This window comes from Oncorhynchus kisutch, linkage group LG8 (assembly GCF_002021735.2).
Source record: "Oncorhynchus kisutch isolate 150728-3 linkage group LG8, Okis_V2, whole genome shotgun sequence".
NCBI lineage: Eukaryota > Metazoa > Chordata > Actinopteri > Salmoniformes > Salmonidae > Oncorhynchus > Oncorhynchus kisutch.
The window spans coordinates 35,610,143-35,733,231 of NC_034181.2; the positions used below are offsets into that span (position 1 = coordinate 35,610,143).

Sequence of the window (123,089 nt, forward strand, 5' to 3'; positions counted from 1 at the left end):
GCGTTGGGCCAGTAACCGAAAGGTTGCTAGATTGAATCCCAGGGCTGACAAGGTAAAAATCTGTCGTTCTGCACCTGAACAAGGCAAGTCAACCCACTGTTCATAGGCCCTCTTTGTAAAAAATAATTTGTTATTAACTGACTTGCCTAGTTACATTTAAAAATCTCGCTTCGCCTCTTTCTCTCTGAAGAGAGAGTGGGACAAGCTGCGCAGACTCTGCCACCAGCGCACACGCAGAGTTGTACACAGGTTCTTGTCTGCCTGGATTTCTCTTTTGTACCATTAGATGGAGACAAATATCGATATTTCAGACGGTATATATACCGTAATAAAACATGTCTGTTTTTAATCTTACAAAATGGCAATAGATTAGTCCACATTATTACTTACATAATATAGACCATATCATTATCAGGTTTTCTTCAGCTTGGATTTCTTGTTTTGTCGACGTGCCTGTGTCTTTAAAACTGGACAGACCCTCAATCACATCAAAGTCCCTCCCTCTCTTTTCAGCACTAACTCAACCTAAATAAAATGAGCAAAACACAGTAACTGTAGCGTGCGATCCAACGAAGTGTATATCATGTGTGGTGGATCTAAGGTTAACGAGAGAACATTCGAACTAACTTTCAATTAGATGCGGAGTAACGAATTAACACGAAAAACAGGAATTACAGTGGAAATGTAAAAGTGTTATTGGGCTTTCACTAAATCATTGGATGGAACGTCTGGATATAGCACAGTGGTGCTGCTTTTACGATGAATGAAGGATCATTGTCTACTGACATTACTTACAGAAGATAAGGACACTTTCTTTATGTTTTTGTTGTTGCAGGTATCTGAACTGGGTCGTCATTCTCAGTCCTCATGGCATTCTCTACTATGCGAGCTGATATCATGTTGATAACTAACGTTAGAACCATAAGAAAAAATGTGCACGAGTCTTCTGAAAACTGTATTCAGTCAGTGAAGTGTGGAAATAGCTTCTAATGGCCATTATAAGTCATACTTTAGAAATTATTTTGATTGGAAACTAATCATATCGTTGAGTAGAAATTTTAGTAGAAGTTTCTACTCTATTCTCAGTGAACTAAGTTATATAAAAAAAAATGGTTGAACCAGTGGGTTTTGTGGAGGCTTGGAAAGCCCAGTTCCCAGAGTCAAATCCCCCAAACATGGAGCTGAAATCATTGGGGGATGTTGAGCAGGAGCTGGAGAAATGCAAGGCATCTATCAGGCAGCTGGAGTTGGAGGTGAACAAGGAGCGCTTTCGGATGATCTACCTGCAGACGTTACTGGCCAAGGAGAGGAAAGCTTATGATGGACAGAGATGGGGCATCAAGAGGATGTCCCTAATGACTATTGGAGACCAATCCAGTGTTTCAGACACCCAGAGATCCCACTTAGATGAGCCTTCATTGGAGGAGCAGCCAGGAGAGGCAGTTGACACAGGGTGTAAACAGTATCCAGAGGGAGAGGTGGATGGGGTGTCTCCCTCCAAACAGAGGTCGACAGCGGGTCCTCCAGACACACATCTGGACAGGGTAGGCATGGGCTCAGTAGCAGCACTGAGATCCAACTTTGAGCACATCAAGAGAGCCAACTCTCACACGGCAGGAGATGGGAAAGGGGTTGGTGGGACAGAGAGACCCTTCTACGTGAACATGGAGTACCACCATGAGAGAGGCCTCGTGAAGGTCAATGACAGGGAGGTCTCAGACAAGATCAGCAGCCTGGGCTGCCAGGCCATGCAAATGGAGCGGAAGAGGTCCCTGCACTCCCTGCCCGGGAACCTATCCACTGTGACAGGGGAGATCCGCAAATCTGTCCTCCGAGGCAGATCCACAGAGGGCGGCTGTGGCTACAATGGGCTGTATGATGATGCAGCAGAGGTGAACCCACATTTCTTCAAGGACAGTGTGAGCCGTTCCAATGGGGGGAGACAACCGGCAGACTGTCAGCCCTACACCAGTGTGTATGTTGGGGGGATGATGGGGGAGGGGAGGATCATCCACATCAGGGACCACAGTGTGGAGGAGGACTCCCACCTCACCTGGCCAAGGCGCTCCTACTCACCGGGGAGTTTTGACGATGTTGGGGGCGGCTACACCCCAGACTGCAGCTCCAATGAGAACCTGACGTCCAGCGAGGAGGACTTCTCCTCTGGCCAGTCAAGTCACGTGTCCCCAAGTCCCACAACCTATCATATGTACAGACCGAAGAGCCGCTCTCCGTCCCAGATTTCCCAGCAGTCCTTTGACAGCAGCAGCCCACCCACCCCTTTGTCTCAGAAACGTCTGAAGCAGCAGGTGTTGGTGTCCGAGGCCTCCATCGTGGGTGTCCGTAAAACAGGTCAGATCTGGCCCGACGATGGGACCTCCACTACGTCTAGTAGGACCTCGCATGACAACAGTCTCCATGGAGATCTGGGTAGGTCTGCAAGGACATAGTCTCTGTCCTTTTGTAATCAAGATATTTTCTATCCTCTGTTTTAATTTCCATTTGATGAGACACTGTATAAAAGCACAAGAATTGTTAATGCACCCTAGGGCTCAATAACCACTGTCGTTTCATGTTTATTAGAGGTGCCTGTACTTGCCCTAACCTAGACCCCTCCTCATGCGTGGATGTGCTTACAGTGTATGTGCACCTGCAACATGTCGAAGGAAAGGAAGGAATTATTTAGATCTAGTGTACCCTGCATCTGCCAAGAAGTTTTCCATATGAATACATTAAACCATTAGCACAGCCCAACCATTGCAAAGCACCCTAGTGCTTGTGTGGTTCTTTGTAGATTGTACGACTGTTTTCTTTTCACTTTGTAAACATCCCCCCCCCCCCTTCTGCTCTCCTATTGAGTGGCCTAGTGCTCTTGTGGACATGCCCTGATTGAGACAGTGCGTGCCCTCAGGCTGCCCAGTCACTCGGCCCTGTCCACCCAGAGTGTTTTTGTGTCAGCACACATCAGCCTTGTTGTCCTTGGCTAGAAGTAATTAACTTAAAGGGGCTTGTGTAGCGTGATGAATTTAGGGAGGCTCTTTGTTGGGGGTGGGGAGGAAAAGGGCTGATAACTCTCACTAAAAAGAGGACGAAGGGCTCAAAGTGTGTCACATGGCTTCCCATCAAAATCTCAGGCCTCAGTGTTTCCTGTTGTGATGTGTGAACACAATAGGAGAATCACTCATGCAGAGTATGTATTGACACTGCAACAATGTAGCAATGTTAAGTGGGATGGGGTGGTCTTACTAGGTGCTGCCAAGGACAGAGAAGAGAGTGAGTTCACATGCAAAATATTTCTGAAAGCTTTAATACATGAGAGGCTGTATGATTTGTCTATGATGGTGATTAAATTAAAGAAATACATGTCTAAGTGAAAAGGGGCGACTCAATGCCACATATTACATGATTTCACTGAAGTCTTAACAGACGGTCGGTCTGTTGTAGTGAATCAGACAGGGTCATTCGTTGCTAGGCTCAACAACTAAAAGCTATGCTAATTCATATGAGAAGAGCCAGAACGCATTGTTTGACGTTATTACAAAAAAATACATGCTGTTTGGAGCAGATTTTCAGTAGCAATTGTTGAGAGCAGGCTGTTATGTAAGGTGTTAGGCTGGAAAGCATTTTAAACCAAACATGCAATGAACAAGCAAATTGTCTGAGAACAGTAAGCCAGTGTTTGGCTCTTCTGACAGAAATACAGATTCCTTTTGACTTGTGGTCAAATATTGAGCTTTTTGATATTACAATAACACTATCATGGGTTGTTTTCTACATTGTCTCACCACATTATTGTTTCTTCACAATATCACCCATTTACCAATGCTGCTTGACCTGTAGGAAATGGGGAAACGGGCTATCCGATACAAAGACACATGTTTAGACTGAAGCCTTAGTAAACTGGACAGTTAGCTTACTGTGATTGCTGCAGCTTGCTGGTTAAATGTTCAGCAGAAACAATGCTGCTGAGCCTGGCCCTGGAGTGGTGGTCTAAATGGCCGTGTTGCTGAGGTAACGGTCCTGCTGCAGGATCACTTCATGTAAACCGGGCTTCGTGGATTAATGGAAATCTGGATTTATTTTCTGATGTCGTAAGAACATTAGGGCTATTGCGCACATTGCTGGATCAGTGCTGTGGTAAGCAGTGGTTTTGAGGCGAGCATGACAATCCACTATTCTCTATTTTGGTCAGTGATTTTGAGCGAATATGGGAAAATCTGTTTTTCTTTTTGTTTTAAAACTCATTGCAACATTCAGTAAAATCCATTTAATCTGCTGAGTAAAACTAGCTTATAATGTCAATGTTATAAAGGGCCACTGTGCTCCAGTTACATAAGTGTTCTGGTGACTATTTAGCTTTACAAGAATCAGATTGACTTTATTTGCCAAGTACATTTGCACATACCTGGAATTTGACTTGGTGAATAGGTGATGCCAGCCATAGACAATATGCAGACACAAAGCCAGCATAAATAATATAAATACAGTAAACGTAAAGCTGATATACAATTTACAGACATACACTGACTATACCAAACATTCGGAACACCATCCTAATATTGAGTTGCACCCCCCCCCCCCTTTTTGCCTTCAGAACAGCCCCAGTTCGTTGGGGCATGGACTCTACAAGGTATGCTGGCCAGTGGCGGGCGGTGCTTTTAAAAATGAATGAATGAGCATTGCCTTATTACTATTAGAGCATATTGGATGACTGTCATTCATATTCCATTCACCCAGCTCAATGTAACCTTGATCGGTTTAGGCTACTACATGATACTCACGTTTTCCTGTGCCCATCACGAGGTTACTATAACCCTATAAAAAAAAAAAAAATCTACAGAATGGGTGGAATGAACACATCCCTGATAACACAGTTCACTTTCATAGCAGCAATATAAAAACAGCATGATCACTTTGCTTCTTGCATATATAATTCCTTCTTGCGACTATCTACACGCTAGTGGTCGACCGATTAATCGGAATGGCCGATTTAATTAGGGGCCATTTCAAGTTGTCATAACAATCGGAAATTGGTATTTTTGGGCGCCGATTATTTTTTAAATTTATTTAAATTTTATTTTATTTATGTATTTATTTTTTACACCTTTTATTTAATCTTTATTTAACTAGGCAAGTCAGTTAAGAACATATTCTTATTTTCAATGACGGCCTAGGAACGGTGGGTTAACTGCCTCGTTCAGGGGCAGAAAGACAGATTTTCACCTTGTCGGCTCGGGGGATCCAAATTTGCAACCTTACAGTTAACGAGTCCAACGCAATAACGACCTGCCTCTCTCTCGTTGCACCCCACAAGGAGACTGCCTGTTACGCAAATGCAGTAAGCCAAGGTAAGTTGCTAGCTAGCATTAAACTTATCTTATAAAAAACAATCAATCATAATCACTAGTTAACTACACATGGTTGATGATATTACTAGATATTATCTAGCGTGTCCTGTGTTGAATATAATCTGACTGAGCATACAAGTATCTTAAGTATCTGACTGAGCAGTGGTAGGCAGAAGCAGGCGCGTAAACATTCATTCAAACAGCACTTTGGTGCGTTTTGCCAGTAGCTCGTCTTTGTGCTTCAAGCATTGCGCTGTTAATGACTTCAAACCTATCAACTCCCGAGATGAGGCTGGTGTGACGGAAGTGAAATGGCTGGCTAGTTAGCGCGCGCTAATAGCGTTTCAAACTTCACTCGCTCTGAGCCTTGAGGTGGTTGTTTCCCTTGCTCTGCATGGGTAACGCTGCTTCGATGTGGTGGCTGTTGTCTTGTGTTGCTGGTTCGAGCCCAGGGAGGAGCGAGGAGAGGGACTGAAGCTATACTGTTACACTGGCAATGCTAAAGTGCCTATAAGAACATCCAATAGTCAAAGGTTAATGAAATACAAATTGTATAGAGGGAAATAGTCCTATAATAACTACAACCTAAACTTCTTACCTGGGAATATTGAAGACTCCTGTTAAAAGGAACCACCAGCTTTCATATGTTCTCATGTTCTGAGCAAGGAACTGAAATGTTAGCTTTCTTACATAGCACATATGGCACTTTTACGTTCTTCTCCAACACTTTGTTTTTGCATTATTTAAACCAAATTGAACATGTTTCATTATCTACTTGCGGCTAAATTTATTTTATTGATGTATTATATTAATTTAAAATAAGTGTTCATTCAGTATTGTTGTAATTGTCATTATTACAAATACATGTTTTAATTGTTTTTTAAATCGGCCGATTAATCAGTATCGGCTTTTTTGGTACTCCAATAATCGGTATCGGCATTGAAAAATCATAATCGGTCGACCTCTACTACACCTTCTCTTCCTCTCACTTTTTCTCTTCATTTGTAGACTTCAGTGTATAACACATCCGCTGTCTGTGACCAGGTGAAAAAACCTTTCAAAGACAAACCTTCATATCATGACTGCTAACCGCTGCGCACAGCTTGTTGTCACCTCATAGTCAACATAGCTACTAGAACTAACACGTTAGTAAACCCACTACAATCATGCAATACAGTCAGCAAGCAGTTTAGCAGTTACAGCAGCGGGCCCCGATGGTAATAAATTATTAAAACCAAAAGCTTACCATGACTTGGAAGAGATTCAGTGTTGGATAGCTATAGTCAGTTAGCTAACATAACATCCCTCTCTGTCTTGAGCCAGGTGTTTGAGTAGGCTAAACTAGCTAGCTGCGTTCAGTTGGCTAAGTGAAAGTTACAAAAATAAAATACAACCAAATATAGCTAGCTCACTCTCTCTCCCTCTGTCTCGCTTGTCCTTAATTTTGGAAGAAATTCATTTGTTCAAAACTGTTACGCTTTCAGCACTAGATTAATTCTCAGAACCTTTGATTGGGTGGACAACATGTCAGTTCATGTTGCAAGAGCTCTGATAGGTTGGAGGACATCCTCCGGAAGTTATAATAATTACTTTGTAAGTCAATGGAAGGGGGTGAGAACCAAGAGCCTTCTAGGTTTTATATTGAAGTCAATGTACCCGGAGGAGGACGAAAGCTAGCTGTCCTCCGGCTACACCATGGTGCTACCCTACAGAGTGCTGTTGAGGCTACTGCAGACATTGCAAAATAGTGTATGGTGAAATATATATATACACACACATACACATACAGTGGGGCAAAAAAGTATTTAGTCAGCCACCAATTGTGCAAGTTCTCCCACTTGAAAAGATGAGAGGCCTGTAATTTTCATCATAGGTACACTTCAACTATGACAGACAAAATGAGATAAAAAAAATCCAGAAAATCACATTGTAGTATTTTTAATGAATTTATTTTCAAATTATGGTGGAAAATAAGTATTTGGTCACCTACAAACAAGCAAGATTTCTGGCTCTCACAGACCTGTAACTTCTTCTTTAAGAGGCTCCTCTGTCCTCCACTCGTTACCTGTATTAATGGCACCTGTTTGAACTTGTTACCAGTATAAAAGACACCTGTCCACAACCTCAAACAGTCACACTCCAAACTCCACTATGGCCAAGACTGTCAAAGGACACCAGAAACAAAATTGTAGACCCGCACCAGGCTGGGAAGACTGAATCTGCAATAGGTAAGCAGCTTGGTTTGAAGAAATCAACTGTTGGAGCAATTATTAGGAAATGGAAGACATACAAGACCACTGATAATCTCCCTCGATCTGGGGCTCCATGCAAGATCTCACCCCGTGGGGTCAAAATGATCACAAGAACGGTGAGCAAGAATCCCAGAACCACACGAGGGGACCTAGTGAATGACCTGCAGAGAGCTGGGACCAAAGTAACAAAGCCTACCATCAGTAACACACTACTTAGCCAGGGACTCAAATCCTGCAGTGCCAGACGTGTCCCCCTGCTTAAGCCAGTACATGTCCAGGCCCGTCTGAAGTTTGCTAGAGAGCATTTGGATGATCCAGAAGAAGATTGGGAGAATGTCATATGGTCAGATGAAACCAAAATATAACTTTTTGGTAAAAACTCAACTCGTTGTGTTTGGAGGACAAAGAATGCTGAGTTGCATCCAAAGAACACCATACCTACTGTGAAGCATGGGGATGGAAACATCATGCTTTGGGGCTGTTTTTCTGCAAAGGGACCAGGACGACTGATCCGTGTAAAGGAAAGAATGAATGGGGCCATGTATCGTGAGATTTTGAGTGAAAACCTCCTTCCAGCAAGGGCATTGAAGATGAAACATGGCTGGGTCTTTCAGCATGACAATGATCCCAAACACACCGCCCGGGCAACGAAGGAGTGGCTTCGTAAGAAGCATTTCAAGGTCCTGGAGTGGCCTAGCCAGATCTCAACCCCATAGAAAATCTTTGGAGGGAGTTGAAAGTCCGTGTTGCCCAGCATCAGCCCCAAAAAATCACTGCTCTAGTGGAGATCTGCATGGAGGAATGGGCCAAAATACCAGCAACAGTGTGTGAAAACCTTGTGAAGACTTACAGAAAACGTTTGACCTCTGTCATTGCCAACAAAGGTTATATAACAAAGTATTGAGATAAACTTTTGTTATTGGCCAAATACTTATTTTCCACCATAATTTGCAAATAAATTCATAAAAAATCCTTCAATGTGATTTTCTGGATTTTTTTCCCTCATTTTGTCTTTCATAGTTGAAGTGTATCTATGATGAAAATTACAGGCCTCATCTTTTTAAGTGGGAGAACTTGCACAATTGGTGGCTGACTAAATACTTTTTTGCCCCACTGTATATATAAGGATAACATTTTTAATGTTTCACTATTTTTATGAAATTCACTGAGGAGGATGGTCCTCTCCTTCCTCCTCTGAGGAGCCTCCACTGATGCTGGCCCATGTTGACTCCAATACTTCCCAAATTTGTGTCGTGTTGGCTGGATGTCCTTTAGGTGGTGGACCGTTCTTGATACACACAGGAAGCTGTTGAGCGTGAAAAACCCAGCAGCGTTGCAGTTCTTGTCACACACCGGTGAGCCTGGTACCTACGACCATACCCCATTAAAAGGCACTTCAATATTTTGTTTTGCCCATTCACCATGTGAATGGTACACATACCCAATCCATGTCTGTCTCGAGGCTTAAAAATCCTTCTTTAACCTGTCTCTTTCCCTTCAGCTACACTGATTTGAAATGGATTTAACAAGTGACATCAATAAGGGATCATAGCTTTCACCTGGATTCACCTGGTCAGTCTGTGGAAAGAGCAGGTGTTCTTAATGTTTTGTATACACTTACTGGGCCAGTTTATTAGGTACACCCATCTAGTACTGGGAGATACTCTATTGTGTTGAGGTCTGGGGACTGCACAGAAGTTAAAGTTAACTGAACTCGCTGTCATGTTCCAGCCAATGTTTTTCCACTCCATTGTCCAGTGTCGCTGACCGTGTGCCCACTGGAGCTGCTTCTTCTTGTTTTTAGCTGATAGGAGTGGAACCCGATGTGGTTGTCTGCTGCGATAGCACATCCGTGACAAGGATGTCGTTCTGCACACCACTGTTGTACTGCGCTGTTATTTGTCTGTTTTTAGCCCACTTGTTAACTTGCACGATTCTTGCCATTCTCCTTCGACCTTTTTGCCCACAGGGCTGCCGCTGATTGGATGTTCTTTGCTTGTCGCACCATTCTCTGTAAACCCTAGACACTGTTGTGCGTGAAAAGCCCAGGTGGCTGATTATGAGATAATGGATCCGGCGCGCCTGGCACCAACGACTATAGCACACTCAAAGTCGCTTAGATCACTTATTTTGCCCATTATAAAGTTCAATCGAACATGCCTGTCTGACTGCTTTATATAGCAAGATACGGCCACGTAACTCACGGCCTGTAGGAGCGATCCATTTTCGCTAATGGGGTGTACCTAATAAACTGTCCAGTGATTGGATACCTACAATATAAATGCAAGGAAGGGATGCTGCTGTTACAAATGTATACAGTGTTGTGCAGAGGTTTTACATGTCCCTTTCAAATGGCAGTGGCTTCATTTGAATTCATTTAAGTTGCACTAAGCCATTGCTATATTTTAAGAAGAAAATACAACTCCAATGTTGTTTCTTTGGGGAGTGGGGGGGGCGTTTCTCTGTGACTGCATGAGCGGCGAACCTGTCAAACACATGGTGGCATTGACAGGCACCCTGCAGCCCTCCTAGTGTTTTACTACCTGGCATGGTGGCTGGCTCTGCCTGAAAAAGGTCAGCCCTGCCATTGGGTACAGTACTGACGAGCATAAATGGGCCTCAGTCCTTGCCACACTGACTCCACCAACCCTGGTTTACCTCTTGCTTGTAATCATGGGAAAACAGCCCGTCTAAAATGGTCACATCTCTAAGGTCTCTTATTCCTAGAATAGCACAGGAATAAGAGAATGAGCACATTCTCCTCGTTTGTGGATATCTAGGCCAATTGTCAGTCCTGGCTGTGAATAGAGCTTCTGATTAGCTGTGTGGCTTAAATGAGGCCACTTCTATGATGTGTCTGCTTTGCCATAGTTAATTATCACTATGACATTGACAGACATGCCAGTGGCCAGAGCTTTTTCCTACTGTATGGCTCACAGAAATGTCTTACGGCTAATGATGAGTACATTATAAGATGGGCTACTGGGGCTTGTGTTGTTAGAATGTCTTCAGTTTGAGTGAACCTCTGCCAGGCCAAGAGTAGCCTCTGCTTAGTATCAATTAGACAGGTCTGTATGTCTCCTTTGACACAAATGTGAAGCTTTCACTCAGTCTGTCTTGTAGTGATCCTATCTTTCTGGGTGTCTGGCGTCAGTCCAGGGCTGTATTTGTAATCACAGCAGGAGGTAGAGAGATGGTGGTGGCCCACCCTCCAGGTTAACGGTCCAATCATTAATCTTTCAGAGCTCCTGATGAAGTTCACACAGGCTGGTTTTTCTACCTGAACGTCAACATTCTCAGCTTTATATGGTTAAGGAAGCAAAAAAATGGGCCACTCCCTCCCCTTTTGAGTTTACATTTAAGACTTGTGTCTGTGGGGCCAGCACAGAAAAGGGACAGCGCTCTTGTGCACCGTGAGTGAGCTCTGTGTTTTCTGTCACCTGTCCTCCCAGGTGGTTAACTTGGGTAAATGGTGCAGTGGGAGTGTTCCTGGAGAGCTGGCAGGGGATCAGAGCAGCAGGGCCCTGCCAGCTGCAGTCAGAGGGAGCACAGGGACAAACACATCATTAATCTCTCAAATGAGCAGACCCGGTTCAAGTTACACCAGCATAGGGGTAAATGGTTGGGCAGTAGCCTACTTGGCACGATTTCAACTCTCAACCTTGAAATACTTTCAGATCTAACAGAACATGGGCAGTCCTTTACATTATTTTAAGTGCAGTCGGCCTACTACATCCAGGTTTGAAAGTACTGGTGTCACCCCAGGCTGTTTTCCATATCCAGGTATTTTCTTAAAGATAATGGTAGAAAGACATGAGAAATGTTTGAGCTTTTGTCCCTCACTCCAGGCTTCCCTCTTCGCTCTAATCCTCTCTTGTGCTCTGTTTCGCCCCTCTGGTCCCCTTGGTCTTAGCTCCACTCCCAGGTCCTACTCAAAGGGCCCTCTGTGCTGCTGGCTGGCAAGCCAAGTGTTTATGGAATGTCTCAGCTGCTTGTGGGGTGTAGGGGGAACACCGCTAATGAAATGTAAAGTGCTGGATGAGCTTACCTCTCCACAAACAGCCTGACCCCTGGGGCTTGTTAGACAATAATTAGTTTGTAGCTATTGCTTCTGGCAGACCATACCCGGCTCCACGAGGGGGCAAAAGGGGGCCTAACCCCCTCAATTGAAACTTGTGCTCCCTCAGTTTTACAACGAGCTCGTTGATTTTGTCCATCCACACCAGACGCGATCAGGACATGCAGGTTGAAATATCAAAACTAACTCTGAACCTCTAATGTTTTCTGTAGTTGCAGATCAGACCTGCACAATGATCAGGAGGAAAACGGTTTCAGTTCAGCAATATTCTTGGGATGTCTGGTGTGGACTGGTCACTTGAGGTCATGCCACAGCTTCTCAAATTGGGTTGAGGTCAGCACTGACTGGGACACTCCAGAAGGATAATTTTTCTTCTGTTCAAGCCATTCTGTTGTTGATTTACTTCTACCTTTTGGGTTGTTGCCGTGTTGCATCACCTAACTTCTGTTGCGCTTCAATTGGTAGACAGCCTTACATTCTCCTGCAAAATGTCTTGATAAACTTGGGAATTCATTTTTACGTCGATGATGGCAAGCTGTCCAGGCCCTGAGGCAGCAAAGCAGCCACAAATCATGAGACTCCCTCCACCATAGTTTACAGTTGGGATGAGGTTTTGATGTTGGTGTGCTGTACCTTTTTTTTCTCCATACTTAGTGTTGTGTGTTCCTTCCAAACAACACAACTTTAGTTTAATCGGTCTACATAATATTTTGCTAGTAGCGCTGTGGAACATCCAGGTGCTCTTTTGTGAACTTCAGACATGCAGCAATGTTTTTTTTGGATAGCAGGGGCTTCTTCCATTGTGTCCTCCCATGAACACCCTTCTTGTTTGGTGTTTTACATATTGTGGACATATTGTGGTCAACAGAGATGTTAGCATCTTCCAGAGATTTCTGTAAGTATTTAGCTGACACTAGGATCCTTCTTCACCTCATTGAGCATTCTGCGCTGTGCTCTTGCAGTCATCTTTGCAGGACGGCCAGTCCTAGAGAGAGTAGCAACAGTGCTGAAATTTCTCCATTAATAGACCATTTGTATTACCGTGGACTGACTAGAGATACAGTTGAAGTCGGAAGTTTATATAAACTTTGGAGTCAAGTAAATTGTTTTTAAACCACTCCACAAATTTCTTGTTAACAAACTATAGTTCTGGCAAGTCGGTTAGGATATCTACTTTGTGCATGACACAACACATTTTTCCAACAATTGTTTACAGATTCACTGTATCACAATTCCAGTGGGTCAGAAGTTTACATACACTAAGTTGACTGTGCCTTCAAACAGCTTGGAAAATTCCAGAAAATTATGTCATGGCTTTAGAAGCTTCTCACAGGCTAATTGACATAATTTGAGTCGATTGGAGGTGTACCTGTGGATGTAGTTCAAGGCCTGCCTTCAAATTCAGTGCCTCTTTGCTTGACATCATGGGAAAATAAAAAGAAATCAGCCAAGAACACAGAAAAACAAATTGTAGATGTACACAATGGTTCATCCTTGGGAGAAATTTCCAAATGCCTGAAGGTACCACGTTCATCTGTACAAACAATAGTACGCAAGTATAAACACCACGGGACCACGCAGCCGTCATAGCGCTCAGGAAGGAGACGCGTTCTGTCTCCTAGAGATGAACGTACTTTGGTGTGAAAAGTGCAACTCAATCCCAGAACAACAGCAAAGGACCTTGTGAAAATGCTGGAGGAAACCGGTACAAAAGTATCTATATCCACAGTAAAACAAGTCCTATATCGACATAACCTGAAAGGCCGCTCAGCAAGGAAGAGGCCGCTGCTCCAAAACCACCATAAAAAAGCCAGACTACGGTTTGCAACTGCACATGGGGACAAAGATCGTACTTTTTGGAGAAATGTCCTCTGGTATGATGAAACAAGAATATAACTGTTTGGCCATAATGACCATTTATGTTTGGAGGAAAAAGGGGGAGGCTTGCAAACCGAAGAACACCATCCCAACCGTGAAGCACAGGGGTGGTAGTATCATGTTGTGGGGGTGCTTTTCTGCAGGAGGATATGTTGCACTTCACAAAATAGATGGCATCATGAGGCAGGACAATTATTATGGATATATTGAAGCGACATCTCAAGACATCAGTCAGGAAGTTAAAGCTTGGTTGCAAATGGGTCTTCCAAATGGACAATGACCCCAAACATGCTTCCAAAGTTGTGGCAAAATGTCTTAAGGACAACAAAGTCAAGGTATTGGAGTGGCCATCACAAAGCCCTGACCTCAATCCCATAGAAAATGTGTGGGCAGAACTGAAAAAGTCTGTGCGAGCAAGGAGGCCTACAAACCTGACTCCGTTACACCAGCTCTGTCAAGAGGAATGGGCCAAAATTCACCCAACTTATTGTGGGATGCTTGTGGAAGCTACCTGAAACGTTTGACCCAAGTTAAACAATTTCAAGGCAATGTTACCAAATACTAATTGAGTGTATGTACATTTCTGACCCACTGAGAATGTGATGAAAGAAATAAAAGCTGAAATTAATCATTCTCTCTACTATTATTCTGACATTTCACATTCTTAAAATAAAGTGGTGATCCTAAGACGGGGAATTTTTTACTATGAATCAATGTCAGGAATTGTGAAACTGAGTTAATGTATTTGGCTAAGGTGTATGTAAACTTCCCACTTCAACTGTACTTTTGTAACCCTTTCCAGCTTTATGCAAAGCAACTATTCTTCATCTTAGGTCTTCTGAGATCTCTTTTGTTCAAAGCATGGTTCATGTCAGGAAATGCTTCTTGTGAATAGCAAACTCAAATTTTGTGTGTGTTTTTTTTTATGGGGCCAGGGCAGCTGTAACCAAAATCTCCAATCTCGTCTCATTGATTCGACTCCAGGTTAGTTGACTCCAGACTCTAATTAGCTCTTGAAGAAGTCATTAGCCTGGGGGTTCACATACTTTTTACAACCTACACTGTGAATGTCTTAAATGATGTACAGTGCCTTGCGAATGTATTCGGCCCCCTTGAACTTTGCGACCTTTTGCCACATTTCAGGCTTCAAACATATCAAACATGTGAAGAATCAACAACAAGTGGGACACAATCATGAAGTGGAACGACATTTATTGGATATTTCAAACTTTTTTAACAAAATCAAAAACTGAAAAATTGGGCGTGCAAAATTATTCAGCCCCCTTAAGTTAATACTTTGTAGCGCCACCTTTTGCTGCGATTACAGCTGTAAGTCGCTTGGGGTATGTCACTATCAGTTTTGCACATCGAGAGACTGAATTTTTTTCCCATTCCTCCTTGCAAAACAGCTCGAGCTCAGTGAGGTTGGATGGAGAGCATTTGTGAACAGCAGTTTTCAGTTCTTTCCACAGATTCTCGATTGGATTCAGGTCTGGACTTTGACTTGGCCATTGTAACACCTGGATATATTTATTTTTGAACCATTCCATTGTAGATTTTGCTTTATGTTTTGGATCATTGTCTTGTTGGAAGACAAATCTCCGTCCCAGTCTCAGGTCTTTTGCAGACTCCATCAGGTTTTCTTCCAGAATGGTCCTGTATTTGGCTCCATCCATCTTCCCATCAATTTTAACCATCTTCCCTGTCCCTGCTGAAGAAAAGCAGGCCCAAACCATGATGCTGCCACCACCATGTTTGACAGTGGGGATGGTGTGTTCAGGGTGATGAGCTGTGTTGCTTTTACGCCAAACATAACGTTTTGCATTTTTTCCAAAAAGTTAAATTTTGGTTTCATCTGACCAGAGCACCTTCTTCCACATGTTTGGTGTGTCTCCCAGGTGGCTTGTGGCAAACTTTAAACGACACTTTTTATGGATATCTTTAAGAAATGGCTTTCTTCTTGCCACTCTTCCATAAAGGCCAGATTTGTGCAATATTCATGATGCTCTCTGCGCTTTTAACGGACCTCTGAGACTATCACAGTGCAGGTGCATTTATACGGAGACTTGATTACACACAGGTGGATTGTATTTATCATCATTAGTCATTTAGGTCAACATTGGATCATTCAGAGATCCTCACTGAACTTCTGGAGAGAGTTTGCTGCACTGAAAGTAAAGGGGCTGAATCATTTTGCACGCCCAATTTTTCAGTTGTTGATTTGTTAAAAAAGTTTGAAATATCCAATAAATGTCGTTCCACTTCATGATTGTGTCCCACTTGTTGTTGATTCTTCACAAAAAAATACAGTTTTATATCTTTATGTTTGAAGCCTGAAATGTGGCAAAAGGTCGCAAAGTTCAAGGGGGCCGAATACTTTCGCAAGGCACTGTATTCAATATAGACAAGAAAAATACAATTATTTATGTTATTAGTTTAAGCATACTGTGTTTGTCTAGTCTTGTGATTTAGATAAAATGTATGCAGAAATCCAGGAAATCCCAAGGGTTCACATACTTTTTCATGCCACCATTAAATGTACTTCAATGTGTCTGTCGTATTTCAAGACATGGCATATGAGGGTCCGGTGAGATACTTAATGGGTTGGGCGATACTTTTATCATCCATCTTGAAAAAAAAGTATACTTAACTGGAAATCATCCATCGTCAACACAATGGAAAGGTCAAATGCTTTATTATCTAATGTTGAACGTGCGTGGGTGACTTGTGGCGGAGAGTGATGCGGGCGCTGGAGATGGGGGTGTGAGTAGGTGGGTAAGGGCAAGGGGTGACTTGTGGCGGAGAGTGATGCGGGCGCTGGAGATGGGGGGGGGGGGTGTGAATAGGTGGGTAAGGGCAAGGGGTGACTTGTGGCGGAGAGTGATGCGGGCGCTGGAGATGGGGGGGGGGGGGGGGGGTGAGTAGGTGGGTAAGGGCAAGGGGTGACTTGTGGCGGAGAGAGATGCGGGCAATGGAGATGGGGGGGGGGGGTGTGAGTAGGTGGGCAAGGGGTGACTTGTGGCGGAGAGTGATGGGGGGGGGGTAAGGGCAAGGGGTGACTTGTGGCGGAGAGTGATGCGGGTGCTGGAGATGGGGGGGGGGGGGTGTAGGTGGGTCGGCGCAAGGGGTGACTTGTGATGGGGGGGGGGAGTAGGTGGGTAAGGGGTGACTTGTGGCGGAGAGTGATGCGGGCGCTGGAGATGGGGGGGGGGGGGGGGGTGTGAGTAGGTGGGTCGGGACAAGGGGTGATATTGTGGATTTTTGTGTGCATCTGTATGTTGTCGTTTGTATGTGTATGTGTATGTTTTGTATTGAAACTAAATCTAAATGATTGAGTGACAGGTTGGTGCAAAATCTGTATCTGCGCTGTGTCGGCACAATGGACAGAGCCTGCTGCGGTGTTGGGTTTCCTTCTGTGGTAGGCTAATTGAATAATAACGTGATACGCCTCCGCCTGTAATATTTTGATTTTATAAGGGCTTGATCAAGTTTACCATTGAAGCTGCTTCACTCAACTCTTTCACACCCCACACCACTACAGAGTTTAGTTATCTTCTTAGCTAGCTGTAAAAGCGTTAGTGTTATTAGTCTGAGCCTATTTAGCTAGCTCGAACCAGCTAATCTGCAACTGCCACAATGGATATCAGAAACAAAGTCGGAGAGCGTGGAGCAGCAGCACCATCAAATTACTGAGGCCACGCGCCAAGCCGAGCAGCGACGATGCCGCCAAGCTCCAGCAGAGATTTGTATATAATGACAAGATACCTATGTCGATGAGGGGTGTTGACGTCAACCACCTGTTTTCAATGGAGAGATGCTATGCTACTAGCCACGTCATCAATATGCATAGCCATCTCGAGACAACTCCAATATAAAGTGTTTTTTCTCAAAGTTGTTGGGATGTCACGTGTCCTTATATCAGTACATTCGTAACAACCTAAGCATTATGAAACTTGTATTCGATCAAATACACCTCACGTAGCAAATAAACCATTTACATTTTTTGTTGACCAAATTCGACACTCATACAAAAACTCCCCCGTTTGGTAAGTGAAAGAAACAACTCCACCTGCTGGAGAAGACAGATTTTTGTCCCAGTTGTCCATCTCGCTTCGCCCCTTACTCTCTGGCTCAAGCTAGCGCCATATGCAGAGCCTTCCTCCTCTTCCACAAGCACCGCCAGGATAATGGCCCCACAACCCCCTCCACCTCCACTGTTCCTGACAATCTTGGAAAAGAGGAGCCAGCCCAGGTTAGCCTAGAATCCTACCCTAGCTGCACGTTTTATGCCCAAAAACGTTCATTTAATGGCAACTGGTTCATCAGAAGAGTGTCTGGAATACCCAGTTACTGCAGATGCAGCATTTTGTTAACCATGTCGAAAGTTCTGTGTTGGGGACAATGTTAACACAGACGAGGCTTTTAACCAAGCTGGGTGTTCTAACTTGAAGCATGCTATTGATAGTTCTAAGGGATTCGCTAGGCAGGCATCAAGTAAAAAGCATTTGATATGCAGTGTGGAAAGAAAAACAAGTTAGGGTATGGGTACTGAGGTGTCAACTTGTTAATGATGGGCAGCTGGCAAGAAATCGTGTCAGCGGTTGTGGACATTTGAGTTCCTTGTTTCAAACCAGCAACCACTGATGGGAACATTGCACGTGATAGAGGGGAGGGGGCAGTGGACTTTTTTTTTTTCTCCGAGAAGACAAGGAACTTGCCAAGGTGTTGAGCAGCATACCCCGCAATGCCACATAGACATCATACGATATTCCAAATGAAATCATAGGGCTCGAGTGAAATAGTCACTGAGGAAGCTACATCCGAGAACAAACTTTTCCACTTTGACAAACGTGTTCAGTCAGCACAGAAGAAGCATGCTACACCTGAGGAAAGCTCAACTAATCCAACTGGCATTTGAGGGAGATCTTTCAAGAAGATTTCTGAAACGGTAAAAAAAAAACAATGAGGTGTTTGTTTTTTTTCGATTAAAATCTTGCTTTAGTTTTTAGGGCCCTGTCCATGGTGCTGATCAAGCGCAGAGGAGATTTCGCGCCAACCTGTTACTTCTTGATCAAAAGAATGAGATATTTTATGTTCATTGTGGTATTGCGTGATATATAAACAGAATTCAATATAATTCCAATGCAAGAACCCAAATGATGCCCCCGGATATAGCTATAAATCAGTATGTTATATCATAGAAATAGATACATTCAATTATGGTTTTCTTGGTTGTTAATGGAACTGTACGTATTGGAAAACCTGTTGATGGTAGGCCAGCATTGATTATCTGGGTGAATTGATTAGCACCGAGTGGCATGATTTTCCATGTTTGACCTATTTATATGGCAAGACCGCTAGCTGTACATGACTGCGTCTCATTTGTCTATGCTTGGATCTCCATTCACCTTTTGTGTAGTGTTTGTTTACTGTTAATGTTACTGGCCTACATAGATTGTGTCACGCCTTTATCGATCTGATATTTACTAGTCCTGCTACTTGGCAACGCTGTTTTTGTTCTGTTCGCATTCACAGTTGTCAGTATTCTAAGTCAAGCTGCTGTTCAGTATATTTGTTTGCATACATGAATAACTAAGCGACTACTTTCAGCATTTAGTTTGCATTATTTTGGTAAGTCAGCTGTGTGTACAAATGCATTCACATAGGGTAATTCACCTATTACAAAAAGCCTATCTAATCTTGTAGCCTATATTCATTACCAAAACGGACTTGCTTTAGTGTGTAGGGCGCTGTCCCTTGTGCTGATACAGATTTCGCGCCAACCTGACTGTCACTTCAAAAGCACTCATTGATCTCCGAGTCTCATCATTTGAACTTTGTTTATTGTGGTATAACGTGATCTAAGCAAAAATCTATATAATTCCAATGCAAGAACCGCCATTTTCAACTGCCCCATTAGTCACTTTATCCCGGTGCCAGGTCTGTGGCAGACAACACTATTTCATGGATTTACTTTAACAAGATGTACTGTAGAGCAAAGACTTATCCACAAGCATGAGTCCTTAAGATTCCTCCTTGAAGCTTAACTGTTTTCTAGACATTGCTCTGAAAGCACAATGATAATCCAGATTGTATAATGCATGACCTTTGCCCCCATTTCCTGGTTGTCCACAGTGCTCAGAGGATAATTCTCTAAACCTGGCCAGGCCTTCAGTGTGTTTCACCTGACTGACCAACTCTTATTAAGAGGTTGCCGAGGGTGGAAGGTAGCCTAGCGGTTAAGAGTGTTGGGCCTGTAACCGAAAGGTCGCTGGTTCAAATCCCCCCCCCCAAAATGTTGATGTCCCCTTGAGCAAGGCACTTAACCCTAATTGCTCCTGTAAGTTGCTATGGGTAACTACTAAAATGACAAAAATGTCTCATGTGTGCATCATCTGTATAGGTTGACCCCTCATTGTCAAGCATATAATAGAGAAAATAACTAGGTGTGTGTGTATCCACAGTGTTTTTGTTGTGGTCCATTTTGAAAAGAGAAATTGGGATACAGGTGTTGATGTCTGAATAATTTATCCCTAATGAACTCAGCAAAAAAAGAAACGTCCCTTTTTCAGGACCCTGTATTTCAAAGATAATTAATAAAAATCCAAATAACTTCACAGATCTTCATTGTAATGGGTTTAAACACTGCTTCCCATGCTTGTTCAATGAACCATAAACAATTAATGAACATGCACCTGTGGAACGGTCGTTAAGACACTAACAGCTTACAGACGGTAGGCAATTAAGGTTACAGTTATGAGAACTTAGGACACTAAAGAGGCCTTTCTACTGACTCTGAAAAACACCAAAAGAAAGATGCCCAGGGTCCCTGCTCATCTGTGTGAATGTGCCTTAGGCATGCTGCAAGGAGGCATGAGGACTGCAGATGTGGCCAGGGCAATAAATTGCAATGTCCGTACTGTGAGATGCATAAGACCGCTCTACAGAATGGACAGCTGATCATCCGCGCAGTGGCAGACCACGTGTAACATCTGCACAGGATCGGTACATCTGAACATCACACCTGCGGGACAGGTACAGGATGGCAACAACAACTGCCCGAGTTACACCAGGAATGCACAATCCCTCCATCAGTGCTCAGACTGACCGCAATAGGCTGAGAGGCTGGACTGAGGGCTTGTAGGCCAGTTGTAAGGTAGGTCCTCACCAGACATCACCGGCAACAACGTCCCCTATGGGCACAAACCCACCCTCGCTGGACCAGACAGGCCTGGCAAAAGGTGCTCTTCACTGACGAGTCACGGTTTTGTCTCACCCGGGGTGATGGTCGGATTCGTGTTTATCATCGAAAGGAATGAGCGTTACACTGAGGCCTGTACTCTGGAGCAGGATCGATTTGGAGGTGGAGGGTCCATCATGGTCTGGGGCGGTGTGTCACAGCATCATCAGACTGAGCTTGTTGTCATTGCACGCAATCTCAACGCTGTGCGTTACAGGGAAGACATCCTCCTCCCTCATGTGGTACCCTTCCTGCAGGCTCATCCTGACATGATCCTCCAGCATGATACTGCCACGAGCCATACTGCTCATTCTTTGCGTGATTTCCTGCAATACAGGAATGTCAGTGTTCTGCCAGGGCCAGCGACGAGCCCGAATCTCAATCCCATTGAGCACGTCTGGGACCTGTTGGATCAGAGGGTGAGGGCTAGGTCCATTCCCCCCAGAAATGTCTGGGAACTTGCAAATGCCTTGGTGGAAAAGTGGGTTTAACATCTCACAGCAAGAACTGGCAAATCTGGTGCAGTCCATGAGGAGGAGATTCACTGCAGTACTTAATGCAGCTGGTGGCCACACCAGATCCTGACTGTTACTTTTGATTTTGAACCCCCCCCTTTGTTCAGGGATTCATTATTCTATTTCTGTTAGTCACATGTCTGTGGAACTTGTTCAGTTTAGGTCTCTGTTGTTGAATCTTGTTTTGTTCGTACAAATATTTACACATGTTAAGTTTGCTGAAAATAAACGCAGTTGACAGTGAGAGGACGTTTCTTTTTTTGCAGAGTTTATTAGAGGAAATGCATTTGTGCCTTATTATTTAGCTAGTATCACACCTTCAGTGTGTGTGTGTGCGTGCATCCTGTAGGTCACAGATTGGAACAATTATTGCGCCTTGATATTCTGTTACACAGAGCATTACTGTGACCATCCTGAGCTATTTCAACACACTGATTAGTAGGTGTGCTGGGCTGGGCTGCTGAGTTCTGACCTACACTGTTCAATGGCTGGCGCTAATTTTAGGCTGTCCCATAACAGATCTGAGCAGAGCGCAGGTGGGCCTCACTACTCCTACTGGGCCTGTGGTCGACCTCCCTCCCATTTCAACAAAGTACTTCAGATGTGCCAGAATGTGCTGGTATTTGGTTGGCTCACGCTCTGCTGATCGCCAAAACACCCAGTCAGCTTCTTCCAGGGCCGGTGTGCCCCCGCTCCTTCGCAAATGCCACATTTTCAGGCCTGGTTCTTTTCAACCTGATGGGTAACGCTCAATCAGAGAGAAACCAGATGTGTTGATGTGACGTGATTGCAGTACTGAAAGGTCTACCCAGCCCAGTCCTTCCTGGGTTAGCTGTGAGGGACGTAAATATTCCTTTGCAGTAGTGTGTTTGAAGTGCAACTGTTTGTAGGCTGAGGATTAGTCAATTGGATTGTTATTGATAAACAAGTACACCATTATAGTTTTCTATGTCTTTTTATATTTAGTGAGTAGAGCTCCAGTAGTCATACCCGTTTTGATGGTAAAAGGCATTATCACACCCGTATCCTCCCTGTTAGCTGACAGCTGTCTCCCCAGTGACCACACAATCAGGATGAAAATCCATTAGTGGAGGCAGAAAGTGGCCAAACCTCTTAACAACATCACACATTGGCATCTTCACTGTTTTTATATATATATATATATATATATATATATATATATATATATATAATCTATATATATATATAAGTGCCATATCTCCTCTAATCTATAAACGTGCAGTCTGAGGCGACAGAGAGACTCATTGTGATACCTGCAATACTGAAGTTATAATTCCTGGACCATAATGTCTCAAATAATCAGTCTTAAAGGGAATACTGTATTAGCCCTGTCTGTGGAGAATTGATGAACATTTGTGGCTCATTTTTCAATTGGTGGACCTGTTTTGTTCATTGCGTCCCATCACGGTTAGTGTGAGATGGGTCAAGCAGGGTTTCTACAGGCTGTCACTCTGGTCACTCTCTGGACCATTTCCCACCTTAAGTTATTTTGAGAACTGCCGACCAGTTCATCTTTCTTTCCATAGAAATATTTAGTGTCCTCTAGCCAATGCAGTGAAGTGTGACAGTGCTTTGATGCATGCATCACACGGAGACTCTAAAAGCAACACCATTCAGCATCAACACAATCAAGTTCTCCGTCTTAATCCAAAGGAGAAAGACAATGGCCTGGAAACTATCCTTCAAGACAAGTTTTTTTTTTATGTTTAGGAGTGCATTCATATGTAAAGGATATCCTGTATTCCACTGAAACGGACTGTGTGAACCCTGCCCTGTAAGCAAGGTCACATCTGTTGTGATCAGATTGTAATTGTCACATGCACCGAATACACAGGTGTAGACCTTACAGTGTAATGCTTCCTTACAAACCCTTAACCAACAATGCCGTTTTAAGAAAAATAGGTGTTAAGTAAAAAAATAACAAATATTTAAAGAGCAGTAGTAAAATAACAGTAGTGGGGCTATATACAGGCTGTACCGGTACAGAGTCAATGAGTGGGGAGCACAGGTTAGTTGAGGTAATATGTACATGTAGGTAGAGTTGTGATGTTGAATTGCTGTGTTTACAATTCTGTGGATGTATCTTGGTAACACGTCATTCCACCTCTGGATCATAGTCCGTTCATCTAAACTCAGCAACAACAAAAAACGTACCTTTTTCAGGACCCTGTCTTTCAAAGATAATTCCTAAAAATCCAAATAACTTCACAGACCTTAATTTGTAAAGGGTTTAAACACTTTTTCCCATGCTTGTTCAATGAACCATAAACAATTAATGAACATGCACCCGTAGAACGGTCGTTAAGACACTAACAGCTTACAGACGGTAGGCAATTAAGGTCACAGCAATGAGAACTTAGGACACTAAAGAGGCCTTTCTACTGACTCTGAAAAACACAAATTGAAATGTGCCCAGGGTCCCGGGTCATCTGTGTGAACGTGCCTTAGGCATGCTGCAATGAGGCATGAGGACTGCAGATGTGGCCAGGGCAATAAATTGCAATATCCGTACTGTGAGATGCCTAAGACCGCGCTACAGGGAGAAAGGACGGACAGCTGATCGTCCGTACAGTGGCAGACCACGTGTAACAACACCTGCACATAATCGGTACATCTGAACATCACACCTGCGGGACACATACAGGATGGCAACAACAACTGCCTGAGTTATACCAGGAATGCACAATCCCTCCATCAGTGCTCAGACTCGCTGAGGGAGGCTGGACTGAGGGCTTGAAGACCTGTTGTAAGGCAGGTCCTCACCACACATCACTGGCAACAACATTGCCTATGGGCACAAACCCACCGTTCCTGGCCCAGACAGGACTGGCAAAAAGTGCTCTTCACTGATGAGTCACGGTTTTGTCTCACCAGGGGTTTATCGACGAAGGAATGAGCGTTACAACGAGGACTGTACTCTGGAGCGGGATTGAGGTGGAGGGTCCGTCATGGTCTGGGGCGGTGTGTCACAGCATCATCGGAGTGAGCTTGTTGTCATTGCAGGCAATCTCAACGCTGTGCGTTACAGGGAAGACATTCTCCTCCCTCATGTTTTACCCTTCTTGCAGGCTCATCCTGACATGACCCTCCAGCATGACAATGCCACCACACACAGAACGAGCAGTATGGCTGATTTCCTGCAAGACAGGAATGTTCTGCCATGGCCAGCGAAGAGCCCGGATCTCAATCCAATTGAGCACGTCTGGGACCTGTTGGATCGGAGGGTGAGGGCTAGGGCCATTCCCCCCCACCGAAATGTCTGGGAACTTGTAGGCGCCTTGGTGGAAGAGTGGGGTAACATCTCACAGCAAGAACTGGCAAATCTGGTGCAGTCCATGAGGAAGAGATGCACTGCAGTTCTTAATGCAGCTGGTGGCCACACCAGATCCTGACTGTTACTTTTGATTTTGACCCTCCACTTGTTCAGGGACACATTATTCAATTTCTGTGGAACTTGTTCAGTTGTCTCAGTTGTTGAATCTTGTTATGTTCATTCAAATATTTACACATGTTAAGACATTTACACATTTACACCTAAACGCAGTTGACAGTGAGAGTTTGCCGAGTTTATTTAGACTAAGTGTACAAAACATTAGGTCCACCTTCCTAATATTGAATTGCACCCCTGTTTGCCCACAGAACAGCCTCAATTCATTGGGGCATGGACTCTACAAGGTGTCAAGCATTCCACAGGGATGCTGGCCCATGTTGACTCCAATGCTTCCCACAGTTTTGTCAAGTTGGCTGGATGTCCTTTGGATGGTGAACCATTCTTGATACACGCGGGAAACTGTTGAGTGTGAAAAACCCAGCAGCGCTGCAGTTCTTGACACACTCAAACCGATGCACCTGGCACCTACTACCATACCCCGTTAAAAGGCACTTAAAAATGTTGTCTTGCCCATTCACCCTCTGAATGGCACACATAAACAATCCATGTTTCAATTGTCTCAAGGCTTAAAAATCCTTCTTTAGTGGATTTAACAAGTGACATCAATAAGGGATCAAAGCTTTCATCTGGATTCACATGGTCAGTCTACAGTGTCTTCACAAAGTATTCATACCCTTTGCCTTATTCCACATTTGGTTGTGTTAGAGCCTGAATTCAAAATGAATTAAATACATTTTTTCTCACCAATCTACACACAATACCCCATAATGACAAAGTGAAGACATGTTTTAAACATTTTATTATTTGATTGAAAATGTAAATCTCATTTACATACCTATTCACACCCCTGAGTCAATACATGTTAGAATCACCTTTGGCAGAGATTACAGCTGTGAGTCTTTCTGGGTATGTCTCAAAGAGCTTTCCACACTTGGATTGTACAATATTTGCTCATTTTATCATTTAAAAAATTCTTCAAGCTCTGTCATTGGATTTAAGTCAACTTCAACTCGGCCACTTGATAAGCAACTCCAGTGTATATTTGGCCGTGTTTTAGGCTATTGTCCTGCTGAAAGGTGAATTAGTCTCCCACTGTCTGGTGGAAAGTGTACTGAACCATGTTTTCCTCTAGGATTTTTCCCATGCTAAGCTCAATTCTATTTATTTCTATCCTGAAAAACTCCCCAGTCCTTATCGATTACAAGCATACCCAAAACATGATGCAGCCACCAGTATGTTTGACAATATGGAGAGTGGTACTCAGTAATATGTTGTATTGGATTTGCCCCAAACATAACACTTTGTATTCAGGACAAAAAGTTAATTGCTTTCCCACATTTTCTGCAGTATTACTTTAGTGCCTTGTTACAAACAGGATGCATGTTTTGGAATATTTTTTTAGACTGTACAGGCTACATTCTTTTCACTCTGTCAATTAGGCTAGTATTGTGGAGTAATTACAATGTTGATCCATCCTCAGTTTTCTCCAATCACAGCCATTAAACTCTGTAACTGTTTTAAAGTCCCCATTGGCCTCATGGTGAAATACCTCAGCGGGTTCCTTCCTCTCCGGCAACTGAGTTAGGAAGGACACCTGTATCTTTGTAGTGACTGGGTGTATTGATACACCATCCAAAGTGTTGCTTCATCATGCTCAAAGGGATATTCAATGCCTGCTTATTTGTTTTCATGTATTTTTTTACCCATCTACCAATAGGTGCCCTTCTTTGAGAGGAATTGGAAAACCTCCCTGGTCTTTGTGGTTGAATCTGTGTTTGAAGTTGATTGCTTGGCTGAGGGACCTTACAATTATCTGTATGTGTGGGTTACAGAGATGAGGTAGTCATTCAAAAATCATGTTAAACACTATTATTGCAAACAGAGTGAGTCCATGCAGCATTTTATGTGACATGTGAAATTTGTTAAGCAAATTTTTACACCTGAACATATGTAGGCTAACCATAACCAAGGGGTTGCATTTTTATTGAATACTTGTTGACTCAAGACATTTCAGCATTTTTTTAATGTATTTATAAACATTTCTAAAAACATAATTCCACTTTGACATTATGGGGTACTGTGTGTAGGCCAGTGACAAAACAATCTCAATTTAATAGATTTCAAATTCAGGCTGTAACACAACAAAATGTAGATAAAGTCCATACTTTCTGAAGGCATTGTATGTCATGGAAAGAGTAGGTATTCCTAATGTTTTGTACATTCAGTGTACATATGGAGTAGGTACAGTGCCTTGCGAAAGTATTCGGCCCCCTTGAACTTTGCGACCTTTTGCCACATTTCAGGCTTCAAACATAAAGATATAAAACTGTATTTTTTTGTGAAGAATCAACAACAAGTGGGACACAATCATGAAGTGGAACGACATTTATTGGATATTTCAAACTTTTTTAACAAATCAAAAACAGAAAAATTGGGCGTGCAAAATTATTCAGCCCCCTTAAGTTAATACTTTGTAGCGCCACCTTTTGCTGCGATTACAGCTGTAAGTTGCTTGGGGTATGTCTCTATCAGTTTTGCACATCGAGAGACTGAAATTTTTTCCCATTCCTCCTTGCAAAACAGCTCGAGCTCAGTGAGGTTGGATGGAGAGCATTTGTGAACAGCAGTTTTCAGTTCTTTCCACAGATTCTCGATTGGATTCAGGTCTGGACTTTGACTTGGCCATTCTAACACCTGGATATGTTTATTTTTGAACCATTCCATTGTAGATTTTGCTTTATGTTTTGGATCATTGTCTTGTTGGAAGACAAATCTCCGTCCCAGTCTCAGGTCTTTTGCAGACTCCATCAGGTTTTCTTCCAGAATGGTCCTGTATTTGGCTCCATCCATCTTCCCATCAATTTTAACCATCTTCCCTGTCCCTGCTGAAGAAAAGCAGGCCCAAACCATGATGCTGCCACCACCATGTTTGACAGTGGGGATGTTGTGTTCAGGGTGATGAGCTGTGTTGCTTTTACGCCAAACATAACGTTTTGCATTGTTGCCAAAAAGTTCAATTTTGGTTTGATCTGACCAGAGCACCTTCTTCCACATGTTTGGTGTGTCTCCCAGGTGGCTTGTGGCAAACTTTAAACGACACTTTTTATGGATATCTTTAAGAAAGGGCTTTCTTCTTGCCACTCTTCCATAAAGGCCAGATTTGTGCAATATACGACTGATTGTTGTCCTATGGACAGAGTCTCCCATCTCAGCTGTAGATCTCTGCAGTTCATCCAGAGTGATCATGGGCCTCTTGGCTGCATCTCTGATCAGTCTTCTCCTTGTATGAGCTGAAAGTTTAGAGGGACGGCCAGGTCTTGGTAGATTTGCAGTGGTCTGATACTCCTTCCATTTCAATATTATCGCTTGCACAGTGCTCCTTGGGATGTTTAAAGCTTGGGAAATCTTTTTGTATCCAAATCCGCCTTTAAACTTCTTCACAACAGTATCTTGGACCTGCCTGGTGTGTTCCTTGTTCTTCATGATGCTCTCTGCGCTTTTAACGGACCTCTGAGACTATCACAGTGCAGGTGCATTTATACAGAGACTTGATTACACATAGGTGGATTGTATTTATCATCATTAGTCATTTAGGTCAACATTGGATCATTCAGAGATCCTCACTGCACTTCTGGAGAGAGTTTGCTGCACTGAAAGTAAAGAGGCTGAATCATTTTGCACGCCCAATTTTTCAGTTTTTGATTTGTTAAAAAAGTTTGAAATATCCAATAAATGTCGTTCCACTTCATGATTGTGTCCCACTTGTTGTTGATTCTTCACAAAAAAATACAGTTTTATATCTTTATGTTTGAAGTCTGAAATGTGGCAAAAGGTCGCAAAGTTCAAGGGGGCCGAATACTTTCGCAAGGCACTGTATATATGTATATATCCTTGATGCAGGGTTAGGGCCAATTCCAGTCAATTCCAGAAATACACAATTATTTTCAATTAGGAAGAATTTGAATCGGAGTTAGGTTAACTTTTTGATTTGACTGGAATATAAATGGAATTGACCCCAACCCTGCTGTTATCGTTCTCCACAAAACAGAGGTTTTCAGAGATTTTCCGATTTTGTTTTATCTACAGGGACCGAGTGCATGGTGACCATGCCAAGGTTATTCTCTCTAGACAGGGATTTGAGAGCGTTTAACCTGTTATGTATAGCAGGTAGCCATAGCTATGTTTAGTGGCTCCCGCTGTAATTACAAACTTGTGCACTAAACAAACACCATTTCCAGATACAGGAAAAGATCTTCTAAGCCTGATGAACTTTGTGCTGATCTTTTGTGTTTAGTAAACCAGAGGCAAATTCGATAATGCTGAAAGAATCTAAATTCTGCCACATTCTCTACTAAAAGTCCTGATAAATGATTTCCTCTGTTCCTCAGCTGCTCCAGTACCCTCAAAGTATTCACACCCCTTCACATTTTGTCGTGATACAGCCTGAATTGCACGATTTATAACCCTTTTGAGGTTAGTTGAGGGGAGACTGTCAGATTCCTTCTACCACCATCCACCCACAGTGTTTGAGAGTAAAGCCATCTTCTCAATGACTCTGTTACTGCACAGTGGAATCAGGAAAATTGCATTTGCTCTGTTTGCCCCACAGAGCTGTAGCTGAGCTTCTTTGGTAAGTGTTTTAAAGTGATTTAACCTGTGTAAAAGTAAAAGCATTAGATAACTTACAGGGTTGGTTCAGGGACAGCCATCCTAGAGTTGATTATATTATATTTAATATGAATCTAAATGTGTGTGTGTGTGTGGGAGGAGGGGGGTGTTTGTGTGAACATTTGACCTTGTGCAGAATGTCTGTTTCCGCTTTGAAGTTGATGAATTGCTCAACATTCCGGACAGACCTGCCTGGACATTTCCTTAGCAACAGGCCTTGTAGTCCGAGAACTAAGCTTGATTGAGGATCTAGCCTATTGTGAAATCCTCTTCACTCAATGTTAGGATGTTTGCCTGCTTTTTCACGCTCCCATGGAAAACAAATCTGCATTTCTTTTTAAGTATGGTTATTCCAGGGCCATGTACATAACTGTCTCTGTGTAATTCCATTAAAAAAGAACAATATTGTATTTCATATTAGTTCATAAGTAAGAAATAACATTTTTAAGACATGTTTTATGGATGATAACATTGGATGGTCTATTATCATGATCGAGTCATATTGACAAAGTTGTTGTGAAGGTGGGGAGGGGTATGGCTGTCGTAAAAATGTTTTGCGTTTTTGTCAAATCAACTGTACTATTTGTTCGGCTCTGGTCTGGTCCCGTCTTGATTACTGTCTGGTAATATGGTCTAGTGCAGCAAAGAAAAACCTAGCAAAGCTGCAGCAGCTGGCTCAAAATAGAGTTGTACGCCTTGCCCTGAAATGCACATACAGAACTAACATCGACCACGTGCATGCCAGTCTTTCCTGCTTGGGGGTTGATGAAGAGAGTAACTGCTTCTCTTCTCGTTTTTATGAGAAGTATTACTGTGATGAAAATTCCCGTTTTGTCTGCAAAATCAAATAACATTCAGCTCAGACACCCAAACATACCCCACAAGACATGCCACCAGGGGTCTCTTCACAGTCCCCAAGTCCAAAATGAATTCACAGCAACGCACAGTATTATACAGAGCCATGATCGCGTGGAACTCCCTTCCAATACTCAAGAAAACAACAGCAAAATGACCTTTAAAAGACAGATTGAACAACATCTCATGGAACGGTGAACTCTAACAAGCACATCATTTTGTTGTATTGTTTATATACATGTTGTATTGTTTGTATATGGTTGTATTTTAAATCTGTGTGACTGTCCTTGTCTCGGTGTTTTGTTACTTGTCATGTTTGGTGTTTTTTGTGGACCCCAGGAAGAGTAGCTTCTGCAACCGCTAATGGGGATCCAAATAAACCGATAAATATGCCAATTTTACTGAAATGTATTTTTGTCTGAATGATGGGTTAGTATGTGTCCATTGACAGTGATTTCCAGGCCTCTGTATCTGTGTGAGAGGAAGTGTTTTTCACCCATTGTCACTGCTGTTGTATAATCTGACAGACACACACAGTTTGGCCTTTCACATTGGCTTCCCCTATATTCCCCTGGCCTGTCATGCCCTGCAGTGGCCTGCTCCTCCAGAGTAAACACAGTGGTTTCTCTCTGCAGGGCGCAGTGTGTTTGTTCAGGCTGTCATTGTATCTGGGTGTCACATTGTCAGCCTGACTCGGCCAAGCCCCAGACACTTCACACGGCTGGGTTTGTTCTGCCCGCCATGCTTCCGGATTCCTTTTTCCTGTTTTCTAGCCGAGGTGAGCTAGTTATCTCTGTGTATCTTCTGAAAATACAGTAGGTTCTGTCAGTGTCCTGCTTTTTCAACACTGAGGCCTTACAGACAAACAAACCACAGCTTGTATCTCCCACACAGAAACTGCCAAAAATGATATACATTGTTGGTGAGTCCAGGTATGAATAACAGGGATTGAGCACTACTTTATGCAATTCTAGATGAGTAATCTACACAACAGCAGCTATAACACCAAAATAGACCACTGTGTTGCATTGTGTCTGCATACACTTCCTCTCAGAATGTCCACTTCTGCTGTGATTATGAATAAGAGGGGGTGTTTCTGGTCGGTTGCCAAAACTTACGAACCAAAAAGAATAGGAAGAGCTAAGATTAGTCCTCCCTCTGTCTGCTCTACAAACGGAGAGGTCTACTGTAGCCGTAGCCACTTCCCTACACCTTGAATGTATTCACTCAGAAGGAACTAGAAACACCACACAGCCACAATTAGACATGGTGGAGAGGAGAAGAGATAATAATGGGAGGACAAAGTCCCATTGACCCAATTATCTGTTCCACAGGTTACTGGTTTGATTCTGACCACTGAGTGATCAATAAGAAGGAATTCCCCTTAGAGTATTTTTTTTGTGTTTTTTTTGTTGCAATCCATTGAGTTGATATGTAAATAAAGAATTACTAGGGTTAAGCCCCTGTCCAGTTGAACTACTGGCATGTCTGTACAGTTACAGTAGTTTGTGTAGCCTACTCGGAGTAGAGGGATTGACATGAATGATTATCCCGAACCACACAAGTGAGTCAGTATTTTCGCTGCAGTTCTCCTGGTTTATCCTCTGCTGTGGAACTGACTGTGTGTCTGGCACAGTCTCTGTGGTAGATTTGGCAGAGCTGCACACTGCCTGCTGAAGGTCAGAGGGGATTTAAAGCACAGAGACATGGACTATATTGGAATGGAGTGTATTGGAATAGAGCACGCTAGAGGTTGAATGATACAGCTGTATTTTCAGCCTATAAATATATTGAATATACAGTAGCTTCCAGATAATACCATTTGCTATACAGATGAATCACTTTTTTAAGCCCTTATGTTTGTATGATGTGAAACCTATTTTGGTTATTTTTGTGTCTGCATAATGTTCTCTTCTTAACAAAGGATTATGACTAAAATGTTTGAGAGGGTGATAAATGGTCAACCCTTCCTAACTTCCTTCCACTGTCTGTTCAGTGGCATCCGTTGTGTTTTTAGATGAGAAGAGCACTTTTCTTGCCTGTGAAGTGATGTGGTCAACGAGAGAGATTCCCACTGTGCCACTGCCTGATATGCCTTGCTGCCATGAAAATGGTTATTGAAACAGATATATTTTCAAATCCCCCACCTAACCCCCTTCCATCTGTGTGTCATTATCCCAGAAGCCCCCTACAGTGGGACCCCTCCTTCCTATGGATATCTGGAGCAGACAGAGGAGCACCAGCAGCACCATGACCTCCAGCCTTTCAGCACCTCACCCTCCTCCTCACCTCGCCTCCGCTCCAAGAGCCGCAGCAGCCGGGACACGCACTCATCTGGCTCCCTGGAGTTCGCCTTGTCGGTAATGTTATCACCAGTCCTACTACCACACGCTTCATCTCCTACATTTTAAAGCTCCGGTCTCGGATTTTCCATTCAGTGCAGCAATCTGTTAATGCTCCCATCCTCTAGCACTGCTTCCACCTTTCTAAGTGTGCCCTGGGCTCTGCGTGTATTTAATAGAGAGATGTTTTGCTCTTTCCAACCACACTTTCACTCACCCTATAAATCTCAACCACCCTTACTGTACTGTACCTAGCCAATCTCCGGTGTCCCCTGGGTCGTCATCCTCTGATGTGCTCCACTCTCTGATCTTCAAAGGTTAAATTCGGGGGGGGGGGGGCTCTCTTGTGCCCCCCTTGGTCTTCAGGCTGTGGAATTGTCAGAGCTATTAATTCCTGCTCTGCTCTCTATGCACGAGAGCCATATCGACAGACTGTCAGAAACCTAACTGACTGATGCCTTTGACCCATCTAGAACTACAGGTCTCATCCTAGGCTAGGAAAACAATTGTTTCTCCACACAATACAATGGATCTTTGACCCTGGCCTCTGCTCTCTACATCTCCCACAGGTTTTCATTGAATGTGTTGGGTTCCCTAGAGAGGACGGTCTCCTTGAACAACCACAGGGATTTGGGAAGATCTGTTCCGGTTCGAATTAGAATCCCAAGATGAGCCTGATAGAAGTGAAAACCCTGTCGGTCGGTCTGTCTCTCTCTTTCTCTCTAATTCACTGTCTCTCTCTCTCTCTCATTCTCACACAGACAGAGCTGGATCAGGAGAAAGAGTTGGAGATGCGGAAATGGGTTCTGTCAGGGATCTTAGCCAGTGAGGAGATGTATCTCAGCCACCTGGGGGCTATCTTACTGGTGAGAGACTGAGGACTTTGAGCTGTGCTGCTGCTGTTAAATCCTAGGCCCTAAGTAATCACTCAACTAATTGAATATGGCACACCTCACTATTGAACATGTTGGATAGACACACAGAGACCCATCTGTGTGTGTGCGCGCTTGTGCACGCACACACATACACACACACACACACACACACACACACACACACACACACACACACACACACAGTAATGCTTTGTCTTGCATTGATTGTCCCAGCCCATGAAGCCTCTGAGGGCAGCGGCCACCACCTCCCAGCCAATGCTGACCATCCAGCAGATAGAGACCATCTTCTTCAAGGTGACAGAGCTCCATGAGATCCACAAGGACTTCTACGATGCCCTGCTACCCAGAGTTCAGGAGTGGAGCCACAACCAGTGTGTGGGCGATCTCTTCCAGAAACTGGTGTGCAATATTATTGTTGTGTAAAGACTTAGGAAATGCTGTTGTGGTTCTTTTTGTGTTCTTCCGAGGGGCTTCTGTTCAGTACTCCAAAAACATGAGAATAAACTTCCACAGCCGTAAACAGCATTGTGCTCTGAGTAAGCTGATATGCCTCCAGTCTAGGGCTGTTACGGCGACTGTAGGAACACCATACTGGCAGTCACGAGTCATGACCGAAGTCAAATTCCATGTGTCTAGGCTTCTCCAAAACTGCGCTCTGATGCCACTGATGGTTGTATCCTACCAAACGTGTTAATGGCCTGGTACTCAGGGCTCTATTGTTTCTCTAATCACTCTGACATCCATGCAAATACAATCAGGAATCTAGTCATGAGATCCCTGGCTTTCAGAGTTTGAGCAGAATAGGATCACCAGTTGGCAGTGAGATACAGCTCCTCAATAGCTGCTTGTTGCATGGAATTAAAAGTGTTCCTGTAAGCCCATGTTGCGCAACATTCTTATAGCCTATGCTATGCAATTGCGTGAGAAAACAACATGGTTTTGATGGCCTCTATTAAAAAGAGGATCCCATCAGCTATCTATAGGCTAGGCCTACTAAATCTATTTCTCAACTTTCCTAATATTAAGCACATTGCTTCGCTTTACAACCGAAGTAGCCTACCTGGCTGGCATGAAAATAAACCGTGGGGAAAGTGTTGTCCTCCATTCACTATTCCACTACATACAGATGATTTTTTTTTCTGCCCCTGTTCCAGCAGGTGCATGATAATGTTATTTTTTAAATTAATTCCACACATATATGATCTAGTATATTTTTTGTTATTTATTTATTTATTTATTTTATTTTATTTTTTTAATCTTTATTTTACTAGGCAAGTCAGTTAAGAACAAATTATTATTTTCAATGACGGCCTAGGAACAGTGGGTTAACTGCCTGTTCAGGGGCAGAACGACAGATTTGTACCTTGTCAGCTCGGGGATTTGAACTTGCAACCTTTCGGTTACTAGTCCAACGCTCTAACCACTAGGTAAAGACATGATTACATTGAGAATAGTCTGATGGGTGAGAATATTATCAGTTGTGAATGATGCCCAGCGCGTGCAGTCTAGGCATGCAAAGTGGCCCGTAGCCTACGTAGGCCGTATCCTACAGAGCCTAGAGAAGCCCAGTCATTTCGCAATCGTGTGTGAAAACAGAGTTTAGACTAGCCACAATTTAAAAGAGGATCCCACCTTTCTTTTGATGCTATATTTATTGCTAAATCCTTAAAATGTAAGCATATTCATCCACTTTACAACCGGTGTAGCCTACCTGGCACATACAGTACCAGTCAAAAGTTTGGACACACCTACTCTTCCCAGGGTTTGTCTTTATTTGACTGTTTTCTACACTGTAAAATAATAGTGAAGACATCCAAACTATGAAATAACACACATGGAATCATGTAGTAACCCAAAAAGTGTTCAACAAATCAAAATATATTTGAGTTTCATCAAAGTTCCCACCCTTTGCCTTGATGACAGCTTTGCACACTCTTGGCATTCTCTCAACCAATTGACTGATGGGTGAGAACATTATCAAGTACTTGTCAAATTGTGAATGAGAGACTGATGAAGTGTGTGCAGCCTGCGCAAGAAACCGTGCAGGTCTCATGCCTTTTCACGCAACCTTTTTCAAATCAACATTAATTGCATCATGCAGCCTTAGAATGTATTAAAAAACAAAATGTAGTGTATCACAACTAAAGTTGCATAAATAACTCTTATTTAAGCATATAGGAGGACCTGTTTCAAATGATCACTTTGTTAAATGCTCAACACAGAATATATATATTCGCACTTCCTCGGAAATGGTTTGGGGAAAAATATCCTTTCAATTTTATTCAGCTTACTATAAAATAATATCAAATAATGCCACAGGAATTCTAAGCAAATCTTGTCTGCTGAATGAACTAGTGTAGTCCACAGCCATATGGCATAGCCAGATCAGAGCATAACATAATGGAGACTCAGAATATGCTATTCGGTTCTAATGAAATAGGCTACATTTTCTTTGTATCATAATGTTTCTTTAGACCTGCCTAAAATAAACAATTTATTTATTGTGATGGTGTATATTAAATGGATTTATTAGACTTTTTGAAATGTACATGCTCCAAAGGTCTGCATCAGTAGCTTGTCGACAATGTGCGGAAGCCTGGAGATGCTAAGCGTGTTTATGTTCATTAAAGGTCAATTACCATTAGACCGGCAGTTGTTTGTATGACAGTTATCGGCTGACGAAATGTCATGACCGACGCAGCCCTAATCCAGTCACAGTCAGCCACTTTTAGACAAAATGCATCATAACTCCCCTGTAAACTTCACTTGGTCATTGTAATAATACTGAAGGAAGAGATTTAAGGAGTAAAAAGTGGGAGTTAGACGGGCTGTAATGTGCAGTGGATCCTGGCTCCACGTGAGCAGACTGCCTGGAGACGTCTCCCGCACAGATAAAAGCCTGGCTTTACCACATGACAGCCAGTAAAGCAGGGCAAAACACTGAGGCTCCTGCCTGCGAAGAGCTGCCTCAGTGTGACGGTGGAGAAAAATGGAGACGCATGAAACAAAAGCACACAGACGCACAAAATGGATAACTTGTTAAAGACTGATAGGATGCATGTTATTTAAATTTTTTAAATGCTGTTTCTATTAAACTGCCTGATCTCATCTGATCCCTATATGCAGCACGTTGAGACGGGAGAAAGAAACCAAACTAGTATCGCGAGTAGAATCATGAATCAACAGCAGGTTAACTACCACATGCTACATCTTATCTACTCTCTATTGTCTCTCTCCACAAAAGGCTAGCCAGCTGGGGGTGTACAGGGCCTTTGTGGATAACTACAAGGTTGCTGTGGAGACGGCAGACAAGTGCTGCCAGGCCAACGTACAGTTTGCTGAAATATGTGAGGTAGGTATTGCACCACACACAGCAGGATAGGAGGGAGGGCTATTTGGGAAGTGGTGACTGGGCATTCTTAACTGTCACCATTATGGTGAGCTTTTACATGGGTGATGTTTCTGTTAGAACACATGCTGTTGTTATGGGTAATGAAATTGTGTTACCGTGCTGTGTTGAAATGTTGTTCTTGGACACACTTGTATGACTTTCTCAATTCCTGATGTGGTCTCAGAATCTTAAGGTCAGAAGTTCCAAGGAATGCAAAGACCAGGCCAAAAATTCACTGGAAAGTAAGTGCGATTTTAATAATTTTGTACTATTCCGGGTCAAATGCACTAAACCTTACATTTTAAATATCAATAGTTCAAGACAATGAATAATTCAACCCTGTAGTTAATTTAATAAATTTCAGTAAGAGTGGTACATGCTTAAACATATTGAATTTGACCCTCAGCCTCAATGTGTCCTATGCTGTTAGTTCTGCTTTGCCTTGTCCTGCCTTGGGCCTTATGCACTTATGAACCTTTCCCCCTCAGCTCTGCTTTACAAACCAGTGGACAGAGTCACCCGCAGCACCCTGGTTCTGCATGTAAGTCAAATCAACACACTGGACATTTTTCCCCTTCGGTCCTGAATTTTAGATTTGCTTTATATGGAAACAATGCCTCTTCACATCCATTAGAATAAGTCATCACAATTGAATTTAGATGAATCCCCCCCCCCCTCCCCCTCTCTCGCTCTCTTCTTTCTCTCTCTCCCTCTCTCAGGACCTGTTAAAACACACCCCCTCCAGCCACCCAGACTATCCACTGCTGCAGGACGCCCTGAGAATCTCCCAGAACTTCCTCTCCAGCATTAATGAGGAGATCACCCCACGCAGGCAGTCCATGACAGTGAAGAAGGGAGAGGTCAGTCAGTGTAAAAGGCTGCGACATCACAAGGTGACATGCTGTGTGTATGCATCTCTCCACGGATTAGCTTTTTCTATGGCTTCACGGCCTAATGAGAACATGTTTTCTTTCCAAACTAGATTTACATCGTGCATTCACTCACTCAATGTGTTTACACTTGCTATTATGGTTAGATTGAAGGCAGTACAGCTTGTAGATGTATTTCTGACACAAAGTCTGGAATAGAGAAAGATGTATTAAGTAGGAGGGGTACAGTTTGTTCCCTCCCTAGACATAGGCCAGTTGTTTTCCCTGCCAAGGACACATCCAGTGGTTTGACAAGTAGGCAAATAGAAGCACAGAGTAGAGGTCTTCTCGGGTCCAAAAAGTTGGACCTGGACCTGGACCCAAACAGACCCCCACATTTTTTTAAAGGGGGACCCGGACCTGAGAACAGTCAAACCCGACAACCGACCTAGACTCAACCCGTACCCTAACAGGTCTGGGTCTAGACCGGACCCCAGTTACTTTCTTTTTTTAATCAGCCAAGTTGCTTTTCTGGTTAACGAATAGGTTGGCTAGGCCTTCTATAAGTAAATAATCTGATAAAACCTCTAGCACGGAGTCTGACACCCAGACCCGGACCTGTGACTCTCTGGCCCTCCCTTATATTGCTTTCCTACTTGGCTTCATTTCATTCTGCCACTTGTATGTCACATTGAAAATTACCGTCAACAAAATAGTGTCCTATTACACGGCTTGTTTCAAGATAAGGAATCATCAACACCGGTTAATAGCCATACATTAAGCATCTAAGAGTTACTGTAAATTAGCCAATCAGTGCTTCTCAGTTCCTGAAAAAGTAGTATAAACATTGAAAAGCCATGAGAACATTGTGTCTGGAAACTCTAATAAAACTGTGTTGTTAGTCAGATTCCTGCTGAGTCATCTCTGTGTGTCTGGTTTATTAGTGGAGGAAGTGGAGTGTAGAGGAAACTCATGATAAAGTAGTATAAACCGGGAGGGCAACGGTCTCCACGGTTCTGACCAGGAAAGCCCATCGCACCGCCTACATCCCTGTCCTGGTTCCCCCACTCCCATCCTCCGGTCCCCGTCTCTGAAGTCTGTTTCCCAGAAATGACCTGTAAGCACGTCTTATCAGGCATCTGTCCACCCTTCCGCGTGGACGCACGCACTGGTTACCCTCACCCCTGCTGAACTTCCTATATTATTACTGGAAACCTGCCCCACTATGACCATCAGACATCTTATCATAAGTGGACGTGAGACTGGAACTCATACAAATATTACTGCTCTTTTGTAGTATTCCACAATTCATAGGCCGGTATATGCTAAAGACAAAATAAATGTAGTACTTGTGACTAGCTAAAAGTATATACTTACTGTGGTGATTGAAATCCAGGGTTCAGTTTAGTAGGGCCTCTCTTACCAATTTTGTCAGCAGATATCTCAAAATGGAGGATGACTATGTCAGAAAGTAACCAATGTCAATAATGTGACCATGAATCCATTAAGGACCCTCCCTGGTGGAGTCTTCCTTGTTTTTGCTGAAATGTGGTTTGGATGGGTTGGTCGAGTCTCATGTGGGTATGATAAATATAAGTAGCATTTAGCCCGACGTGTATAAGGTCAGTATAAACAGTCCATGCGTCCACAGCCACGCTCTGGCCAAAGGAACAGCAGATGTCACTGCAGCACTCACCAACCGCCAACTGGAATGGCCAACCACGCAGGATTATAGGAAGTTCCGAGGGGTATACTACAAAGCAGGGTCAAGGATTTAGTCAGCTAACTTCCCCAAATGTTCTGAAATAACTTCTTTTTTTTTCTTTTTGGGGGGAAGTGGTCATGGTCTAATTGACTCAACAACCTAAAACGTATCAGAAAGTCAACAGTTATTTTTGGTTGTTTATCAAAGTTAGCTGGCTAACTATAATTGATCCTGCTTTGTGGTATACCCCTCTGGAATTAGGATCTATTCCTGTAAACACAGGCTCTTTGATAACAAAGCCACTGATTAACCTAACGGCCCTTAATTTACACGTTTTACAACCAGGTCTCAACTTTGTTTGAAGACAAAGATTTTCGGCAGTTCTGTTCTTTCCTTGTGACAAGAAGAGAATATACTCATCCCAGCAGCCACTAGAAGTTAGTTATTTTGCAGAACCAACAGACTGTCAGCTCAGATCATTGCTTAAATATTATGTTACTGTTCAGTGCAAGTAGTCATTTTGGAGATTCTTCTCCTGAGTCCCGTCGAGAGCCAATCATGCCACATTCATCAGATCGTAGTTCCACCTGGCGGCCATAATTACATGTTACCATGTGTCGTGTGATGGTGAACATAGGGTACATGAATTGCTCTATCATTTAATCTCTACCGTAGGATGACATTGATATTGAATCCTTATTTTTAATGTGAAAAATGATTCTGGCATGTAGTTTGGTTTGTTTTGCCAACTGGCATAAGCACCAGGAAACATCCTCATGTTCTAGGACCCTCGTGATCTAGAGAGAGTCATTGTAAAAAGCAGCTTGACAGGGAATTTACTGGAAAACGGCTTTTCACTCTGTGGCGGCATGGTAACAAATTCTAGCAAATATATATATATTTTTTTTTATATTTTATTTTATTTTATTCAATGAATGTGTGATTCACTGTTTGCCCCTGTAGAACCGTCAGCTGATGAGGGACTGCTTCATGGTGGAACTGGTGGAGGGATCTAGAAAGCTACGCCACGTCTTCCTCTTCACAGACTTACTACTATGTGCCAAGCTGAAGAAACAGACTGCAGGGTGAGTGTAGCTTTACTGATGGACTAGATGGTACACAAACCATCTCATGTCTGTGTGGTGTTCCTTACCTGTGTCTGTTGTTTGATCATTTGTGTGTGTGTGTGTGTGTTTATCTCCAGGAAAGGCCAGCAGTATGACTGCAAGTGGTACATTCCGCTGTCAGACCTCACCTTCCAGACCATCGAGGACTCTGAGGCCACGCCCATCCCCCAGGTCCAGGAAGAGGAGATTGACGCCATGAAGATCAGGATCTCACAGATCAAGAACGAGATACAGAGAGAAAAGGTGACCGCAGACATCAGAAAGGGAGAAAATCACTTTATTTGAGTAATATTGGAACCCTTGACCAGATCGTGGCTTCATAAGAGGAGCCAGCAATGACAGAGGCCGTGCGTTGATACAGCAACAAGTGTCTGAGTGCTGTTCTCCTGTATGTGTATGTGCAGAGAACCACTAAAGGAGGGAAAGCAATAGAGCGTTTTAAGAAGAAACTGTCGGAGCAGGAGTCTCTGCTGCTGCTTATGTCCCCCAGCATGGCCTTCAGAGTGGCCAACAGGAACGGCAAGGTGAGCCAGCCACGGACTGTTTTCTCTCTCTCTCTCTCTCTCTCTCTCTCTCTGCACCTATGGTCCTGCAAGGTCATATCTAACTACACACCCTACTGTTTGTACTGTGAAATATTTTGGTCTAGGATCTGGTGCCCCCTACAGGTGTAGAGATGTGGTACAGTATTTCCAAAAGGTCTACTGTGGGGCTACATGTTTCTGAGCTCTGTCTGTTTCAGGGCTTCACATTCCTGATCTCCTCTGATTATGAGCGTGCGGAGTGGAGGGAGATCATCCGCGAGCAACAGAAGAAGTGTGAGTGTTCTCTGCAACATAAGCTATGGTTGCTACAGTCCCATGACTGAGCTGACGGTGGCTGTCAGTCTCTCGCTAAACTCCATTTTCGCCTGCAGGTTTCAAAAGCTTCTCTCTGACCTCCCTGGAGCTGCAGATGCTCACCAACTCATGTGTGAAGCTTCAGACGGTCCATACTATACCAATGACCATGAATAAAGAAGGTAGGCCATTGACACGAAACGGATACAGTATTAGTAAGAATGGAAGGCTGTTCAGTAATGTAACTTATAATAAGAGAGGGAGTTGTTTATTAATATTGTTTTTGATGAAACAACTCCTGACTATTCACTCTCCTCTCTTTAGAAGACGAATCCTCTGGACTCTATGGTTTTCTGAATGTCATTGTTCATTCTGCATCAGGACTCAAACAGAGTTTGAGTAAGTCGCTCAGCTTATGTTTCCCATATTGTTGGTGTCCTACCCTGATTCCCATGAAATGAGTATTGCCAAGGCCGCCCTTCCATTCCGTTGTCCGTCCCCTCCAGTCCGGTTGTCACCTGCTAGTCTGCAGGCATTCCCATGTGGAGCGGCTGCTGACGTAAAGTCAGAACTCGCAGGATTAACGAGGAACACTGTGCTCCAGCCATGGTCGGTCTAGATGGAAAACCCCTGTTGTTTCACACTTTGTCCTAAATACAGTCAGGCTACAGCTCACATGCATACAGCATCTGGGGCGGCAGGGTAGCCTAGTGGTTAGAGCGTAGGACTAGTAACCGGAAGGTTGCCCCGAGCTGACAAGGTACAAATCTGTCGTTCTGCCCCTGAACAGGCAGTTAACCCACTGTTCCTAGGCCGTCATTGAAAATAAGAATTTGTTCTTAACTGACTTGCCTAGTTAAATAAAGGTAAAATTTAAAATAAAAAAAAGATCTTATCTTATACAAACTCCGACCTGTTAATCCAAATGTAATCTTCCTCTGGACGGGAACTATTTCCCTTAAAACGTAACAGATTCAGAGGACATGGCAAGTTCCATGGTGGAGATTGTCAGAAAGTATGGTTTAACAGTGTAGCGTAAAGTACATACAGGACAGTCCTACTGTGATTCCGTAGCTAAGTATCCCTATTAGCCATTGTAACTGGTTCTTCTTCCACACAGATCTCTACTGCACTCTGGAGGTAGATTCCTTTGGCTACTTTGTGAACAAAGCCAAGACACGTGTGTACAGAGACTCCACAGAACCCAACTGGAACGAGGTGAGGATGCCATGTATCCGTTAGCACTCAGAACACAACTTCCTGCTTTCTATTATTCAGCCTGATCTGCTAGATTATCTCTTACCTGGTTTTGCACGGTTTCCCTGCAGGAGTTTGAGATTGAGCTGGAGGGATCTCAGACTCTAAGGTTGCTGTGTTATGAGAAGTGCTACAACAAAGCCAAGCAAAACAGGGAGGATGGAGAGAACACTGACAGGATCATGGCCAAAGGACAGATACAGGTATGGAGTGAGGGTATGAAGCACATTTTTGTGTTCCTGTCACACCAGGCAACAGTGACATAGCTTAATGAAATAATAGATGGTTTAGTTTATTAGGATCCCCATAAGCTACTGCACATGCAGCAGCTACTCATCCTGGGGTCCACATACAATGTACAAATACATGACAAAGTACAGAACAGTTATAGACCATAACAACATAAGATATTACATACAATTCACACAAAAAAAGTTAAATAAAGGAAAGACACAAAAAATACTATTTACATGCTATTCATATATACATATTCTTATATGAATATACAGTATTATATTGATATCATAGCTGGTGAAAATGACATATCTTGTATGCCATCCCCAATAGCTGCAATGTTGTAGGTAATCCCACCATGTGTGTTTCTGTGGTGCGGAAAAGGGCTGTGGGGTCGCTGCTGGGTCACCTCACCCTGACTGGTGATAGGGTGTTGTGAGTGTGACAGAGGGGGGATTACAGTTGGGAAGGGAAACGAGCAGACCAAATGTAGACCCTGGCACAGGTCCAACCAATGGCAGTGGAAGGGGGAGACAGAGAGCGATCCTTCTTGGTCTCATTAGTGAAGGGTTAACATTGGATGTTTATTGAATAGGCAATCTACTGTATGTGTTGTCTCTTTTGGACAATCCACAGCCAACGTGGTCCGTCACATTAAGTTGGGCGTGATGACCCTCTGGCCTGGGTCTGATCTGTTTGTGGAATTTGAGATAAGTGCTGATTGGAGAGGCAGTCTGAACGTTGTGTGTGCATGTGTTCCCAAATGTTTGGGGATTAAAAAGAGACAGATCAGATGCGTGGGGGTTTGGTTGAGAGGAAAAAGGGTCCGGTGAAGTCAGGAGGAGCCAGGGTCACTAGAACCAAAACAGATCTACCAACTGGTGATCCATGAAGAAGCTGTAGGAAGCTACCTGTGTATACCTGGGGCTGCATACCCCCCCTATAGTCCTCATAACCTCTGAGCAGCTGCCAGCATGTGGCCATAGTCAGGGGAGGAGGGGACTCTCAGGAGTTAATCCACAGATCCATCTAGGAACTGGGACAACAGGGAGGCAGCGTGGTCTGGGACAACAGGGAGGCAGCGTGGTCTGGGACAACAGGGAGGCAGCGTGGTTTGGGACAACAGGGAGGCAGCGTGGTCTGGGACAACAGGGAGGCAGCGTTGTCTGGGACAACAGGGAGGCAGTGTTGTCTGGGACAACAGGGAGGCAGCGTTGTCTGGGACAACAGGGAGGCAGCGTTGTCTGGGACAACAGGGAGGCAGCGTGGTCTGGGACAACAGGGAGGCAGCGTGGTCTGGGACAACAGGGAGGCAGCGTGGTCTGGGACAACAGGGAGGCAGCGTGGTCTGGGACAACAGGGAGGCAGCGTGGTCTGGGACAACAGGGAGGCAGCGTGGTCTGGGACAACAGGGAGGCAGCGTGGTCTGGGACAACAGGGAGGCAGCGTGGTCTGGGACAACAGGGAGGCAGCGTGGTCTGGGACAACAGGGAGGCAGCGTGGTCTGGGACAACAGGGAGGCAGCGTGGTCTGGGACAACAGGGAGGCAGCGTGGTCTGGGACAACAGGGAGGCAGCGTGGTCTGGGACAACAGGGAGGCAGCGTGGTCTGGGACAACAGGGAGGCAGCGTGGTTTGGGACAACAGGGAGGCAGCGTGGTTTGGGACAACAGGGAGGCAGCGTGGTTTGGGACAACAGGGAGGCAGCGTGGTCTGGGACAACAGGGAGGCAGCGTGGTCTGGGACAACAGGGAGGCAGCGTGGTCTGGGACAACAGGGAGGCAGCGTGGTCTGGGACAACAGGGAGGCAGCGTTGTCTGGGACAACAGGGAGGCAGCGTGGTCGTGGGGCTGCCTTTGTTCCCATTGTTTTTGTTCATCTGGTGTGCAAGGATTGATGGCATGACGGGGTTAAGAAGTTGATGGGACACCCAGACATTTTCCGGGGGACTACTGGACTATTAAAGGACTATAGTGGTCTCTGAATTCTTTGAGACAATACAATATTTTCTGGACTGCTGCCTTGTTTTGTTTGTCCCATTGTTTTGAACCGTACATTAGCTAGTGAAAGTAGAGAGTGAGTCTTAAGTAGAAGAGTATGGGTGAGATCTGTGATGAAGAGCTGATACTGGATCAGACCAGCAGTCAGTTCACCAGCAGCTGTTCCCTGGAGGATGAGGGGGACACAGGTCCCAGGAAGCCCCCAGGCACAGGGGCACGGCTGTGGGGCAGGGTCCGCAGCACTCTGCTCAGACAGAAGGTAAAGACAGCACAAATAGGAGAGAGAATGAGCTATATTTCTTATCATGGATGGTCTGTGCTTCGGAACAGAGAGGGTATTGTAATTTTTTTTATCCTTCGTTGTACAGTCGCTAGTGAAAGTCTACACACCCCTTGCACAGTTGTCCCATTTTGCTGCCTTTAATAAAATTAAAACCAAAAAGAGATTAAATTGATCCCCCACCGATCCACACAACCTACTTTACATATTCAAAGTGATTTAATACTTGGTGGGAGAACCCCCAGCAGCCATTGCTGCTGTGAATCATTGTGAATAAGATTCTACCAGCTTTGCACAACTCTTAGGACAACATATATCCACTGAGTTAGTCAAAATTACTCAAGCTCTGTGCATTTTCTTGGGAACCAATTGGTGTACATCAATATTCAAACCATGTCTAATTTTCAAGCAGATTTAAGTCAGGCGTGAGGCTGGACCACTCAGGAACTCTCCACAACTTGGAAAGCCATTCAGGTGCGTCTTTGGCAGAAAATATGTGTAATTGTTCCTCTAAAAAAATCTATCCCTGGGTTAGGTATTCAGGTGACAGAGGCAGGTTTTCCAGTGACTTTTTACCTAGGCTTTGCCCCTTTCATATTTATTGTGCTCCTGACAAACTCCCCAGTCCCTGCCGGTGGCAAGCATACCAATAAGATGATGCTGCCACCACAATACTTGAAAATACAGAAGGTTCCCCTCTGTGTTGTGCTGGATTTGATCCAAACCTGAAGATTTAATTTAGGCCCTGAAATACATGTATTTGTTGTTGATCTTCTGTATTTAAGACTTGTGGTGACAGCATCATGTTATGGGTATGCTTGTTACCAGCAGGTACTAGGCCTAGGGAGTTTGTTAAGATCAAAATAAATATGAGAGGAAAACCTGCCTCAAACTTCTGAATAGATAACCCTGGGATTTTTATTTTTCTGCAGAACAATAACACTAATTTTAATGCCAAAGACACACCAGAATGGCTTTCAAAGTGGTGTTGAGTGGTCCAGTCTCAGTCTTGACTTAAATCAGCGACAATGTTTGAATATTCCTATACATCAATGATTCCCAACAAAATTGACTGAGCTATAGCAATTGACAAAAACAATGCACATATGTTGCCCTAAGAGTTGTGCAAAGTTGGTAGAATATTATTCTGCCAGAGGTGCTTCCACTAAGTATTTACTTTGGGGTGTGAAGTCATACTCAATCAAAACGGGGTTTTTTAAATTAATTTGGAAAATGTTCTATAATTCTATAACTTGAAAATGTGAAGTACGCTGTGTAGATCAATAGGAAGAAAATCCAATTGAATCCCTTTTTAGATTTCATTTTAAGCCAGAAAAATGTGACAACTGTACAAGGGGTGTGTAGACTTTCACTAGGCAATGTATATAATTTACATTTTAGTAATTTAGCAGACACTCTTATCCAGAGTGACTTACAGTTAGTGCGTTCATCTTAAGATAGCTAGGTGGGACAACTACATATCACAGGCATAAAGTAAATTTTTCCTCAAAGTAGCTATCAGTCAAGTTTGAGGTGAGGACTCTGCTGTCCTAGCTTCAAGGGGAAGCTGGTTCCTCCATTGGGGTGTCAGGACAGAGAAGAGCTTGGACTGGGCTGAGCTCCCCTCCAGTAGGGGTGTGAGGGCCAAGAAGAGACCTGAGGTGTCAGAACGGAGTGCTCGGGTTGGGGTGTAGGGTTTGAGCATAGTCTGAAGGTAGGGAGGGGCAGTTTCTATTGCTGTTCCGTAGTTAAGCACCATGGACTTGTTGTGGATACAAGCTTTGACTGAAAGCCAATGGAGTGTGTGGCTGAGTGGGGTGACATGAGTGAACTTGGGAAGGTTGATAACCATGCAGGCTGCAGCGTTCTTGATAAGTTGCAGGGGTTTGATGGCACAAGGGGGGAGCCCAGCCAACATCGAGTTGTAGTAGTCCAGACGGGAGAGGACAAGTGCCTGGATTAGGACCTGCGCCGCTTCCTGTCTGAGGTAGGGTCATACTCTACGGATATTGTAGCGCATGAACCTGCAGGAGCGAGTCACTGTGACCCAGAGAAGAGCAGTCTTGGTTGAGTGACCCGTCTTGAAGCCTGATTGGTTAGGGATGAGAGACGTGAGGAGGGCAAGGGATCGAGTGGTCAGGTTGTCGGGCGGCCAGACTTCACTAGTTGCAGGATTTTGTCTGGAGAGAGGGGGGATAAAGAGCTCAAGGCATGTGAGTGAGACCAGTGGACACAATGGGCTGAGTGAATGAGTAGCAGATGTCGTCAACCTTCTTCTCAAAGTGGTTGACACATTTGTCCGGTGAGAGGGAGGATGGTGGGGGAGGGGTGGAGGATTAAGGCGGGAGGAGAAGGTAGAATAGAGTTTCCTAGGGTTAGAAGCAGAAGCTGGAAATGCAGAGTTGTAGAAAGTGCATTTTGCAGCGGATACAGTGGAAGAGAAGGTAGAGGGGAGGGAGTGAAAGGATGATATGTCCTCCGGAAGTTTAGTTTTCCTCCATTTTCTCTCAGCTGCCTGCAGCCCTGTTCTGTACGCTCACAATGAGTCACTCAACCACAGAGCATATCCGTTAAGTATCCTTGAATGTGTTGTACAGTATTCTCATACTTAATTCGTAATGCTATTTTCTTTTGATAAATCCACTGCATTTTGTAAGAAGAAATTGATGTCCACAGAACAAAATGAAAATGATTTTTGGAATTAGATTGAGTATCTATATGTGAGAGGACATCTGTCATGTTAGCATTATCTATCACAATACTCGTGCTTGTTGGCAACTTGGTATTAGTCACATGATTAAAATAGATCAGTGACATGAGTTGACACTACCCAACCATGTGAAGTTTATGTGAGGATAAGGCCAAGTGAAGGGTAATTGTTACTTAAGGCCCAGGCTTGCTGATTGGATCCATCGTTTCGTACATTTTTTGCTTTTCTTCAGTGAAATTATACACTTTCCAATCGAATAGTTTCATTGAAGGTTTATTTTTAGATTGTGCTTTAGATTAATTGGAAAGGATCAAGAGGCTAACTGTGCTAAACATTCATACAAAGCAGGATTTTGAGAGGTTTAAATATGTCATTGGTTCTTAATAATGGATTGAATTTCATTACTAGAGTACTATAACATGTCTGTACTGCGAATAAAGACTGCATCAGTCCTACCACGCCATCGTGTTGTCCACACACTGTCTATCAGAGAAGTTCGTCTTTACTGGGTTAGATGATTGCTCTGATTGATAGATGTCTCCATATTTTCCAGCTGGATCCTCAGACGCTACAAACCAAAGACTGGCAAAGAACAGTCATCACCATGAACGGGGTACGTATTACCAGCCTAAATTTAAACTAGTATCACTGTTTTTCACAAAGCTTTCTGAAACCACACTGCCTTGCTTTTCCTGTTTAGCAAAAGCACTCTTTTGGCAGAACTTTACATTGGCATTACTCCAGTGGCCAGTGTAAGTGTTGTTAAATAAGTTATGTATATAACATGGTAATTACATGGGTTTTTCCACTGACAGTTACTGTGTAATACAGACTTCAATATGAAGTATGCCCCCTATATTAAAGTCTACTGTGTGGATCAGGATACATGCCAAACTCTTAATTTCACTGACTCCTTGCTCATTCTTAACTTCACTTGGTAAAGATTGAGGTGAAGCTGTCAATGAAGTTCACCAGCAGAGAGTTCAGTCTGAAGAGAATGCCCTCGCGGAAACAGTCAGGCGTGTTTGGAGTGAAAATCAGTGTTGTAACCAAGTGAGTGAATAATGTGTGTTTGTTAGCCTCTGTATAACCTCCGCACCCAGATCCAAATCATACTTCAGGATTTTGGCAATGAAACCATTTTTATGTCTCTGCGTGCAGTCTGACGTCAGTTGCTAACTAGCATTAGCGCAATGCCTGGAAGTCTATGGTAACTGCTAGTAGATACCATATACTTCTAGTCATTGCGACATTGGCGTGCAAAATTACCTCAAACTTGCTTCGTACTGGATGTAGAGACATACAAATGGTATCCATGAGTTCATCTGACTCTATATGGAAGTAGATAAAGGGCTCGATTGCCAAAATCCCGAAGTATCCCTTTAAGCCTGTCATGAAGGACTAGCCTCATATAATGCATGCCACATTTCTATGACCAGCACAGATCAGACTTAATATTTTCAAATGGATGGGATACCTCCTACTACCTCCTTCACTTTAATCCAAAAGAAACAGTGGAGGGTCAGGAATAACTGTCAAAGACATGCCTTGTTTGGGATTTTCACAGGGACCATAAGTCTCTCATGATCGTTTGTAAAAATAACTAAAGCCCCTTATGGGCATAGTCTATTTGAGAAACCTTTTATAGCGCTAAAGATGCAATACTTGCAGGATGGAGGTCTTTCTCAGTGTTTGCTTTACTCCGAAAGTAGAAAGAAAATATGGGTAATTTATTCATACTTGGGAACAGGTATTACATATCAAAATTGAAAAATATTATTGTGTCCAGTTTATGCACTACCACAATAAAACAAACACCAGGTGTGTACAGAAATAAGAAATGAGACACCCAGTTTTGCAGTCACAGGTATTTAGAGTCATTCGTGTAAAGCAACTAGACTTCTCTTGTTTCCTGCATTAATCCAATTTGAATCCTGCATTAAGTGTAACCACGTGTGTGTGTGTGTGTGTGTTTGACCTCGACAGACGGGAGCGGTCTAAGGTGCCCCTCATCGTGAAGCAGTGTGTAGAGGAGATTGAGCGCCGGGGCATGGAGGAGGTAGGAATCTACCGGGTCTCAGGGGTGGCTACAGACATCCAGGCCCTGAAGGCTGCATTTGATGCCAGTGAGTACACCGACCTTGGATCTCTTCCTTAGCAAATAATACATCATGCTATACAAGGAATGTATCACTATTATTCATACCGGCTTGCGACTTACTGTTCCCCCAGTTTATCGTTCATTCCCTTCCTCTGATTGACAGACAATAAGGATGTGTCGGTGATGATGAGTGAGATGGATGTGAATGCCATTGCTGGAACGCTGAAGCTGTATTTCCGTGAGCTGCCGGAACCTCTTTTCACAGATGACCTGTACCCCAACTTCGCTGGAGGCATCGGTCAGTCTCTCCTTGTGACCTCAAAAAAGCTTACTATGGCATTTAGTCTCATCGTAGTGAATACAACATAAGAGTGACATTTAGCAAACCATTAAACATCAATCAGGTAGTATTAAAAATACTAAAACAATTGTGTCCTCTTGCAGCCCTGTCAGACAGTGTGGCTAAGGAGAGCTGTATGCTGCACCTGCTGCTGTCACTCCCAGAACCCAACCTGGTCACCTTCCTCTTCCTGCTGGATCACCTGAAGAGGTATACTCCCCACAGTGACATCATGTTTGATCCTGTCACATTAATACAGTCTAGTGCTGAGTGATTAACCAATCCTTATGTTTTTTGGGGTTATTAAACAACTAATTGACCGATGTCGGTTCATTTACTTGAATTCCATTTAGTTGGAGTTTTTTTGTGGCCCAACACACGTTTCTCTAGAGAGAAATCAAATCATTCATGAAATAAATCAATTCAAGAATTATGTGGGACGCTAGGCTGAAGGGAGTTGTTTTCATTAAGCAAATATTAAACCTAGTTCAGAGCAGAAACGGGGATAATTAACTACCATCTCAAACGGATCAGAGAGGAAGAGGCAAAGCAAGAAGTTCCACTCTCGCCAACATATGCCCAAAATAAGCCCAATGCGTTTTGATGGGTTTATTTTGGACTTCTCGCCTGCCTTCCCGCCTTTGGGACAACGACTCCCATTGTTAGGGCAGAGACATGAGCATCTTGTCATTATATACAGATCTCTGGTCTGATGCAGGCGTAAAAGTGTAACATTAGGTTAGATACGCACAAACCATATATCCCACATGAGAGAGAAATAATCGAACCCGGAACCAAACCGACCTCAAAAAGCACTAATCTCTCAGCACTAATACAGTCACAGATCTGTCATTTCTAAACCTGTTGCTAATTTCTGCTTCCTTGTTCTCGGGATCCCACAATCGTACACTACAGGATTGCTGATAATGAGAGCGTTAATAAGATGTCTTTTCACAACCTGGCCACGGTCTTTGGTCCAACCCTGCTCCGCCCATCTGAGAAAGACAGCAAGATCCCAGCCAATGCCACGCAACCCATAACTATGAATGACAACTGGTCACTGGAGGTTATGTCACAGGTACTGCCCAAATCTGTGGAGGAAATCTGTGGAGACCTGTGTCTTTTGGAACGTCAATGTTGATTTTGTTTCAGAGGTAGATTGAGGTATTCATGGAGCCCAAAATGATGTTCTATGGTTCTAATAATCCGTTTCCTTTGCTCTTTCCCGCTTCCCCTTCTGTCTGTGTAGGTACAGGTCCTACTGTATTTCCTTCAGCTTCAGAGCATCCCAACGCCGGACAGCAAACGTCAAAGCATCCTCTTCTCCACTGAAGTATAGCGAGAGCATGGACATTTCCATCTGTGAAAAACGGAGGGAGGAAGAAGTGGACAAAAGTATGCCTTCCATGGTAAATTGTTGGCTGCTGGGGCTAATGAACACTGGCTGGATTACAGGGCACCTGCTCTATATGGCCCACCAGAGGGAGTCAACAGCACATTTCAGATTGGATCAAATACAGTACTTTATGATTATGATCATCCTTATCTTGCAGACCTTAAACTGTCTTACTTCAAACACAAAAAGCCATTTAATATGGTCAAAGAACAGACCATTCCTTTATTTGGTTTTTAATTGAAAAAATATTGTTACCAGATGAAGTGAGGCAAATTGTCATCTCCATGATCCCTCACATTAAGTGTGCTGAGCACTTCCAGATAGTGTGTCAAAATCTTTTACCTATCTGACAATCAACTCATTTTAGAGGCACTGATGAGCACAATTATCAAAATGGTAAGATGGTTACAGTTCTTATTGAGGCATAAGGCCTGTTTTGTACATTGTTGGCACAAGTGAGGGTTACAAACTCCAATCTTTTCTCTGCTGAAGCCCATTGTAGGAAAATGTGTATTCACCAGGTGTTTATGCATATGCTCTCTTTATTTGGTAAGGAATGTGAGACTGATCAAACTTATGTAGGTATATTTAACATGCAGGCATGTTGACTTAAATGTGTTTTGTAATACTTTTCTCTTCAAATAACTGCTGTTTGAGTTTCTGTTAAAAGATTTCTGGGAGGTTGTACTTAGTTAAACAGTGGACCTCAACCATATCTCAGAATCGTGTTTTTTGTTCATTAGCTTATAGGGACCTGAAAGCTGGATACTGCTAAATCTGTTGTAAGGCCAGCAGCATTAAGTAGTAGGCTGAAATGTTTAAGTACAATTATGACAGTCCTACATTTTCCTTAAGAATTTATATTTTGATCTTATTCAATTAGAGATCATTTGTCTGAACACACCACCTCTTTATTGGAAGAATTTTGTTTATTTTTTATTTTTCAGATGGGTTAAAATCAAAGACTATTCAGTGCTGTCATGTGGAAATTAGACAGGAATACCACTGATAAGCTTTGGCTCTTTATTCAATTTTAGTGGTAGCCTACCTTGGTAGTGATCCACTAATATCCAAATATCCTGGGTATGAAAACAAATAATGGGCATTGTGAAGGGCACCATTGTCTTCTGTTGTGTTATTTTGTTTGTAGCTAAATATATAAAGGGTTTATTGTTCTCTGCCTGGTGAGCTGTAACTTTGAAAGCCCTTAAATGTATCTGTGCTTGCAAAATGAAAATAATTCCAAATGTTTACAGATATCTGAATTAAGATGTTAAGATATGATACCATTAGCACATATGAAACTGTTAGGCTAACTGACTGTGTGTAGTCTGTCAGCAATCACTTAATTTACATTTTTTTTCATTTCAGACAGTTGTAGTCATTATCCCAAGAAAGTCTAATTTATGTAGCTACAATAAAGAGTTGATTCGCATGTGCTTTGTATTTTTTTTAAATCTTGATTCTCTGCAATCTGAAAACACAATTTAAGATGATTTAACATGATTATTGTTGTCAGTAGAATAAGATTTGAGTTATTTTCTACACTTGTATTATTTATATATATATATATATATATATATATATGTTATTTATTCATATAGAGCTGGGCTCTAGATGTAGATGGGCTAGAATGAGCATGCCGATCTTGTTGAAAAATACATCTATGAAGGATGCGGTCCAAGTCCAGGGCAAGGCTCTGGGAGGCAATAATCAGGCTGCTGTTCGCTGCATTGACAACTGAAAAGCATCGTGTCAGATGGACCGAATTGGAATAACCTCCAGTATCTGTCTCAGCTACAAAGCTGTCTTAAGATGTATTCGCAAACCCTTATTAATTTTCACTCTTCAAGGATCAAATAGAAGAAGCCACGGTATGAATTTTAGCTAGCGTTAGTAACGTCGTTATCAATATCAAGCTAAGCTAGGCTAGAAAACTAGCTAGCTACTGTAGTTATGTGAAAATGCATATTTTATCGAATCATTTCTTAGCTAATGTATTTCTGGAAAAGCTTGCAACTTTCACGTCTCTTGGAACATTCAATTTAGTCGTTTTTAGGCTAGTAATAGTAGGCAGGCTCAGACTATAAAAAACGAACGTTAGCTGAATAGTTTGACACAGTTAGCTAGCGACGGTAACTAGCTAACTTAACGTTAGCTGACAACTTCTCATGATTGGCTGGATGGAAATGTTGGCAGCAATCTATTTAGCTACTACTAAATATTAAGTTATTCTATTTAGCTAATGGTAACTAAAAGGGCGACATTCTGTCAACTGATCATATAGCCAAAGCTCATAGTTAGGTGCCAGAAGATCCCGACCCCACCATTACGCTTGTTTACACTGGGGTCTGAACACAATCATAGTTATATTAAGACATTGGAACGCGCGCCAGATATAGATCAGAAAATATCTCAATGCAGGGATGGGATATGCCTTTATCCACACTAAGACACTGATAAAGTTTAAATACGGCTAGGTTTCTCAGAAAGCTGCCCTTTTTGCCCTCATGCTAGCTATCAATAGTTAACATGGCCATTTTGGAATGGCAGTGTCAGCCAATCAGCTTCTTTGTTGTTCAACGCTAGCATGGCGACGAAAATGGCCGTTTTCTGGGAAAACTAGTGGCATATCCCATCCCTGCATATACAGTGAGGGAAAAAACTATTTGATCCCCTGCAGATGTTGTACGTTTACCCACTGACAAAGAAATGATCAGTCTATAATTTTAATGGTAGGGTTTATTTGAACAGTGAGACAGGATAACAAAAAAATCCGTAAAACACATGTCAACAATGTTATAAATTGATTCGCATTGTAATGAGGGAAATAAGTATTTGACCCCTCTGCAAAACATGACTTAGTACTTGGTGGCAAAACCCTTGTTGGCAATCAGAGGTCAGACGTTTCTTGTAGTTGGCCACCAGGTTTGCACACATCTCAGGAGGGATTTTGTCCCACTCCTCTTTGCAGATCTTCTCCAAGTCATTAAGGTTTCAAGGCTGATGTTTGGCCACTCGAACCTTCAGCTCCCTCCACATATTTTCTATGGGATTAAGGTCTGGAGACTGGCTAGGTGTGTGTTTTGGGTCATTGTCATGCTGGAATACTCATCCACGACCCATTTTCAATGCCCTGGCTGAGGGAAGGAGGTTCTCACCCAAGATTTGACAGTACATAGCCCCATCCATCGTCCTTTTGATGCGGTGAAGTTGTCCTGTCCCCTTAGCAGAAAAACACCGCCAAAGCATAATGTTTCCACCTCCATGTTTGACGGGGATGGTTTTCTTGGGGTCATAGGCAGCATTCCTCCTCCTCCAAACACAGTGAGTTGAGTTGATGCCAAAGAGCACCATTTTGGTCTCATCTGACCACAACACTTTCACCCAGTTGTACTCTGAATCATTCAGATGTTCATTGGCAATGGGCATGTATATGTGCTTTCTTGAGCAGGGGGACCTTGCGGGCGCTGCAGGATTTCAGTCCTTCACGGCGTAGTGTGTTACCAATTGTTTTCTTGGCAACTATGGTCCCAGCTGCCTTGAGATCATTGACAAGATCCTCCCGTGTAGTTCTGGGCTGATTCCTCAATGTTCTCATGATCATTGCAACTCCACGAGGTGAGATCTTGCATGGAGCCTCAGGCCGAGGGAGATTGACAGTTCTTTTGTGTTTCTTACATTTGCGAATAATCGCACCAACTGTTGTCACCTCCTCACCAAGCTGATTGGCGATGGTCTTGTAGCCCATTCCAGCCTTGTGTAGGTCTACAATCTTGTCCCTGACATCCTTGGAGAGCTCTTTGGTCTTGGCCATGGTGGAGAGTTTGGAATCTGATTGATTGATTGCTTCTGTGGACAGGTGTCTTTTATACAGGTAACAAGCTGAGATTAGGAGCACTCCCTTTAAGAGTGTGCTCCTAATCTCAGCTCGTTACCTGTATAAAAGACACCAGGGAGCCAGAAATCTTTCTGATTGAGAGAGGGTCAAATACTTATTTCCCTCATTAAAATGCAAATCAATTTAACATTTTTGACATGCGTTTTTCAGGATTTTTTTGTTATTCTGTCTCTCACTGTTCAAACAAACCTACCATTAAAATTATAGATGGATCATTTCTTTGTCAGTGGGCAAAAGTACAAAATCAGCAGGAGATCAAATACTTTTTTCCCTCACTGTATGTAGCCCCACAGTGGAGGTGTCATAATACCCATAAAATCTAGCAGTCACACAGGGAAATGGTTCCAATCATTTTTCTACCATTCATTTTTCCCATAGTGGATTTTAGAGAAACATAAAATAAGGGCTGTTTTTCGTGGGCTTATCCTGGCGTGACATTTTGATAATCATATTAAATCTCTCTCGCACAAGGTGACTATCAATATATTCGGCTCTATTTGGTAATAGAAGTCATGCAATCCCTGCAAGCACGCCATCTCTAGCTGACACATTTGATAGCAGTTATTGTGTCAATTTGAAAGAAATGTTGCCATTTATTCATTACTACATTTAGCTAACATCAAATAGTTAATTCAGAGATTCTTACCTTTGTCTCGATTCGGCAGTTTCGTCCAGATCATGATAGCCACATTAGCAGCTGATTTAGTATTTCATTTTTGGGTGTAAATACAGTCGAATATATTGATAAGTCACCTTGTCCGAAAGAGATTTACATAGTTATCAAAACATCACGCCAGGGTAAGCTTACACAAAACAAAGCCCTTATTTTAAGTGTTTCTAAAATTAATGGTGGAAAAACGATTGGAACCATTTCCCTGTTTGACTGCTAGGTTTTATGCGTATCACTCTGTCGTACACTATAGAGGTACGTTTTCCGACCCGTATCTTGCGCCGGCTACACAGTGTCTTAATGTAACCATGATTGTGTTCCGACCCCAGTAAACAAGCATAACGGTAGGGTCGTAATCTTCTGGTAAGCTAGCTAGCTATTTCAAATGTCATAGCGGTAATGAACTTGTAGTCCTGAATGTGCAGCATACCCACGCAAATGTACATAGTAAAATCCTAAACATCCCTTGTCTGTCACAGATGTTGAATACAATCGAGTAAGTTCAAGTATAATTGTATGTGGGGTTGGTCCTTCAGCTGGTCGAAACTTGAGACTAAAAAATGATAATATCCACTCAGTATACTAACCGAAGTCTTGCAGGTGTTGACATGGTTTTGGGCCAATGCCAGGTGATAGAAAGTTCAACGGCAGTACCGGCACTCTAAAAGTCTGGATATTTTGTCTCAAATTTCGACCAGCCGCACAGACAATCGGCAGAGTAAGTTCACATTTAGTTTGATTAAACATTCTGGCTGGTGAAGAAACTTTCCAAGTTTTTGCAGTGCTTTGTTTGACTGTATACCATTAATTGGTATCATAGCTATGACAAGTTGCCTAATAAATCAGACTATCTAGCTACATTATTTATGTTTGTGATTCCCTGGGCCTGAAGCATGTCACTCTTTTTTACACATGCAACTTAGAGGTCTCTCTAAAGCCCATATAGCTACTTTATTTTGAAAATATGAAACACGCACTTCTCATTAAACAGTAGAAGAATTCCATGTGAGCATATATTTCTCCTGACTATTCTTTATTTTCCTGAAAAAGCTGTACAGTCTGCTCTTCAATGTCCTGTCGAGGGAATGTGACTTATGCAATAGGAATTCGGCTACTCCTCCTTGTCTCTGAATCCTTACTTTTGGAAAAATGTCCCAAAGTGAAAAATCTTCAGTTCTTGGAAATGTTCCTAGAGCTGGAGGTTACCTAAGCACCCGTTTGTGCGTGTGTGATTGTGCATTGTCTGATCCTACTTTTGAAAGAAGCCGGAGTTGTTCACCTCACACTGTGATGTCCCCTTAGCTCTGAAACAGATTGTCCTAGCCATGTGTTTTGTGTTGTATGCACTGCATAGCTCAGTGTTTCTCCATCCTGGTCCTGGGGACCCAAAGGATTGGGAAACACTGGTATATCATAATAAGGTACATGAAGGATGGCTTGGTTGGATCTGTTAGGAGGACTGGGTCTTCGGCTATGATGGATGTTTTAGACTGAAGAGTTCAGAGGTTACACTGTCTGCTCTGTCTGAATCACACTGGTGCCTACTTGTCCTTGCACACGTTTATCCTTGTAGGATTTTCTCAGACGCCATCATAGAAGCAGATGTTATGAAAGAGAAGTAACGCCCACAGTCAAAGCACTAAATAAGGAAGAGGAGGGAGAGGCCGTTTGCAGTAGGCCTAACTCACTAAGACTCTTGCTCGCTCTCTCTTGCTCCCTTTTTTCCCGCTTTTAATGGTTTTGTTTCATAAGCAACAAGTGGACACTGACTGCATAGTTGTCCTCCGGGTCAGCCTTGGATTGAATCCAAGGGTTCCATGCATCAATTAGCCTGACATTGTTGTAATCAAATAGAAACACTAGCCCAATCATCATGACCAACCCTTTACCCACTCATGAATGCATAGCTGGGATTGTCGTGTCCTTTCACTTTCTGTAACCCATTTGCACACAGTGCATTTTGCATAAGACCAAGGCCTTTATTTCTTCTTTGAGTATGCTGGGCTGCATTCCTAATATTTTGACTATAAGGAAGCCATTGAAGCACTGCACACCTGAACCTTCTGTCATGTTACTCTATGAATAGACTGAAAGTCTAGGCTATACCCGCAGCCTCTCTCACTCAATCCCATTCATTCATAGCCAAAGAAAAGGGCAGCCTTCCAGGTTGTGTGTTTGGGTGATCTTTGACCCACATCTGAGCTACAGGAAGCTATACCCAGGCTGTGTGTTGAGAGCCCATGTCAGTAGCTGGCAACATGTCCTGCACAATCCAAGCAGAGGTCAGCAAGGGTGTGAACACACACACCTGACTGGGGAGTGTAGGCTACAGCAGAACACTCTTCTGTTGCAAGATGTCCCTCTGTCTGTTTTGTTTTACATTAAAGGTGCAACTCTACAGGAATGTTCCAATGCCACGTTTTACATCAATATTCCACTGCCAATAAGGGTGTATGTTAGTGTATTGCATTTCATTGTTATTTCAACATTCACTATCTGTTCTGTCTCTTACCCTCTGGCTGTTCAAGAATGTGTACACTGCTAGGCATATTTCAATGGGGGTCTGAATACACAAGCACCTTCCAACCACAGGAATCACGGGGCTTCAACACACGCAGCTGAGAGACATTAGGCAGAGTTTACTCCTAAGGAGCACAAGCCCGCTGCTGCTCTGCCATAAATGAGAGGCGAGAGAGGACAACTGGGAGCTGTTAAAAAGCTCTGGAAAGATCTCATAACTCCAGCAGAGTGCAGAAAGACCCAAACGGACCAGACTGCGTGTTCCCTTTTTTGCACCTCTTTTTGACAGATTGTTTAAAGTAGAAAGACAAGTGGAAGGGTTTTGGCTGCATATCTGAATTTATTAATATGCCAAACAAAAGAGTTTAGAAAATGTTATCACAGGCACTGATTATTCTATGTAGACAGAAATACTCCCTATATAATTTATGTTTAGAAAAGAAACAAGTAATATTTACTCAACTTTGCTTACTTGATTAAACAATGATGGCCATCCAGGGAGGGTGTTGGAACATCCACCTGCACCCAGCTTGACAGCAGGCATGCTTGAAAAGAAAGCCTGCTTGGTTTAATTGTCACATATGCTGTGCGGGATAGTATGGCCAGCAGGTTGGGTTACAGATCATAGGAATCGCAGGGGAGAACAGCACCACTAATGTCACTCAGCTGAGGGATATTACTGAGATCTGCCCCTCCCTGTCCCGTCTCCAGCAGTATAGAATTTCAACTATGCCTACTACATCTCTGAGAACCGTAGTCTGGCCGAGCCCTTTGGAAAGCCATTACTCTGCAAATTGGTTTATTTTCAGGCTCTTGCAATTATGATTTACTCTTGCGATTTATTGCACAATTATTCCTTGTAGACAAAAAGTAAAAATGTCCTGTATTCAACAAATAGAATATTTCTTAACTTCTTGGTATGCCCTAAAAGTTACAAAAAAAGACTGCCTCATTTGTCCTATAACGCTGTTTTATAACCTCTGCTGTCATAGATAAAGACCCAAATATTTTCCCTACCTTGGTCATCTGGACAGCAAGGAAAGTTGTCCATGCACCTGGGTGAGACACGTGAACTAATACACATGGATTGTGTATTAAATCTTTATTAGTGACAGTAGGAACTTTGGGCAGAGAACAACCCCAGTTGAACCCTAACCAGCCTATGACTGCCATCTGGTAAAGCTGATGACAGTCAGGAAATCTGACACTGAGATGAAGAGAGATGAAGTCAAATGAGCATGTAGTTGAAGTGAGTTCTTCCATTGATATGTTGTCCTTTCTCCCTGTGTGTCCAGATTGAGGTGTAAATGTTTGGGCATCAGAGAGCCCAGTATGAAGAAGACAGGCAGGCCGGTGGTGAGTAAGGCTCAGAGTGGAGAGAGGGGGAAGACTGAAGCCGCTGCTACAGGAATCACAGGCAAGACTGCAGCCAAGACCACCACAACGGCACCTCTGTCAAAGGTACACTTCTATCCCTATACACATCTTGTCACTAAGCCAAGTAGACTTCTATCAAATTCAAAATTATATACAATGGCCTACTTTGCCAACACCCATTTGTACATGTTTATCATGGTACCGAACAATCCTATGTTATTATTCTGCCTGCTGACTGGATTAGTGGGCATTAAAGTAATTGTTTTCATGTGATTGTTTTTCCATGTGATTTGTTCTCCAGGTTAAAAGCAATGATGATCTGCTAGCAGTAATGACAGGGGGCACTCCAGCTATGACCAGCACTGTGACCAAGAACAAGAGGACTGCCTCCACAGGGACCAGCAGTGGTAACCCAGACAGTAAACCAAAGACTAGCTCAGGTAAATCTGTTTATATCTTTATGTTAGCTGACTAGCCTCTAATGACCTATGCTATTTTCATCGTACTTATTATTACTCTGCATTTCATGCTTGCTGGGATCTGTCTCTCTTTACACGGTTCTTCAGCCAAACGTGTGACGTCCTCTACCTCCAAGGAGCCCAACTCGTCAAGGGACCGTCTGCGAACATCCAGAACATCGGCTAGTAAGAAGCAGTCATTGTCAGGGACGGGGCAGGAGGATGTGGCCCAGGGAAAGCGCTCTCGCACCCAGCAGCTGGCAGAGTCAGAGGGCCGCATGAACAAGTCTAAATCAGACAGCCAGATCAGTGTCAAGTTGGCCCTGGAGACCAAGGTGAAAGACCTGCTGGGTTTGGCCAAGAGCAAAGACTTGGAGATCCTGCACCTGCGCAGTGAGCTGAGGGACATGAGGGCCCAGCTGGGCCTGGGAGGGGAGGAGGCTCCCACAGAGGAGGGAGGAGGAGGAGGAGGGGAGGAGGAGAAGCCCCAGGAGAGGGAGGTGTCAGCCATCACAGCAGCGGATGTGGAGTCCACACTACTTCTCCTGCAGGAGCAGAACCATGCCATTCGTGAGGAGCTGAACCTGTTGAAGAGTGAGAACCGCATGCTGAAGGACCGGCTCAACGCGCTGGGCTTCTCCCTGGAGCAGAGGCTGGATGGCTCTGACAAGTTCTTCAGCTACCCCTCCCTGAGCCCAGACCTGGCAGTCAGCAGCGGGCACAGTGATGGCGGGGGCACTGGTACCCTCACCTCCTCTGTGGAAGGCTCTGCCCCTGGCTCCTTGGAGGACCTGCTGACGGCCCAGCAGCACAGTGGTTCAGTGGACAACCTGGACAGTGAGTCCAGCGAGGTCTACCAGGGCGTTACCTCCAGCGACGATGCCCTGGACGCCCCCTCCGGAGCCTCGTCCTCCTCCGAGTCGGAGAGCGTGCCCAGGCGAGAGCGCTCACACCGGGGCAGCAGCGGCAACGCAAGCGAGGTGTCTGTTGCCTGCCTGACGGAGCGCATTCACCAGATGGAGGAGAACCAGCACAGCACGGCCGAGGAGCTGCAGGCCACACTACATGAGCTTGCTGACCTGCAGCAGATCACCCAGGAGCTGAACGGAGAGAACGAGAGGCTAGGGGAAGAGAAGGTAATCCTCATGGACTCCCTGTGCCAGCAGAGCGACAAGTTGGAGCACTACGGCCGGCAGATTGAGTACTTCCGCTCTCTGCTGGACGATCACCACGTGTCCTACGTCCTGGAGGAGGACATCAAGAGCGGCCGCTACATGGAGCTGGAGCAGCGCTACGTGGACCTGGCCGACAACGCCCGTTTCGAGAGGGAGCAGCTGCTGGGAGTGCAGCAGCACCTCAGCAACACGCTGAAGATGGCGGAGCAGGACAACGCTGAGGCCCAGGAGGTAATTGGGGCTCTGAAGGAGAGGAACCACCACATGGAGCACATCATGGAGTCTGAGAGGCAGGACCGGGGGGCCATGGTGGCAGCGCTGGAGGAGTACAAGGCAGCGGTAAGCTGTGAGCAGGTAGAGCTGAGCCGCTGCAGGGCCCAGCTGGACCAGGAGAGGCAGAAGGTGGCTGAGCTCTACTCCATCCACAACTCTGGAGACAAAAGTGACATCTGTCAGCTGCTGGAGGGGGTTCGGCTGGACAAGGAGGCGGCGGAGGCCAGGGCTGCCAAACTGCAGGAGGAGCTGAGCCACGCCCGCACTGATGTCACCAGACTGCAGGACACCCTCAGTAAGGTGAGTCCACCACGCACACACCATCCTACAGAGGTAGTACATTTGATCCCTGATCCCACCCTTTTGATAGTTTGCATAGGTTCACCATCAAAGTTGCGAGACTGCTTCTGTCTCCTGTATTCAACTTGTGGAAAAGTTCACGAAAGTCCACTTTCCTCCATACCACCTTAAAAGATTTTCATAGAAATGCATGTGTCTGCTTTATATGTACCCTCACCACTGAAAAGAAGAATGAGCATTCATTTGGGCCATTTAGTTTATGAATGCGATAGTGATTGATTCCCCTGGTGGTGTGTGCAGCTGGATCGGGAGTACCGGGACATCCAGGAGCAGGAGCAGAAGCAAATGGCAGAGCAGAAGCGTGGGCTGGAGAAGCAGCGCGGGGAGCTGCAGGAGAAGGAGACTGAGATCGGGGACATGAAGGAGACCATCTTTGAGCTGGAGGACGAGGTGGAGCAGCACCGAGCTGTAAAACTCCACGACAACCTCATCATCACAGACCTAGAGAGTGAGTGGGCTGTGGCCAAGGGGGAAAACATGTCACAGCATCATAGATCGATGCCAGGATCAAGTTCAGGATTTTTAGGGCACTTTTTGAGGCACTGTGCTTTTACCGGTAATTCCAACATTGTCCACTAATGATGCTGCAGGCAGGAATCGTATGAAATGTTTTGTAATTAACATAAGCTGTCTGCAATCAATCCATCCATGTCTGGTTGTGCGTGTGTGTTTGACGGGGAGATCTTAATCGCACAAAACCTATTATTTGGGGGAATACTATTTGTCGATCAGTGATTCTACAGCTCACTAACTAAATTGGGAAGTTTCACGCTAAAGTTGACATTTATACTTGACGAGAGAATGTGCTCACCTCCCCGCAAACTTTACGCTTCGATCACACCGACAGCGTCATTGCATTTTGGTACACCAGAATGACATGAATTTCCATTGAAATTGATGCGTTTGCCTTGCAGCATTGCATTGCCGAGGCAGTGCGTTCGGTGTGTTGTGGTGCGTTGGATTTATCGACCGCATGTGTCAAACTGTATGCGTAGACGGCTTGACAGAAATGGGAGCAGAAGGTGAATGTTTAACTTTTGTTGCATACATATCTAGATGATGCTGCGTACTGTTTTGCGCAGTAATGCTGTCTGTGTGTTCGAAGCATTAGACCATGCGTACGCACATCTACTGGTCGAAATATTGTATTGCAAGCTGGCAAGTAAGTATTTTATGCAACAACAAAAAAACTAAAAACAGGAAAACATATTAACAAGAATGCAGTTGTTAGAGTGAAAATATGTTTTTATTTTTAGAGTCTAAAATAATTAGACAACGGGAATCTTTTTCCAATTTATTTTCATAACCGTTTTAGAATAAATTCATTTTCTGGACATGATTGGTTCATATTCCCAAAGTAGTCATACAACAAATGACCGTGCTCATCTCTCATGGGCCTAATAAATAGATAGACTATATGTATTTCAGGTTTTTTCCATCCCATATGCAGCGCGGTTTATAATATAGACCTACAGTTGAATTTAGGTGAACAGTTGATATTTTACATTGCAGAAGGCCTATGTATGCTACCTTAAGTACTGTATTTAATTTTTTTTTTTATGTTTTAGAATTAGAAAAGTCGATGCACAAACATTGTTGAATTCTGAAAATATAGTTTACCAAGCTACCATTACTTCACACTTGAGGAAGTTAAGCTAAAGTAAAGCTACCCTTTAAAAAATATAGTTTACTTAACTAAAGTTACTTAAAACAATTAGTTCACGACATCAAAACTACTTTGTGAAAAATTATCATATGTAAATCTGAAATGTCATAGATGACAAATTGCAAGGTGAGATCACTCTGTAGTCAAGTGTTAACAGAATGTGTCATTTTATTATATTAATCACAAAAACAAGGTTTCAGGTGAGTTAGGCAGGTCTGATGCTGAAAAAGAAAGAAAATGATTGCCCATTTTACCCATATTTTATTTTTGTAAAAAGAGTAGTGTGTAGTTCCAGTAGTTAGCTCCACCACTACATGGCAAAAACATTATTAACTTCTGTTAACACTACCTGATTGAAATTTAGTTCCACTACCACCAAGCTACTGCAAAATGTGGTGAAATTACTAGTTGAACTTCATGTAGTTTATTACTCTCCAACACTGACAATAATCTATTGATAAACTAAATATTGAACAACAACGTGTATTTTGCATAGAAATGTGGGCTGTAGCATTTAGCCTAATTGTTTTGAATATGCAACCAATCTTGCAGTATTTGCAGACAGGCACTCACTATATAGGCAGCATAGCATGCATGTTTAGTTTGAAAATGTCACTGCACAATATTCAAACATTCTGCCCACACCTCTACAGAAATATGATCTAAATTGCCATTTCTCTTTCTTATAAAAACTACGTTGACCTAATTCCAATAGTTTTCAAATTATACAGCAAATAAAGGGTTTTATTGTCACCATAAAAGGTGAATGGAGGCCGTTTTCCAGGTGGAGTTTTAATGCTCATTCACGGGCGCACAGTTTCTTTTACGACAGTTCTGATTCGTAACGGGAAACATTCGAATACTATGGTGTGCTGCAAGTTTTTCAGACATTTTGCTTTTCAGACATTTTGTGTGAAATGTCTGCAACGGTTACGAATGAAGCCCCTGGTTCTACACATAAGACATAACACTGGAAACCCACTGTGCATTTTCCACCTTTGGCCAGTGCCACATGGTGGCTGTGTAGAGCTGTGTCAGGCTTCTTGCAGCCAGAGGAAAGTGTGAACAGTACAGTAGGAGTGTGCCGAGTACTTGGACAAAACAAGTATTGATATGGAGAAATTTCCGAATACGATTATGACAAGTCTATCTTTTTTTAATGATCTGTGATCTGTAAAAGTTATTTTCAGCTGCCAGCACGCATCTCTCTTTCACTCAAACAGTGTGAAGCACTGTGTGCGCCAAACAACTATTGACTAGTATTTCTGTCTGTAAAGAAACTTGCTTAGTTTCGGTTGAGCCTCCTAGAACGATTGGATTAGAACAAGCTGCTCTCCGTCTGCTGTCATTTCATTTGACATTTTAGTCATTTAGCAGACACTCTTATTCAGAGCCACGTACAGTAGTGAGTGCATACATTTTTGTACTGGTCCCCCTTGGGAACCAAAAACCCACAACCCTGGCTTTGCGGGACCACATTTCCCCAGGCAGACACGCGCAGATGTTTTCACAGAATGTATTTTGTGATCCAAGCCCATGGTTCTTTCAATTATTATTTATTCTTTCCCAGGCATGTTTACCGATCATAAATAAATTAAAGTACAAATGGAGATGAGTTTATTTTGATTGTACAAATGTTGTGGCATAAGTGTTGGGGGAGAGGTTTTGCTCCTCTCAAAAGGGAAACAATATATGGGGCAAGTGAATTAGCCTACCTTCATCTAAATCTGTGTCTGGAATAAATACAGGCAGTAGTAGCCAGCCATGCATTAGCCTATTTAGTTGATAATAGAAAAGGACTAAGTAATGAACTTTGTTGATTTGTGTGTTCATAAGTCACTCAGCATTCATACCCCTTGATTTATTCCACATTTTGTTGCATTACAGCCTGAATTCAAAATGGATTCAATAAATGTTTCTCACCCATCTACACACAATACCCCATAATGACAAAGTATAAACATGATTTTTAAATTTTATTTATTATTTTAGCACATTTATTGAAAATGAAATATATCTAAATTACATAAGAGTCAATAAATCACCTTTGGCAGCGATTACAGCTGCGAGTCTTTCTGGGTAAGTCTCTTAAGAGGTTTGCACACCTGGATTGTACAATATTTGCACATTATTCTTTAAAAAATTAATCAAGCTCTGTCAAGTTGGTTGATGACCATTTCTAGAAAGCCATTTTGAAGTATTGCCATGAATTTGTCTCCTAGTGTCTGTTGGGAAGCAGACTGAACCAGGTTTTCCTCTAGGAGTTTGCCTGGGTTTAGCGCTATTCCGTTTCTTTTTATTCTAAAAAACTCCCAAGTCTTTGCCCAATGGCAAGCATACCCATAACATGATGCAGCCACCACCATGCCTGAAAATATGAAGAATGGTACTCAGTGATGTGTTGTGTTGGATTTGCCCCAAACATAACACTTTAAATTCAGGACATGAAGGTCATGTCTTTGCCATTTTTTTTGCAGTTTTACTTTAGTGGCTTATTGCAAACAGGATGCATGTTTTTAAATATTTTTATTCTGTATTTTTATTATGTTCCTTCTTTTCACTCTGTCATTTAGGTTAGTATTGTGGAGTAACTACAATGTTGTTGATCCATCCTCAGTTTTCTTCTATCACAGCCGTTCAACTATGTAACTGTTTTTAAGTCACCATTGTCCTCAGGGTGAAACCCTTGAGCGGTTTCCTTCCTCTTCGGCAACTGAGTTAGGATGGATGCCTGTATCTCTTTTAGTGACTGGGTGTATTGATACACCACCCAAAGTGTAAATAATAACTTCACCATGATCAAATGGATATTCAATGTCTGCTTTTTTTTTTTTTTACCATCTACCAATAGGTACCCTTCTTTGCGAGGCATTGGAAAACCTCCCTGATCTTTGTGGTTGACTCTGTGTTTGAAATCCACTGTTCGATTGAGGGACCTTACAATTATCTGTATGTGTGGGTTACAGAGATGAGGTAGTCATTCAAAATTCATTTTAAACACTATTTCACACAGAGTTCATGCAAATTATTATGTGCCTTGTTAAGCGCATTTTTACTCTTGAATTTATTTAGGCTTGTGAATACTTTCTGAAGACACTGTATGAACTTGTTATTTAACAGAAAATAACATGTTAACTCTGATACGCTTGGTAGATAAAGTCAATCATGTTTTGCCTTTTAGACTCCTTGACCTCTAGCTATATTGCTATTGGCTTCAATGGGATTCAAGTTTACTTCATAGACTGAATTACACAATAATTAACCCTAACCTCTAGTTTCATAAGTTGGTGCTGCTAAGGTCAGTGTCTCTATCAGCTCTTGAATTGTTTGAAAGCAGATTTTCTTCCTGCGCTGTGTGTGAATATATCCTGTGGCCCGTTCACATGAACTCAGCCATGTCTGCTTCCTCCCTCAGACTCTGTTAAAAAACTGCAGGACCAGAAGCGTGACATGGAGCGGGAGATTAAGATTCTGCACCGGAGGCTGAGGGTGAGTGGGCCAGTGGACAGGGCCATGTGAGGACCAGAGGTCACTGGCATGGTCAAGCACAGCAGCACTATGGTTTGGTTTGGTCCAAACCATAGTTACAACTGGAATCCACTCGAAAGCAATATGATGATATTATCTTTCACAAATTTTCTTATTAGCTTTATCATTCCCGGCTCAGTGATTGAAATGATGTTGCTCTGTGTGTATGTGCGCGCGCGCGTGTTTGTCTGTTCAGGAAGAATCGGCAGAGTGGCGTCAGTTCCAGGCTGATCTGCAGACGGCCGTGGTCATCGCTAATGACATCAAGTCGGAAGCACAGGAGGAGATTGGGGATATGCGGCACCGTCTCCGCGAGGCCCAGGAGAAGAACGAGAAGCTTGGCAAGGAGCTGGACGAAGTCAAGAACCGCAAGTAAGAGACACTGAGAAACACGCTGTGCTTGATTCCAAGTGTCATGTGGCCAGCTGTCTTGTGATCATATCGGGGAGATGTACAGTACTAGTCAAAAGTTTGGACACACCTCCTCATTCTATGTTTTTTCTTTATTCTTGCTATTTTCCACATTGTAGAATAATAGTGAAGACATCAAAACTATAAAATAACATGTATGGAATCATTCCCTCAACCAGCTTCATGAGGTAGTCACCTGGAATGGATTTCAATTAACATGTGTGCTCAATGTGTGTTCAATTAATTTATGGAATTTCTTTCCTTAATGCGTTTGAGCCAATTAGTTGTGTTGTGACAAGGTAGGGGTGGTATGCGGGAAGATAGCCCTATTTGGTAAAAGACCAAGTCCATATTATGGCAAAAACAGCTCAAATAAGCAAAGAGAAGAGACAGTCCATAATTTAAGACATGAAGGTCAGTCTATCTGGAAAATGTCAAAACGTTGAACGTTTCTTCAAGTGCAGTCGCAAAAACCATCAAGCACTATGATGAAACTAGCTCGCATGAGGACCGCCACAGGAAGACCCAGAGTTACCTCTGCTGCAGAGGATAAGTTCATTAGAGTTAACTGCACCTCAGATTGCAGCCCAAATAAATGCTTCACAGAGTGGGTGGCTACTTAGAAGAATCTCAAATCTAAAATATATTTTGATTTGTGTAACACGTTTTTGGTTACTATATGATTCCATATTCGTTATTTCATAGTTTTGATGTCTTCACTATTATTCTACAATGTAGAAAATAGTAAAAATAAAGAAACACTTGAATGAGTAGGTGTGTCCAAACTTTTGACTGGTACTGTATGTGTGCGGGGTTGGGTTAACAGTGATTGCCACATTGATGAAGCTGGATGTGGTGGTCTGTATTTGCATCCACATGAAATGGGTGAGGTGGGACCTGATATGTATTGAGTGTGTTGGTGTTTGTCTCCTTAGGCAGGATGAGGAGAGGGGCAGGGTGTATAACTACATGAATGCAGTGGAGAGGGATCTGGCTGTACTGAGGCAGGGCATGGGCCTGAGCCGTCGCTCCTCTACCTCCTCTGAGCCCTCTCCAACAGTCAAAACCCTCATCAAGAGCTTTGACAATGCCTCCTCACAAGGTACCCCAACCTGCGAGTGTAAGATATGGACCACTTTTTTGTACTTTTATTCTCATTTCACCTGTATATTCCTAGTAATAAGCATAGCAGTAACACTGCTACTAATCCAATGTAGTAGTATTACTGTTCGATGTGACGGATTTCTGTTCACAACAGGCCCAGTCCCCACGACCGCTGCCCCTGCTGCTCCGACAGCACCTGCTGCCACATTACCACGCACTCCCCTAAGCCCCAGCCCCATGAAGACCCCTCCTGCAGCCGCCATCTCACCCATACAGGTATGCCACCTGGAACCCATTCCAGTGTGTTTGTTTGCATGGCAAGCTCTAAGTGTAGGCATCAGGTCAAGCACACAATAAAAACCTGGCTTACACTAGACCAGTCATTCACACATAGCTGCAGTGCATTCGGAAAGTATTCAGACCCCTTCACTTTTTCCACATTTTGTTACGTTACAGCCTTATTCTAAAATGTATTAAATAGTTTTTTCCCTCATCAATCTACACACAATACCCCATAATGACAAAGCGAAAACAGTTTAAAAGAACAAAACAGAAATGTACACAAGTATTCAGACCCTTTGCTATGAGACTCGAAATTGAGCTCAGGTTCATCATGTTTCCATTGATCATCCTTCAGATGTTTCTACAACTTGATTGGAAAGGCATAAACCTGTTTATATAAGGTCCCACAGTTGATAGTGCATGTCAGAGCAAAAACAAAGTCAAAGGAATTGCCTATAGAGCTCTGAGACAGGATTGTGTCGAGGCACAGATCTGCGGAAGGGTACCAAAATATGTCTGCAGCATTGAAGATCCCCAAAAACATTGTGGCCTCCATCATTCTTAAATGGAAGAAGTTTAGAACCACCAAGACTCTTCCTAGAGATTGCCGCCCGGCCAAACTGAACAATCGGGGGAGGAGGGCCTTGTTCTGGGAGTTGACCAAGAACCCGATGGTCACTCTGACAGAGCTCCAGAGTTCCTCTGTGGAGATAGGAGAACCTTCCAGAAGAACAACCATCTCTGCAGCACCCCACCAATCAGGCCTTTATGGTAGAGTGGCCAGACGGAAGCCACTCCTCAGTAAAAGGCACATGACAGCCACCTTGGAGTTGCCAAAAGGCACCTAAAGGACTCTGGCCATGAGAAACAAGATTCTCTTGTCTGATGAAACCAAGATTGCCTGAATGCCAAGTGTCACATCTGGAGGTAACCTGGCACCATCCCTACGGTGAAGCATGGTGGTGACCGCATCAAGCTGTGGGGATGTTTTTCAGCGGCAGGGAGTGGGAGACTAGTCAGGATTGAGGGAAAGATGAATGGAGCAAAGTACAGAGAGATCCTTGATGAAAACCTGCTCAGGACCTCAGACTTGGGGGAAGGTTCACCTTCCAACAGGACAAAAACCCTAAGCAGACACCAAGACAACACATGAGTGGCTTTGGGACAAGTCTCTGAATGTTCTTGAGTGGCCCGGACTTGATCCCGATCGAACATCTCTGGAGAGACCTGAAAATAGCTGTGCAGCGATGCTCCCTATCCAAGTTTGAGAGGATCTGCAGAGAAGAATGGGAGAAACTCCTCAAATACAGGTGTGCCAAGATTGTATCCAAGAAGACTTGAGGCGGTAATCGCTGCTTATGTAAATGTGGTATTTCAGTTGTTTGTCTTTAAGAAATTTGAAAAAATGTATATAAACCTGTTTTTGCTTTGTCATTATGGGGTATTTTGTGTAGATTGATGAGAAAGAAAACAACAAGAATTGAATCCATTTTAGAATAAGGCTGTAACGTAACAAAATGTGGAAAAGGTCAAGGGGTCTGAATACTTTCCGAACTGCCAGAGCAGTATGGCAAGGAATTGTTGTCTGTGCTGACTAGGTCAGGGAGCGGTGCAGTAGTGAAAGAGTTATTGTGACCATCGGGTCAAGAGCTGTCCTATATTCACAGTGTTTATAGACCTCCATTACTCCACAGATATCACTTCCTCCTCTTCCTCTGGCACTTTGTCACAGTTGACAGTCTCCGGGCTTGCCTCATACACAGACCATGAGAGATTGAGTTGTTTGAGACTATGTCCCATAGCTCTAATTCCGTTACCTCACTTTCCCTTAATTTACATTTTGGTAATTTAGCAGATGCTCTTATCCATAGTGACTTAGTGCATCCAAATTATCCATATGACCCAAAGATTCATTCTCATGTTTTAAAACTCTCACATGTTTTTTCAAACATGTCAGCTGTTTGCCTCTAACACATTTTTCATGAACCTGCAATGTAGTGTTGTCACGATAACAGAATCTTGACTTAGATACCGATTCCAAGTTTTGTATCACGATACTCGATACCACGGTGGGGGAAATTAATCGTATTAGCCAATGTCGTAGAGTGGCACTTGATCCAGACAGATCTTTTGAGTTAAATATCATTACATTTGAAATGTTCTATTTAAAAAATGAATTAAAAAATCAAATTATCAAATCAAATCATTAATGAATCAATTATATAATCATACAATCAATTTGATTTAGTTCTTTACCAATCTAACTACATAACAACATAATGGTAATCATTTATTTGAATGTTAAATCTCTAGTCTATTGATAATCTGGGTAAATCAAGATGTAGTCTAGGCCTATTTTACTATACAGGTGAATACATATTCAATAGGACTGTGTGCATGCATGGAGTATTTGATCTTATTTTGGCTGATTTCATGTGGCTACAGATTAAAAACAATCTGTTTCCCTTCCATTTGGGACTTATTTTATTGTACTGATCAACACCATTTGCATAGAAGAAGCAGTATCTTCTTATATAAGTGTGCGCTGTCTCTTTAAGGCCCATGACGTAAGCATTTCACTGTTAGTCTACACTTGTTGTTTACGAAGCATATGACAAATAAAATGTGATTTGATTCACACAAACACTCAGTTCGAGGCTCGAGCAAAGATGATCTTGTCCGAATCCCAAATGGACCCCTAAGCCCTACACCCTATGTACTCGTGGAGATCTGAAAGGATTTGACCGGTGTAAGCAATATGGTAATAGTTCCACCTAGGCTAGGTGGACATTTCACTGTATTGCTTATACCAATCAAATCCTCTCAGATCTCCACGAGTGAATAGGGTGTTCGATTTCGGGGTCCATTTGGGATTGGGTGCGGTAGATTAAGTGAATGAATGAAGTTTTTGGTGACAATCAGCTTTAAAATCAGCAATATTTTTCTTTATGGTGTTGCATATTATCATATTAGTAATAGTGTAGTGAATTGATGTAAGCTTCAGCTGTAAGCCAGTACTGTAAGATAGTAAGGAAAGTTAGCCTACAAAGCTGGAAGGTTTCGGGTGCAAATTATTGTATGGGACAATGTACATTTGAGAAAGATCATTTGAAAAATACAATTTTGCTAAATGTATTTATTGGTTTCTTTTCATTTTGATAAGGGATGAAAATGCAATGATTTGAAGGTTATTTGTTGTAAAAAAAAAAAGTTGTCATTAGATGTGGGGTGAGGTTGCAAGAGAACTTGGAGAAACAATGGGGTCCCCAGAAATTCTGTCCAAAGAAAATGGTGTCCCTGCTGAAAACGTTTGAATACCACTGCAATAGAGTATAAGGACAAATTCAGTCATTCCATGTAATACTGTGGACAGAGGGGCAAATCTGAGCATTGGATATTTTATATACATTATTTAAGCAGAGTATCAGATCTTCTCATATGAAAGGGGCAAAGTTCAGGGAGAGATTGGTTTTTCTTTTTCCTAGACAGGTTTCAAGTCTTCTGTCCTGCTTTTTCTCATCTATCCTCCTCTGCAGTCACAAGATTATTGCCAATTCCTGGCTGCTGGTGCTGCGGTCAGAATGGCCTCCTCGACCTGGGCATTTTTTTCAGAAATTACACATAGTAGGCTACTTCTATAGGAATTGTGAAGACATTTTCAGGAGGTTTTTGGATAAAAAAAGGGGTTTATGTGGTGGGTGTGGCAATGAGCATGGTCGGCTCATCAGAGCGGCTACATTTTAGAGGCCCCCATCTTGTCGGTGTAGAGAAAGTGTTTGCATTTTTGCTCCATTTTCCTGCAATTCTACAATATTTCTCCATGGAGCTGTGAGAAAAATGCTGCAGCTTTAAACCTAATTTCCTGCGATTCTACATATTCAGTCATGGCTCTAAAATAACATTTTGGTTTTAAAGCTATTTTGCTAAAATTCTATGCATTTTGCCATGGCAATGCTGTGTACTCAAAAATAATAACAAATTGAATACACAATTCTCCCTGATTGTCTGGCTTTTATATAATATTTTTCTCAAACATTATATTATTTTTAAATATAGATTCATTATCTTTTCTACATACTTTATATCTGCTTTCTAGACCTTTATTATTTGTAATTTAAAAAATTACAGTATTTGACTTTTTGAAAAATGCTTAGACTGACTGCCCAAGTATTACAATGGCAGAAAATCCCTGATTTTGTATGTATGTGAGCGAGTTTTAATCCAATGATTGTTGGTCTATTTCAGAGACACTCCATAACTGGGTCCATCTCTGCACCCAAACCCCTCTCCTCTCTGAGTGACAAAAGGCCCAGCTACGCAGACATCAGCATGCCAGGTGAGTCCGCAGAAACACCAACACTGACAGCAGAGCTCCATATCTGGATCTCATTCGGTCCCTCATGAATAAAATGAGAGAGGAGTACTCCGTCACAGTCACTCATAAAGGAGGAAAATGGCTGCAGATATAACACAATTTCATATTAGACATCTTAGCTCCTCCTAGTATTAAGTCTGTCTGTGTTGGGCAATACAGTATGTGGATATATTTGTCATTTTTAAGTTTGGTGGTGCTTTGCGCCCAAAGCAGTGGGATGGGTGTCTTTAGCCACTAAGGAGGCGAGCATGGAGTCAGCAGAGCTTCACTTGACTTTGATGTGTGGGTTTAATAAAACACCATAGAAAGTGTGGTGTCCCAGTGACTGGCCTCCCCCATAAATGTTGTCATACATATTCTAGTGAGTTCCAGGGCCTGGAATGTGAACGTGCTATAATGGTCATGCCCTCCGATGTTTAGTTAAATGTCCCTGTTGTTTTTTAACCTCATTCAATGGTACTTGACAGTTCCAGGACCTGGAATGTTACTTGGATCCCTTGAGTATAAGAGGAAGAAAAAAATCCCTCTTGCTTAAACTAACATTTTGAAGGGAATATGAAGTCACTTTATTTCAATGCAATGTTTCTGTTTCCTCACTTTGGTTGTGGGGTTGTCATAATGTTTGTGTGTTTCATCCTGTCACTATCCTCTTCCCTCCACAGCAGAGCATCTTCTCAGGGGCTCCTCTGCCAGCCGCCCTGCCTCTGCTCTCCAGAGGGTGTCCAACATGGACTCATCAAAGGCCATGGCCATCTCAGGTATCACAAATCATGGACATATGAATAGGCCTTGAAATAGATCTATAATTCTTTTAAATGGTTGCCAGTAAAATTAAATGCATTTTGAGAAAGAATTCAACGACATTTATAAAAAATTCAAAATGTAAATAAATAAACATTTGGGAACGTATGTTGTCGCTGGCAGTGAAGACGGGTCACTCACCCTGTATCTCTGTCTGTTTGTGTGGTGGCCAGTGTCCCGCAGGAGCAGTGAGGAGATGAAGAGGGACATCTCTGCACCTGAAGGTGGCTCCTCCTCTCTGATGGCCATGGCCTCTGCTTCCTCCCTGTCCTCCCCCACCGCCTCTGTCACCCCCACCGCACGCAGCCGCCTCCGGTAAAACCCTCATCAGCTCCATGCCTTTGATACGATACATACTAATCCACTAAGTCCTTTTTATGTTTTAAACAATATTTTGACTATACCAAATGGGCTTTGTGGACTAGCTGGTCAATGGAGTCTGAATATGTGTGTTAATTCAAATGATTCTCTGTCCTCTCCAATGTGGTGTGTTCAGAGAGGAGCGGAAGGACCCCCTCTCAGCGCTGGCCCGGGAGTATGGGGGGTCCAAGAGGAACGCACTGCTCAAGTGGTGCCAGAAGAAGACTGAGGGTTACCAGGTATATGTTGTTCAGTCAGAACAGACCAGTCAGGTCATTTCACCTCTCGGGTCGCTCTCTGTTGATGAGGATTTATTTTCTCAATAGTGAGACTCTGGTGGGGGTTTTTATAAGCTCAACTATCTGGAGTGACAATCTAATTCAATAACTTTGTCAGAATGTCCGTTATTCCTTCAGAGGTCTAGTTCAGTTAATTGTTTTTTAAAAGCCCCTCTCCGACACCTACGTCAGCGCATCCTTTATGCTCCCCTCTCAAGTCGTAAACTATTGTAGATGTTGTCATGAGGACTGTTGTCAGTTTATTGTGTTGTCCTTACGTTTCCTCTCCCACTCTAAAGCATGTGACTGGACCAACAGTGCCTGGGAACGGCTTCAAAAGTCATCCACAGAGGGAATAAACATTTGGCTACTTTGAAAACTTTATTTATTGGTTGAATTTGCTTTTTAGGACACGTTTTTAAGACTCACTCTGTCATATTGAAACAGCCTTTTTTTTATGGTCTTGGTCCTAGTGCAGAGAGTGACTGGTCGTCATGGTTCTCCAGGAAGTGCTCCAAATGTTACACATGTCGTGCCAACTGCCTGTCAGAAAAGCTGTGAATTGCCCTGGCTGAGAGGAGGGCAATGAGATTCAATACATTGGGGATTCACACTATAGTGGGATGGAAACAAACCAGCTTTGTTTTTTAGGGGGGGTTCTTCTGTTGTTTGAAATGTTGCTCTTGCTGAGTAAGCAATCCTGCCAGGATTACGATGTGGTGTTACGAGATCCTCCTGTCAAATGAATCTGAGTAGACACATCATACTCCACTCAATCTTTATGACCTCTTCCTTCAGAGAAACTTGGTCATTCTGATAAAACAGTGTTTGTTCGTGAGGAAAACAAGCCAGTTTATTTCTGACAGTATGGCCACAACAACCTCTCCCTCAACCGTCAGTAAAACAAAGGAGTTGATTGTTGACCTCAGGAAGCAGAGGAGGGAACATGGCCCGGTCCACATCAACGGGACTGCAGTCAAGAGAGTAAGCAGTTTGAAGTTCTTCTGAGTCCATATCACAGAGGACATGACGGGGACCAACAACCTCACCACTCTTGTCAAGAGGACGCAACAGCGTCTCTACTTCCCAAGATGGCTGAACGAAATTCGTCATGCCACCCCGGGTCCTCTCCAAATACTATCGCTGCACCATCGAGAGCGTCCTGACCGGTTGCATCACGGCCTGGTACATGAAATGCTACATCCACGACCGCAAGGCCCTCCAGCGGCTGGTGAAGACGGCCCAGCCAGCACATCACTGAGACCGTACTTCCACCCATCCAGGACATGTACTCGAAATTTAACCTGAGAAAGGCCCGCAGCATCATCAAGGACCCCACACACCCCAGCCATGAGCTGTTCACTTGCTTAGCGTCGGGCAGGCGGTATCGGAGCATTAGGTCTGATACCAACAGGCTCAGATACAGTTTCTAACTACAAGCCATCAGACTGCTGAACACTTGAACTGGACTGACCACATGCTTGTACCAGGCGCACCGGTTTGTGTCAAGAAATGCAGCGCTGCTGTGTTTTTCACGCTCAACAGTTTCCCTTGTGTATCAAGAATGATCCACCACCCAAAGGACATCCAGACAATTTGACACAAATGTGGGAAGCATTGGTGTCAACATGGGCCAGCATCCCTGTGGAACGCTTTTGACACCTTGTAGAGTCCATGCCATGATGAATTGAGGCTCTTCTGAGGGCAAAATGTGTGGGGGGGTATACTCGGTGTACATTCTTTGTGTACTTTGGTATACTCAGTGTACATTCATGCTACACACACATCTCAACTGCTGCTACCAGACTCTTATTATGATTGTTAAATGCTGCACAATTTTAACATTTGCCCCCAAATCTCCCCTTGCCAAAACACTTCTAAATAACAGACTATAAATGGTGCCTTCCTGTAATATAATTATGCTAAAATGCTTTCTATTCAACTGAGCCATTTTAAATCAAATCAAATGTATTTATATAGCCCTTTGTACATCAGCGGATATCTCAAAGTGCTGTACAGAAACCCAGCCTAAAACCCCAAACAGCAAGCAATGCGAGTGTAGAAGCACGGTGGCTAGGAAAAACTCCCTAGAAAGGCCAAAACCTAGGAAGAAACCTAGAGAGGAACCAGGCTATGAGGGGTGGCCAGTCCTCTTCTGGCTGTGCCGGGTGGAGATTATAACAGAACATGGTCAAGATGTTCAAATGTTCTTAAATTACCAGCATGGTCAAATAATAATAATCACAGTAGTTGTTGAGGGTGCAGCAAGTCAGCACCTCAGGAGTAAATGTCAGTTGGCTTTTCATAGCCGATCATTAAGAGTATCTCTACCACTCCTGCTGTCTCTAGAGATTTGAAAACAGCAGGTCTGGGACAGGTAGCACGTCCGGTGAACAGGTCAGGATTCCATAGCCGCAGGCAGAACAGTTGAAACTGAAGCAGCAGCACGGCCAGGTGGACTGGGGACAGCAAGGAGTCATCATGCCAGGTAGTCCTGAGGCTTGGTCCTAGGGCTCAGGTCCTCCGAGAGAAAGAAAGAAAGAGAATTAGAGAGAGCATACTTAAATTCACACAGGACACCGGATAAGACAGGAGAAGTACTCCAGATATAACAAACTGACCATAGCCCCCCGACACGTAAACAACTGCAGCATAAATACTGGAGGCTGAGACAGGAGGGGTCAGGAGACACTGTGGCCCCATCCGATGATACCCCCGGACAGGGCCAAACAGGAAGGATACTTTACTTTGTTCGTGTTCTTATCTTTTATTATTTCTTATTGTTGCATTGTGGAGAAGGAACCTGCAAGTAAGCATTTGGTTGGAAAGTGTATACTATGTGTATCCCGTACATACTGTGTATCTCATACATACTGTGTATCCCGTACATACGACTAATAAAACTTGAAACTAGTAGGAAGATGAAACAACAAGTTGGTTTTATTATGTTGTTTTTTAAATTATTATATCCAATTGGTAATTCCAGTCTTGTCCCATCGCTGCAACTCCCTTATGGACTCGGTAGAGGCGACTTGACCCTGTCAAGCTTCTTGACACACTAGTCGCTTAACCTGGAAGCCACCCGCACCAATGTGTCGGCGTGAACACCATCCAACTGTCGACTGTGTCAGCGAGCATGTGCCCGGCCCACCACAGGAGTTGCTAGAGCGCCATGGGACAAGGACATCCCGGCAGGCCAAACCTTCCCCTAAAACGGACGATGCTGGTCCAGTTGTGCGCCGCCTCATGGGTCTCCCGGTCTCGAACCCGGATCTGTAGTGATGCCTCTAGCACTGCGATGCCGTGCCTTAGACCGCTGTTCCACTCAGGAGGCCCAACAAGGTGTTTTTAGGACCGATGTCTGGGACCCAGTATCTATTGGATTATCAATACACTACACTTCTGAACCCTACATGTCTTTACACTGTACCTTTGCAATACAATAAAAAATATTTCCCCTCTTTCTGGCAGAACATTGACATAACAAACTTCAGCAGCAGCTGGAATGACGGCCTTGCGTTCTGCGCTGTGCTCCACACCTACCTGCCTGCTCACATCCCCTACCAGGAGCTCACCAGCCAGGAAAAGGCAAGCCGATTTCCTACTGTAGTGATGATAAGTAACAATGTGTCATAGAATTGTAACCGGGTTTCTATCCAACCATTACATGTGAAATAATTACCTGATCAGAAAAAGTCACGACAGGGCTCATGGAAGCAGGAAGTCGGTACAATTTCATACATTTTCGACAGATGATTGGTTTGTTCGACATGGTGGGATCTTTTTGTGTGAGTATAATTATTTGAGAAACGTCCGTGGAAATGCCAAATATTGACTTAATAACCATCATATTGAAGTGAACTTGGAGTCACGTAATGATATGGGCCTACCACCACGACTGGGAAAAGCATTAAATGCTTATAGGTAGATGAAATAAGTTATATTCATGCTAATTCCCAATAGGGTCAATATCGAGGGTAGGCTATTATTTAGAATTCTGGTGACATGATGATCGGTTCTTGGCTACCAATTATCAAATAAAATGACATTGTGCTCATCCATATCTCATCATATAGTCACCCCCCTGTCCACTTTATCAGCGAAGTCTAGAGAGCATGTGCCAAAACCAGATTATGCAAGTTTACGTGGTTTAAATTGCAATGGAAACCCATATAACTAACGTTTTTTTATTGGGTACATGGGAACTTAACTGCAAACGTCATTTTTATCTGCACTGCATCATCAAGCACAGCCTTTTATCTGCAACAAGTCAGTTTGATGGAAACATCTCTGGTGGGAAAATGCACATTGTTTTTAATGCAGATTTTAGAATATATTTGCATGGAAATCTGTTGCCAATTGGATGGAAACCTAGCTATTGTTTAATCTTTTACAGTTGTCTCAATCTGTCATCAGGGAGCTTTATAGTGTGTGATTGTGTGTTTTTGTCTCCCGATCTTTAGAGGCGTAATTTCACACTAGCCTTCCAGGCTGCAGAGAGTGTGGGGATCAAGTCCACTCTGGTAAGATTCAAGTGAAGGATTTGTAGGATTTTTAATTTATTTATTAGCAAATTATGGTGGAAAATAAGTATTTGGTCAATAACAAAAGTTTATCTCAATACTTTGTTATATACCCTTTGTTGGCAATGACAGAGGTCAAATGTTTGCTGTAAGTCTTCACAAGGTTTTCACACACTGTTGCTGGTATTTTGGCCCATTCCTCCATGCAGATCTCCTCTAGAGCAGTGATGTTTTGGGGCTGTTGCTGGGCAACACAGACTTTCAACTCTCTCCAAAGATTTTTTATGGGGTTGAGATCTAGAGACTGGCTAGGCCACTCCAGGACTTTGAAATGCTTCTTACGAAGCCACTCCTTCGTTGCCCGGGTGGTGTGTTTGGGATCATTGTCATGCTGAAAGACCCAGCCACGTTTCATCTTCAATGCCCTTGCTGATTGATGGAAGGAGGTTTTCACTCAAAATCTCACGATACATGGCCCCATTCATTCTTTCCTTTACACGGATCAGTCGTCCTGGTCCCTTTGCAGAAAAACAGCCCCAAAGCATGATGTTTCCACCCCCATGCTTCACAGTAGGTATGGTGTTATTTGGATGCAACTCAGCATTCTTTGTCCTCCAAACACGACGAGATGAGTTTTTACCAAAAAGTTATATTTTGGTTTCATCTGACCATATGACATTCTCCCAATCTTCTTCTGGATCATCCAAATGCTCTCTAGCAAACTTCAGACGGGCCTGGACATGTACTGGCTTAAGCAGGGGGACACGTCTGGCACTGCAGGATTTGAGTCCCTGGCGGCGTAGTGTGTTACTGATGGTAGGCTTTGTTACTTTCGTCCCAGCTCTCTGCAGGTCATTCACTAGGTCCCCCCGTGTGGTTCTGGGATTTTTGCTCACCGTTCTTGTGATCATTTTGACCCCATGGGGTGAGATCTTGCGTGGAGCCCCAGATCGAGGGAGATTCAGTGGTCTTGTATGTCTTCCATTTCCTAATAATTGCTCCCACAGTTGATTTCTTCAAACCAAGCTGCTTACCTATTGCAGATTCAGTCTTCCCAGCCTGGTGCAGGTCTACAATTTTGTTTCTGGTGTCCTTTGACAGCTCTTTGGTCTTGGCCATAGTGGAGTTTGGAGTGTGACTGTTTGAGGTTGTGGACAGGTGTCTTTTATACTGATAACAAGTTCAAACAGGTGCCATTAATACAGGTAACGAGTGGAGGACAGAGGAGCCTCTTAAAGAAGAAGTTACAGATCTGTGAGAGCCAGAAATCTTGCTTGTTTGTAGGTGACCAAATACTTATTTTCCACCATAATTTGCTAATAAATTCATTACAAATCCTACAATGTGATTTTCTGGATTTTTTTCCAAATTTTGTCTGTCATAGTTGGAAGTGTACCTATGATGAAAATTACAGGCCTCTCTCATCTTTTTAAGTGGGAGAACTTGCACAATTGGTGGCTGACTAAATACTTTTTTGCCCCACTGTGTGTGTATATGTACAGTGCCTTGCGAAAGTATTCGGCCCCCTTGAACTTTGCGACCTTTTGCCACATTTCAGGCTTCAAACATAAAGATATAAAACTATTTTTTTGTGAAGAATCAACAACAAGTGGGACACAATCATGAAGTGGAATGACATTTATTGGATATTTCAAACTTTTTTAACAAATCAAAAACTGAAAAATTGGGCGTGCAAAATTATTCAGCCCCTTTACTTTCAGTGCAGCAAACTCTCTCCAGAAGTTCAGTGAGGATCTCTGAATGATCCAATGTTGACCTAAATGACTAATGATGATAAATACAATCCACCTGTGTGTAATCAAGTCTCCGTATAAATGCACCTGCACTGTGATAGTCTCAGAGGTCCGTTAAAAGTGCAGAGAGCATCATGAAGAACAAGGAACACACCAGGCAGGTCCGAGATACTGTTGTGAAGAAGTTTAAAGCCGGATTTGGATACAAAAACATTTCCCAAGCTTTAAACATCCCAAGGAGCACTGTGCAAGCGATAATATTGAAATGGAAGGAGTATCAGACCACTGCAAATCTACCAAGACCTGGCCATCCCTCTAAACTTTCAGCTCATACAAGGAGAAGACTGATCAGAGATGCAGCCAAGAGGCCCATGATCACTCTGGATGAACTGCAGAGATCTACAGCTGAGGTGGGAGACTCTGTCCATAGGACAACAATCAGTCGTATATTGCACAAATCTGGCCTTTATGGAAGAGTGGCAAGAAGAAAGCCATTTCTTAAAGATATCCATAAAAAGTGTTGTTTAAAGTTTGCCACAAGCCACCTGGGAGACACACCAAACATGTGGAAGAAGGTGCTCTGGTCAGATGAAACTAAAATTGAACTTTTTGGCAACAATGCAAAACATTATGTTTGGCGTAAAAGCAACACAGCCCATCAGCCTGAACACACCATCCCCACTGTCAAACATGGTGGTGGCAGCATCATGGTTTGGGCCTGCTTTTCTTCAGCAGGGACAGGGAAGATGGTTAAAATTGATGGGAAGATGGATGGAGCCAAATAGAGGACCATTCTGGAAGAAAACCTGATGGAGTCTGCAAAAGACCTGAGACTGGGACAGAGATTTGTCTTCCAACAAGACAATGATCCACAACATAAAGCAAAATCTACAATGGAATAGTTCAAAAATAAACATATCCAGGTGTTAGAATGGCCAAGTCAAAGTCCAGACGTGAATCCAATCGAGAATCTGTGGAAAGAACTGAAAACTGCTGTTCACAAATGCTCTCCATCCAACCTCACTGAGCTCGAGCTGTTATGCAAGGAGGAATGGGAAAAAATGTCAGTCTCTCGATGTGCAAAACTGATAGAGACATACCCCAAGCGACTTACAGCTGTAATCGCAGCAAAAGGTGGCGCTACAAATTATTAACTTAAGGGTGCTGAATAATTTTGCACGCCCAATTTTTCAGTTTTTGATTTGTTAAAAAAGTTTGAAATATCCAATAAATGTCGTTCCACTTCATGATTGTGTCCCACTTGTTGTTGATTCTTCACCAAAAAAATACAGTTTTATATCTTTATGTTTGAAGCCTGAAATGTGGCAAAAGGTCGCAAAGTTCAAGGGGGCCGAATACTTTCGCAAGGCTGTGTGTGTGTGTGTGTGTGTGTGTGTGTGTGTGTGTGTGTGTGTGTGTGTGTTTTTTTCTAGGCATAATGTATCTTAATAACAAAGACCCTGTTTATTCAACCTGGTCTCATTCTCTGTTTTGCAGGACCTCAATGAGATGGCCAGTACTGAGAGACCAGACTGGCAGAGTGTGATGACCTATGTTACAGCAATCTACAAGTACTTTGAGACCTGATGTGATCTCTCCACCCAACATGGCAAGCACAAACTGCAGTCCAGCCTGCTAGCTCCTCTGACCTGAGCGCACCTCCAACACTTCAACTCGACATTCAACTCAGCTGTTATGCCTCACTTCACTGAGCCACCCTTCACCCCAACACCCAGCCATGCCGCACACCGGCCGCTCTGTCTCTCGTCTAGACGCCTTCTAGTTTGAGTCACCATAAGAAACGTAGAAATAAGCTCACTGTTGACTTCCTAAAGTTGACTTCCTAAAGCTAATCATGGATATTTCTATGATGAACATTTTTCACTGACACGTTTAGTGTGATGAACACAGCCTAAGGGCTCTTCAAGCACCTGTTCAGGGCCTGCTCTGTTTGGGATGCTATTTTTACTCTTATCCATTACTGGATAACCCATTTGAGGTGATCCTCAGTGCAGATTGTCTGGTTAAACCAGTATGATCTGAGCTACGATAAGAGCCTGCAGATCTACTAGCTCTACTCTCATTGACCAGAATTGGAACATGCTACAGACTATCCCAGCCTTTGTGCCTTGCACCTGGCTTTGATTCTTCTAACCAAGTGGTTATCCCAAATGTTTAAGCCAAACCATACCCAGTGTGCAGTGTGTCCACCCTAGGAATCATGGGACAAATTTTCTATGGAAATCAGCCAAGGCATTTTTTGCTCCATTGTCTTCCTGCCCCATTGAACACTTTGTGAAGGGGCCTCTTCTATTATGGATTAAGTGCCTGTTTGATTTACATCGCTGGAGGTTTACTAAGAGACAGTTGGAGCATTGCTCAAATGAAACGTTTCAATGCTCCATGCTTTCAAAGCAGCTTTGGAGGAATCTAAGTGAAGCTTTTTAGAAGTGATTCTGCAGTTCTATGAACACTAGCTACATCATAAGGGAAACGCTGTCAGGTGCTCTCTTGGTCACCTGTAAGATTCAAGTTACAATTTGATGTGCTTTTGGACTATTTTTAGGAGAGTGATCATTGCTACGTTAACATCATTTGTTTTGCTAACAGAGACCAACTCATAGAAAACAATAGGCTATACAGAACCAACACAATGTCTCTCAGTGATGGTTTTCTCAAATAGAACTGTCTTAATCCTGAACCAAAAAAGTAACTTGCTCAAGTGTCCTATCTATGTGAAGTCCAGGGCTAGACTTACAAAAAAGTCCTAGCTCTTAGTGATTTGATTGTGGTAAATGTTTCCCCAGCATGTTGAGTCTCAGGGTTGGATGTTCTCTTGTTGTTGTCATCAATCATGATAGGGGAAGAGTTTTTTTCAGATGCAGAACGCATCCGTTTTGCTGCTGGAGCCAAATGTATTAACACATTGTTCGTTTTGACACATTACTTCCACCAACAGCAGACTGAAACTCCCAAGATTGGTCACAGTCCAGTTGTCTTGAACTGTAAGATTTGTCTGTTATTAGACCCTCTGAGCTCAACAATGACTAAGTTATTGTGTGTGAAACCTAACTCTGTGACTTGATAAGGGGGGGGGGGGATACTAACTACAAGAGATGCACAAGGAACTCAATGGTACATTTTATATTTGAGCTTTCTTCGTATTATCATTTGCCACCCAATTGACTTTATTGATAAAGCTGTACTAACACTAATCATGTGTAAATCAATTCTATGTAGTTTACATAGTCACCAAGAAAGATATTGGAATGAAGAATGACTGTGTTATGTTATTGAGCCTCTGCTTATTGAAGTTTGTGTGGGTTAATTAGCATGGTTTAATCCACCTCGGAGTGTAGTGATGCAAGTGTTACAAATGTTAATGTAAACTTCATATAATGTGAATCTATGACTTTTCATCACACTGCTGCACTGATGTCTCTCCTAAACTCATAATGTATGATGACGATTTGCCTTTCATGTGGTCCCAACCACACTCCTGTATCATTTCAGAATGGTACAGTATGCAATCGATACTCCCTCGTTGGTGTAGCATTTTAGGCTTAGGCCCCCTTACGTCTATGATCTAACACACTCGCATGTGACCATAACTTTGTAGGGACAACATTTTTCTGAATATATTTAAAAGCACATTTGCGCCTGTCTGCTTGCCAAGCCACCTTCCCACCACCTGTACAGGTGCACTGCATGGTGTTTGACAAAGCACAACTTGAAACACAATTGCTCGTTTTTTTTGTGTCGATCAGTGTGGTTGGAGAGTAAGACTGGGCGGTTAAATGTTGTGTTGGTGGTCTATTGTATGGATAAACACTCATTTGTGAGAGCGCATGTGCTGTGACTGTTATCATTATCATGTACGATATTTACTATTGAACAGTGAGCACGGTATGTCAACGCTAACTCGTCTATTTATGATTCCCATTGCTATACTGCAACCCTGTCTTAAATTTGATTTGCATTGGATCCAAACACTAGTTGGTCTGCAATTATTCTATTATGTGAAGCTACATCTTGCCAAGTGTTAAAAATGGAATCTCTTGATCATGTTCCAATGGACATTGGTATTGATAAGTGGTCCTTCATGTTGTGATCTAATGAGGACTGAAACCTTGCCCTAACATTCTACTCAACTGTACAGTGTAGACAGAATGTAGTTGACCTATTAGATAATACAATGTGTTAAAATATCAGGATGATACCATCTTGACATATCATTCACCACTGAAGAACATTGGTCTGATTTTGCTTGATTTCATTCAATAAGTTGCTCATATTTTCCATGGCTTCTGTATTTCGCTCTGCATTTTCTTCTGTTTCTTTCTACACTACTTCACAAAAAAAAAATGTGAAAAGAACTTTAAAGCATGTTTTTATTTTTACGGGTCCGTTAGAGGTTCATTCTGTTTACTTGAAAGGTTTTTCTAAGCTGCTTTCTTTTGGTTCTTATTAATGGTGCCTTTTGCCTACAAATATATGTCATTCTTGCCAGAGTTTTACTTGGTAATAAGGAGGCCAAGAGACCCATGTTTCCTTTTGTCTCATTCTGTCTCTAAGTCATGATTGCCACAATATGAATTTCCAATGGAGTGTCTTGAATCAAAATGTATCCTGTTGATTGGGTAATGATAATATCAAGAGTATGGTGTAGGGAAGTAAGCCAAATGCACATTATGATAATCAACAATTCGGTAAAAAAAATTAAAGGCTTATCTGTATTTATATTGTTTTGTTTTGCAGACCAGTAATATTAAAGAATCATTGCAACAGGAATGTGTTATGTTTTGTGAAGGCATAAATTAATTTGCCATGTGGTTAATTCAGTCATATCCCCCTTTTTATAGAGTAAGAGGCTATGATTTAACTGTTGCCCTGAATGTATTATCAGATTACTGGTCTAAAGTGAATGAAGGCACTGATAAACAAAAAACATTCCTTGCTTGTGAAACAGGCAACACTAATATTAACTCTACTCTGTCGGGCTAGGGCATATTAAAACTACTGGGATAATTTAGATCAAATTAGATTGTGATGAATGAAGTGTTTAATTCAGTCCGCTAGCCTGTGGTATTTGGAATACAGCAGAAGCCTTTGTTCTGATAAGGAGCGATATACACTGAACAAAAATATAAACGCAACATGTAAAGTGTTGGTCCCATTTTTCATGAGCTGAAATATAAGATCCCAGAAATGTTACACATGCACCAAAAGCTTATTTCTCTTCATTTTTGTGCACAAATGTGTTTACATTCCTGTTAGTGAGCATTTATCCTGTGCCAAACTAATCCATCCACCTGACAGGTGTGGCATATCAAGAAGCAGATTAAACAGCATAATCATTACACAGGTGCACCTTGGGCTGGGGACAGTAAAGGCCACTCTAAAATGTGGAATGATGTGATAATACCCAGATTCACCTGAATAAGCTGTTTCTCTATGAACTGTTTGGTAACTGTTGAACAGATGATGATTTGAAGGTTTTAACAAAGAAACATTTATATTTCATTGTAAAGACTTGGGATTCATATCAAAGTGACCCCCCCCCACCCCCCAGTAATGGTGTATTATTTTAGCTTGCACACAATACAACCCAAGTGAAGAGGATAATATGGAGATGAAAAAATATTCTGATTTAAGACCTGAATATTTCCAATACGCACAATCGAATGTGAACTTTAGCCAGTGATCTCATTCCCAAGTCTTGGGGTAATATCTGTTGAAATGTCAAAGATGAAGTCCATAGCCTGTAAAGTCTATTGCTAACATGACAAATATTAGCAGAGGGGAAGATAGGTTTTACAGTGTATACCAGATGAAGAGCTCAATCACAATGCATTCCCTTCCATGTGTTTTATTCTGAATAACAAATCAGCCCAAACTTTTTTCTTTTTTTTTCTTCCTATGTTAGGGATGTGGGGGTCAGTTTTTGTTCACCTGAACTCACCCCCAGTTGCTCATTTAAGGCAATGCATGGTAAATATGTTTTTCTGCAGTGGCCATTACAGCATTTCCTTTGAGATGGAGCCTCCAACCACATTTTCAGATCAAGCATAAATTGGCTTTAACCCTTCTACAACGCCAGACTATATGTGATGAAGTGAAGGCCTGCACCCCTACCCTAAAAGTCCATTTATGCTTGATCTGAAAATGTGGTAGGAGACTCCATATGTGTGACGCAGAGCCTCTGGATGCATGCAGAGGCCAAATTGAGCTCCATACCGAATTGCCATGCGCCTCCCAAATGTTGTAACAAAGCGGAGGGCACCTTATAGGTCTACATTGACATGGTTGGTTGACGGTAGGTGGGAGCAGCAGGTCCTGTATAAACACAAACTCACTTCGTTGACAACTTCCATCACAACAGTTCTGCTCAACAGCTCTGCCTTAGCGCAAGAAGTATGAATGCACTGAATTCTGCAGAGGCCGTATCACTGCAAATGCTGCATGAGCGCCATTAACCCGCACATTTAAATTTAGAACATGCACTGTACAAATCCCTTTTTTCTTAAACATTTATTGGAACAATTATGTTTTTCTTCAACGTTTCATAATTTATTTATTGAATAGGCTCATCTCAGAAAATCTCAAATAACCGCGTGAATTGACACCTTACACATGCTTTTGTGAAAAATAAATCTTATTGAAATAAACTCCGAGATTGTCCTCTTGGCCTCAGTTGATTGATGTCAGCTTTTTCTGCCCAAGTCCCCAAAAGCATTTGACTATTATCCTATGTTGTGCTGCTGGGGTCACGTGTCAGTCTGGTCCGCCTGTGCGATATTGAACCGAGGAGAATCGGTTTAAGCATCAGTAGTCAAACAGTGGGAGCGCACAAATTGCCTATCAGATTACGTTTCCCAGCTATGATCCTTTACAACGCGCGTTCTATTTTACGCCACTTAAAACGTAGGCCTATAATGTGAATTATTTTATTCGAGCGATGTTTATTGGCATGATGCAAACTATTTCGATTAGGTTGTGATTCATTTGGAATAAGACACGTCGAGGGATATATTGAAAAGGTACGTTTTTTAGAAATTGAAAATAGGATTAGAATAGCATTAGATAAAAGTCCAAGGGTTTGTATTTCTATTTAGAGTATTTTATTTAAATCCAATTAATGAATAGCCTAATTAAATATTTTGAAAGTTTACACAACAGTTATTGATCCTGATGCGATCAAAATAATGTTCAGCCAGGTATGCAGAAAGTGGACAGTAGCCTATGCCAAGTTTCTTTTATGGACAATTGTGCTCGGTACAATTTGGGGAGTGTTTGGAATTACTTTATCGATTTCTAGACATTGTATTTACACAAATTCCGTTGTATGTTCTGGTCTACTCCCCTTTTTTGATAGGGAGTTACAGGAGGGAGACGAGAGAGCTAGGGAATAATACTGTCACTTTCTGGTAAGGATAATGTTTATGGGTTTGCCAGGTATAGGTTTCCACATGTGAACAGGATGTAGCAGGTTTTACCACAATGATTAGACTTTTCCAGGTAATCTACTAAAGTGTTTTCTGGGCAAACAGTACATTAAGGTGTTTATGTGCATTTATTAAGGCCCTGTATGCTCAGTTGGTTTCTATTCATGGACATTATTTGAATTCCTTTACATTTGTGTCAATCTGAAACATACAGTACCTTTCAATTGAGATATCAATGCACTTCGAATACACCCCTTTGGTTTACATCCAACCACCAGGACCCACTGTTGAGCAGAATACTCTCAGAAGTCTTGTTGGCTACAACTGTTGAGAAACATTTCAGGATGGAATATAAATGCATTTAACATGATTGACTATTCATGCCCCTCAAGTGCTGTCAAAGAGGACAACTGAAATACCGTGTTATTACCTAGCTGTTGTAAGGTGACTGGGACAGGGTCACAGACACACGGTTCACATTGAGATATCACTTCTAATTCAGTTGTAACCTCTATATTAAATGTACCTCTTTGCACCTTCACTTGTGACTCGGTCTGTGTGATGGTGAACATAATTATGATTCTTCCTTTCTCATGTAGCCATATGAGGCATTCTGCATTGTCAAAGGGGTTTTCCTACAGAGTACTACACTATGACTACATACATACAGTTTGCATCCGCCTATTTTTGCACCATATACTGTATGTGTGTGATAAAGTTAAAACAGTATGGAAACGTATACAGTGACTGAGATGGGTCGGGAGAAAAACCTCAGTCCCACCAAAAGGGAAATGTTTCTGAGAGCAAAAGCCTTTCAGTTCCAGCACAGCTGCTATCTCCTGAAACAATGAGTAACCTTCGAAAACATCCTTGGCTTCACCGTGGGAATTCTCCTCCATAAACATGATGAGAGTTCTGTACGGAAGGAGCTTGGAAACCTCTTCACTCTCACATACAATTCCAGGGAATTCAGTGTTGCACAGTGACCTCAGTTGATTGACAAATTAGACCTAATTTAAAACAATTGTCGAGTGTATAGTATGCCTGCTGTATTCTCAAATCACACACTGCACTACTTGAATTGTTTTTCCTTATTTTTTTGTCTTGAGCATGACGACACCCATCTAACAAAATCAAAATGATTAGTTTGGTGTTCTCATAACCTCATTAAGTGAATATTTCTCTGGATGTCTTCAAGACTCCTCTCCCCTTATCAGGCAGGGGTTGGGCAATCTCATGGGGACATATAGAACATTCCAGTCCCTGAAGCATATTGTTTCCTCACTCTGGTACAGCTGACATTTAACTCACTGGGATAGTAGCTCCATAACACCATCGTGTCATTCTGATGCTGGTTACATTTCCCCTGACCCCTGGTTTACAGTTCAGTGACTGTTGTTAATGGGGTAAAGAAGAATTGGTGGGAAGCCAGTTATCATGTGTTAACATGAACACTGCAGTTGCCCAGGTACTTTACTGGGGTGACTATTTCAGATCTTGATGTTGGTTTTCGATCGAGTATGAATGATGATGAACAGCAGTTTTATGGGGAATACAGTACAGTCAATGTAAAGTAAACACTGAAATTGTTACTTTACAGTGTATTTTACTTGCTACATTGGAAATTCCAGTGTATCATGTCAGATAATACACCGTCATATTTATTGTTTGACTTCAAACGTGGTTAATATTTGATGGAAATTATCATTGTAATATTCATTGGTATTTTCTGCAATTCTGCAATTCTGCATTCAGCACTTCCACTATTCACTCTTTCTTCCCTTTATCTGCAGTGGTATGACACTTGTGATCGCTTCCTGGCTCAGTCTCAGCCCCATTGGAGTTTCATGCTAAATTGTGCAACAGTGAGGGGAAGAACTTGAGAGGAGAGCACCAGACAGGACAACAGATAAAATAACAGAAGGTTGGACTGCTTCTCTGACCACCAACTGTGGGACTTCTAAGAGGCTTTAAGGTGAAGTGGTCTCTGTGTTTGGAGAGCTCAGCCATAGTCCCAGGCAGTGAGTTAAGCCCTACAGGGTGAGGCCACCGCTACCAGCCTGCAGCTATGGACCTTGAGGAGAGTGGTCCTCCTTCCTCCTCAGTGACCTCGCTGCTCCTCTCACCATGCTGAACGATGCTTCCTCTGTCATCTACATTGTGCTGGAACTGCTGATCGCCATACTATCCGTGCTGGGCAATGTGCTGGTCTGCTGGGCGGTCTGCCTCAACAGCAACCTGCAGAACATCACCAACTTCTTTGTGGTGTCCCTGGCGGTGGCAGACATTGCTGTGGGAGTGCTGGGTATCCCCTTCGCCATCATCATCAGCACTGGCTTCTGCTCCAACTTCTATGGCTGCCTCTTCATTGCTTGCTTTGTGCTGGTGCTCACCCAGAGCTCCATCTTCAGCCTGCTGGCCATCGCCATAGACCGTTACATCGCCATCACGATACCGCTCAGGTCAGTTCAACATTGTATGAACATAACAGAGAATGTGGTAACATGTTGCTGCCGTCATGCTGTTTTCCTCTCTGAGAGTTCAGACCCAATTACGGACAAAGCGGTTAGACATTAGGCTTTGTAAAGATTTTCAATGTACCCTATGAGGTTGTATAGGGTTATTGATTGATTTTTGCATACCCGGGTTTCAGGTACATTGTGTAGTTTTGCCAGTAGCAAATAGCAAAAAAGAAATCTGAAGTAAATCTTAAAACCTGTGAGAGTTATTTTCAGAATAGAGCAGCAGAGGATCGTGCTATTTTTGAATGAACTTGAAATCTTTAGCCCAAATGGCCAGATGAGCTTTTTTGATTTCCTCAGTGGATCCAGATATAAGTGGAATCTCCTTTGACTACGAGTTTATACAGACCATGACCCCTCTTCAGAACTATACACATGTCAAAAACGTTATCCGTTTAGACAACTTGTTTATTTTCCTAGTAAACAAATATAAATGACATTATGCCTTAAAATGGATTAATAATCAGTAATTACTTATACGCGTTTTTGATAGTGTGTGCAGACTTATTGCATCCAAGATAGTTTGTTGTTCTGAGTTTAGGGCTGTGTTCCTGTATCTCTCATAGCTAACCTTTGAACTTTAACATCTTGAGAATGTGGCAGAAATAGGCCAAATAGCTTAGCTGCTCTCTCACACTGACTGACAGACACACTCAAAATAGACGTTCCTTCCAAATGCTAACATTTTGTTTTTAAGCATCTATTTTATTACTTAAACGAGATGTTTTCCCATAAAGAAAGAGTGTGTGAATGATATGCCTATTATAATGTTTAATATTTAACTCACTATCCCTTAACCTCTGGGAGAATCTAACCCTCCAGAGAGACAACTCATGCTCCCCAAGCCAACAGAGCATGTTTGCCTCCAGAGTGGCGCAGTGGTCTAAGGCTTGAGGCATCACTACAGACCCGGGTTCGATCCCAGGCTGTGTCACAGCCAGCCGTAACCGGGAGACCCATGAGGCGGCACACAATTGGCCCAGTGTTGTCCGGGTTTGGAGATGGTTTGGCCAGCTGGGATTTCTTTGTCCCATTGCTCTCTAGTGACTCCTTGTGGCGGGCCGGGCGCCTGCCAGCTGACCTCGGTCGCCAGCTCGACGGTGTTTCCTCCGACACATTGGTGCGGCTGGCTTCCGGGTTAATCGAGCATTGTGTCAAGAAGCAACGCGGCTTGTGTTTCGCATGGCTCTCGACCTTCGCCTCTTCCGAGTCCGTAGGGGAGTTGCAGCGATGGGACAAGACTATAACTACCAATTGGGGAGGGAAAAACCCCCAGAGATTGTGTGTCTTACTAACAGAGTCCATATCTTTTTTGTTCCCACAGGTACAATAGCCTGGTGACAGGCCAGCGTGCCAAGGGGATCATTGCTGTCTGCTGGGTGCTGTCCATCATCATCGGCCTGACCCCGATGTTGGGCTGGAACAAGTCCACTGAGCGCCCCAACAGCACCTGCTCCCCAGGCCTGATGGAGTGTCTGTTTGAAGAGGTGGTTGTCATGGACTACATGGTCTACTTTAACTTCTTCGCCTGTGTGCTGATGCCTCTGCTGCTCATGCTGGTCATCTACCTGCAGATCTTCATGGCAGCTCGGCATCAGCTGAAGCTCATAGAACTGAAGGCTGTCCACGGGGGGAAGTCCCACTCCACCCTGCAGAAGGAGGTCCAGGCGGCCAAGTCGCTGGCCATCATCGTGGGCCTGTTTGCCATCTGCTGGCTGCCACTGCACATCATCAACTGCTTCACCCTGTTCTGCCCTCAGTGTGCCCGCCCACCCCTCTGGATAATATACGTGGCCATCATCCTCTCCCACGGCAACTCGGTGGTCAACCCCTTCATCTATGCATACCGCATCCGGGAGTTCCGTCACACCTTCAGGAGGATCATCCGCCGCCACATCCTGGGCCTCCACCGCCGGCAGCTGTTTGAGAGTGGCGGCAGCACTCGCACCACCACCCACAACAAGGTCTGTGGCTCAGTGAGGGTTAAGGCCAACTGCCTCAGCTTCGACCTCCACACCGAGCACAACACCTGTAGCTGTGAGAGCCATGTCACACCTGCAGGGGCCGTTCTGACCTCAGCGCCCATTCACAACCACCCTCTTTCTGTGATTAGTTTCCACAATCACAATGTGAGCCCCCCTCTGCCACAGCCTCTCATACAGACCCAGACACAACCCTTATGTCATCCCCTGCAGTATGGGGACCACCAGCAGTCTCCTAAAGGACCGGAGATGGAAGAAGTAAAGGACAGGCAGGATCTCTCCCCTGTCCAGGTCAAATCACTGTTCTATAAACATAAAACCTGCTTCACCAAGCTTTCTGGGGTGTCCTGATGGATACAGAATTGGTGCCAGACATCTACTAAGGATCCCTTAACACCTGGCCTTCTGTGTGAAATTACTCAGATGCTCTTATTTTTGGGGAGTCAGCTCTGAGTGTAATGGTAGATTACTGGGTAGGCAGGCTCACAAGCTGAGGATCAGAGTTTGGATGTATCGCATGTTATCTAGATGGCCTAATGGAGGCATTCTATCAGCAGGGATTCTAATAGTGGAGCCGAGCTTCTACACAAAGGCAGCCATACAAAACAAACTGTATATGCACCATTTCAATTGGACCTTTCAGCTTCTTGAAGCAAAAATGTGTTGTAGTTATTTATAGCAGAAATGTGACTTGAATGGTTCAATGTGATTCTGTTTGTGATGTTTATTCTCTTGGTCTGCGACGTCATGTGGTGCTTAGATCTGAAGCTTCACAATTGGCTCTTGTTCTTTGCCCTAAAGAAATAACATCGACGTGATTGGATTACTCTTGTGTATATGGGGATGGCAGGGATGTTTCAAGCGTGTGATAAGGGGACCGTACTACTTCATTGATTTAGCATGTTTGTGTCCCATATAGATGGACGTGATGAGAGTGCATTTCCTTTAAACGTTCAGGTTTATGATCTTGCAAATGTATGAATGCAACAAAGCTTAAATCTGCCTCGCTAAGAGTTTTTCAATGATAATGGTTTTAAACTATTTTGAGGAGGATCTACTAATCTATCACTGTGCACTTTCTCTACATTACACTTCTTTCAACTTGTCTAACTGTCAGTAGCACAAACCTGTGCAGATCCTTCAGATATCACAGACAATTAAATGGTACAAATAAATAATGACATACACCTTATATTTTTTACTAAAATGACTCTCTCGCAAGTGTTACATATCTATGGCATTCTGTGCATTCTCACATTTCGGATGCAATGCATGCAGCAATACCTCCTGTCCAAAAATAAATATATTTTTTAAGTAAATCTGTTTTTTGTTTCCATGTTGAACTGTTTAAGTATTACAAGTACTGTACAGTTTTCCCAAACATGAATTAATAAGTGCAGAGAAAGCTCCAGGGCTCACCGTGGCTTTGCTCCCAGAAGGGAGGAGTTTTGGACAAAGGGAAGTGAAGCTCCATAAGAGGGCTGGTCAGTCTGTGGAGGGGGCAGACCAGACCAGACCAGATGGGCCATGGGATTTATGTCCCCTTTTACAAACTGTGAGCTCCTCTGATTTCTACAGCTTTCCCAGCTTTTATCCAAATTCCCGGATGATTCCAGGTTACGGGGCACAGGGCATTCTCCTTTTAATGTCCTCCCAGGGGCTTCCTGAAATTACATTGTAGTGTTTAAAAAAAAAAGATGTTACCAGCATAATTGACTGGTGTTTTCTACACAACAACATCCTGACTCTCACCCCCTTTCTGACATGACTAAATAAGACTTCCACAACTCACGTTTTTAGAAGTGGCCATTCTGGCCGATATCTCTTTCACTCACCACTTACGTGTTTAACAATGCCATCCTCAAATGGTCATTTTAAAAATGTTTGTTTAACCTTTATTTAACCAGGAAAAGCCCATTGAGACCCAAAATCTCAATGGGATCAACAACATGATCCAGCCTAAAAAAAAAGCATTTACTACACTCCTCTGTTACAGAGTCTCCCATCAATATTTTAAATTCATTCAGTAGCAGTAAGATATCTAGAAGAAACATGGATTGTCGCTTATTCCATGCATCTGGTGCACAAGAAGAGTAGGCAGTCTTGCCTAATACTGTGAATGTCCTGGGGACTTTAAGTAGCAACCACCTAATGTTACAGACATAGCTTCCTTCCTGTCATGACTCAGTGATCCTGATACTGTACATGGTTTACTGTACATTTGGCCATGAAAAATGGTGCTCACGGAACAAGGCTAATCTAATTCTCTCACTGAGTGGCTCTATAGTGCCTCAGTCACTGGCATGTACAATCTATCAAGTGTTAGATGGTCTGGTACTCTTGTCTCATCTGATTGACAGTGTAATTTGAGCAGTAACAACGCACATTCTCTTCATGGTCGTACAATGGGAAAGAGTTGATTGATAGTTGAGTGTTGATGGTTTAATCATGACCCTTTTGGCACTAACTCTTAACTCATCACGTACACTGCTGTTACTGTTTATTATCTGTCCTGTTGCCTAGTCACTTTATCCCTACCTATATGGACATATCTACCTCAATTACCTCGCACCCCTGCACATCCACTCGGTACTGGTACCCTGTGTATATAGCCAAGTTATCATTACTCATTGTGTATTTATCCCTCCTGTTATTTTTCAATTTAAAAAAACGTTTTTCTGTATTTATTGTTGGGAGGGGCTGTAAGTAATAATTTCACTGTTATTCTACACCTGTTGTTTACGAAACATGTAACAAACACAATTTGATTTGATGTAGCATACAAGTCAGCAGGACGTGCCATGAATGGACGGAGGTCCTCAGATGATCTCCTGTACTGGTCATTGTTATGGTGTTAAGTGCAGAATGTGTGGAATGTATTAAATACAACATGTGTGGTATTGTGAAATAAGAGGAAAAGCTCAGATCCCTGATCTTAACGTTTCCAAGCAAAAGACAAGTCATTTCTCTCTTAGATTTGTTGTGATGATGCATATGGTAACAACTGTCTTGTCATTATAATTCACTACATAGTAGAGTAGCATTGCCTCTATGGGTAATGGTCAGTCTAATCCCAGTTAGTGGTCGGTTGACAATAAACCCGCTAAGTCACCCCCACAGTATCTAAGTCAGACCTCCGTGTTTTTAACAAGTAGCAGTAAAAGCCAGAGGACTTATGTGTCTGTGTGTTGATTCCATGGAAACAAACAAGAACACTTCCCTCACATGAAAGGTTCTGTCTTCTCTTCCATTGAAAGGAGAGGAGAGACGAGGGGGAGTCAGATGGGTTATCAACCAGGGGGAATGTGCTTTCGATGTGTGTATAAAGACAAACATTTTTGCTGGCTCTGCAACAGTTCAAAACTGTTTACAGGTCTGGCTTTAAAATGCCAAATGGATAACGTATCCTGTCAACTGTTGGTTTACTCAGAGCAACTGCAGAAGCCATTCACAATGGCCTCCTCGGTGCAGAAGCTTAGTCACTAAGTATGACAGTAGTCAACAACATAGATTTTTTTTTTTACTATTGTGGCACTGTGTGCTAAGCCCAAACTCATCACTCCTTTGGCTCTATGGAAGAGGTGAGTGCTTCAGATACTTGTAGCAACATTATGGGAGGTGGCTTTAGTGGTCTGGTCTGAAGTGTTTTGTGTAGAGACAAGGTGAAATGTTTGTCACCGTGCAGTTTGGAGGTAAGTGAAAGACAGTGCTATATCATCATCATGATGGAGTATAATTCCATCATCTCTATGGAGGCCAACAGCTGACCTCTAATGAAACCTTCGGAGACCTATGGAGATATTAACAGATCATTTTTAGAATAACACATTTAAACATTAGATGTAATTTTGTGATGTACGATGTCATATGAATGTAATACAATGTTATAGGAAATGTACAAACATACTTATTTTTTCTTATTTTGAAAGAGGTCCAAACAGAACTGTTTAACCTGAACTGCAGGGTGATAGACTTCATCCACAGTTTGAAGGAGAGATGTTATCTGGATTCTCAAGGTGCAGTTCCGAACTTCTCCCACAGTGCAGAATAATTTACAGTTGAACTTCCGATTTGTTGTATTAGATTCTTTATTTAACCTCAGAAGCACCTGATAGTGTTTGTATTTTTATTTATTAGGGATCCCCATCAAGCTACTCTTCCTGGGGTCCAAACACATAAAGGCAATTGCATTACACATAAAACAAAATATTTTAAAAATTATTTAAAAAAAGATAAGAGTCTGAAAGCATGATACAAATACTATTGCATATATATTATACAGTACATTTCCGTGTGAGGTTGTATGCACATGGTATCTCTGCCAATGACTGGAAATTATAGAAACAGCCGGCCAGATTGTTTCCTGACTGAGTAAATACCAATAAGTGAAAATGTAATAGACTGAGAGAGCCCAGTGTAAATGTCACATTACAGATGTACTCTACAGACTATGTGGACCTGATGGACAGGACAGGGGAGCTGGTGAATTTGAGTGTAAAGGAGAAGAGCATGGAGCAGGCCAGCAGTCTGATGAAGGAGAGGCACAGCTACGTTCTCATACGCATCTGCAGTGAGTCTCTCCAAATATAATAAAGGCACTAGGCTGTGTATGTCTAAAGAGCCCATGGGATCAAAGAGTGGTTTCTCACATTGCCTGCTCTACACACGATTACTAGGCCTACTAATATGTTATAGATAGGTTGATAAGGCCAGGCACCACCGTCAAAAATTTTGATTTTACTTGCATTTGTACATTTTCAGATTTTTGGAACATTTGCAACTACAAATAAATCGGCAATAATGTATATAAATACTTGATTTGTATAATTTTATCTCAACTCCGTCAATTACACCTGCCATAAATGTCATTCTCGTTAGCATTTTTCATGTAGAACTTCTACCTCTAATTTTAAAACTTTCCATGTTGAATCATATATCATGCAAAAGATTGTTTTCCAGTGTTGTGCCCGAAAAGCTCCCACATGCCAGAACCCCCCTCCCCCCCATACACTCTGATGTGTGCCACAGAAAGTACTTGACTCTAGCCACAAAATTAAGGAAATTAGAAGGGGGGGCGGTTTATTCTTTAAAATGCCTGGTTATTCTTTAAAAGTACTTTCCTCACCATGCCCCTTTCAAAAACATTTAGAACCACAAACAGATATAGCCCTTGGTTCACTCCAGACCTGACTGCCCTTGACCAGCACAAAAACATCCTGTGGCGTACTGCATTAGCATCGAATAGCCCCTGCGATATGCAACTTTTCAGGGAAGTTAGAAACCAATATACTCAGGCAGTTAGGAAAGCAAAGGCTAGCTTTTTCAACAGAAATGTGCATCCTGTAGCACAAACTCCAAAAAGTTCTGGGACACTGTAAAGTCCATGGAGAATAAGAGCACCTCCTCCCAGCTGCCCACTGCACTGAGGCTAGGAAACACTGTAACCACCGATAAATCCACGATAATTGAGAATTTCAATAAGCGTTTTTCTACAGCTGGCCATGCTTTCCACCTGGCTACCCCTAACCTGGTCAACAGCTCTGCACCCCCCACAGCAACTTGCCCAAGCCTCCCCCATTTCATTCTTCACCCAAATCCAGATAGATGATGTTCTGAAAGAGATGCAAAATCTGGACCCCTACAAATCAGCTGGGCTAGGCAATCTGGACCCTCTCGTTCTAAAATTATCCGCCGCAATTGTTGCAACCCCTATTACTAGCCTGTTCAACCTCTCTTTCGTATCGTCTGAGATCCCCAAATATTGGAAAGCTGCCGCGGTCATCCCCCTCTTCAAAGGGGGTGACACTCTAGACCCAAACTGTTACAGACCTATATCTATCCTACCCTGCCTTTCTAAGGTCTTCGAAAGCCAAGTTAACATACTTATTGGCAGACTCAACAGCCTTGGTTTCTCAAATGACTGCCTCGCCTGGTTCACCAACTACTTCTCAGATAGAGCTCAGTGTGTGAAATCGGAGGGTCTGTTGTCCGGACCTGTGGCAGTCTCCATGAGGGTGCCACAGGGTTCAATTCTCAGGCTGATTCTTTTCTCTGTATACATAAATGATGTGGCTCTTGCTGCTGGTGATTCTCTGATCCACCTCTACGCAGATGACACCATTCTGTATACTTTTGGGCCTTCTTTGAACACTGTGTTAACTAACCTCCAGACGAGCTTGAATGCCATACAACTCTCCTTCTGTGGCGTCCAACTGCTCTTAAATGCAGGTAAAACTAAATGCATCAACCGATCGCTGCCCGCACCTGCCCGCCCGTCCAGCATCACTACTCTGGACGGTTCTTAGAATATCTACAAATACCTAGGTGTCTGGTTAGACTGTAAACTCTCCTTCCAGACTCACATTAAGCATCTCCAATCCAAAATTAAATCTAGAATAGGCTTCCTATTTCACAACAAAGCATCTTCACTCATGCTGCCAAACATACCCTCGTTAAACTGACTATCCTACCGATCCTTGACTTCTGCGATGTCATTTACAAAAGAGCCTCCAACACACAAATTGGATGCAGTCTATCACAGTGCCATCAGTTTTGTCACCAAAGCCCCATATACTACCCACCACTGCGACCTGTATGCTCTTGTTGGCTGGCCCTCGCTTCATATTCTTCGCCAAACCCACTGGCTCCAGATCATCTATAGGTCTTTGCTAGGTAAAGCCCCACCTTATCTCAGCTCACTGGTCACCATAGCAGCACCCAGCCGTAGCACACGCTCCAGCAGGTATATTTCACTGATCACCCCCAAAGCCAATTCCTCCTTTGGCCTGCTTTGGCCTGCCTTTCCTTACAGTTCTCTGCTGGAACGAATTGCAAAAATCACTGAAGTTGGAGACTCATATCTCCCTCGCTAACTTTAAGCATCAGCTGTCAGAGCAGCTTACAGATAATTGCACCTGTACATAGCCCATCTGTAAATAGCCCATCCAACTACCTCATCCCCATAATGTTATTTATTTATTTTGTTCCTTTGCACCCCAGTATCTGTAATTGCACATTCATCTTCTGCACATCTATCACTACAGTGTTTAATTGCTAGGTTGTAATTACTTTGATACTACGGCCTATTTATTGCCTTACCTCCCTAATCTTACCTCATTTACACACACTGTATATAGACTTTTCTATTGTGTTATTGACTGTACGTTTGTTTATTCCATGTGTAACTCTGTGTTGTTTGTGTCGCAGTGCTTTGCTTTATCTTGGCCAGGTCGCAGTTTTAAATGAGAACTTGTTCTCTATCTGGCCTACCTGATTAAATAAAGGTGTTTTTTTTAAATGACCTCCTCAAAAGGATATATATCATGGAGGAACCCAGAATGTAAATGACTGTCTGAATTCTGTAATATGGTCGCAGTGCCCCAAAACTGTCTTTGTGGGCAAAAGCTGCATTGACGCAACAGCCAGTATGGCAGTAGCAACGTTCAATGAGGGAAGCACTGCTATATCAAATCTGATGGACAAATTGTGGCTTGACAGCCCTTTGGTGACACTTGAGCAATCAGAGAGGAGTTGTGAGAGCTGATGATGCTTCAATGGAGTGTGTCAAGCATAGGCGCAGGTCCCATGACACAGTCAAGAAAGTAAAGCATCACCAGCAACAACTCAAAGAGGGCCTTACATATGGGGCAGGCATAGGTGATTACTGTTCTGCACATTTCAACAGCCATACAAAATCCTTGTATGTGACACATTGGGCAAAGTGACATGAGAATTTGCCCAAAAGTGCATATTTGCCCATCAGACCAGTATTTAAAGCATATGCTCTATTCCTTGAAAGAAATGTATTAAACGTGCTAATGTATTATTAAAAGGTATAGCTCATGTTTATTTGTCAGTTTAGAAGTGATATATGAATAAAAGTGTAATTAATGTGACATGAATGATAATATTTATGGAAAGTACATTTTAATTGCATTAGCCTACCTTTATCATATCATGTTCCCTGTGCTCCCATTCATTTTTCTCAGTCTTCAAACGACGTACATTCACATTATTCCACTGTAGTGACACCTCTAGCACTGAGATGCAATGCCTTAGACCTGCTGTGCCACTCGGGTAGACTTTTAGTCAGACTTTTATTTTACATCTTGTGTTGTTTTGATTTTAAGTGTCATTATATGTGTAAATATATGCAAAATATGCATCCGTCATACATGTGAATAGTGTTTTTTAAATAATTCCATGAAATGACAATATTTTTATAAAATGATCTGTAAAAGTCTGACTATTGAGTGTCATATCACAATAAAACATTTAAAAAACATTCTGCTTTGAAGCAATGTGTTTAAAAAAAGGATTATTGGAATATGCAAATTAGCACATATTGTAATAAAATAATATATTGTATTTATGTATACTTTCAACTGGTAAAGGTTAAATCTGATGAGAGTAAAGGAAGAAAAAATCTCTATTAGCCTGTGGTGCCTGGCCTTAACATGGCTGAAGTTAATGTCATTATTACTCAAGTTACTTTACAGTAATGAAACTGGTCAACTTTAATTCACTTCATATTTCCCCCAGGAGGTGATGGGACTGAAGGGCAGAAGTATGTGCCACTCCTAAATGACCTTGACAAGAGCCATCCCGAGTTAGCAGGTAATGAAAAAAACATCCACAGCACTTAGGCAAATGTACCCGACTGAAACCACTGCATGGCTTTATTCAGTGCCGGCACTGAGCATGGTCTAAAGTAATTCTTTGTGGCCTCCTAATGGGACAATACCTGTAACTTGACTTTGTTGCCTAGTTACTGTACATTTGCAGTACTCTAGCCTTAAGCAAACCCACATCAAGCCTGATTTAAGACTGTATGATTAGGATGGTTAATATGTGGTGGTTAATATGTATCTTAATATGTATTAACTGTCTATACTTATGTATGTTACTTTTGTAAATGTTTCTACCTCAGAGGTCCTAAAGAAGCTGTCCAACCCATGTAAGGAGCAGGAAAAAAAGGGTGGTCCCTCAAGGAAAGGTTCTGTCAATCAGATCCGGCGCAAGCCCACTGCTGGAAACAAGAAGAGCCATCCTGGAAGACTTAAAGATATGAAGAAAGGAGAGGAGGAAGGCTGAAAAAGATGGTGATGGACATGCATGTATAGAAAGCTGTGGACCACATACATGTAATTGTGTTGGTGCTGTGGTTCTCTTCCCTCCAATAACTTTTTACTTTGGTAAATTTAGGTTGATAAATTAACATTCCCATATATCCCTTGTCATGACGTTGGCCTGTGGGTAAGGTTTATGACCCCCCCCCCCATAAATACCTTCCTCCCTTCCCTCTCTCTTGACTCTACAGAGGGACTCTTGAATAGCCTTTGTTAAACAGAGAGTCTGGGAACATCAAACAAGTGGAGGGAAAGGAACCATATTTCGGTAATAGAACCAGTTGAAAATATAGATGGGTACTTAATGAATATGATGTCAGTTCAGTTGTCATCTGAGACATTATGACTGATGACAGGACGACCTAAACTGTATCTGGGAAAGTCTACACATTAAAGTTATCAGATTCACATGGAATTGTTGTGCAATTCAAATGTTTAAATATAAAATTATTTTGTGAAAAGATTAAATGTAATTTTAGCTTCCAAATGAGAGATTTGGGTTTTCATAAGGTTAGGCATGGGTTAGACATGGGCTTTAAACTATGAAACACACCCTTCTCCCTCCACTATATAAAAGCCCTTGACGATAATGTAACCTCCTCTTCCGGGTACATTAGGATGACGATCCGATGTCAGAAGGATTCAGATAATAACTACAGAACGAAGCCAACCTCAGCGTGAGCTTTGGTTGCGAATGGTATGAACTTTGAACTCTTATTCGCTACAGAAGTGATACCTCCTAGCCGTTGAGTTAGCAGCGGCCGCTGTAAACGTGGGCTAGGAGAGGACAGACAGAGTATATCATCTACCACACAACGACGACACTACAACATTTCCCGTTCAACACCATAGACACTCTTCAAAGGATGGAAGAACTCTTGGGCAACTCGACCTTCCATCTACCACCAACCTATTGAAGCGCAGCTCAGAGTAAATATTCATTATGTTTTCCGTTTCCAAATGGGAGGTAATTTAGAATGCATAAGATCCTGTATTTACGATAGAGACATCGCTTCTCCTTTTGTTCTTCAGTCTTCCTGCTCTTTCACTCAAACCCAACCCCCATTTTCTTTGTGTAACCAGCTGTCATATCTGTTCCGTCCGCTAGGGATGTTTTCCTTTATGACATAATTTGTAATCAAGGTATGATTCATTCTGTGTATTTGTAATTCTGTGTGATTAATTAGGTATTTAGTAAATAAATAATTCAACCTCATTTTGTATTGCTGATTCAACTTGTTAGCCAGGGTTCGTGAAGATATCCAAGAATTTACAACTTTCAGATGAGACTGTAATAAGGTGACGATTAATATTGACTGCTATTGATGTAAAATATTACTAGGTCTTTAAGAGTTTATTCGGAAGATAACAGCTCTATAAATATTATTTTGTGGTGCCCTGACTTTCTAGTTAATTACATTTACGTGATTAGCTCAATCAGGTAAAATTAATTACAGAGAAAGGATTTTATAGAATAGCATGTCATATCACTTAATCCGGCATAGCCAAAGACACAACACCCTGGTAAAAGTAAGAATGGCACTTGCATGTAGCTTGTCTCCTGTGTGTACTAGTAGCTGGTATTGGCCCAGAATTGTTTTTTACTAATCTAGGATTATTTGTCTGAGTTAACACAGGCAGCCCAATTATATGTAAAAGAGCTGATCTGATTGGTCAAAAGACCAATTAATGGAAAAAGTTCAGAATTGGACTGCCTGTGTAAACTGCAGTCTAATGTGAGAATTAGACTATATGGACCATTGAACTTATTAAAGGCATATAAATGTAGCCTGAGCCTACTTATCCATGTATTCACAACAATTAATAATGTTTAAATTAAATGATTAGTTGAACAACTAATAAAGGTAGCCTATATATGTACTTAACAACAATATAAATGTTGGTCCCATATTTCATGAGTTGAAATAAAAGATCCCAGAAATGTTCCATATGTACAAAACGCTTATTACCTGAAAGACGTGGCATATCAAGAAGCTGATTAAACAGTGTGATCATTACACAGATGCACCTTGTGCTGGGGATAATAAAAGAGCACTAAAATGTACAGTTTTGTCACACGTCACAATGCAACCGATGTCTAAAGTTTTGAAGGAGAGTGCAATTGGTGTGCTGACTACAGGAATGCCCACCAGAGCTGTTGCCAGATAATTTAATGTTCATATCTGTACCAAAAGCCACCAATTTAGAGAATTTAGCAGTAAGTCCAACCAGCCTCACAACCGCAGACCACGTGTATGGTGCTGTGTGGGCGAGCGGTTTACTGATGTCAACGTTGTGAACAGAGTGCCCCATGGTGGCGGTGGGGTTATGGTATGGGCAGGCATAAGCTACAGACAACGAACACAATTGCATTTTATCTATGGCAATTTGAATGCCATGACGAGCCCATTGTTGTGACATTCATCCGCTGCCATCACCTCAAGATTCAGCATGATAATGCACGGCCCCATGTTGCTAGGATCTGTACACAATTCCTGGAATCTGAAAATGTCCCAGTTCTTCCATGGCCTGCATACTCACCAGACATGTCACCCCTTGAGTATGTTTGGGATGTTTGGAATGCTCTGTGTAGACGTGTAAGACAGCGTGTTCCAGTCCCCTCCAATATCTAGGTCAAAAAGGCTCATTAACAGCTTCTTCCCCCAAGCCATGACTGCTGAACAATTAATCAAATCTCCACCCAGACTATTTGCATTGACCCCCCCCCCCCCCCTTTTTACACTGCTGCTACTCGCTGTTTATTATCTATGCATAGTCACTACCTACATGTACAAATTACCTCGACTGACCTGTACTCCCATACATTGACTCCGTACCAGTACCCCCTGTATAGCCTATATATATACTTGTTTGTTTCGTAAATATTTTCTTAACTCTATTTTCTTAAAACTGGTTGGTTAAGGGCTTGTAAGTAAGCATTTCATTGAAGATGAGTAGGTCAACAGACCACAATCAACAGCTTGATCGACTCTACGTGAAATAGATGTGTCGCGCTGCATGAGGCAAATGGTGGTCACCAGATACTGATCCACGCCCCTATGTTAAAAAAAATATGTATCTCTGGCCAACATATTGTTATGAAAAAGGCAGGGAGCAGGCCTCGAACCCTCGATCTTCTAGCCCGAAGTCCAGCGCGCTATCGGTTCAGTCACAAAAGCATGCTCAAGCGGCAGAGTCAATATCGATATCCGTGCGTATAAACCCAGGGTCGTTGCAATATGTATCCGTATTCCTAGTCATTTGATCCACAGATTAGGGCCTAATGAATTTATTTCACTTGACTGATTTCCTTACATAAACTGTAATTCAAACAAATCTTTGAAATTGTTTCATGTTGTGTTTATATTTTTGTTCAGTACATTTGTAGACACAGTAGATTTACCCTAGTCCGACACTACACCTGAGACCTGTCAAAAACACACTTCCTGTAGTGCTGACCATGACTTTTGACGATGAGAAATGTGATGGAATCGGGCTGGTTGCATGTCCCGCATGTAGATTTTGCCCAATAGTCGAAGGGGTGGGTTTACTAGGCTATCGGATTCACAAACACACGCACAAGGCTTGGACAGTATACAGAAGGAGCCTCAAAATGTCGGGGTCTGCGTTTGAATCTCTGGAGAAGACATTGGAGAAACATATTCCAGATGAGGAATTGAAAGAAGTTAAACGAATCTTGTTTGGAAAAGAAACCAAGTGAGTTGTTGTCGAATTCTGCACGCAACATGATCCGGGTTAAAAAATCCTGTCTGTAGGTTACTAGCCAGCAGATCCGAACCGCATGTTTATAGCTGCACTAGGTCAGACAGTATTCCTGTACAGATTAAGACAACACGGAGCCGGCACGAGATATGACTCGGAAAACGTACCTCAATCGAGTGATGAGAAAGACATTGTACTCCGAATCGTCAATTTATCCCAATTTACATCGAAAGGATTGAAAGACCGCTATTTTTTCCGGAAAACTTTCCTTTTCGTCCTTTAATTTTTAAAACTTTTTTAAAAACTTTTTTTTATTAACAACAAGTCAATACATAAAGCACATGAGGGAACACACGCATACATAGATTACAAACAATGGACAATCGAGCTAGGGGGTACAATATCACTTTACAATTACACAAGGACCTTAATGGACATACATATACTTACAATTCTAACAGCTTTTTTGTTAGTAGAGCATTTAACCGTCTTAAATTACAGTTCAATTTCTTTTTGTAGGGTACGAAAATGTGGTTTTCTGTTTGTAAATTTACATTTGTGTATATGAAATTTGACCAAAGGTATAATGAAATTAATTACATAAAAATGTTTCAGCTTATTTCTATTGTATGTAAAGAATCCAAACAGTACATCTCTCTACAATAGTGTAAAATCTTCATAAATGTGTTAAATTATAAACCTACTGATGTCTTGCCACAGTTTTCTTACATGCATCTTACATGCATGCCCCAAAAAATGCAACACTGTTTCTGGGTGGTCATTACAAAAGGAGCAATTTGAGTTGATGTTTTCCTTAAACTTCTTCATATAGTGGTTGGCAGAACTTTGTCAATATTATAATTGCAAAACAACAGGAAGTTAAGGCCACCAAAAGTAGAGAAGACATGATGAGGAATAAAATTGGGTCTTCTTAGGAATTGTTTTATCCAATTGATCTTAAAATTAATTATTATTTAAAGTAGTAAAGTCCAGAAATGTCAGTCCACCATTCTCATAAGTGTTCATTACAACAGTTTTCCTAATGTAATGGGTACGGTTTCTCCAGAGAAAGTTGAAAAGCATCTGGTCTATCTCCTTGCTTATTTTACTGTCAAGATATAAAGATAGAGCACCATATGTTAGTCTAGAGATACCTTCAGCCTGGTTTATTAGGACTCTACCTTTTAAAGATAAGTCTCTCTGTAGCCATTGATTTAGCTTCTGTTTTTTTTAATAAGAGGGTTCAAATTTAGTGAGCCTCTAGACTTCTGATCCTTTGTAATGGTTATGCCTAAATATGTAAGTTCTTCTTTTACTGGAATACCATAATATGAAGGTGTCACACAATCTTTGACAGCTATGAGTTCACATTTTTTAATGTTAAGATAGATTTCCTTTTCGTCCTCATACTAGGTAGCAGAAGCCAAAGCAGTCATTTTGGAATGACAGTGTCAGCCAATCAGCTCCTTTGTGACACTCCCCAGTAGAAGTCCTCCATAGGAATGAATGGAATTTTACAGTATTAATATGACAAAATTGCATGTATTTAAGTATTTATTGTAGTTGGGACAGTAACATTAGTAATATAAATATATATATACTTTAAAGGAAATGTATATATATATTTTAATGTTTTTCAAACAGTACATCTCTCCACAATAGTGTAAAATCTTCATAAATGTGTTCAATTATAAACCTACTGATGTCTTGCCACAGTTTTCTTACATGCATACAATGCCAAAAAAGATTCAACACTGTTTCTGGGTGGTCATTACAAAAGGAGCAATTTGAGTTGATGAATGGAATGAATGTATTTTTAGATCACATAATATATTTTAAAAGCATACATTAAGGTGTCTTTAAAATAATACATACATAATACAAAACAAATAGAGACATGAAAAAAATGCATTTCTATTAGCTTCCAAAACATTTTTTTTACAATGGTTGAGGTGCCAAGATGGAGACACGGTGGCTTCAACACAGCACCACCTATCAGTCATCTATTGTATGTATAAATCATTGAGTGCAATGCATTTCTCATCCCTGGATTGAGGTATGTTTTCTGAGCCATATCTCATATCTCGCACTGGCTCCAATGGCGTCTTAATCTACAGTGGAAGCCTGTCCAACCCTAGTGCACCTGTAAACAAGCGGGTCAGATCTGCTGGATAGTAGGCTAACAGAGAAAATAGATCAAGTTTCATAACTACTTGGACAGTATGTATGGCCACATTTTGACACTGCTAATATAAAGTGAAACATACAGGAAAATATTGCTGTCTTTATTTTTCCTATCCAATGATTCCTTTTCACTATGATCTGCATAGTGAGTTAATGATTTACAATCAAGTGGACTTTGACCAGTAGGTGTCCTTTCAACCTCTGTTGTATTTGAGCCTGTAGATGGGGGCAGTATTGAGTATATGTTTGTTACACCCTGGCAGCCGTGGCCAAATTAAAGGGATAGTTAAATCAAAAACAATGTTTTGGTATTTTGTTAGTTAGCCAACTGTTATTACAATCACACAAAAATGCACTTGTTTGTAGGTTTTACTAGCATGTGTTGCTGAGGGTCTGTGAACTCAGATGAGAGTCAATGAAGTAATTTTTGTCTGGGTAATTAGGGTTGTCTGACCTTCTGGCCCTCCACATATTGATTTATTTCCTCCTTGAAACTAAAAGGTTTACAGCACATTTGACAATCTCTTGCAGGAAGTTGGTTCTACCAGCATGTGCAATGGAGATAGCTTTGGAGAGGGACTTTGAGCTTCAGGGGTACATGTTTGAAGCTTCCACGGAGCAGCTCAGGACCCCGAGAACTGTCCGGGTGGGCCTCATTCAAAACCGCATCGTCCTGCCCACTGATGCCCCTGTCCTGGATCAGGTTAGAGAAGAATGACTACTTGGATTCCATTTATTTTACCAACCAAAGCCTACTACGATATTGTTTAAAGCTATGGCTTTCTCTCTTCCTTCTCATTATATATGTATGTGAAGTTACATTTGCACTTTCAAGTCCTTGCTATGAGCAGTGTTGAGAAGATGCATGAGGCTTGGTGACTGATCCCTGTGTTTATCCCTCTGCCCAGATCACAGCGCTCCACAAAAGGATTGGTGAGATGGTGGATGTGGCGGCCATGTGTGGGGTCAACATTGTCTGCTTTCAGGAGGCCTGGAGTGAGTGACATAACTAAATGTAGCCTATTAAAACTTATCAATGCTTTCCCAAAATGTTTCTTTGTGCAATTTGTTACAGAGAATACGGTAATTCCACTTTAAATAGGATACAAACTGTGCTTGTTCACTTTACAGTAACTGTAGAAATTATAACAGGGTGATATTGGATTATCCAAGGTGATAGGATCTGGGTATACGGCAGTAGGTTCATTTGTCCTTAATTGGTCATAGGGACGTCAGCAGCACACCAAACTGTCTGTTGTCCTGTTTGTTTTGGCTCCTGAATGGCATTTTGATGTGTTGTGAATGAGGAGTGCATTACTCTGGTTCCTTAGAGTCTCCCAGTATAGAAACATACTAAACTCACCCCAAAGTGTCCCGCAAGGGAGGTGACCCCCATTCCCACAACTATTTACGGCATTGATAAGCGTACACAGAAGTTTGCACCAAAATGCTTCTCATGGTGTAAAGAAGGATCATGTGACAAATAGTTTGAGCATATTTTCTGTCCTCTGAGAGATGTACTTATGATATGCACCCAAAGTGATGTTTAACTGCTCTCTTGCCTTACTCTTACTGCCTTGAGTTTTTAGAGATGATCCTGCTTTGTTCCCCACCACAGCTATGCCCTTTGCTTTCTGTACCCGGGAGAAAGAACCGTGGACAGAATTTGCTGAGTCTGCAGAAGAAGGATACACTACCCGCTTCTGCCAAGAGGTGAGAGGTGAGGTGAGGTGAGGTGAGATGTCTAATGCAACACTGCTAGTGACTCATACTCTGAGAACAGTCAGAGTAGTAGCCATTTAATAGTATGGTTAGTAAGTATGCACACCTACACTGAAGTTTTACAAATTCCTTTTACAGCAACTAACGGATATGAAACAGTTAAATAATGGCATTGCATAGATTGGAGATTGGCATTGCTCCTTAGTGTATTATTTAGCATGTGAAATAATGTTCCATTATGATTAATTACAAGGCACATTCTACAACATTTATATAGGCCTAATTGTTGAATGTATACTGTTTTAAGAAACAGAGTGGTTGTACTGTAGGTTAGTTCGCAAGCTAATAATATTGAGTAATAATATTGAATAATAAATGTTTGCAGCGGGAATTCATGCTCAGCTTGGGGACTAAAACATGTAAACAAACACCAGCTCCCATTGGAGATGAGCATTCCAGCATGTAGCAGTGCGTTGTTGTCCACAATACATCCCTGTATGTACACATACTGTATGCGTGCTGATAAAGATGGGCAATTCCAGCCTTGTGTCTTTGTACGATGACCCATGTCTAAAACTGCTCTCGTTTGTCTTTAGCTGGCAAAGAAATACAATATGGTAGTGATATCGCCCATTTTGGAACGAGAGGAGGTACACAACGTTCTGTGGAACACGGCAGTAGTGGTCTCTAACTCGGGCAGCGTGCTGGGTAAAACCAGGAAGAATCACATTCCCCGAGTGGGAGACTTCAACGAGGTCAGTACACTAATCAATCTTTTTTTTATCAGCGATCAAACAATCAATAAACAATTGTATGTATACAGCCCAATTTGTCACAAAGTGACAAAACACCCAGTATACAGTACTGTATGTCTCACAGCTGGCCCTATGGATTCTTCCCATGGTGGTCTGTGCCTCTGTCCACAACCTTTCCATGAACAAGGGAACTGGTTCCTTCTTTCACAGAATATGGTTTTCCAGTGAGCCTCAAGGAATTTAACAGTGAAAGCACACTGGCATTAGTTCAATTATAGGGTTCAGAGAGGGCTCTTGCATGTGTGGACAGCACACCTCCTACCCTACTTTACTGCCATACTTGCCATGCAGTACATGCTGAGCTTTCTATGTCTGAAAGGTTATGTACACGTACAGTGCCTTCAGAAAATATTCAGACCCCTTTACTTTTCCCAAAATTTGTTATGTTACAGCCTTATTCTAAAATGGATTAAAATATTTTTTCCCCTCATCAATCTACACACAATACCCTCTTATGACAAAGCAAAAACAGACCCTTTACTCAGTACTTTGTTGATGCACCTTTGGCAGCGATTACAACCTCGAGTCTTCTCCGGTATGATGCTACAAGCTTGACACACCTGTATTTGTGGAGTTTCTCCCATTCCTCTCTACAGATCCTTTCAAGCTCTGTAAGGTTGGATGGGGAGTGTTGCTGCACAGCTATTTTCAGGTCTCTCCAGAGATGTTCGCTCGGGTTCAAGTCCGGGTTCTGGCTGGGCCATTCAAGGACATTCAGAGACTGGAAGTCACTCCTGCGTTGTCTTGGCTGTGTGCTTAGGGTTGTTGTCCTGTTGGAAGGTGAACCTTCGCCCCAGTCTGAGGTCCTGAGCGCTTTGGAGCAGGTTTTAATCAAGGATCTTTCTGTACTTTGCTCTGTTCATCTTTCCCTCGATCCTGACTAGTCTCCAGTCTATTCCTCTGTAAAACATCCCCACAGCATGATGCTGCCAACACCATGCTTCACCGTAGGGATTGTGCCAGGTTTCCTCCAGACTTGACACTTGGCATTCAAGCCAAAGAGTTACATTTTGGTTTCATCAGACCAGAGAATCTTGTTTCTCATGGTCTGAGAGTCTTTAGAGGCCTTTTGGAAAACTCTAAAGGCTCTAAAGGCTGTCATGTGCCTTTTTCTGAGGAGTGGCTTCCGCCTGGCCACTCTACCGTAAAGGCCTGATTGGTTGAGTGCTGCAGAGATTGTTGTCCTTCTGGAAGGTTCTCCCATCTCCACAGATGAACTGGAGCTCTGTCAGAGTGACAATCAGGATCTTGGTCACCTCCCTGACCAAGACCCTTCTCCCCTGATTACTCAGTTTGGCCGGGCGGCCTGCTCTAGGAAGAATTTTGGTGGTTCCAAGCTTCTTCCATTTAAGAATGATGGAGGCCACTGTGTTCTTGGGGACCTTCAATACTGCAGACAATTTTTTGTACCCTTCCGCAGATCTGTGCCTTGACACCTGTCTCTGCGCTCTATGGACAATTCCTTCGACCTCATGGCTTAGTTTTTGCTCTGACATGCACTGTCAACTGTGGGACCTTATATAGACAGATGTGTGCCTTTTCAATCATGTCCAATCAATTGAATTTACCACAGGGGGACTCCAGTGAAGTTGTAGAAACATCTGAAGGATGATCAATGGAAACAGGATGCATCTGAGCTGCTGCCAACACACTGAGTCAACTCCAGCCACTTTAATAATGGGAATTGATGGAAATTGATGTAAAATATATCACTAGCCACTTTAAACAATGCTACTTAATATAATGTTTACATACCCTACATTACGCATCTCATATGTATACAGTGCCTTGCGAAAGTATTCGGCCCCCTTGAACTTTGCGACCTTTTGCCACATTTCAGGCTTAAAACATAAAGATATAAAACTGTATTTTTTTGTGAAGAATCAACAACAAGTGGGACACAATCATGAAGTGGAACGGCATTTATTGGATATTTCAAACTTTTTTAACAAATCAAAAACTGAAAAATTGGGCGTGCAAAATTATTCAGCCCCCTTAAGTTAATACTTTGTAGCGCCACCTTTTGCTGCGATTACAGCTGTAAGTCGCTTGGGTGTATGTCTCTATCAGTTTTGCACATCGAGAGACTGAATTTCTTTCCCATTCCTCCTTGCAAAACAGCTCGAGCTCAGTGAGGTTGGATGGAGAGCATTTGTGAACAGCAGTTTTCAGTTCTTTCCACAGATTCTCGATTGGATTCAGGTCTGGACTTTGACTTGGCCATTCTAACACCTGAATATGTTTATTTTTGAACCATCCCATTGTAGATTTTGCTTTATGTTTTGGATCATTGTCTTGTTGGAAGACAAATCTCCGTCCCAGTCTCAGGTCTTTTGCAGACTCCATCAGGTTTTCTTCCAGAATGGTCCTGTATTTGGCTCCAACCATCTTCCCATCAATTTTAACCATCTTCCCTGTCCCTGCTGAAGAAAAGCAGGCCCAAACCATGATGCTGCCACCACCATGTTTGACAGTGGGGATGGTGTGTTCAGGGTGATAAGCTGTGTTGCTTTTACGCCAAACATAACGTTTTGCATTGTTGCCAAAAAGTTCAATTTTGGTTTCATCTGACCAGAGCACCTTCTTCCACATGTTTGGTGTGTCTCCCAGGTGGCTTGTGGCAAACTTTAAACGACACTTTTTATGGATATCTTTAAGAAATAGCTTTCTTCTTGCCACTCTTCCATAAAGGCCAGATTTGTGCAATATACGACTGATTGTTGTCCTATGGACAGAGTCTCCCACCTCAGCTGTAAATCTCTGCAGTTCATCCAGAGTGATCATGGGCCTCTTGGCTGCATCTCTGATCAGTCTTCTCCTTGTATGAGCTGAAAGTTTAGAGGGACGGCCAGGTCTTGGTAGATTTGCAGTGGTCTGATACTCCTTCCATTTCAATATTATCGCTTGCATAGTGCTCCTTGGGATGTTTAAAGCTTGGGAAATCTTTTTGTATCCAAATTTGGCTTTAAACTTCTTCACAACAATATCTCGGACCTGCCTGGTGTGTTCCTTGTTCTTCATGATGCTCTCTGCGCTTTTAACGGACCTCTGAGACTATCACAGTGCAGGTGCATTTATACGGAGATTTGATTACACACAGGTGGATTGTATTTATCATCATTAGTCATTTAGGTCAACATTGGATCATTCAGAGACCCTCACTGAACTTCTGGAGAGAGTTTGCTGCACTGAAAGTAAAGGGGCTGAATAATTTTGCACGCCCAATCTTTCAGTTTTTGATTTGTTAAAAAAGTTTGAAATATCCAATAAATGTCGTTCCACTTCATGATTGTGTCCCACTTGTTGTTGATTCTTCACAAAAAAATACAGTTTTATATCTTTATGTTTGAAGCCTGAAATGTGGCAAAAGGTCGCAAAGTTCAAGGGACCGAATACTTTCGCAAGGCACTGTATGTATATACTGTACTCTATATCATCTACTGCATTATGTAATACATGTATCACTAGCCACTTTAAACTATGCCACTTTGTTTACATACCCTACATTACTCATCTCATATGTATATACTGTACTGTACCATCTACTTCATCTTGCCTATGCCGTTCTGTACCATCACTCATTCATATATCTTTATGTACATATTCTTTATCCCTTTACACTAGTGTGTATAAGGTAGTAGTTTTGGAATTGTTAGGTTAGATTACTCGTTGGTTATTACTACATTGTCAGAACTAGAAGCACAAGCGTTTCGCAACACTCACATTAACATCTGCTATCCATGTGTATGTGACAAATAAATTTGATTTGATTTTGATTTTAGCTCAATTTCGAGTCTCATAGCAAAGGGTCTGAATACTTATGTAAATAAGGTATTTCAGTTGTTTTTTTTGCAAAAAAAATCTAAAAACCTGTTTTCACTTTTTCATTATGGGGTGTAGATTGCTGAGCATTTTTTATTTATTTAATCCATTTTAGAGTACGGCTGTAACGTAACAAAATGTGGAAAAAGTCAAAGAGTCTGAATACTTTCCGAATGCACTGTAAGTGTACAACAAGTTCTGAGCAGATCACCGTGTACATATTAATCGAATCGTGTCCTATTTGTTTATCAAACAGTAAGTCCTAATGTCCAGCTCCCACAATGGTGTATCTAGGAAGACATGGGTGCACGCTCATTTTGGGCAATTTTCAATAAGTCATGTCATCCACTAAACCTATTTACAGGTCAATGGATTCTGCATACTCATGCAGATGACATGGCATGTATGACATGTTCATTGCTCATGTTTATTGTCCTACACTGACACCTACAGTATCAACAATTTCCTTAACCTCTACAGGTCTAATGTATTTCTATGAGAATTGATTTGAACCTTCTTTCATTTTTGTCTTTTGTTTCTATATTTCCTTACATGTGACCTTGTTATGCTCACCTCTTACATGTTTTTATGGAAGATATACTGTACTCGATGCAGATATGCACAGACTTTTGCTTTGACATATTTTTCTTCCCTCTCTAACTCAGTCCACATATTACATGGAGGGAAACACTGGCCACAAAGTGTTTCAGACCCAGTTTGGAAAGATTGCTGTGAACATCTGCTATGGGCGCCATCACCCTCTCAACTGGTTCATGTACAGCATGAATGGAGCAGAGATCATCTTCAACCCCTCTGCAACTGTTGGAGGACTCAGTGAGCCCATGTGGTCAATCGAGGCTAGGAATGCAGCTATAGCAAACCACTGCTTCACCTGTGGAATCAACCGTGTTGGGACAGTAAGTACCACCAAAGACAGGATTATTTTTTTGCACATCTTTCTCTATTACAGCCACCTATTATTGAGCCAAGTCCTAGAGGCATTGTAACATCTATTTTATGCTGCCCCCTACTGCCTCCATAGGCCAATTATCTACAGTATACTGGTATTCCTTCTATTGTGTATAGCCATATATGCCACTGCTAGACTTCACAGCTGGTGTAAATTACATTATGTATGTGCCATCATGATTCTCTTTCTGACAAGGATATCTCTTGTTTTACGTAGGAGCACTTTAACAATGAGTTCACCTCTGGGGATGGAAAAAAAGGTATGAATCTTTGCCTTTTTTTAGGACAGCGTAATATCATGCATATTACTTTGTCCTCTCCTGCCTTATCCTGTCTGTGACAAAATATAGTCATATGCATATCTCTATTTCAACTCACCACTGCATCTTTCTGTCAAGAATTTTACATGGATGTACACTACCGTTGGGGTCACGTAGGAATGTCCTTGTTTTTGAAAGAAAAGCAAATTTTTTGTCCATTAACATAACATCAAATGATCAGAACTACATTGTTAATGTTGTAAATGACTATTGTAGCTGGAAATGCCTAATTTGTTTATGGAATATCTACAAAGGCGTACAGAGGCCCATTATCAGCAACCATCACTCCTGTGTTCCAATGGCACGTTGTGTTAGCTAATCCAAGTTTATCATTTTAAAAGGCTAATTGATCATTAGAAAACACTTTAGCAATAATGTTAGTACAGCTGAAAACTGTTGTTCTGATTAAAGAAGCAATAAAACTGGACTTCTTTAGACTAGTTGAGTATTTGGAGCATCAGCATTTGTGGGTTCGATTACAGGCTCAAAATGGACAGAAACAAATAACTTTCTTCTGAAACTCGTCAGACTATTCTTGTTCAGAGAAATGAAGGCTACTCCATGCGAGAAATTGCCAAGAAACTGAAGATCTTGTACAACACTGTGTACTACTCCCTTCCCAGAACAGCGCAATCTGGCTCTAACCAGAAAAGAAAGAGGAGTGGGAGGCCCCGGGGGCAAAACTGAGCAAGAGGACAAGTACATTAGAGTGTCTCGTTTGAGAAACAGATGCCTCACAAGTCCTCAACTGGCTGCTTCATTAAATAGTACCTCAACGTCTCAACGTCAACAGTGAAGAGGCAACTCCGGGATGCTGGCCTTCTAGGCAGAGTTCCTCTTTCCAGTGTCTGTTATTTTTGCCCATCTTAATCTTTATTTTTATTGGCCAGTCTGAGATATGGCTTTTTCAACAAGTGTCATGTTTCTGAACGTTATATCCACCCTCATATCCAAAGACTTCATTACCCATGTATAACGTGTCAGTTTGAAGATACAGTCCTGCCCTACTCTTGTTACATGTAGGTGAAATCTGACCAGGTAGACACGAGCCATCTGTCATTCAGTTGGGATTCCTCTGACCAGTTTTATTGAAAAGCTCATTGTCAACCAGAGTTCTGTCTTTGTTCTTTTATAGCTCACCAAGATTTCGGGTACTTCTATGGGTCAAGCTATGTGGCTGCTCCGGATGGCAGCCGCTCACCAGGCCTGTCCAGAACCCGTGACGGACTCCTTGTGACCGAAATGGACCTCAACCTATCCAGGCAAATCAGTGACAAATGGAGTTTTAAGGTGAACTACTTTCATGAGAACCTTATTTCACAAGAATTGTACATACCGTGGGCCATCATTTACATGATTTCAGCTCATGTTTTTGGTAGTAATAGCAGTTCATTGCATCCTTATTGGAAATGCATGTTTGCCTAACAGACATCACTATCTGGTCTACCTTTCTAGCTTTCAGTTAGGCGATAACACGACCCTCGTCTATTACATTTGCATGAACTGGTTTGCACTGTAACTATTTGCAGATGACTGGGAGGTATGAAGAGTATGCAGAGGAGCTCACCAGGGCCACCAAGCAGGACTTCAAACCCAACATTATCAAGGAGTAGAAGATCCATGCGTTCTGAAGGGACCTCTACATGGAGACGGGCTGCACTGTAAACATGAAGTCACTGTTGAGGCAGACATGTCTAGTGCCATCAAGAGTATGAACAGACCAATTAAAGCCAGCCATTTGTTTAAATTATTTTATTGATTACAGAACGTAATTGGAATTGTAAAAAAAAAAGTTTGCCATTTTAATAGACAACAAATACACATCCAGGAATAAATTGTCTTCCCACCCAATTAGTAGATTGGGAAAATATATTATGTTAAAATATTAATTAAATAATACATAATTATGGCTGGTACAAATACCATAGTGCAATATCATCCATGATACCAAAATGTAAAAATAAATGTTGAATGAGAATTAAATAAAGGTGTCATTCTATGTGTTGTCTCTACTTGATTGCGGTTTTCAACAGAAAACATCTTATGATCAAAATCCTTTAAAACCTTACTGTAGCGTTAAGTCATACACTGAAGAAAAACCTACAAAGCATCCATACCCCGTACTGAGTATTTCAGACTTTACACTGTCTCCATTCTCTCTTTTTTCTAACTTAAAGAGCATGGAGATTGAGGCATGTAGTGCAACCCTGAAAAGGGACCTTCCGATGAAAACGAAGTTAACTGATTAACTGGTGTATAGAACAAGAGCAAAGTCTGTTCAAAGCAGCTGGCTGAGGTTGAACATGATGTTCCGATTGCCGACATCTAAGCCTGCCGGGCAGATTTGGTTCCATAAACAGGCTATTGGTCGAGGCGTTTTGAATTAAGAAAATGAGTTTGTGAAATGGGTTTGCCATCGTAGTACAACACATCAGACTTCATGAACATTAATTACCTGAGTCCTTCAAAAACTATTTCTCCCTCTATTCCCTGTTATTAGCAAATTCTAAATAATAAGTTAAGTTTAACAAACAGACATGCCACCAAAGGTCTCTTCACGTTCCCCAGACTATGGGAGGAGTACTACACAGTACTATGTAGAGCCCTGTCAACATGGAATTCCACATCAGGTAACTGATGCAAGCAGTAGAATCAGATTTTAAAAAACAGATAAAAATACACCTTATGGAACAGCGGGGACTGTGAAGAGACACACACACACATACACATGATAAGACACGCACTCTACACACACGTACACATGGATATTGTATTGTAAATATGTGATAGTGTAGTGGACTGAGGGAACACTATATGTATTGGGCAAAGTGTTATGAAATGCAATGTCATGTACTGTTTTAAACGTTATATAACTGCCTTAATGTTGCTGGACCCCAGGAGGAGTAGCTGAGCAGCTAATGAGGATCCTTAATAAATACAATTAATACAAATCAAACTATTAATAAAATAAGACTAGGCTAGTCTTAGGGGAGGAAAGCAGCTATACATGGCCCATCAGACTTGCATGACAAATACATGACACCAGAATAAACCATTAAGAAAGCCTCATGTTGCCGTAAGCCCTCGTATGTGCATTGTTTTGCCCTCGTCTCCAAGTTTAGAAACAACTTGAGTGTCATTGGCATTTTGTCCACTCAGCATTAGGAATAGGATTAATAGGCTTGCACTGCTAAATATTTCACAATGTCAATTGGTAGAATCAACTAAAACTAAACAAAAGGGGACACTGTCAAAATTCATTTATTCTATTTCATCTATCTGCTCGTCTCCCAACCAACATAAAAAACACACTTGCTTTGTTGATCTCTTCAGCTGTTATTCCTTTAGACACTGACGACTAGCATGGGCTATGTGTGGTGACGTTGGAGTGGTGTTGTATGTTCTGTGAGCAATCAGCCATGTTAGCACTGGAGTGGACAGCCCAGGCCCATCTACAACACTGGGCCAGAGCTGGAACCAGCAGTCCCTGTTCAGGGACCTGTAGACACACTGTTGTGTCATCATAGTGAGGATGGGACGCTATGATGATGTGGAGACCATCTGCATCGTCATCTGCACCGCCACCATCAGCTCTCCTTGAAGATGAACAGAATATCCTCATCTGTCCCGTAGCTCATTCGAGCCTCTTCAAAGTTACTAATGCTGGTGCAACACACGCCTGCAAGTAAAACACCCAAAGGCTTTCTGTCAATGTGATATTTTCACTCTTACTCAATTTCCCTGTGCATACTGCCAAGAACATGGTCAACCTTTCACCCTCTGGTTACATGTTCATGCAATGCACCATGCAGGGGTCAGGTGTTAATGTTATTGTGCAATTTATTAAGAAGTGTTTAAATGTAGCCCAAAATACAATGTGATTTATTCCACACTTATACTTAATGATATATGGGTCTGGTATGTCAGTGGCCCTGTTAACTGTTAGAGATATGTAGAGGGACCACTCACGGTCTGAGTAGGCAGGGTTGTTGTAGAAGATGCAGCCGCTGCTCCGGTTGAAGCCGCACACCACCACGAAGTGACCCTGGTATTCTGGCTTCCTGCAGAAGCACTTCTGGCCCACAGGCAGGAAACAGCAGTACTTGACAGGCGAAGAGCAGAGTTCACACACCAGAACCACAGCGTTGACCAGCACTATGGCCACATGGCTCAGGTCAACATGTTCCTGGATTTCCTGAATTGTCACAGAGCTACAGGTGACATTGAAAAAGGGAGAAAGTTAGGATCTGTTAGTTATTCTCTCTCTAGGTCTGGAAAACAACTATTACTAACCAGACAAGCTGGTAGTTTTGGAACAATTTGTCTTTATTCTTCACAAAGTTAATTAACCATTGTTTCACCACGACATTCTTGCTCTCAGCCTTAAGGAAGAGTTTGTTCACTCTGTCTTCCTCAGTGTCAAAATGCTTTTTGTAGAAGGACTGGAAAAAGATGAAAGGAACAAACACATGATAAGAGTCTCAGGTTAATTAATTAAGGATATTTGTTATGGTGGGCTACATCAAAAAAGGTGTGATGGGTCCACACTCAAAAAGATGTTGCATAAAGCTTACTTCATTTTTAGAATCGTTTTATTTATTTCACTAATTTCATCAGGGACATTTTAGCAGCGGCCTTCTACACACTGAAGAATGCTGCAAAGCCGAAACATCTGTGTACATTATCCCTGATGCAATGAAAAAAAAAGCTATGCGACATCTTTTTGAGTGTGAATTCACAGGTTCTATGCACCAACCAAACTTCCGGAAGAGCGCAATGGTCTCCTTTTAATGGGTACGTGACAATGAAATATACTTATACATTATAACTGTTGTACTTCTTGTGATGGTCTACAAAGTGTTGCCTCGTTACCTGATTCCTGAAGCCCTTGTCAACACCCAGTGTCTGAGTGCAGAAGCGGTACCTGACCCCCAGCTGGCACATGAGGTAGGCCAAGTCAATTGTCCACACGCTCTCCGTCAGCTTCAGCTCCCAGCAAGCACCCTGAAACTCCTCATCACTCACAGGGTGGAGGTACCTGCCAAATCATGGACAAAAAGTGACACTTGCATGATGAGGTCTTCAGCGTCACAATTTTCTGTATCTACTGTAGTTAAAATGCCGACACATGCAAGTCTGTGTACCGTGTATGTAAAGTATATGACGAAATGTTCCCGTACTTCAAAACCATTCTTGCGCAGGCTAATCCACAGTCCCAGTGGTACAGCTGCCGAATGACAGGTACATTCAGCAGAATGGCATCACCTGTCAAAAACAAGATATGAGGCTGATGCAAAGAAGTACACAATCATAGATACTGGTCCTCACGTGGGCCTAAATCTGTCTGTTACTTGCTGTTCTGGCAAGCTTCTCTAAATGAATTCAAATCATGTTTACAAAACTAGCTAGCTAGTTAATTAATGTTTTTCTCGTGGAAGCACCACTGATATAGAAAGCAAGTAGTATTCACATGTGACAATGTCATGAAATGGATGGGGTGCTTTTGCTCCACTGTTTACATTGGTGGCTAGCTAGCTAACGTTAGCTAAATTAAGTGGGGTCAACTACCAAACTCTACATTTCAAAACCACTCTCTAGCTAGAACATAACTACATTTACCTGACATTCTGTTGGATTGTTCTTTGCTGCTAGATGCAAAACCCAAGTTAGTCAGACTTGTTTACAGATGGTAGCTAGCTAATTCTCCGGAGTTGGATTGCCTCATGAGGGTGTTGGCCTGGACTGCCTAGCTAACAACGAAATTAGCTTACCCTAACAGATAACGTTAGCATTATTTACATCTGGTAGGTCGACTTGATGGTCGATTCGCTCACTAAGTTAACTGTTAGATCCTTCAAAGTGGTAGCTACAGCTTTGACGTATGTGAACTGTTGAGGAATGGGTTCTAGTGTACACAGACAGTTATGTTCAGCTAGCTAGTAAGCTAACTAGCCATATGGTTATATTCAGAGAAAACTACAAACGAAACACCACTGAAGAGTGCAAGAATAACTAAGTTCTTCTGGGTCAAGGATTTTTGGACTCTTCAGCATAACGGTTCCGCTTTGTAAATGAATAATTAGGCGAAAACGATGGAAAATGTGCACAATTATCTGTAAATGTTATACTAGTTATGATATAAATAATAATTAAAGTATTTAAATGAGATATGTGTTTTATTTATTTCTTATTTTTTCAAGACTGTCAACGATGTTTATTTTTTTGTATGTACTTCTTGTAATTTATTGCACCATACACAATTTCTCTACGTTGTGTTGCAGTTTAAGGGGGGTGTCTATTTTACTCAGGAGAACTTCAGGTTTACACCCAGTGGAGCGTCACTGCTCATTGTGGACACCCTTAAAGAATGCCAAATCATCTTAAATACAATATTTTTTCATATTGGACATACATATTTGAGGTTGTGGACAGGTGTCTTTTATACTGATAACAAGTTCAAACAGGTGCCATTAATACAGGTAACGTGTGGAGGACAGAGGAGCCTCTTAAAAAAGAAGTTACAGGTCTGTGAGAGCCAGATACCTTGCTTGTTTGTAGGTGACCAAATACTTATTTTCCACCATAATTTGCAAATAAATTCATTAGAAATCCTACAATGTGATTTTCAGATTTTTTTTCTCATTTTGTCTGTCATAGTTGAAGTGTACCTATGATGAAAATTACAGGCCTCTCTCATCTTTTTAAGTGGGAGAACTTGCACAATTGGTGGCTGACTAAATACTTTTTTGCCCCACTGTATATGCCACTGTATCTTAGTCCAATGCCGCTCTGACGTGTGTGTGTGTGTGTGTGTGTGTGTGTGTGTGTGTGTGTGTGTGTGTGTGTGTGTGTGTGTGTGTGTGTGTGTGTGTGTGTGTGTGTGTGTGTGTGTGTGTGTGTGTATATACA

The 123,089-nt window shown here is 42.4% G+C and overlaps 6 protein-coding genes across 15 annotated transcripts; 5 read left to right on the top strand and 1 right to left on the bottom strand.

Moving 5' to 3' along the window:
* The first annotated feature begins 525 nt into the window (after positions 1-525).
* Positions 526-53,167, top strand: si:dkey-91m11.5 (PH_BCR_vertebrate and RhoGAP_Bcr domain-containing protein). 2 transcript variants are annotated; one of them, XM_031830209.1, is made up of 23 exons: positions 526-2,430; positions 32,428-32,606; positions 33,350-33,454; positions 33,698-33,883; positions 36,729-36,836; positions 37,060-37,117; positions 37,364-37,416; positions 37,595-37,735; positions 40,413-40,534; positions 40,654-40,819; positions 40,981-41,100; positions 41,319-41,394; positions 41,493-41,597; positions 41,740-41,814; positions 42,536-42,633; positions 42,744-42,875; positions 48,449-48,508; positions 48,839-48,948; positions 49,882-50,021; positions 50,160-50,294; positions 50,441-50,546; positions 51,252-51,414; positions 51,586-53,167. In XM_031830209.1, exons 1-23 carry the CDS (start codon positions 1,110-1,112, stop codon positions 51,673-51,675), a joined length of 3,849 nt encoding a protein of 1,282 aa, XP_031686069.1. In that variant the 5' UTR covers positions 526-1,109; the 3' UTR covers positions 51,676-53,167. The 2 variants fall into 2 exon arrangements, with proteins under 2 accessions (XP_031686069.1, XP_031686070.1); XM_031830210.1 differs by having other exon boundaries at positions 32,431-32,606; positions 51,586-53,005.
* Positions 53,168-53,411: 244 nt separating this feature from the next.
* Positions 53,412-86,339, top strand: LOC109895777 (cytospin-A). Of its 2 annotated transcripts, none has more exons than XM_020489760.2 (16): positions 53,412-53,606; positions 60,119-60,284; positions 60,502-60,640; positions 60,767-62,406; positions 62,707-62,914; positions 67,548-67,621; positions 67,857-68,032; positions 69,007-69,191; positions 69,330-69,451; positions 73,703-73,793; positions 74,495-74,590; positions 74,807-74,948; positions 75,130-75,232; positions 78,743-78,859; positions 79,735-79,794; positions 83,046-86,339. In XM_020489760.2, the coding sequence occupies exons 2-16, from the start codon at positions 60,156-60,158 to the stop codon at positions 83,133-83,135; spliced, it is 3,372 nt and encodes a 1,123-aa protein (XP_020345349.1). In that variant the 5' UTR covers positions 53,412-53,606; positions 60,119-60,155; the 3' UTR covers positions 83,136-86,339. The 2 variants fall into 2 exon arrangements, with proteins under 2 accessions (XP_020345349.1, XP_020345350.1); XM_020489761.2 differs by having other exon boundaries at positions 69,007-69,173; positions 83,046-85,187.
* Positions 86,340-88,375: 2,036 nt separating this feature from the next.
* LOC109895776 (adenosine receptor A2b) lies at positions 88,376-94,816 on the top strand. Of its 2 annotated transcripts, none has more exons than XM_020489758.2 (3): positions 88,376-88,588; positions 90,787-91,455; positions 92,840-94,816. In XM_020489758.2, the coding sequence occupies exons 2-3, from the start codon at positions 91,121-91,123 to the stop codon at positions 93,846-93,848; spliced, it is 1,344 nt and encodes a 447-aa protein (XP_020345347.1). In that variant the 5' UTR covers positions 88,376-88,588; positions 90,787-91,120; the 3' UTR covers positions 93,849-94,816. The 2 variants fall into 2 exon arrangements, with proteins under 2 accessions (XP_020345347.1, XP_031686071.1); XM_031830211.1 differs by lacking the exon at positions 88,376-88,588 and adding an exon at positions 88,677-88,975.
* Positions 94,817-97,647: 2,831 nt separating this feature from the next.
* On the top strand, positions 97,648-102,801 carry LOC109895089 (uncharacterized protein C22orf15-like). The gene is made up of 3 exons (XM_020488735.2): positions 97,648-98,067; positions 102,039-102,113; positions 102,427-102,801. The coding sequence occupies exons 1-3, from the start codon at positions 97,932-97,934 to the stop codon at positions 102,588-102,590; spliced, it is 375 nt and encodes a 124-aa protein (XP_020344324.1). The 5' UTR covers positions 97,648-97,931; the 3' UTR covers positions 102,591-102,801.
* Positions 102,802-106,099: 3,298 nt separating this feature from the next.
* Positions 106,100-118,181, top strand: upb1 (ureidopropionase, beta). Of its 2 annotated transcripts, none has more exons than XM_020489749.2 (9): positions 106,100-106,342; positions 109,064-109,235; positions 109,441-109,528; positions 110,151-110,245; positions 110,851-111,009; positions 115,557-115,808; positions 116,078-116,120; positions 117,316-117,470; positions 117,710-118,158. In XM_020489749.2, exons 1-9 carry the CDS (start codon positions 106,239-106,241, stop codon positions 117,791-117,793), a joined length of 1,152 nt encoding a protein of 383 aa, XP_020345338.1. In that variant the 5' UTR covers positions 106,100-106,238; the 3' UTR covers positions 117,794-118,158. The 2 variants fall into 2 exon arrangements, with proteins under 2 accessions (XP_020345338.1, XP_020345337.1); XM_020489748.2 differs by having other exon boundaries at positions 106,115-106,342; positions 110,151-110,257; positions 117,710-118,181.
* A 1,244-nt stretch (positions 118,182-119,425) lies between these two features.
* LOC109895775 (protein GUCD1-like) lies at positions 119,426-122,189 on the bottom strand. Of its 6 annotated transcripts, none has more exons than XM_020489757.2 (6): positions 121,800-122,189; positions 121,361-121,445; positions 121,053-121,218; positions 120,531-120,622; positions 120,150-120,391; positions 119,426-119,859 (listed from the first exon to the last, which is right to left on the bottom strand). In XM_020489757.2, exons 1-6 carry the CDS (start codon positions 121,804-121,806, stop codon positions 119,768-119,770), a joined length of 684 nt encoding a protein of 227 aa, XP_020345346.1. In that variant the 5' UTR covers positions 121,807-122,189; the 3' UTR covers positions 119,426-119,767. The 6 variants fall into 6 exon arrangements, with proteins under 6 accessions (XP_020345346.1, XP_031686073.1, XP_031686072.1 ...); XM_031830213.1 differs by having other exon boundaries at positions 121,325-121,445; positions 121,980-122,182; XM_031830212.1 differs by having other exon boundaries at positions 121,325-121,445; positions 121,952-122,182.
* Between the last annotated feature and the right edge of the window lie 900 nt (positions 122,190-123,089).

Excerpts from the sequence above, each read along its gene's own strand:
- upb1 (XM_020489748.2), top strand. The coding sequence starts at position 106,239 with ATGTCGGGGTCTGCGTTTGAATCTCTGGAGAAGACATTGGAGAAACAT. Across the intron at positions 115,809-116,077 it reads GAATCAACCGTGTTGGGACA|GAGCACTTTAACAATGAGTT; the intron begins GTAAGTACCACC and ends TGTTTTACGTAG. Across the intron at positions 117,471-117,709 it reads GTGACAAATGGAGTTTTAAG|ATGACTGGGAGGTATGAAGA; the intron begins GTGAACTACTTT and ends AACTATTTGCAG.
- LOC109895775 (XM_020489754.2), bottom strand. Across the intron at positions 121,219-121,324 it reads TCATATACTTTACATACACG|GTACCTCCACCCTGTGAGTG; the intron begins GTACACAGACTT and ends ATGATTTGGCAG. Across the intron at positions 120,392-120,530 it reads AATGTCGTGGTGAAACAATG|CTCTGTGACAATTCAGGAAA; the intron begins GTTAATTAACTT and ends TGTCACCTGTAG.
- si:dkey-91m11.5 (XM_031830209.1), top strand. The coding sequence starts at position 1,110 with ATGGTTGAACCAGTGGGTTTTGTGGAGGCTTGGAAAGCCCAGTTCCCA. Across the intron at positions 33,455-33,697 it reads ACCTGGGGGCTATCTTACTG|CCCATGAAGCCTCTGAGGGC; the intron begins GTGAGAGACTGA and ends TGATTGTCCCAG. Across the intron at positions 37,736-40,412 it reads TGACAGTGAAGAAGGGAGAG|AACCGTCAGCTGATGAGGGA; the intron begins GTCAGTCAGTGT and ends TTGCCCCTGTAG.
- LOC109895777 (XM_020489760.2), top strand. The coding sequence starts at position 60,156 with ATGAAGAAGACAGGCAGGCCGGTGGTGAGTAAGGCTCAGAGTGGAGAG. Across the intron at positions 62,407-62,706 it reads TGCAGGACACCCTCAGTAAG|CTGGATCGGGAGTACCGGGA; the intron begins GTGAGTCCACCA and ends TGGTGTGTGCAG. Across the intron at positions 69,452-73,702 it reads CCGCCATCTCACCCATACAG|AGACACTCCATAACTGGGTC; the intron begins GTATGCCACCTG and ends GGTCTATTTCAG.
- LOC109895776 (XM_020489758.2), top strand. The coding sequence starts at position 91,121 with ATGCTGAACGATGCTTCCTCTGTCATCTACATTGTGCTGGAACTGCTG. Across the intron at positions 91,456-92,839 it reads GCCATCACGATACCGCTCAG|GTACAATAGCCTGGTGACAG; the intron begins GTCAGTTCAACA and ends TTGTTCCCACAG.
- LOC109895089 (XM_020488735.2), top strand. The coding sequence starts at position 97,932 with ATGTACTCTACAGACTATGTGGACCTGATGGACAGGACAGGGGAGCTG. Across the intron at positions 98,068-102,038 it reads CGTTCTCATACGCATCTGCA|GAGGTGATGGGACTGAAGGG; the intron begins GTGAGTCTCTCC and ends TATTTCCCCCAG. Across the intron at positions 102,114-102,426 it reads GAGCCATCCCGAGTTAGCAG|AGGTCCTAAAGAAGCTGTCC; the intron begins GTAATGAAAAAA and ends TTTCTACCTCAG.